Source organism: Gossypium arboreum, chromosome 11 (genome assembly GCF_025698485.1).
Source record: "Gossypium arboreum isolate Shixiya-1 chromosome 11, ASM2569848v2, whole genome shotgun sequence".
In the NCBI taxonomy this organism is placed as follows: Eukaryota; Viridiplantae; Streptophyta; class Magnoliopsida; order Malvales; family Malvaceae; genus Gossypium; species Gossypium arboreum.
Genome location: NC_069080.1, coordinates 70394161 through 70538339, shown reverse-complemented (window position 1 = coordinate 70538339; position 144179 = coordinate 70394161). Strand labels below are relative to the sequence as shown.

Below are 144179 nucleotides of genomic sequence, written 5' to 3'. Positions count from 1 at the left end.
GTATAAGCTGAAGTGTGGTTTAAATGATAAATTTTGGTTGTGTATAAAGCCATCTGCAAATGGCTAATCAAAATGTTTGAAATAAATCATGCTAGGTATGGTCTATGATGATTATGGTTGAATGTTGCAAGTTATATATCTATGATTATTACGTGTGATAAATCTTGCATGTTTAAGAAATGAGCAATGGCTTGAAAGAATCGCGACAAATCCATCGATGTAAATTTTTATGTGAAATATATTTGAGAACCTAGTGAATATGTTTGTGACTTAGTAATGTTCATGATTCGATGTTTCGAACTTTTGATAGGGTTCGAAAAATCTGGAAGGGTTTATTACGATATATTTCTGTCCACTTGTGCTTTGGTAGGTATGATCATGATAATATGAAAATGGTTTATGTGTGATTTAATGAGAATGTATTGTAATACGTCAAATAGACATGACATATGTTTGCATTTAATTAAAGTCCTGCATATACATTTATTTATAGATAAGAGTGTGGTAGCGATAGCATAATATACATGAAAATGGTAATGTATTCTACTATATTATCCATATAAATATATATATGTTTGAGTGTCCATAAATGTGATTTTACATATTATGTCTTAAGTGTGATTTGATATAACATGCATGCAAACATGTCTTAGGACACATGTAGAGTAAGATAAGAAATTTTACTTATGGTAATAGTAATTTTTTAAGGTGATAAACACAAGAGATTTTATATATAAATATTTACTTGTTATTTACAAGTTCGCAAATTTGTATTTAAAATTTATAAAATTTGTTGTAAGATGTGAGTTGCATATGTGTATATATATATATGAGATTCAGATAGGCTATCATATCACTAATGCCACATGCATACAATAATAGGTATATTAGTTTATGGTTCTTAAAAAAATTAGTAAATTTTCGAGACTAATTCACGTTATGTAATGTTTATTATAATTGATCGGAATTGTGTTTTACTCCGTAACATCTTACGACCCTATTCCGACGACGGATATGGGTTAGAGGTGTTACAGAGAAAATGTAAGTGAAATGAAAATTTTTAAATTGATCAAAATTTTACGGTCTCGTTTTATATAGTTGGTTAAGTTTAAGTCAGGTAACACCTCGAACCCTATCCCAGTGTCGGATATGGGCGAGGGGTGTTACAACCCCTACTTTAATGTTCCATAGCTATTTGACACCTTTAGCGAGTGGAACAAAACTTTTGCATTTTATGCGATTTAGTCTTTTTTCGCAATTAAACAAGCAATCACTAAGATTAGTTTACCAAAATTTTCATGCACTCATATAATCATGCTATAACACATAAAATAATATTAAAATAATTTCTCTAACCTCGAATTTGTGGTTCTAAAACCACTGTTCTGACTAGGCCCAAAATCGAGCTGTTACAATTCTCCCCCTTAGGGATTTTCGTCCTCGAAAATCTTACCAATGAAAAGGTTTGGGTATTGATATCTCACAGTCTCCTCGGGCTCCCATGTGGCGTCGTTAACCCCATGTCTATGCCATAGTACTTTCACGAGTGCTATATTCTTGTTCCTCAATTGTTTAAACTCCCGAGCTAAAATCTTAACTGGTTCTTCGTTATAAGTCATATTTGACCAAATCCCAATCTCTGTTGGTGAAAGAATGTGCACGGGATACTTTCAAAAACACCTTATCACCTTATCTTCTCTAACTCGGATGACAAGGCTAGTCGATAAGCTACCAATCCAATTCTCTCAGTTACCTCTTAAAGTCCAATAAAACGTGGACTTAATTTTCCTTTCGTACCGAATCTGAGGATTTTCTTCCACGGGATACTTTCAAAAACACCTTATCAACGACTTGAAACTCAATTTCTTTTCGTTTCAAATTCGCGTAGGATTTTTGTCTATTCGAAGCGGCCTTGAAAAAGTCTCGAATTACCTTTACTTTCTCATTGGTCTCTTTGACTAAGTCAATCCCATGAATCTAATTTTCTCTGAGTTCGGTCCAATACAAGGGCGTTAGGCACTTATGCCTATACAAAGCCTCATAAGGCGCCATTTTCAAACCCGACTGATAGCTATTGTTGTAGGCAAACTCTACCAGTCGTAAATACTTTTCCAAACTTTCTTGGAATTCAAGGACACAACAACGCAACATGTCTTCAAGGATCTAAATTACTCTCTCCAATTGACCGTCTATTTGCTGATGGAAAGCCGTGCTAAAATTCAACTTTGTTCCCAGAGCTTCTTGTAACTTTTTCTAAAACCGCAAGGTAAACCTCAGATCTCTATCCGAAATAATTGAAAAGGGAAAACCTCAGATCTCTATCCGAAATAATTGAAAAGGGCACTCCGTGATGTCTCACAATTTTAGAAACATACAACTCAGTGAATTTTTCAAGTGAATAATCCATACGCACCGGTATAAAATGAGCTGATTTTGTTAGCCTATCAAATACAACCCATACGGCATCTTTCTTCCTTGACGTCTAAGGCAACCCAAACACATATCCATAGTAATACAGTCTCATTTCCATTCGGGAACCATCACAGGCTGAAGTAAACTCGAAGGTACTTGGTGCTCGACTTTCACTTGCTGACAAATTAGGCACTTAGAGACAAACTCTGAAACGTTTCTTTTCATTCCTGACCACCAGTACATTTTCTTCAAGTTATTATACATTTTCACACTACCTGGATGGATAGACATACAATCTTATGTGCCACATGTAAAATTTTTCGAATAAGCTCATCGTCTTTCGGTACACAAATTCTGTCTCGAAACATTAAACAGCCATCTGAACCAATCTGGAAGTCTGATTCTATGTCTAACTCGTGCTGATTTATCTTAGCTTGAAATTATTTATCACCTTTCTGAGCTTTATAGATCTCTTGGAGAAATGTCAATCTAGCTCTCAACTCCGCTAGTATCGAACCATCATCAGGCACAGTCTATTGAGTATTCATAGCTCTCAAGGCAAATAAGGATTACCTACTAAAGGCATCAGCGACCATGTTAGCCTTCCCTGGGTGATAGTCGATCACCAACTAGTAATCTTTTATGAGCTCTAACCATCTCCGTTGGCGAAGGTTCAATTCCTTTTGAGTCATCAAATACTTTAGACTTTTATGGTCGATGAATACTTGGCATCTCTCGCCATACAAGTGGTGTCTCCAAATATTCAGAGTGAACACTATGGCTGCTAACTCTAAGTTGTGTGTCGAATAATTCTTCTCATGCGGCTTCAGTTGTCTCAAGGCATATGCTATTACCTTGCCTTCTTGCATGAGCACGCATCCCAATCCATTCAAGGATGCGTCGCTATACACTACGAATTCTTTTCTCGGTTCCGGTTACACTAGGACTGGTGCTTCAGTCAATAGTGCTTTAAGTTTCTCAAAATTCTACTGGCACTTCTCTGTCCATTCGAACTTGACATCTTTCTGTAGTAACCTCGTCATCGGAGTAGCAATCATGGAGAATCCTTTAACAAATCGTCGGTAGTAACCCGCTAAACCTAGAAAACTTCTAATCTCTGATACATTCCTCAGCGGTTTCCACTCATCAATAGCCGAGATCTTATCGGGTCAACTCTAATTCCATCACCCGACACGATGTGTCCTAAGAATCTGACCTCTCAGAGTCAAAACTCACTTTTACTAAACTTCACATACAACTGCTTATCTCTTAAAGTCTGCAAAAGCAGTTCTCAAATGCTTTGCATGTTCACTCTCATCACGAGAATAGATTAATATATCATCGATAAAAACAACAACGAACTTATCCACATACGGTCAAAAAATACGGTTTATTAAGTCCATAAACATGACGGGAGCATTTGTTAAGCCAAAGGGCATGACAAAGGACTCATAGCGCCCATACCTCATCCGAAACATGGTTTTCGGTACATCTTGCTCCTTAACTCTTAGTTGGTAATAACCAAATCTCAAGTCTATCTTAGAAAACACTGTGGCTCCTTTCAATTGGTCAAACAGATCATCGATTATAGGCAAAGGATATTTTTTCTACACAATCACCTTGTTTAGCTGTCTATAGTCTATACATAACCTCCTTGTCCCATCTTTCTTTTTCATAAAAAGTACCAGAGCACCCCACGGAGAATAGCTCGGTCTTATAAAACCCTTATCCGTTAACTTTGTAGCTGAGCCTTCAACTCTTTTAACTCCAACAGTGCCATCCTATACAGGGCAATTGATATAGGAGTAGTATCAAGGACTAACTCCATACCAAACTTGACTTCCCTAGTTGGAGGCAGTCCGGGCTCCATACCAAACTTGACTTCCCTAGTTGGAGGCAGTCCGGGCAACTCTTCCGGAAATACATCCAGATACTCACAAACCACAAGCACCGACTCAATCTTTACTTCCGACTCTTGAGTATTTATCACAAATGCAAGATAAGACTCATACCCTTTTCTCATGTATTTCTCAACAGTCATAGAAGAAATCAACATAGGTAAGCTATCCGGTTCACTTGATTCAACCCAAATAATATCTTCATTTTCACATTTCAGCTTAATAAACTTATTACCATAGTTTACTAACACATTATGAATAGTCAACCAATCCATGCCAAGAATTAGGTCAAATTCATCAAATGGTAGTAGCATGAGGTTAGCCGGAAAACAATGACCTCTAATCATCAAAGGACAGTTTCTACACACTTTTTCAACTAACACATGCTTGCCTAACGGGTTTGACACTTTTATCACAAATTTTGTAGACTCAACAGGCATATTCATGCTCGACACCAATTTTACACAAGCATACGAATGGGTAGACCTCAGACCAATCAAAGCTACAACAGAAATATTGTGAAGAGAAAAAGTACCAGTAATCATATCCGGTGACGATGCCTCTTCGCGAGCGTGAATGGCATAAGTCCTTGCGGGTGCTCGGCCCTCTGACCTCACAATAGAATTTCTAGGTGCACCTCATTTTCTAGCCCCACTTCCCGGGCTCTTCTATGGTCTACCCCTAGAAGAAGCATTACTCACTCTCACATCTTGCTTTTTTCCTTTCTCGTCCATTTCAGGACAGTTTCGGATGAAATGGTTTAATGAACCACACATAAAACAACCTCTATCATTTCCTCGGCGCTCATCGAAATGACGCCTGCCATACTGCTAACACTCTGGCCTATTTGGCCGAGCACTACCAACACTCGCAATAGAAGTAGTTTGAGCTTTAGAAGCCGTGTACTGCTTATTCTTATTTCTACTCGAGAATCCTACTGAAGCATTTGATCGAGTCGGAAACTCTCTCAATCTCTTGGATGAGGTCTGATTGGATTTTCTGATCTATCTTTTCATTAAGTCACGAGACTCCATATTAGCTTTTCTCTTCTTTTTTGCCAATTCTTCTTCCTTGCAAGCTCTCTTGACAAGCATCACAAACTCCCTTAACTCTAAGATGCCAGCTAATAATCGAATGTCTTCGTTCAATCCATCTTCAAATCTCTTGCGCATGATAGCTTCGGTAGATACGCACTCCCTAGCGTATTTTCTGAGCCTCATGAACTCACGCTCATTCTTTGTCACTATCATTCTATCTTGCTTTAATTTTAGAAATTCCTTCTTCTTTTGATCTATAAACCTTTGACTAATATACTTCTTTCGAAATTCCTCTTGGAAAAACTCTTATGTAATCCTTTCCCTTGGTACAATCGACACAAGGTTGTGCCATCACTAGTAGGCCGAGTCTCGCAGGAGTGACATAACACACTTCATGCACTACTCAGGTGTGCAAGACAATTCATCGAATACCCTAATTGTGTTTTCTAGCAAGAACTCTGCCCTCTCTAGGTCATCATCTATATTCACTCTAAATTCCTCATCCCCTTGTTTACGAGTTCTGTCAACCGGAGGCTTCTCCTTTCTAATCATCTCTACGGCTTGGGGAGTTGTGGGGGCAGGCTAGGGGATTGGAGGGGTAGAGAAGGTGGAGTGTTCGGGTTTACACAAATAAACTCCGAATACCATGTGTTCATCATGTGGAGGTAGGCTTCTCTAACCCCTCTGCCCTGACTAAATGTCACAGGCCCACTCTTGACTGACGCGGTCCTTTCAGTGGGAGCCGGCGTATTACTTTCTACATCGTTCGCCACTGCTCTATCAGGATCCACTTACTATAAGAAAACACAATTTAAATTCATCAGGAGTCGTCACACTATCACAATGTATTTAGGACATGTATAGCTAGACTTATACACTCGCTACGTTAGTCCAAGAATTGACTAAATCTAGCTCTGATACCACTAAATGTAACACCCCTTACCTGAGTTTGACGACAGAATAGGATACGAGGTGTTATCGGACTTAAATACATACATACAAATATTTTCGGGTCATGAAATTTCACTCGATTTTTAAAACTTTCAAACTTCCTCTAAACAATATAGACCTACGAGGCCCAAAGCACGCTTTGGAAGTGGTTCGGGAATAAACTAAACTTTTTAGAAAATTTTGAAAAATTCCAAAGCAAATAAGGGCATACGCCCGTCTGAAAAGGTGACACGCTCGTGCGTCTTCTTAACATGGCCATGTTGAAGGCACGTGTGGCTCACACGGCCTGAACATATCGAGACACGGCCGTGTCCCTAGCCCATGCGAAGTTATTTCTCTATTCCAACCTAAAGGGGTTTTCACACAGTTTGGCACACGACTGTGTCCATGACCCGTGTCCCTCACACAGCCATGACACACCCATGTCTCAACCCGTGTACAAAAACCTTGACATTCTGTTTCTGATGTCAACAACCCTTGAAGGGCACACGGCCATGATACACGCTCGTGTACTAGGCCGTGTCCTCACACGGTTGGGACACACGGTCGTGTCTCCGCCGTGTGGTTACTATTAGGCATTCTGTTTTTCCCAATTTAGGTGCAGGGGACACACGGCCTTAATACACGCCCATGGGGCAGATCATGTGTCACATCCGGTCTAGACACACGCCCATGTGTCTGCCCGTGTGGACAAAAACAAGGTTATCTACCAAGCCTTTTTGCCACCCCTACTTGCACCAACCTACACAACATCAAACATATCCAATCTAAGCATAAACACACATAACCAAAACAGCCACAACCATGAGAATTTTCATCAAATACATTTAATAATAATCAATATAGCCAACATCAAAGGCCTATACAAAATGAACATCACATCCATATGAGCCAACACTTGTGGCTAAACTAACATGACACTAAAAAAAAAAGACCAAGTCCCTATACATGCCACACTCAAAACATTTAAACTAGCTATACCAAAAGTTTCATATGATCATGTAATCGATGCCTCCGACGTCCCTTGATTCTCAATGCTAGCTTGGTGACTCTATAAGAAAATGGAAAAAAGAGGGAGTAAGCATCAAGCTTAGTAAGTTACAGGTAAATAATTAACAACATCAACCATGCATCTCTAAACACAGAACATATTATAAACCAACAAAACATTCTTGATTTGACAATGGTAGATTTACTATATGTTTACCCATCACAAGTATAAGCCAAAAATTACAAGATCATCCCGAAATCATTCTCATAGATTGAACTTACTGAATTTCATCCTTACCGTTAACGCATCATAACTAAGCTCATATCTCATGAGTTTTGAGTAAGAACATGTACCATTCACAACTTGATTATATCCATTTATATCTTTATCGTAAGCTTTAAATAACCCATGGAACCATTTGGAATACTAAAGGATATCCGATAAGCCTCATACAAGAGGGTAAAATGCCGATGCCATGTCCCAGACATGGTCTTACACTAGCTCACATTTCGAAGCCGATGCCATGTCCCAGACATGGTCTTACACTAGCTCTTGCATAAATGTCGATGCCATGTTCCAAACTTGGTCTTACACTGGCTTACATATCAAGGCCAAGCCATGTCTTAGACATGGTCTTACACTAGCTCTCGCATCAATGGCGATGCCATGTTCCAAACATGGTCTTACACTGGCTCACATACCCCTAGTATCACGGCATGGATATCCGATCTATTCTTACGGTTCAACAAGGAGTTTCACTACATCAAATTTCATCATTCATACTCGTAAAAAAATCAAACATTTCATGCAATGTCAATAATTCAATGCATAATAACAATATAATTGTAATATTTACGTGCAACTTACCTCGGTATACAAAAAGTGAGTGACTAAATTGAATTAGTCTACTAGCATGGTCTTCCCCTAGTCTAGGTCCGAATTTCATATTTCTTAATCTAAAATGATAAAATTCACTAATTTAATCATCACATTAATTAAGCCATTTCATAATTCATATTTGGCAAAATGATCGTTTTGCCCTTAGACTTCTACAAAATTACGATTTTGCCCTTAGGCTCATAAAACGATTTTCTTCGAATTTTCACATTAACCAAGCCTAGCTGAAAAAAATTTCAGCCTATAGCATCTCACAATTTCAATTATTTCACACATTTACAACCTATTTTAGAAACATCACAAAATGGTCCTCTCAGGTGTTTTCATGAAAACCGCTTTCACAAAAGTTGTTTATTTAACAATCAAGAATCATTTTCTTCCATAAAATTTCAGCAAACAACATGAGTACTCATTTGGAAACACCCTAGACTCTCAACCATTTTGCAAAATCGTCCCCCCATTAGTTAGCTTATGCTACAAGGGTCTCAAAAATACAAAAAAAAAAATCAAGAAAGACCATTAAAATCACTTACTTGCAAGAGTAAAAAGTGGCTGAAATTTTGAAGCTCCAAAACCCCTAAAATGGCTGATATTTTCGGTGGTGAAGAGAAGAAATGAAAAAGATGATAGCTAGTTTTAGGTTTATTGTTTTTTTTATCCATTTAGTCACCTAACATTTGACCATCCCTTGAATTAAGGCTCCATGTCCAGGCACTAATATTTTATTGGTATATTTATTCAATAAGGACCTCTACTTTAATGTTCCATAGCTATTTGACACCTTTAGCTAATAGAACAAAACTTTTGCACTTTATGCGATTTAGTCTTTTTTCGCAATTAAGCAAGCAATCGCGAAAATTAGTTCACCAAAATTTTCATGCACTCATATAATCATGCTATAACACATAAAATAATATTAAAATAATTTCTCTAACCTCAAATTTGTGGTTTCAAAACCACTATTCTGACTAAGACCAAAATCAAGCTGTTACACTAACGATCTCAGTAATATACAATTCAGCTAATCTATCGAGTGGATAGTCTGTACGTACTGGTATGAAATGTGCGGATTTCGTCAATCGATAAACAAGAACACAAATTGCATCTTTCTTCCTCGGAGACAGGGGTAATCTCGATACAAAATCCATTGTCACTCTATCCCATTTCCACTCTGGTATCATAACAGGCTGAAGTAAACCCGAAGGCACTTGGTGCTTGTCTTTCACTTGCTGACAAATCAAACATCTTGGTACAAACTCAAAAATATCTCTTTTCATACCCGACCACCAATACGATTTCTTCAAATCATTATACATTTTGGTGCTCCCAAGATGAACTAATAAGCAACTACTGTGTGCTTCATGCATAATTTTTTGTATTAGTTCAAAATTCTTTGGTACACAGATTCTGTTTGGGAACATTAAACAAATCGGCTCTGATTTGATAATCTGAATCACTATTCGACTCACATTGCATTCTTTTAGCTTGTAACTTAGTATCGCACTTTTGAGCTTCACAAATTTGCTGAAGAAAAACCAGTTTAGCTTTCAACTCACTAACATTGAGCCATCATCAGACATAGTGAATCTTGTATTCATCGCTCTTAAAGCAAATAGAGATTTCCTACTCAAAGCATCTGCAACTACATTAGCTTTCCCTAGGTGATAATCTATTACTAACTCATAGTCTTTTAGTAACTCGAGCCACCTTCGTTGTCGCAAATTCAAATCTTTCTGAGTCATAATATACTTCATGCTTTTATGATCAGTAAAAATGTGACATTTTTCACCGTTCAAGTGATGACGCCAAATTTTCAATGCAAAAACTATAGCAGCCAACTCTAAATTGTGCGTCAAATAATTCTTTTCATGTGGTTTCAACTGTCTAGAAGTATAGGCTATCACTTTTACGCAACCTAATCCGTTCAATAACGTGTCATTGTAAATCACAAATTTTTACCTGACTCAGGTTGAACCAACACTGGTGCCTCAGTTAACAATGTTTTCAATTGATCGAAACCCTGTTGATATGTCTTAGACCATTCAAAATTTACATCTTTCTATAGCAGTCTGGTCATCGATATAGCAATCATAGAGAACCCTTTAACGAAACGTCGATAATAACCTGCTAGTCCCAGAAAGCTTCTAACCTCGGATACATTTCTAGATAGTTTCTAGTCAATAACTGCAGAAATCTTGCTTGGATCATCTCGAATGCCATCTACTGATACAATATGTCCCAAAAATCCAACTTCTCGGAGCCAGAACTCCCATTTGATGAATTTAGCATACAGTTGCTTATCTCTTAAGGTTTGCAACACAATTCTCAAATGCTCAGCATGCTCAGTCTCACCTCGAGAATAGATCAGAATATCATCAATGAACACATTACGGTCTAAAAATCCAATCCATCAAATCCATAAAAGTGGTAGTAGTATTAGTTAATCCAAAAGGCATAACAAGAAGTTCATAATGTCTGTACCTCATTCTAAACACAATTTTCGACACATCTCAGTCTTTAATGCTATTTAGTCCTTATTATCAAATTGACTAACCAAACAATAAAATTTCTTAACGAAATTTTCACACAAACATAATATCATGCTGTAAACATTAAAATAATAATAAAATAATTATTTCAACATCAGATTTGTTGTAACACCCCTAACCTATAACTGTCATCGGATTAGGGTTACGAGGCATTACCAGATAGATAGAACATTTCAGACCAATTCAGAATCACTGAATCACATAACATTAATACATAGGCAATCATCAACAATTCATCCCTTATGATGGTCTACAAGACCTAAAACATACTTTTAAGGACAATCAGGACTAAACTTAACATATTCATAAATTTCAGAACTCAGAAAATTTTTCAATTCTGTTGAGGTCACACACCCGTGTGACCAGGCTGTGTGCCTTACACAGGCACCAGACATGCCCATGTGAACCAGCCGTTCCAAAACAAGGCATACATACTGACTTTCACCTATGGCCAACAGACACATCCGTGTGCTTTGGCCGTGTGATACTTAACTATCTACTAACTTGAGCCCATGACCATATAACACGCCCATGTGTCTTAACTATGTGATCTTAAGATGTTACTACTTTGCATTCACGGCCACAAGGCACTCCCGTGTTCCCTGACCGTGTGGCACAATACAGGCTTGATTTAAGCCAACTTGCCACCCCTTTTTGGGTCATTCCTACAAGCAATATTAAACAATATTTATACTAAAATTTTTAGCCAATTCCATGCTCAACACATGCTTCATTATAACTAAATCATCACCATTCAATAACCTATTCAAATCCATACCAAAATACATTAAAATTCTTATTACAACAACATGCCAAAATGCTCATTTCATAGCTCACTTATAGCACTTTCTAACTCATGCTTAAACTTACCATTTCCTCAGCTTGGCATATTTCAAAATGACCACTACATACAAGGCTATATAACCATTACAAGCATACATAATTTGACATCGCAAACCATTTACCAAAACTAAGCACAAAACATGCCATTTGCTAGCCAACTCTCATGGCATAACATATATACATATCAAAGCTTAAATACATAGACATTCTAGCCTATACATGCCATACTTAAAAATATTTACATTTTCAAAAGTACCAAAATGAGTTCAATAGTATGATGATGATCCTTGATGGTCCCTGTGACAACCCGAATTAGGGCCTAATCGGAATAGTGGTTTCGTGACCACAAATCCGAGATAGAAATAATTGTTTTATAATTATTTTGGGGTTTATGATATGATTGCATGATTGTGTGAAAATTTCGTGATGAAATTCTATGCCTAAAGTGCTTAAATTGAAAGTAGGGACTAAATCGAATAAGTTGCAAAATTTGCATCCTGGAAGTTTTAGTATGAAATTGTTTTGGAATATTAATTAGGAGGTCTTAAATAGCAATTTGACCAATTTTAAGTTCATGGACAAAATTAGGACATGGAAGGAATTTTGAAAGTTTAGTAAGGAGGGCATTTTGGTCATTTGGATATTAAATGAAATAAAATGGGAAAAATAACACAAAATTGATCATCATCCTCCTTAGTTGCTGCTGAATTCTCCTCTCTCCATAGCTAGGGTTTCTTCAATTTTCAAGCTCCATAGTAAGTGATTTCAAGCCCCGTTTTAATGTTCTTTACGTTTTGGAATCCGGGAAGCTCGATTAAGCTTATGCTAGTAATAATTTAACCTAGGGTTCATATTGGGAAAAATACCCATAGGTGAAATCTGTGTATTTTGATGTTTTATGATAGAATATGAGGTTTTAAATTATGTTAAATAACTTGTGCTACTTGGTTTTAAGTGAAAATGAGTAAAACGGCATAATCGGTAAAAATACCTATTGTTCATAACTATATGATAAAGTGAGAATTTGATGTTGTTGTAGAAGAGAAAAATGTTCAGCATATCATAAAACATAAGAATAAGGGCTAAAATTAAATTCCCGAGCCTAGGGGCAAAATTGTAATTTTGTAAAAGTTAGGCGGCAAAAATGTAATTTTTCCATGATGTGATTTTTGGATTGAAATAAATAGTATGAGTATTAAATGAGCTAAATGTGTTATTATAGATCAAGAAAGACGCGAATTGATCTCGAGCGGGGAAGGAAAAGTTTTGGACTAAATTGCAAAATTTCCACATTTTGCACCAAGGTAAGTTTGTATGTAAATATTACAATAATTTCATGTACATTCTTATATTTCAGCCTATTATATAAATATACTAGCTGATGTTAAAATAGAAATCGACTATTGGAAGAATGGAAATAAATATAGAGAGAGATCCGGTTGAACATTCGAGAGATCGAATGAAATAGAGGAGCGTAGCTAGGTCACATGTATGATCTTGAGTGCACATCATGTGTACAAGAAAGCTACGAGACACCTGCAGTAGCTAGGTCACATGTGTGATACGAGATGTATCCCATGTAGACAAGAGAGCTACGTAAAAGATAAATGTAGCTAGGTCGCATGCGTGATTCCAAGTGAAGGACACCATGTAGACAAGAGAGCTACGAGACAAATCGGCTAGGTCGCATGAGTGGTACTAAGTGTTCACCATGTGTACAAGAGAGCCGAACTAAATGAAGTATGATGGTGGGGATGTGTGCTGAAACCATTAAATATCGAGGATTGATCCGAATTGTTCAACAGGATGGTTTTGTGGTGATATTGTGGTTTGGACCTACACTTTTGGTGAATGAAATGTGGTGAAAATGATTTGTGGTATATACATATATAAGATAAAATGAGGTTAGCATAAAGAATGTGTGAAAGAGTGAAATTAGCATTAAAACTGTTTTTAGATGGTAGCAGTGACATGATTTTGAAAAATCACCAAAAATAGGAGGAATATAATTAGAAGTTGAATGAGATGTGAAATTAAAGTTTAATGAGTCTACTTTCATGTAAAAGAAACAGAGCAAGCAAAGGAATTCTATATTTTGAGATATTTACAATTGTATGTGACTTGCTTAGGATGAATACGTGATCCCCTGTTCCAACTTTGAAAAATCATTAAAAATTGTACAAAGCAAATTAAGAAATATAGTTTACATGCATAAATTCCTTATTGAGACTAGTTTTAAATGAAATAGACTTCAGGGTTGTTTGAATTGTGTACTAAGATAAATTCAATTCGTAGTGAACAGAGGTCAGATCAGTTGAGCTGTGTAACAGGGGAAACTTTAACTAATAAATTGTACTAATCGGCTGAACCAAAAATTATAGAAAAAAATTAGAAAAAATCTTTATGAGTCTAGATTCAGGGAAATTTTACGGATTTGAATTTCGAGTTTTGTAACTTCAGTTATGATTTATTTAGTGAATATGACGCAACAGAGACAACTTAATCAAAGTGGAATGAATAGTGAAGTTAAAGTAGATATACTTGAATTGTTGTGTAAACATGTTAGATTCTTTAATTAGTATTTACATACTTACTTACTAAGCTATAAGCTTACTTTGTTTCTCTCTTTTGTCTTATAGTGTCCTCCGGCTTGCTCAGGAGTTAAGGATCGTGAAGATCTACCCGCACTATCATACTTTAGGGTATTTGAACTAAACGTTTTGAATTATGGCATGTATAGTAGGCTTAATTATTTTGTTACGTGTCATATTTGTCTAGGTTTAAAATATTAGTTCTGAGACTCGACCAGCTACTTTGTACAAGCCATTAAAGTTGGCTAATATTGTTCAAGACATATGTTATACGATGCACTATCAAATTGGATGACATATTTATATCTCGGTTATGTTTAATGGTATGTGTTATGTTTTGGTAATACCTTGTATCTTGTTCCGATGACGGTAACGGGTAAGGGGTGTTACAGTCCCCGAGCTTGTGGTAGCTTCGATATCTAAAAAAAAAAAGAAAAACAATTCAAACACACACACAAAGTAAGCTTTCAAAAGCTTAGTAAGCTCATACTAAAATTATCAACAGTATATAAACATAAAACATCAATACATAAATATATATAAATTCTCAAATCATCTATCAAATCTATACCAATCCGATCTACAAGTTCATAACAATTCAATGAACTTCACCTAGATCATATCATCTACCACAAAGGTATCATACATACCTGGATCTTCCCATACTGATTCACTTTTATTCTCACCTTTTGCTTGAGTGATTCAAGACTTTCCGTAAATTATTCATACTTTAACATCCGCACACTTAGTGTTGTAAAGGTTAGCCAAAGCTAAAATAACTCCGCACACTTAGTGCCATTTCAATTAACTTAAGTTAAGTTGATATCACACACTTAGTGCCTTATATAGCTGGAGCTATCCCAACTCGCACACTTAGTGCCATTTATAGTCGAAGCTATATTAAATCACACACTTAGTGCCAAGCATAATCAGATATCATCATAATCATACCGAAATCAAATATCTAAACTATTTATGCATCATCATTGCATTAAAACATAATTATAACATCATTTATCATGTACGAACTTACCTCGCACTCGGAATTGTCGATTTGAATTGTCTACTCAATAACCTTCGACTTTTCTCGATCTAAATCCGAATTCCTCCTTTCTTGATCTATATGTTTTCAAAATTAACCCTTTTATTCACCAAATAATTCAATTCAATCCATAAACACATATTTAGGGCATTTTACAAATGAACCCTCACATTTTCACATTTCGACACATTAGTCCCTATTAAAAAAAATGGCAACACATAATTTGCGTATACACAAGCTTAGCTGAATTCTCCTAGTACTCATACTAGTCCACTCATTTCATTTATTTCACATTTTAGTCCCTCAAAATAACATTTTTACAATTTAGCCCAAATTGCTCAAATTCATCGAAAATCCAAAAACAAAACATTCAAACCCAACATCAAGCTTTCTTAATTCATCATATAACATCACAAAACTCATGAATCCATTCATGGCACTTTTCAAAATTATCAATAAAATTAGAAATTGAGACATGGGCTTGATAATATACTAAGCAACGATCACAAAAATATAGAAATCATCAAAAATCGAAGCAAAACATACTCGAATTGCGCTTTTAATGTGCCGAAACCCTAAAACTCTTTTTCTTTTCTTTTTTTTTTCAATATTCGGTGGATGAACACATAATATGACATCATTTTCTAATTGTTTTTCATATAATTTACTTTAATATGCATTTTACCATATCACCCTTATTATAATCATTAAAATTCACCAACTACATGTACATAATTGTCCACCATTAACATTAATGGTACAATTGACATGCAAGGACTCTCACTTTGCTAAACCATATCAATATAACACTTTTAACTTATAGAAGGTAACTTTTGCAACTTATGCGATTTAATCCTTTTCTCAATTTAACCACTTAAACAATAAAATTATCACACCAAAATTTCACACATATAAATTCATATATCATAAGCATGGAAAATAACATTAAAATATTTTTCTGACTCAGATTTTTGGTCCCAAAATCACTATTCTGACTAGGGTCAAAACCGGACTGTTACATTTGTGGTTCTGTAACCACTGTTTCGATTTGATCAAAAACAGGCTGTTACACCTACCACTTCCTTTCTTCCCAACAAAAAATCTACAAAACCAAAATGTCAAACTATTTTTTTTCAACACAAGGGGACTATCTTTTTCAACACAATGGGGGTTATATATATGCCTTAAGGAAAAAATTGGGGAAATGGGTAGCTATTTCAGGGATGAGAAGCACCCCATGACTGTGCAGTCACATCAGCCGTAGGCAGTCAGACTACCAGTAGTGGTGTCGCCACTCCTCAGCCCTCCTCCCTTTAAAATTATTTTTTTAGCCTGTATATGGCCTATATCATGCCCAGTTTTTTTCAACTCGTATATAGGTGCCATCGTATGCCTACCCTCCACCATTTAAATATGTTTTCCTAATCCAATAATAGTGTAATGATGGTGTAACACTCCAAACTCGACTTGAGAAATCGGATCCAAATCTTAGGTGTTATCGGCCTTATACAATTAGAACTTAGTTCTACTTGTACAAATTTCAATCAAATACAGCTGCTCAACTTTAAAATTAATAAAATATGGGAGTACGAACAATGTAGAAATCTTCACTAGAAAACATCGAGAATTTAGTTACAACTACGACCAAATTGAGGCCTCGACCTAATAAAGCTAACCCACGGAAAAGATTTCTACAAAAATGTATCAACTCAAACTTAACCCTGCTATCAAGATCGCTCTATATGCATAATGCCTAATATGCCACTCCTATGGTGCAGTCTTGGAGTCATCCCTCCAGGTTAAAACCCTAAAACATACTTGAAACATAACATACAGAAGTAAGTTTGAAAGAACTTAGTGAGCTAGACACTCATTTACTTGAATCATACTTGCGCATTACATTTGATGTTTCAATAATTGTCTCGTCGCCCTTATTATTCATTTTGAATTTAATGATTACTTCTTCAATTTCCATTTGTCTACTCACGTTCATTTCCCTACCTTACTCTAAGGCCTTCTTTCCATCTCTTCAGTGTCTTTGAGACCTTACCCATATTCTTCAATCAGTAAGTTATGACTCCATCGAGTTTCAGAAAGGGACTCATACATAGATGATCGGTATTTCCTTTAGAGCGTACAGTATTTACATTCATTTCTTGAATATATTTTTATTACTTCACTATATCTCATTAATTCCTTATCTCTATGCAGATCTTAATCATATTTAATGCCTTACAGTTATACTCATGGATATGTCTTGTGCTTACTAATCTTATTGTCTAAATTTAGGAACAATGTAGGATATGCCAATTACATAGCACAGAGTCCGCCGCAAGAGCGTCCTTCATGGTTCATCATTGAAAGCTCTTCCAGAATACGCCATAGGGGCAGTCCATCCTGTGTGTGCCATAAAAATCTTCCTTGTAGAATTCGCCATAAAGGTTGTTTCTTCATAATCCTCTACAAGGGCATTTCCTTCATACAATGCTATTAAGACTTTTATTTCAAAGATTGATTTTCATACCGTTTTTTGCAGAGTCTGCCAAGATTTCCATTCTTTCAGAGTTTGTCGTACATTTCATTTCTTTCAATTATGGTCCACCACAGAGGTGTTCCCTTTAGATGGTTGCCACAAGGGCCATTCTTTTAGAGAATGTCACAAAGGCTTCCATTTCAGATATGCCACAAAGGCTTCTATTTTTTGGCGTGTTCATGATAGGGATTCACCTAGACTTACATTTCATGAAGTTTTCCCTTTATTGTCCTAGCTTACGTAAAAACCCCATTCGATAATAACCTTCCCTTAGTTCTTCCCATTTGATGCCATAATCCACCAGTTATAGTCTTATACGATATAATGTTTCCATATGATGCCATAGCCCACTAGCTATGGTCTTACACAATATGCTTCCATGGACTTTTCCTTTCAAGAAACCGTGTGTAAAGCCTCTAAGGACTCATTTAGACGACTCCGAAGACAGACACAAACTCATCACACATTAACTCGTACAAGACAAACATATTCATGTTTTTTCCATACAGACATTATAGCTTTCAATCTTTCAAATACAAGCATCATTTAACCTCGGGTTCCTATTACACACTTAGACCATCAGATTTTATGAAATTCATACACACAAGTCCATAAATCATACATTTGTCATCATAATCATCACATCATGCTTTCCTAGTTGGAATCTCATGGTTTTATCTCTTTTCACCGAAGTTTCTAGAATGCATAACACACATACAAGAGTCAGCTTAGGGACTCACCTGACTTTCACCTTCTGTAGCTCTAAATTCCATGTTTCCTTCAATTAATCGATAGTAAGTACTTCTACATGACAAGAAAACTTATCAAGATCAATTTACCTACTCTTTTTTTCATCATATCTAACTATAGAAATCCTCCAAAAGACCTTATACTATACATCTTACCTAGTTAAACAAATTTTCTCTTTTTATAACATAACCTGTAAGGTCATAAATCTTACCTTGTCACGGAGCATTCGTAAGTAGAGATGCAGATCTACAACTTAGTTTCAATGAAAGGGTGAAATGCTTCGGTCCTTTTAGATCTAGACTAAAAATACTTCTTAAAGAAGGAAGAGGAAAAACACCCATTTTTCTTAATCATGATTACTTAAATATGCAACATTTGTCCTTACGGACACTTTGTACGAGTCATAATATTGTTCAATCTGATGTATAGGTGGTTTACAACTGTAAAAAAAACGTGCCAAAAATCTAACATTTTATATATAGAGAGAAGTTCCATCATTCGTTCTTAACCACCTCATTAGAACGCAACTAGAACCATAACAAACCAAACTTGGTGTACCACACTCTTCAGAGATAATTTGATTACCTGAAATTCCATAATACATTATCAAGCTCATTTCCTTAACAATTCATCAGTTCTAAGACAATTTCTCGCAATAATCCAATAACTGCTATGTGCCCACTTTTACATGCCAAGAGCGTCAGTTAGGCGGACAACACTACGCCACTCAAAGTACTACTTGGTTTACTCGCCAATTCCAGAACTCGTTAAAAACTAGTATTACATATGGCCTAATGATGGGCAACTAATGGTGGGGAAAAATATGGTGGTTCCGACAATCCTTCGGGCACCACCCCTCGACACTGTTCATTTCACTCCATTTTGGTAAATAATTCCATGGGGATACCGTTTTGATATTTAACTAATTTTTTTTGTATTATCAGAGTAAACAAGCCCTTGATTGGTGAAAGCCACATTATAACTACTATTTAATACGAGATAGATTTTATTGTACAAATAAATAACACATTGGGAAATTTTATAAACTTAAATGGTGATTAATGACATTAATCCAAGCAAAAATGTTTAGGCATTTTCTGTTCAAATTGCTAAAGCTAACTTGCATACTTTTAGGCTTTTTCGCCCCAATATTACAAAAACAAATTAATAACTCAAATGGTATGTCCATGAGATTATTTATCAAAATGATATATTTGATACATTGTTCTTCCAGTGTCGCTTGACAAATTGGCAGCACCAGACTGAAATGTGATGGCCTAAAATATTCAGGGATCTGATATATAAATTTCCTATTTTGATTGGCTATTGAAAAAAAACTTTTAGGGTGCTGCTTGACAGTGTGGCGGGACCAAACTTTAAATAGGGTAAATTGCTTCACAAACCCTCATTATTTATTATTTTCTTTTATTCTCCTTCAACACCAAAAATAGAGATGCCTCTCACCAATTAGTCCAAAAAAAAATTCTACCAAAAACTATTTTTGTAAAACTCCTATTCCAACTGGAAATAATTTTATTTATTTTTCAAAAATAATTTTTCAAATTATTTTATTCAGTTAGAATAATTTTTCAAAAATGATTTTACATCAAAATTTATTTGAACAAAAATTTTATTTTTTAAAAATAAATAAAATTTATTTCTAGTTGGAATGGACTTTTTTGTAAAAATAAATTTTGATAGAAAAAACTTTTTGGACTAATTGATAAGAGACCTCTCTATTTTTGGTGTTGAAGGGAAATAAAAAGAAATAATAAACAAGAAGGATTTATGAAGTAATTTATCCTATTTAAAGTTTGATGCCACCACGGCTTTTCAATTAAAATGCAAAATTTACATATCAAGTCTAATATTTTAGATCGATCACATTTCAATTTGATGTCGGTAATTTGTTTGGCGATACCAGCAGAACACTATAACAAACTTACCATTTTAATAACTAATCTCATGGGCATGTCGTTTTAGTAATTGTTATTATTGTTTTGTATTATTGGGGTAAAAATGCCATACTTTTATTTAGAAAAACCGGAAAGGAGACAATTGCATGTAAAATTTGGTGAAGAGCCAAGAAATATGGCTCCCTTTGGCAATTCAAGATTTGGGAGTGGCTCTCACTCTGCCCCTAAGCATCTTAGCAAACTCCGCAAGCTTTTCGGTCTCCGGCATGACATCTTTCACGGCGGCATCATTGCAGAATCTGTCAGCCCATTTAAGCAGAGCAGGAGTGTTGATTTCATTAAGCAGCTTGATCCCGCTCATCTTCTCTGTCACTCTTAGCCACCCCAAAAAGCACCCAAATGTTATGTCGAGATATCCAATTTGATCCTTCCCAAAGAATGCCTGCCCTTGGCTGCACTTGTCAAATGCCTCCTCTAACAGCATCAGCCCTTCCTCCACTTGCCCTATGGCTGCTTTCCTTGCATCCTCTCCTTCAGCCATACCAATAGCTCTCAAGGAAGGGAACCACTACATTGCACAACAAAAATGATCACAAAAAAAATAACTTCTTTTTATATGAATAAAGCACAAATGCACATACCTTGTCGTCAAGATAAGCAGCCCAAAAACGGGCGGTGGCACGTTCATGGGGATCAGAAGGAAGAAGGGGAGCAGAAGGCCAAACCTCATCGATGTATTGGACAATAATGAGAGACTCACAGATGGTGTCATCACCATGAATGAGGACAGGGACCTTTCTGTGAACTGGGTTTGATTTGAGGAGAAACTCGCTTTTGCCTTCCCATAACCTCTCTTGAAGAAATTCATAGGCCACAGACTTGATGTTCATGGCAATCCTTACCCTCATCACGAATGGACTCGCCCATGTGCCCAAAACTTTCACTTCGGCATCACTCGTTGCCATGGTTAATTTCTTTTAAGAGTCACAAATGTCTTCACTCTATAGGTGTTTATATATAAATTGAAGGAGAACCCAAGAGATGAAACTTCACACTTTATAACACTCGTCACCGCTTTAATCTGCAGCATCCAATAAGTTTCTAGTTGCATCTAACGGTCCAACCTGATCCATCCAAAAAGTTGATAAACATAATAAAATACATTATTTTATATTAGTTTTCCATATTTTTATAATTAACTAAGCCAAGAACAAAAAGGTCTTTCTCTGAAATCAACCCAAGCTGGGGCGAGCGGGCAAGCCTATAGACAAATCTAATTGCATCGTATTTACAGGGGCGAAACAAGGGCCTGGCAACTTGGAAAATTTTCCATTTTAATTTTTAAAAAATTTTAAAATATTAAATTAGTAAAGGTAAAATTATATTTTACTTCTTTAAAATATAAAAATTAATTTAATTTTTAAAATTTACAAAAATATAAATTATTAAAATGATAAAATTATAATTTTATTATCATAAAAATTATAATTTAGTTTCATCCTTTAAATTCTTTTTCTTATTTTGTCCCTGCGTATTTATTAGAATTTAAGATGTAGTAATTCATGACACCATAATCACATAGAAATAAATGGCACTTGTCTTTCAAGGTTAGGTGCTTGATATTTTACATTGTTAGGGGGATGTGTATCTATGAGCTCCAAAGTTAGGTGGTTGTTGTTAGAGGAAGTGTATCTATAATAATAAATGTGAAATTAAGCAGTAGTTAATACATATATGAGCCGCTTGGGTGGGAGAAATAAATGTATGCACATGCATTTTCTTTTCATAAATTATATAATTAGTAATTTTATAATTATAAAATTTTGATATTTTTATTATTATAACAACAAAACAATATAGAATAAAGCACGTTTGCATGAGTTTTTTCTCGAGTTAATGAAAAACTATAGATAAAAACAATTACAAAAGTGTTGGATTATAACAAATTGATTTTATTAATCACTTGAAATGACTAGATAAATTCTATTTCTTTTTATAGAAAATTTCAAATTTGATAAAATTAATTGGTAAAATAAAGGTAAGGAGTGAAGCTCGTTCTTATCTTGTAGTTAGAGGTGAGCGTATGATCGAATCGAAACGAATTGGATGAAAAAAATTTGACTTAATTGAGTTGACGAATCCTATTTTATCATCCTAACTCAATCTAAAATTTTCTCAAATGGAATATAGTGAGATAAAATTCGAACCGAATTGAATCGAATATGTTTGTTCGAGTTCAACTTTTAAAAATGACTTTGGATCCTTGTAACCACTGTCACCCACCGTAATCAAATTTGTTATTAACTTTCATCTCCTAATAATTTATTTATTAATCATTTATATCTGAGTTAACTTATTTGTTTACTTAATTGATTCAATAATCTTCTAATTTTTGTCACTATGTATTTTAAAATTAAAAATATATTAAATATAAAAATGTGATTTTTTAATAAAAGTTATCTTAAAGATAAAATGTGAAATTGATACAAACATACAATTTTAACACGAATATTTTATAGCATCATCAATAATTCAATTTAATATAAATTTATAACGATTTAATATGATTAAGCAGTTTAATAATATAAATATTACAAAATGTGAAATTTAATTTAATAATATAAATAGTAGATATAAATAAAATTATTATTATTTAGATTTAGAGATTTTTTTTGGATAATTTTTTATTTGGGGTAAAGGCTGAAAAGTAAAAATTTAGGAGGAAAATAAAAAGTTTTAAGTAAAATTTTGAGGGAGAGGGAAAATGGGTTTGGGATAGATAGGGGGTGGGATGAGAGGGGAGTAAAAGTTTAAGGGGGAAAGTGAGAGGCAGTAAAAGTATTGGGAGAAAAGTAAAAAGGTTTGGGGTAAAAATATAAAATATTATAGTTTTGTATTCGGTTTATTCGAATTATTCGAGTTATTCGAATTTAAAAATTAAACTCGATTCGAACTCAAAGTTTGAAATTAAAAAAAAATTTGAGTTGACTTGAATAATTAGATTCGTTTAACTAAAAATTCGAATTTTTTTATTTTTTTGATTCGAATCGTGCTTTACTCACCCCTACTTGCAGCAATTGCCACTTGGCTATTTCGCTACTCCCATTTAATTTTTTGGTAATAAAATGGAATAGCCTGAGGGTTGTTCATCGATTAAAACCCGTGATGGAGGTGGTATGGATATGTTTTCTTTTCTTTTCTTTTTCCTAATTTTTCAATTATTTGAAAAGTGAAAATGTTTGAAGTTTTTTTGTCGAATTTGTTATTGAATTGAATAACTGAAAAAAAAGAAAAAGAAAAAGAAAACTATTGATTTTGTAATAAGAGGATAGCTGTTTAAGAGATTGCAATGGAGAAGCTCGATTGGCATTATGATAGTTAATTTCGTTAATGGCAATGGATTACGGTTTTCGAGAGAGATTTTGCATGGTAAGAGGGAAGAGTAATTAATTTCGAAACATATAAAATTAGAGAGTGGGGGTTTTAATAGGTTTTTAATCTATTTTTATTGTGAAACTATTTTGAAATAATAATTTATTTGGTTTAGAACGGTGTGTTGTCTTAAGGTTTATATTTATATTTTTTGTTTTTCTTCTATTATTTAATAAGTATTCATTTTTTTAAAAAAAATTACTCTTGTAATAAATTTTTTAGTCCTATTTATGCATGTAATTTTACTTTTGTATGTGATTTTAAATATGGTTTTATCGCCGTCCTCTCCAGTTTGGTGGTTACTCAGTTCTTTTGCCAATTTTTGCCTACCGTTTTAGATCATCTGGGACTAATTTCGTTATCATATTAAGTGCTTTGCAATAACTTTAAATATGTCATATTTGAGTTGTGACAGAACTAATCGTCAACGTGACATAATGTTCTATAAATGTTGAGACTAAAACCTTTATTGTATTGATGGAGGTTGTCCTCCACCATCTATTATAGGTTGCTTGTTATTTTTTCTTCCAAATTATATAGTTCCATATTAATGAATTTTAATCTTTTTAATTAATTTAATTTTAATTAAAACTTTTAAAAATAAGAAAATCAAATTATTAAAAAAAAAACCGATGAATGTATTGGAAAAGAAAGGCATTGGCCGCCTTTGTTTTTACTTTTGGTTTCTTAATTAATTTTATAAATTTCTTATCCCACGTTTTAATTAAAAAAAATTGTAAAACCAATGGGGTAAATTTGAAAAAAAAGAAACAAGTGGTACGAGAAATTCACTTAGGGTTTATTGGGGAAAAGAATCTTCAGCATCCAAATTTGGGTTCGTAAAAGTACAGTTCTTTTTGTGCTATTGGTCAATGAATTTAATCTCGGCTTTTTCATAAAACTAACCAAAAAAAAATTAATTATATAAATAATTTATTTTTTGATAAAATACATAAATAACCTAAAATTTACCGTACAAGTTGGTGGAGCCAAATTGTTTGACGCCACCAACATGCCACGTCAATATTAGGGATAAAAAATTATTTTTTTGGTGAAATAATATAGAATGGTGCCACCTGTATAAATATTAAGGAAATACTGCGCTTTTTGAAAACATTGGGTGGCTCTAAATAAATTTTCATTTGGCGCCACCAGAAAAAGGAAAATTTATTTAGAATCTCCCCGTTTTTTTAAAAATCGCAATATTTCATTAGTATTTATATAGGTAACGCCATTCTACATGGCTCTATCAAAAAATTAATTTTTTTATCCTCAATACTAATGTGGCATGTTGGTGGCACCAAATACTTTAACTCTACCAACTTTTATTGTAGATTTTAGATTATTTACGTATTTCATAAAAAAACAAATTACTTATATAATTAATTAATTTTTTTTAGGTTAGTTTTATAAAAAAAAGCCATTTAATCTCCATTTGTCTCTTTTTTCCTCTTATCGTTTGGACTTTAAAGAGATCTCATAGTTGTCTAGTTGAAAACAAAATGGCTTTTTACCTTCCAAATCTATGACAAAGAATAGCAGAAATGGCTTGAAGCAACAAACTCTAGTTGTTGAGCAAACTGATGCCAACTCTTGAAAAGATGGAGTAGTCAAAACTTTTCTTGGGATCTTTTTTAATCATAGTCAAAAGTTTTCTATATTTTTAATAAATTTTATTTCTTATAAATTTTAAATATTTTCCTACAATTTTATATTTTATGATAATTTTATAATAATTTTAAGAAGTTTTAAGAAGTTTTTAAATGTTAATATTTTTAATAATTTTTAAAATTTTAAAATTTTTCTATTTTAAATATTTTATAATTTTTCCATATAAATTTTTTATAAGTTTAATAATTTTATTGATATTTTATTATTTAAAATTTGTATCATTTTTAGCCACATGTCACAACCACGGTGTGACATGTGACAAGGTTAACTCAAGAAAAGGGGAAAAAAAGGACTGATTAACTTTAATGGTCAAAGGACCTTTTTGATGAATTTTGGTAGCTCAAATATCCAATTGAGTATAAAAAGAAACAGAGCTCAATTACCTTTTTTTAAAAAAAAAGTTTAAAGGCTTTATACACGGCTAATTTAGCCAAAATGCTAAAAAGATACTTTTTAAAATAGGCTTTTAAAAAAAAAGAAAAAAAAAAGAAATAGGTCAGATGTGAGAATGCAACCAGCTAGCAAGAAAGAATGCCCAGCTAGACTCTTTTGCCTCTTAGTTGGCAAGCAAGTTCATCCAGCTGGACGCACTTTCCTTTCTCTCCTTAGCCATTTTTTTTCTTTAGGGTTTTTAGGGTTAGGTTATTTAAAGTTAGAGTTTTTAAGGTTTGCGTATTTTTAAGGTTTGGGATTTCGAGTTTTTTGATTTATGTGTTTTAGGCTTTGGGGGATTTTACAATTTTTGGTATGTTGGGGTTTTGGGTTTTTACGGTTTATTTTTTTTTAGGTTTTAAAGGGTTTATGGGTTTAGGGCTTGTTATGGTTAGAGTTTTCTACTGTTTTGAGATTTTAGGTAGACACTATGAAATCTTAAATTTAAATTTGAGTTGCCATAGATGCGATAATACTTGAAGACACACATTTCCTATGTCGTGTTGGGATAGGACCACTACCTTAGAAGCTCATCCTATGGAAGTCAAGTTCTGAGGTGATGGTGCTTTATACGATCATAGGTTGGAGTATAACTTGGGGGCTAATTGACGATTGTTTGCGGTCATGAGTTCAAGCTTTTTGGATACCTGGACGTGATGGCTTATAAACACCATACATATGATTGAGGCCATAATCATAGGGAAAAATGAAAGGGACTTCCAGTGTAATCAACGTATTTTTTTTTCTCTATCTCCATTGATGGAAGTATCTTTGACCTTCCTTCTTATCTAAATCCTAGGACTGAGTTAGATGCAAGAGGACTATCAGGGGAGAGTGGATGTTTCTGTAACACCCCAAACCCGAGACCATCGCCGGTGTCGGACCCGAGGGGTTAACAAGCCAAGTTCACATGTTTTTGCCCACCAATTTGACATTTCCAGTCAGGCTGGAAAACTGCGTCACTGTCGCCTTAAAAATCATATCTCGAGTTTCAAAACTCGGAAACTGGTTTCGTAAATTTTCCCTGAATTTAGACTCATATATCCATCCATGGATTTATTTCTATGATTTTTGGTCGGGCCAATTGGTACAGTTTATTAGTTAAAGTTACCCAAGTTACAGGGATCGACTGCTCTGACCTTCGCGCGGTATAACTTGAATATCTCTCTGTATAGGGATTTAATGCTGGTGTAGTTTGTTTCTAATGAAACTAGACTCAAAATGGAATCCGTACATATAAGGTATGTCTCCTAATTCGTTTTGGATAATTTATAGTGAATTTTTAAAGTTGCGACGGGGAACCCAGAAACCATTCTGGCCCTGTCTCACAATAGCTTTAATAACTCTTAACCTGTAACTCTTATGACCATTTCGTTTCTTCCATATGAAAATAGACTCATCAAGGTTCATTTACATAGCTTATTCACTATTTGATTCCATTCCTATGAATTTTGGTGATTTTTCACATTCACGCCACTGCAGCTGGCAGCATCTGTTTTTAAGGTAGGACTTACCTATTTGGTAGTCTCCATGATTCAACTAATCTTGCCATACATAGGTTCATATATGATCATTTTAACCATGCCAATGGCTGATCATATGACCAACAATCCCATTTCCAAACCATAGCCAAATCATGACACCAAATATATACATACAACCCACAATAAGTCTAAGTTCATGCTCCCCTTTTCGAGCCATTTTCGCATGGCCATACATACTTACATTACAACGTATTTAACAAACAAGAAGTAGTCCTATACATGCCATCTCAAGTTCAATCAAAAAAATTTATACCAAAATGGAGGCTTGATAGTGTGGATGACTTGACTTCAACGATCCCAAATCCGATTGCTTGACGAAATCTAGAAAACTAAGAGCCAAAGCAACGGGGTAAGCATTTTTATGCTTAGTAAGTCTCAAGGAATATAATTAACTCTAATTACAGCAATACATTCACATAGCCAAATGCATCATTTCATTAATACACATTCTTACTTCATACTTCATCATTATATAAGTTCGCAAAGCATCAATCAATTCAATAACTGCAATTTATTAGTCGATTGAGCGAATGTTGCTCAAACACGTCGACTTTCCAATGCACATATAACGTACCTTATCCTTTGGGCTTTCCGAGTGTACTAATTGAGTTCGTTTCAGCAACCAACACTCACCTCAGCCCAAGATTCTTCGAATATAACCGGATATAATCACGTGCACAAATGCCTTGGTCTTAGCCGGATAGAATAACTTCATACGAATGCCTTGGGCCTTAGCAGGACATAGCCACTAGCACAATTGCCTTGGTCTTAACCCGGATATAATTTCCAGCATAATTGTCTTGGGCTTAGCCGGATATCATTCAATTTCTCGTGCACACATACATCAATAATCATTGGTCATACATATTTCATTTTCGTTACTAAGGCTCAAACACAATTATAATCATTAGCATATTCGCCCGGGACTTAGCCGGGCAGAATTCAAATAGTCATACACACAAAATCAATAATCATACACAACCATATTTCATCTCACATAATTCAAGCAAGGTCACTTCTTGAGGACTTACCTCGGATGTTGTCGAACGGCTTTTTCGGCTATTCGATCACCTTTTCCTTCCCTTGTCCAATTGTGGCCCTCTTAGCTCTTGAGCTAATTCAAACAAATTCAATTTATTAAAACCTCATTGTGCTTGCTTATGGCGAATATGACAAGGATTTTAAATGGTCATATGGCCACTCTTTAGTTTGAATACACAATGGTCATGCACATTTTATACTACATCAAGCAATTCAATACAATTTATTTGAGCATCAAGGAAATGCTAAGGCCTTCATTAGGCTACCCAAGGCGAATATTCATGTACATGTTGAGGTCAATTTTGCATTTAATACCTCACAAAACAGCATGCAATTTACTAATTAATGCTTTGCACATTGTGGCCCAAAACTTATAATATAGCATCAAGCACCTACATGTGTGCTAGGCAATTGTGCTTGAAATTTCACAAGCATTCTTCCACATCTTCTTCTTTAAACCAATATATTCATCACTTAGTTCATAACCAAAACATAATGCGAAATCATAAATATGCATATATGAGCATGGCGAATTTTCAAGGTGTCCATAGCCATCCAAAACACAAATTTTAACTAACATGCAAGAAGCATGAATCATGCTCAAGAATGCATCATGGCGAATATGACAATCATGCTCCTTTTCAACTTCAATCATGATAAAACAAAGAGAAAACTCAAAATCTTACTCATGAGTAGAAAATCCATCATTGCATGCATCATCATCAAGCTTCACACTTAGCATGCAATGGCTTTATCACCATAACAACTTTGCCCAAATACCATTTCCATGGCATAACAAAGATTTGAGCCATGGCTAACATGCACATCAAGTTAGTAACCAAGTCATGCATGAAACTCCTAACACAACCTCATACATACCTTAGTCTTGATGTAAACTTAGCCAAATCTCCTTCTAGGTCTCTTCCAACCCAAGCATGAAGCAAAAATCCTCCCCTTTTCCTTAGTAATTTGGCCAAGAAGATGAGAAAGGATGAACAAATTTTTTCTTTTCTTTCCTTAGTACATTCGGCCAAGCCTATGGAGAAGGATGAACATTTTTTCTTTTTTCTTTTTCATATTCTTATTTTATTATTTCAAACATGCACCACTAGCAAAACATGTTTAAGACATGTTTTCTTTTGCCCATATTCATCACCATGGCCGCCACTATAGTCAATTTTGGGGATTTGACATGCAAGGTCAACATTTCTAGTGTGCATCAATAGGCCACTTACACATTTGCCTATCTCAAATTTTAAATTTTCTCACACAAGTCCTTTCTAGTGAAATTCACCTTTATAACACTAAATCAATCATCAAAAATGTCATACATGAATACTCACATATTATAGGCATCAAAATAAATTTTAAATTATTGCTATGCCTCGGTTTTGTGGTCCCGAAACCACATTCCGGCTAGGGTCTATTTTGGGCTGTCACAACTCCCCCCTCTTAAGGAATTTTCGTCCCGAAAATCTTACCGTAAATAGGTTCGGATATCGCTCTCTCATAGAGTTCTCGGTCTCCCAAGTAGCTTCTTCTATCCGTGCTTGAGCCATAACACTTTCACTAGCGGAACCCGCTTGTTTCGCAACTCTTTCACTTCTCGTGATAGGATACGAATCGGTTCTTCTTCATAACTCATATTAACTTGAATTTCAATTTCGATGGACTAATCACGTGCGATGGATCGGATCTATAACGTCAAGCATCGAAGCGTGGAAGACATCGTGAACCTTTTGAGTTCAGGGGCAAAATCAAACGATATGCCTTGGACCGACTCGCTCGATATCTCATATGGCCCAATGAACCTCGGGCTCAACTTGCCCTTACGACCGAACCTGAGTATCTTTTTCCAAGGCGATACCTTGAGAAACACTTTATCACCCACCTGATACTCGATATCCTTACGCTTCATATCCGTGTACGACTTCTGACGATCGAAGGCTATCTTCAAACTTTCATGGATTACTTTCACTTTCTGTTCAGCATCCCTAATCAAATCCACCCCGAAAATCTTGCTTTCACCAAGCTCAGTCCAAAACAATGGTGTACGGCATTTACGCCCGTACAAAGCCTCGTAGGGTGCCATCTTAATACTCGATTGAAAGCTATTGTTGTAAGCGAATTCAATCAACGGCAAATACCGTTCCCATGAGCCACTAAACTCGAGGACGCAACATCTTAACATATCCTCGAGTATCTGAATTATCCGCTCGGATTGACCATCGGTTTGGGGGTGAAAAGCGGTCTGAAATGCAACTTGGTACCCAAAGCTTCTTGTAACTTTTTCCAAAATCGCGAGGTAAATATCGGATCTCTATCCGACACGATGGAAATAGGCACCCCGTGTAATTTCACAATCTGAGAAACGTATAATTCCGCTAATTTGTCCATTGAAAAATCCGTATGTACGGGGACAAAGTGGGCCGACTTAGTCAATCGATCTACCACGACCCAAACCGCATCCTTCTTACTTGCTGACAATGGCAGTCCGGATACAAAGTCCATTGTGACTCGATCCCATTTCCACTCGGGTATCGCGATTGGTGAAGTAATCTGAAGGCACGATGTTCGCTTTCACTTGTTGACATATTAAACATCTCAAACAAAGTCGGAGATGTCTCGCTTCATACCATGCCACCAAAATCGACGTTTCAAATCATTGTACATCTTCGTACTCCCCGGGTGGATTGCCATTCGGCTACAATGGGCTTCATTCAGAATTATCGAAATGAGTTCCGAATTCTTTGGGACACACAGACGACTTTTGAACCTCAAACAATAGTCATCGTCGATTTGAAACTCCGAGTCCTTGTTCGAACACACGCAGCCCGTTTTGCAACCAACTCGTCATCGACTTTACGAGCTTCTCGAATTTGGTGTGTCAATAATGGTTTGGCTTTCATTTCACCACTAACACACTGTCGAATCGGATAGACAAGTGCACATTCATCGCTCGTAAAGTGAATAACGATTTACGACTCAAGGCATCCGCAACCACATTCGCCTTTCGGGTGATAGTCAATGATCACTCATAATCCTTTAACAGCTCGAGCCAACGTCTTTGTCGCAGATTTAAGTCTCGTTGGGTCATCAAATACTTGAGACTTTTGTGATCCGAGTATACATGGCACCTTTCACCAAATAAGTAATGTCGCCAAATCTTTAAGGCGAATACGATGGCGGCCAATTCGAGATCATGAGTCGGATAATTTTTCTCATGTGGCTTTAATTGCCTCGACGCATAGGCCACAACTCGACCTTCTTGCATTAATCATAACCTAACCCAAGTAGAGAGGCGTCGCTATAGATGACAAACTCCTTGCGGACTCGGGTTGCACTAGAATTGGGGCTTCATCAAATAAGTTTTCAGTTGATCGAAGCTTTTTGGCATTTCTCCGTCCATTCGAACTTAACATCCTTTTGGAGTAAGCCGTCATCGGCGTGGCTATCGTTGAGAAGCCTTTACAAATCGTCGGTAATAACCGCAAGCCCCAAAAAGCTTGAACCTCAGTAATATTTCTGAGGCTTCCAATTTAGTATGGCTGAAATTTTATTGGTCGACTCGAATACCGATGTAGATACCACATGACCCAAGAAGCTTACCTCTCTTAACGAACTCACACTTCTGAACTTAGCATATAATTGCTTGTCCCGTAAAATTTGCAGCACTAACCGCAGGTGTTTAGCATGTTCGGTCTCATTTCTTGAATAGACCAAGATGTCATCAATGAACACGACTACGAATCGATCCAAATATGGTCTAAAGATTCGATTCATTAAATCCATAAATACCGTAGGGCATTAGTGAGCCCAAACGGCATCACCAGAACTCATAGTGACCATATCTCGCTTCGAAGGCGGTCTTGGGCACGTCCGAATCTCGGATTCGCAATTGATAGTAGCCCGATCTCAAATCTATTTTCGAGAACACCGAGGCTCCCTTGATTGATCGAACAAGTCATCAATACGTGGCAGCGGATATTTGTTCTTTATCGTCGCTTTGTTAAGTCGGCGATAGTCGATGCATAGTCGCATGGTTCCATCCTTCTTCTTCACGAACAACACCGGCGCACCCAAGGCGAAAAACTCGGCGAGCAAAACCTCTATCCACCAATTCTTGCAACCGAGTTTTCAACTCCTTCAATTCCGTTGGTGCCATACGATACGGAGCTATCGAAATTGGGGTGGTACCGGTACCAATTCGATGCCAAATTCTATTTCTCGAGCGGTGGTAAACCCGGCAATTCTTCGGGAAAACATCCGGGTATTCACAAACCACGGCACAGATTCGGGTTTCTTCTCGATTCCTTGTCATCGAGTGCGTCGACGCAAGGTACGCCGCACCCTTTTCTTACATATTTACGGGCCAACATCGGCGATATTACGGTGGCAACCCTTTAAGTCCGTGGACTCAACCCGAATTATTTCATTATTCGCGCACCTCAAATCGATAGTCTTGCTCTTGCAATTTACAACCGCATCGTGCATGGTCAACCAATCCAAACCAAGAATAACATCGAACTCATCGAATGGCAAAAGCATTAAGTCCGCGGAAAACAAGAACCTCGGAACACTAGGGACTTTTCTTGCACACTTTGTTAACAAGCACGTAATGACCCAAGGGTTTGACACCGAATTACAAACTTAGTAGACTCAATGGGCAAAGTCTTTTTGGATGCTAAGGTTTCACATATATAAGAATGAGTAGAACCAGGTCAATCAAAGCAATTACATTTGTATTGAAAAGAGTGAAAGTACCGGTAATAACATCCGAGAGGCGGCATCCTCGGCGTGCGGCGTATGGCATAAGTCCTAGCAGAGCACGAGCCTCGGATCGATGGTAGCATCTCTAGATCCTCTCGACCGCCATCGACATTGCCCATATTTCTAGGTGGCCTACCTCGGCGATGGTAGCACCGGGTTTGCACTCGACTTGCATTCATTCATGCATCCTCGGGCAATCCTTCATAAAATGGTCGGCCGATCCACACTTATAGCGAGGCGATCACGAAACCAACAGCTCCCGAATGCCATTTGCCACAATGTGGACACTCGCCCTCTCTCGGCGATCATTTCCGCCACCAAGCAATCGAGGTGACTCGTGTGGTCACAGGGTCGATCGCGTCCTCGTCTAGAAAAGCCCAAACGCCTCTAGACCGGCTCGCATCATCTCGAAATCTCTTCGATGCTTGTTGAAGAGACTTTCCGAGGACCTCTTTGGAATTCTCCAATCCCCACATCACTTTTGTTTCTCCTTTCTAAGCTCTTGACTTTACAAGCTCGCTCAACAAGTACTACGAACTCTCGTATCTCGAGAATGCCAACAAACATCCTTATATCATCATTCAGCCCATCCTCAAGCGTTTACACATAATAGCTTCGGACGAAATGCATTCTCAGCGTCTCGGCTAAGCCTCACAAACTTTCGTTCGTAGTCGATATGCGGACATAGAACCTTGCTTAAGATCAAGAAATTCCCTCCGCTTTTGGTCGATGAATCTCGATGATATACTTTTTGAACTTCGGTTTGAAAGAATTCCCAAGTCACTTGCTCTCTAGGCACCACAAGTCGAGTACTCCACCAATAGTAGGCGGACTCGCGTAGCAAGGAGATGGTACACTTTAAGCACTCATCGGGTGTACAGGATAGCTCATCAAGCACCGGATAGTGTTATCTAACCAAAATTCAGGCTTCGGCATCATCATCATCCGTAGCCTTAAATTCAGTGGCCCCATGTTTTGAATCCTATCGATTGGGGCTTACTTGACCTTATTTGGTCGATCACGGAGGTATTGTAGGTCTTGGGGTTGCATTTGTCGGGAATGGAGGTTGTGGAACAGTAGTGTTGGTTCGAATGTATTGATTAAACCATTCGTTCATCACACTATAAAAGGCTTGCTTAGCCTCGTCATTAGGATTGCTGGCCATAGGTTGAGAGTCCCGGCGCTGTCCCCTTGCGCGGAGTAGGCGCCACACTCTCCACATCATCAGCTATCGCTTTCGGTTGGGATCGGGATCCATTGCTATAAACAAATACAAAGTCAAATTGTCAGAAATCACCACACTATCGATTCATCATTTAATGGCATGTATAGCTAGACCCCAAACACATCACGGTAGTCCTAGAATCGACTAAACCGTGGCTCTGATACCAATAAAATTGTAACACCCCAAACCCGAGACCATCGCCGGTGTCGGACCCGAGGGGTTAACAAGCCAAGTTCACATGTTTTTGCCCACCAATTTGACATTTCCAGTCAGGCTGGAAAACTGCGTCACTGTCGCCTTAAAAATCATATCTCGAGTTTCAAAACTCGGAAACTGGTTTCGTAAATTTTCCTGAATTTAGACTCATATATCCATCCATGGATTTATTTCTAGGATTTTGGTCGGGCCAATTGGTACAGTTTATTAGTTAAAGTTACCCAAGTTACAGGGATCGACTGCTCTGACCTTCGCGCGGTATAACTTGAATATATCTCTGTATAGGGATTTAATGCTGGTGTCGTTTGTTTCTAATGAAACTAGACTCAAAATGGAATCCGTACATATAAGGTATGTCTCCTAATTCTTTTTGGATAATTTATAGTGAATTTTTAAAGTTGCAACAGGGAACCCAGAAACCATTCTGGCCCTGTCTCACAATAGCTTTAATAACTCTTAACCTGTAACTCTTATGACCATTTCGTTTCTTTCATATGAAAATAGACTCATCAAGGTTCATTTACATAGCTTATTCACTATTTGATTCCATTCCTATGAATTTTGGTGATTTTTCACATTCACGCCACTGCAGCTGGCAGCATCTGTTTTAAGGTAGGACTTACCTATTTGGTAGTCTCCATGATTCAACTAATCTTGCCATACATAGGTTCATATATGATCATTTTAACCATGCCAATGGCTGATCATATGACCAACAATCCCATTTCCAAACCATAGCCACATCATGACACCAAATATATACATACAACCCACAATAAGTCTAAGTTCATGCTCCCTTTTGAGCCATTTTCGCATGGCCATACATACTTACATTACAACGTATTTAACAAACAAGAGGTAGTCCTATACATGCCATCTCAAGTTCAATCAAAAAATTTATACCAAAATGGAGGCTTGATAGTGTGGATGACTTGACTTCAACGATCCCAAATCCGATTGCTTGAGCGAAATCTAGAAAACTAAGAGCCAAAGCAGCGGGTAAGCATTTTATGCTTAGTAAGTCTCGAGGAATATAATTAACTCTAATTACAGCAATACATTCACATAGCCAAATGCATCATTTCATTAATACACATTCTTACTTCATACTTCATCATTATATAAGTTCGCAAAGCATCAATCAATTCAATAACTACAATTTATTAGTCGATTGAGCGAATGTTGCTCAAACACGTCGACTTTCCAATGCACATATAACGTACCTTATCCTTTGGGCTTTCCGAGTGTACTAATTGAGTTCGTTTCAGCAACCAACACTCACCTCCAGCCCAAGATTCTTGAATATAACCGGATATAATCACGTGCACAAATGCCTTGGTCTTAGCCGGATAGAATAACTTCATACGAATGCCTTGGGCCTTAGCCGGACATAGCCACTAGCACAATTGCCTTGGTCTTAACCGGATATAATTTCCAGCATAATTGTCTTGGGCTTAGCCGGATATCATTCAATTTCGTGCACACATACATCAATAATCATTGGTCATACATATTTCATTTTCGTTACTAAGGCTCAAACACAATTATAATCATTAGCATATTCGCCTTGGGACTTAGCCGGGCAGAATTCAAATAGTCATACACACAAAATCAATAATCATACACAACCATATTTCATCTCACATAATTCAAGCAAGGTCACTTCTTGAGGACTTACCTCGGATGTTGTCGAACGGCTTTTTCGGCTATTCGATCACCTTTTCCTTCCCCTTGTCCAATTGTGGCCCTCTTAGCTCTTGAGCTAATTCAAACAAATTCAATTTATTAAAACCTCATTGTGCTTGCTTATGGCGAATATGACAAGGATTTTAAATGGTCATATGGCCACTCTTTAGTTTGAATACACAATGGTCATGCACATTTTATACTACATCAAGCAATTCAATACAATTTATTTGAGCATCAAGGAAATGCTAAGGCCTTCATTAGGCTACCCAAGGCCGAATATTCATGTACATGTTGAGGTCAATTTTGCATTTAATACCTCACAAAAACAGCATGCAATTTACTAATTAATGCTTTGCACATTGTGGCCCAAAACTTATAATATAGCATCAAGCACCTACATGTGTGCTAGGCCGAATTGTGCTTGAAATTTCACAAGCATTCTTCCACATCTTCTTCTTTAAACCAATATATTCATCACTTAGCTCATAACCAAAACATAATGCGAAATCATAAATATGCATATATGAGCATGGCCGAATTTTCAAGGTGTCCATAGCCATCCAAAACACAAATTTTAACTAACATGCAAGAAGCATGAATCATGCTCAAGAATGCATCATGGCGAATATGACAATCATGCTCCTTTTCAACTTCAATCATGATAAAACAAAGAGAAAACTCAAAATCTTACTCATGAGTAGAAAATCCATCATTGCATGCATCATCATCAAGCTTCACACTTAGCATGCAATGGCTTTATCACCATAACAACTTTGCCCAAATACCATTTCCATGGCATAACAAAGATTTGAGCCATGGCTAACATGCACATCAAGTTAGTAACCAAGTCATGCATGAAACTCCTAACACAACCTCATACATACCTTAGTCTTGATGTAAACTTAGCCAAATCTCCTTCTAGGTCTCTTCCAACCCAAGCATGAAGCAAAAATCCTCCCCCTTTTTCCTTAGTAATTTCGGCCAAGAAGATGAGAAAGGATGAACAAATTTTTCTTTTCTTTCCTTAGTACATTCGGCCAAGCCTATGGAGAAGGATGAACATTTTTTCTTTTTTCTTTTCATATTCTTATTTTATTATTTCAAACATGCACCACTAGCAAAACATGTTTAAGACATGTTTTCTTTTGCCCATATTCATCACCATGGCCGCCACTATAGTCAATTTTGGGGGGATTTGACATGCAAGGACAACATTTCCTAGTGTGCATCAATAGGCCACTTACACATTTGCCTATCTCAAATTTTAAATTTTCTCACACAAGTCCTTTCTAGTGAAATTCACCTTTATAACACTAAATCAATCATCAAAAAAATGTCATACATGAATACTCACATATTATAGGCATCAAAATAAATTTTAAATTATTGCTATGCCTCGGTTTTGTGGTCCCGAAACCACATTCCGGCTAGGGTCTATTTTGGGCTGTCACAGTTTCGATGGAGTAAAGGTAAAACTCGATTCAGTGCGACAACGGTTGTAGTTATTAGTGAGTCGTTTAATAACAACAATCGTTGTCACCTTGAAAGGAGATTCACCTTTACTCCACTGTCATAGCTGATCTCCTCTGAAAGTCCTCTTGCCTCGAACTCAATCTCGAATTTTGGATAAAACGGAGGTTAAGGACACTACCTTTGGTGGAGATAGGGAAAAATAATAGTTCATTATATCGAGAGACCCCTAACTTTTACCTTATGATTATGCTCTCAAACTTATGTATGGTATTTTTAAGGCATCATCTTTGGGCATCCAAAAAACTTGAACTCGTTATCGCATTACGACCGTCAACTGGCCCCCAAGTTAAACTTCAACTCAGGACCGCATAACGATCATCGATCGAAACCTCTACTTAGACTTCGACTCAAGACTGTATAAACCATCATCACCCCGAAACCTAACTTCCATAGGATGGGTTTCTAAGGTAATAGTTTCATCTCGGCACAACATATGAAATGTGTGTGTCTAAGAGCACTATCATATCATCGGTGACTTAAAATACCTTATGTAACGCCCCCACGCCCGAAACCGTCACTGGAGTCGAGCTTGAGGGGTTACCGAACATAATTTATCAAATTAAGAACTTCAAATCATTTGTTTCTACATTCACAGCTTTCTAACTACCCGCATCACAGTTAAAAGAAAAATCATATCTCGAGTTACGAAACTCAAAATCAAGATCCGTAAATTTTACCTAAATCTAGACTCATATATATATTTACTAATTTTTTTATAGAATTTTTGGATGGGCCAATTAGTACAGTTTATTAGTTAAAGTCTCCCCTATTTCAGGGTTCAACTGCTCTGACATCTGTGTATTACGAATCAGATATCTCTCTATACAGAATTTCAATGACCACTAGGTTTCTTTTTATAGAAACTAGACTCAATAAGGAATCTGTACATATAAAGAAAAACTTATAATTATTTTTTTAAAATTTATTATGAATTTTTAAAGTAAGAACAGGGGATCCAGAAATCACTCTGGCCCTGTTTCACAAAAGTTTAAATATCTCATAAAATATAATTTATATGCCTGTTTTGTTCAATCCACATGAAAACAGACTCATTAAGCTTCAATTTCATAACTTACTCATTATTTATTTCCATTCATACTATTTTTAGTGATTTTTCAAATTCATGTCATTGCTGCAGCAATATTCTGTTTTAAGGCAAGTTTCATCTTTCCATGAATTTCTATGAACTAGATAACCTATTAAACTTCCATAATATCAAACATGATCTAAATTAGCCATCACCATGACTTATCAATATCAAACATTTTCTCAACCAAACATGGCCATATCATAAAATTATTCACACAAAATAAGTATATTGCTATACATGCCATACTTAAGTTTTACAAGCCATTTACCCAGATGAAAGTCCTTTGGATAGTGTGATCGAACCTTCAACCCGTCCCGATTCCCGAGCTGGCTTGTTCAAAACTACAGTAAATAAAGAGGAGGGAGTAAGTATAAATGCTTAGTAAGTTCATATGTAAATAACAAGTAACATAACAATACTAATATACCAAACAACTTTAGCATGGTATCACCAAAACATATATCACATTTCTAAACATCATTCATCATCTTACCACCTTATCGTTGTTGTATCTATTTTCAACCTGAGGGTTAAGAACATACCTGTCCAAAGTGTCCATTTCACAACACTTACCAAAACGTCACTTGCATCTTAAGTGTTCTTCCATTTCACTAGAAATTTCACCCGTTGAACATATCGGAATACAATTCGGATACACGGATAATTTGCACATAAGTGCCTCATATGTAATCAAGCTACCATGTAACCCGCCCATAAGTGAACTCGGACTCAACTCAACGAGCTCGGGCGTTCGCATCCATAAGTGAACTCGGACTCAACTCAACGAGTTCGGATGCCTAGTTACATTTCACGAACTCGGACTCAACTCAACGACTTCGGACATTCGCATCCATAAGTGAACTCGGACTCAACTCAACGAGTTCGGATGCTCAACCATCCTAGTGACATGTCACTTGTATCCTAATCTATTCCTAAGGTTCAAGCGGGCTTTTCCTCGATCTCACATTTGCCGTCTTCCATGGAATATCGGGCGATACTCGGTAGCAATTCATATTTATCAAGTAGTAAACATAATTTGCATATTACTCAACATTAACCACAAAGCATAATATTTCACGATTAAAAATCAGCATATCATATAATTAACATTAATAACTTAAAAATAACATTTATGCTACATTATTTACACATGAACTTACCTTGGTACCAAAATATAAAGATTTTGCAATTTAGTCCACAATCTTTTCTTTTCCTCGATCGTGACTTGAATCTCGTTTCTCTTGATCTATAATGCCAAATTAATCTTATTTAATACATACATTCATCAAAAAGCATTTAATACAAACTTTGGAAAAATTACACTTTTCCCTAAACTTTGCATAATTACACTTTTGCCCTAGGCTTGGGAATTAAACTTTATTCCTTATTCTTATGTTTTATAACATGCTGATCACTTTTCCTTCTATGGCAACATCAAATTCTCTCTCTAACATATACTTGTGACTATTAGGTATTTTTGCCGATTAAGCCCTTTTACTCGTTTTCACTCAAAACCGAGTAGCACAAGTTGTCTAACATAATTTAAAACCTCATATTCTATCATAAAACATCAAAATACACAAATTTCACCTATGGGTATTTTTCTAAATATAAACCCTAGGTTGAATTATTGCTAACATAAGCTTAATCGAGCTAAGGGATTCCACAAACGTAAAGAACATTAAAAGCGGGCTTGGAATCACTTACTATGGAGCTTGGAAGCTTGAAACAAACCCTAGCTATGGAGAACCCTTGAAATTTCGGCCTAATGAAGAAGATGGACAAAATTGGCTTTTAATTTTGTTTTTAATTCATTTTAATAACTAAATGACCAAAATACCCTTACTACTAAACTTTCCAAAAATTCCTTCCATGTCCTAATTTTGTCCATGAACTTAAAATTGGTCAAATTGCTATTTAAGACCTCCTCATTAATATTTCAAAACAATTTCATACTAAAAACTTCTAGAATGCAAGTTTTGCAACTTATTCGATTTAGTCCCTACTTTCAATTTAAGCACTTTAGGCATAGAATTTCATCACGAAATTTTCACACAATCATGCAATCATATCATAATCATCAAAATAATTATAAAATAATTATTTCTATCTCAAATTTGTGGTCACGAAACCACTATTTCGATTAAGCCCTAATTCAGGATATTACAACTCTCCCCCCCTTTTAAGGATTTTGTCCTCAAAATCTTCTGAGTAAGCAGTGTGGATATTGGTTTCTCATAGTTTCTTCAGGTTCCCATGTAGTCTCTTCTACCCCATGCTTTTGCCACAACACTTTCACAAGTGCAACACTTTTATTTCTTAGTTGTTTGACTTCTCGAGCTAAAATCTTAATCGGTTCTTCTTCATAAGTCATATCCGTCGCAGTTCAATTTCGTCGGTGAAATTATATGTGAAGGATCCGAACGATACCGGCGTAACATAGATCGTGAAACACATCATGAATCTTCTCTAATTCGGTGGTAACGCTAGCCGATATGCTACCGATCCAACTTTTTCAATTATTTCATACGGTCCAATAAAACGCGGACTTAACTTGCCCTTTTGTCCAAATCTGAGGACGTTCTTCCATGGAGACACTTTCAAAAATACCTTATCACCAACTTGAAACTCCATTTCTTTTCGTTTCAAATCCGCATAAGATTTCTGTCTATCTGAAGCAGCTTTCAAACAATCTCGAATCACTTTCACCTTTTCTTCGGTTTCTTTTATTAAATCAACTCCATAAATCTAACTTTCCTTGAGTTCAGTCCAATACAATGGCGTTCGACATTTACAACCATATAATGCTTCATAAGGTGCCATCTTCAAACTTGTCTGATAACTATTATTATAAGCAAATTCTACCAATGGTAAGTACCTTTCCCAACTATCTTGAAATTCCAATACGCAGCATCTGAGCATGTCTTCAAGAATCTGAATTACTCTCTCTGATTGTCCATCAATTTTTGGATGAAAGGAAGTGCTAAAATTTAACTTTGTACCTAATGCCTCTTGCAACTTTTGCCAAAACCGTGAGGTAAACCTCGGATCTCTATCCGAAATGATTGACAAAGGTATCCCATGAAGTCTAACAATCTCGGATATACAATTCAGCTAACTTATTAAGAGAATAATCATGCGTCTTAGGAATAAAATGAGCCGATTTAGTGAGTCATCAACTATTGTCCGGATGGCATTTTTCTTCCACGAGTTAACGGCAACCACGATATAAAATCCATAGTAATCCGATCCCATTTCCATTCAGAACCATAATAGGCTGAAGTAATCCAGAAGGTACACGGTGTTCAGCTTTCACTTGTTGACAAACTAAGCACTTTGATACAAACTTGGAAATATCTCTTTTCATTCCACTCCACCAGTACATTTTCTTCAAGTCATTATACATCTTCGTACTGTCCGGATGAACCGCTAAACAACTATTATGTGCTTCATGCAAAATCTTTTGAATCAACTCATCATTTTTCGGTACATAAATCCGATTTTTAAACATCAAACAACCATCGAATCGATTTCAAATCGATCCCGTATCAACTTCACACTGTTTTCTCTTGGCTAGCAAATCTTGATCATTTTTCTGAGCTTCAAAAATCTCTTGTAAAAACATCGGTCTTGCTCTAAACTCTGCTAGAATCGAACCGTCATCTGAAATTTTCAACTGAGTGTTCATAACTCTCAAAGCAAACAACAACTTTCTGCTTAAAGCATTAGCAACCACATTCGCTTTTCCTGGATGATAATCGATAACAAGCTCGTAATCTTTCAATAACTCCAACCATCTTCGCTGTCTCAAATTCAAGTCTTTTTTGTGACATCAAGTATTTAAGACTTTTGTGATCGGTATATACTCGGCACTTTTCACCATACAAATAATGTCGCCAAATCTTCAAAGCAAATACCACCGCAGCCAATTCCAAATCGTGAGTAGGATAATTCTTCTCATGAGGTTTTAAGCATCTCGAAGCATAAGCCACCACTTTTCCTTCTTGCATGAGTACACACCCCAAACCATTTAGAGAAGCATCACTATACACCACAAATTCTTTACGATTCGGGTTGTATCAACACCGGTGCTTGATTAATAACTTTTCAATTCTTGAAACTCTATTGACATTCTTCCGTCCATTCAAATTTAACATCCTTTCGAGTAGTCTAGTCATAAGAGCAGCAATTATAGAAAATCTATTTACGAACCCCGATAATACCCATTAGCCCCAAGAAACTCCTAACTTCGGTTACATTTTTCGGTGGTTTCCAATCAACACCGAAATTTTACTAGGATCAACCGTATACCATCACGAAACAATATGACCCAAAATCCAACTTCCGGAGCCAAAATTCACTTTTACTAAACTTAGCATACAATTGCTTATCTCTCAAAGTTTGCAAAACTATCCTCAAATACTCAAGATGCTCTGTCTCATCTTTTGAATAAATTAAAATATCATCTATAAACACCACAACAAATCTGTCCGGTATGGCGAAATATGCGATTCATTAAATCCATAAACACAAAGAGAGCATTTGTCAACCCGAATGACATAACTAAAAATTCATAATGAGCGTACCTTGTTCTAAAAGCGCTTTTAGGCACATCGACTCTTTTACTCATGAATCGATAATACCGGATCACAAGTCAATCTTGAAAACCATGTCGCTCCTTTTAGTGATCAAACAAATCATCAATTCTCATAGCGGATACTTGTTTTGATTGTCACCTTGTTTAACTGCCGATAATCAACACATAATCTCATAGAACCATCCTTCTTTTTCACAAATAACACGGGAGCACCCCAAGGTGAAAAACTCGATCTCACAAAGCCTTTATCAGTCAACTCTTGCAACTGCGACTTTAATTCTTTCAACTCTATTGGTGCCATTCTATATGGAGCAATCGAGATCGGAGCTGTTCCCGGTATTAAATCTATACCAAATTCTACTTCCACATCGGAGGCAAACCCGACAATTCTTCGGAAATACGTCGCAAATTCACACACAACCCAAGACCGATTCAACTTTCTTTTCAACTTCTTTTGTATTAATTACATACGCCAAATAAGCTTCATAACCCTTTCTCAAATATCTCTGAGCCGACATCGAAGAAATCATACTAAATATTGCCTCTGATTTGTATGGTTCAACCCGCAAGATTTCACCACTTTCACATTTTAATTCTATAACCTTTTCTTTGCAATTTACTATAGCATCATGAAATGTCAACCAATCCATACCCAAAATAACATCAAATTCATCAAACGGCAACAACATCAAGTCGGCCGAAAAGTAATGACCCCGAATCATTAAAGGGCATTTCTTGCATACTTTATCAACTATCATGCATTTGCCTAACGAGTTCGACACTCTAATCATAAATTCTGTGTTCTCAACAGGTATATTCATACTAGACACCAGTTTCATGCATACATATGAATGAGTAGAATCGGGATCAATCAAAGCAATAATATTTGTATCATAAAGAGAAAATGTACCGGTAATCACATCGGGTGAGGAAGCATCTTTACGCGCTTTAATTGCATAAGTTCTAGCTGGAGCTCTTCCTTCAGATCTAACTGCTGCATCTCTGGCTACATTCTTATTGCTTGTTTCACTTCCAACTTTTCTCGGATACCTTCCCCTCGAGTCTGCACCACTAGCTTTTACACTCTGAAATTTTTCTTTTTCAGCTCTCTCTGGGCAGTCTCTAATAAAATGATCCGGAGAACCACATCGAAAACATTCATTTGCTCTGCACGGACCAAAATGATTTCTTCCACACCGCTGGCACTCAGGTTTAACAAATCTCGTATTTCCCACACTAGCTGCAGAAGTAGTCTGAGATTTAGGACCCACATTCTGCTTCTTAAAATTTCCATATGATTGCCCGGCTAAAACTTGGGAACGAGGATTCATATTTCTTGACTTTCCGGGTTGTTGTGAAGGTGCATTACTCATTGGTCTTTTCTTCCAATTTCGTGTTTCAGATTCTACCTTTTTCTTTTCCTTCAGTAATTCTTCAGCCTTGCAAGCTCGATCGACAAGTACCACCATTTCTTTTAGTTCAAGGATCCCAACAAATACCTTAATGTCTTCGTTAAGCCCGTCCTCAAATCGTCGGCACATCTTGGCTTCTGTAGGAAAATATTCCCTGGCATACTTACTTAATTGAACAAACTCTCTTTCATATTCTGAGACTGTCATATTACCTTGCTTCAGTTCAAGAAACTCTTTACATTTCTGATCAATAAATCTTTCACTAATATATTTCTTCCGAAACTCTTCTTGAAAGAATTCCCAGGTTACTCTCTCTTTTGGTACCACCGAAATCAAAGTCTTCCACCAATTATAGGCTGAATCTCTCAACAAAGATGTAGCACATTTCAAACATTCTTTAGGTGTACAAGATAATTCATCAAATACCCGGATAGAATTTTCAAGCCAGAACTCTACATTCTCTACATCATCATTAATATTTGCTCTAAATTCTTCAGCCCCTTGTTTATGAATTCTATCAACGGGGGTTCTGTGAAATTTTATCATATCCACTCCTTGAGGCATCGGAGGCATAGGTTGAGGAATTGGGGGAGGTGGGGGAGGTCGTACATTTGGGTTCGTCTGAACGAACTCGATGTACCATCTGATCATCATTTGGAGAAAGGCTTCCGATCCTTTCTCCTCCTCCCCGACCAACAGATGAGGAGGTGGGTTTTCGATCGGTGCTACCCCTTCATTTGGGGTGGCGCATTACTCTCTACTTCATCGCCACAACTGGATCGGGATCCATTTACTATATAAAATCATTTAAAAGGTCAAGTCGTCACACTATCACAATTCATACATATGGCATGTATAGCAAAATCAGTACATACAACACGTAGTCCGAGAACCGACTAAACTGCTTTGATACCACTAAATGTAACGCCCACGCTAGAAATCGTCGTTGAGTCGAGCTTGAGGGTTACCGAACATAATTTATCAAATTAAGAACTTCAAATCATTTGTTTCTACATTCACAGCTTTCTAACTACCCGCGTCACAGTTACAAGAAAAATCATATCTCGAGTTACGAAACTCAAAATCAAGATCAGTAAATTTTCCCTAAATCTAGACTCATATATATATTTACTAATTTTTTTTATAGAATTTTTGGATGGGAAAATTAGTACATTTTATTAGTTAAAGTCTCCCCTGTTTCAGGGTTCAACTGCTCTGACATCTGTGTATTACGAATCAGATATCTCTCTATACAGAATTTCAATGACTACGAGATTTCTTTTTATAAAAACTAGACTCAATAAGGAATCTATAAATATAAAAAAAAACTTCTAATTATGTTTTTAAAATTTATTATGAATTTTTAAAGTTAGAACAGGGGATCCAGAAATCACTCTGGCCCTGTTTCACAAAAGTTTAAATATCTCATAAAATATAATTTATATGCCTGTTTTGTTCAATCCAAATGAAAATAGACTCATTAAGCTTCAATTTCATAACTTACTCATTATTTATTTCCACTTATACTATTTTTAGTGATTTTTCAAATTCATGTCATTGCTGCAGCAATATTCTGTTTTAAGGCAAGTTTCATCTTTCCATGAATTTCTATGAACTAGATAACCTATTAAACTTCCATAATATCAAACATGATCTAAATTAGCCATCACCATGACTTATCAATATCAAACATTTTCTCAACCAAACATGGCCATATCATAAATTTATTCACACAAAATAAGTATATTGCTATACATGCCATACTTAAGTTTTACAAGCCATTTACCCAGATGAAAGTCCTTTGAATAGTGTGATCGAACCTTCGACCCATCCCGATTCCCGAGCTGGCTTGTTCAAAACTATAGTAAATAAAGAGGAGGGAGTAAGCATAAATGCTTAGTAAGTTCATATGTAAATAACAAGTAACATAACAATACTAATATACCAAACAACTTTAGCATGGTATCACCAAAACATATATCACATTTCTAAACATCATTCATCATCTTACCACCTTATCGTTGTTGTATCTATTTTCAACCCGAGGGTTAAGAACATACCTGTCCAAAGTGTCCATTTCACAACACTTACCAAAACGTCACTTGCATCTTAAGTGTTCTTCCATTTCACTAGAAATTTCACCGTTGAACACATCGAATACAACTTCGGATACGGATAATTTGCACATAAGTGCCTCATATGTAATCAAGCTACCATGTAACCCACCCATAAGTGAACTCGGACTCAACTCAACGAGCTCGGGCGTTCGCATCCATAAGTGAACTCGGACTCAACTCAACGAGTTCGGATGCCTAGTTACATTTCACGAACTTGGACTCAACTCAACGAGTTCGGACATTCGCATCCATAAGTGAACTCGGACTCAACTCAACGAGTTCGGATGCTCAACCATCCTAGTGACATGTCACTTGTATCCTAATCTATTCCTAAGGTTCAAACGAGCTTTTTCCCTCGATCTCACATTTGCCATCTTCCATGGAATATCGGAACCGATACTCGGTAGCAATTCATATTTATCAAGTAGTAAACATAATTTGCATATTACTCAACATTAACCACAAAGCATAATATTTCACGATTAAAATCAGCATATCATATAATTAACATTAATAACTTAAAAATAACATTTATGCTACATTATTTACACATGAACTTACCTTGGTACCAAAATATAAAGATTTTGCAATTTAGTCCACAATCTTTTCTTTTCCTCGATCGCGACTTGAATCTCGTTTCTCTTGATCTATAATGCCAAATTAATCTTATTTAATACATACATTCATCAAAACAGCATTTAATACGAACTTTGGAAAAATTACACTTTTTCCCCTAAACTTTTGCATAATTACACTTTTGCCCCTAGGCTCGGGAATTAAACTTTATTCCTTATTCTTATGTTTTATAACATGCTGATCACTTTTTCCTTCTATGGCAACATCAAATTCTCTCTCTAACATATACTTGTGACTATTAGGTATTTTTGCCGATTAAGCCCTTTTACTCGTTTTCACTCAAAACCGAGTAGCACAAGTTGTCTAACATAATTTAAAACCTCATATTCTATCATAAAACATCAAAATACACAAATTTCACCTATGGGTATTTTTCTAAATATAAACCCTAGGTTGAATTATTGCTAACATAAGCTTAATCGAGCTAAGGATTCCAAAAACGTAAAGAACATTAAAAGCGGGCTTGGAATCACTTACTATGGAGCTTGGAAGCTTGAAACAAACCCTAGCTATGGATAACCCTTGAAATTTCGGCCTAATGAAGAAGATGGACAAAATTGGCTTTTAATTTTGTTTTAATTCATTTTAATAACTAAATGACCAAAATACCCTTACTACTAAACTTTCCAAAAATTCCTTCCATGTCCTAATTTTGTCCATGAACTTAAAATTGGTCAAATTGCTATTTAAGACCTCCTCATTAATATTTCAAAACAATTTCATACTAAAAACTTCTAGAATGCAAGTTTTGCAACTTATTCGATTTAGTCCCTACTTTCAATTTAAGCACTTTAGACATAGAATTTCATCACGAAATTTTCACACAATCATGCAATCATATCATAATCATCAAAATAATTATAAAATAATTATTTCTATCTCAGATTTGTGGTCACGAAACCACTATTCCGATTAAGCCCTAATTTAGGATATTACAACTTAAAACTAGCACACCCTTTACCTCAAACAAAAATAAATGTTTTTGACGAAAAATTTAAACACTGAAGTGGGAAGAAAACCGAGAGAGAAATTTTTAAAGGGGAGGGATGGTCGCTGGGAGAGATGATGGAATAAGGGGAGGACCCCTTTTTGTAACACCCCCAACCTGTATCTCTTGTAGGAACCGGGTTATGGAGCATTATAAGAGTTTACAGATCAAACATACAAAATTTTCAAACAGATCAAACATACAAAATTTTCAAACATTTCATATCATCAAAACAAGTCATCAAAGCATCATTTTAATCCAAATTATAAACATACCAAATCCAAATCAATTTGCCTAGTTCATGATAACTTAAACATAGAATTAAATTCACATGCACATATCTAGATTTAGTTCAATTTACCATGCCATAATATGGCTTCAAAAACAAACACATATTTATATGTATAAAACCAACCGAAATTAAACTTATAACCTCATTTATAATCAAACCACAAACTAACTATTATTTAGACACCCTAGGTACATGCCGACACAAAGGATAAACATCGCCACATTTGAGTTTGGGATCGTTGTTGGATGCTAAATCGACAATCAAAAGTTAAGTACCTAACCTGCGCACAGGAAATAAAACCGTCATCGAGTATAAACTCGGTGGTATTTTCATAATCCGAATATTTAAAGATAAGAAATTATAAATATACAATTGAAATATAAACACATATTAATATTTAATTATTACAACAACCATACCATATTTCATTTATTTCAAAAATATCTCAATTCTCATACTTGCTATATAAATAGCTTTTCACAATTTATTTCGCATTTCATTATACAATTACAATATCCATTCCATTTATTTCACATTTCATGAGTATATAACTCATATATTCCATATATTTGCAACATATTTCACATTTTATTTTCAATTCACTATTTCACTTCTATTTCTCATACCATACCATTTTCAATATCAATTATAAAATTTTATTATTCATTTACCCCTATTAACACGACTTAGACTCGGATGGATACAGGATCCAACCAAAACACACCAGTTTGGGACCCAGTGCCTCATCGGATAATTCTAAGTAATAATTTGATACCCAGTGTCTCATCTTCATCGGATAATTCTAAGTAATAATTTGACACCCAGTGTCTCATCGACTAAACCAAAGTAATTTGGCACCCAGTATTTCATCGAATTAATTCGAAGTAGTAAATTGACACTCAGTGTCTCATCGACTTGAAGTCGAAGAATTCCCTGAACTCTTCCAATCCTATGGCATGCCATTTATATCCAACTTAGCCTGATATTGTATGATTGTCTGAATGCAATATATATTTTTTTAAACTTTTATTATACTTTTCTATTCTAATTAAACTTTTGATTCTACTAAAAAAATAAAAATAAAGAATATTATTAATAATAATATTATGAAAATACTAATAATATCATGAATATTATAAATAACACAAATAAACTAATCTTTTTGAATGTACCGTGCATCTTCAAATAACCCGATAGATCAAATAACTCGATAGAATAGATCTAGCAATCTCACAGTTGTTCGAGTGCCAATCTTAAGAAATCATTAAAAATCAAAAGCAAGAATCACATTTTCTCCAATACTTGACTGTTAGATAGAAGGTTATTAAAAACAAAAAAAGAGCAATTTAGATTCAGATATGGTTATTCTGATATATAAATAGAGTATGCTCTGGGACGGAAGGATTCGAACCTCCGCATAGTGGGACCAAAACCCATTGCCTTACCACTTGGCCACGCCCCATTTAGATTTCTATTTGAAACTACTAAACACTAATATGGGTATTCCTTGTTCATCAATTCCAGTTCCAAATACTATAGCTATGGAATAGATTCTTGCTACGATTTTTGCACGTATGGATAGAGAATTAAATCAAATTTATTGGTCATTACATAGAATTCAATTAAGATATTGTATGAAAGTATATATCAATTCAATCAATATAAATTTAATAAATTCATCACATAGTAAATCAATTCCATTTCAATTGCAAAACACAATAATTCCCACCTCAACACTTGCCATGTGCATTAAATTAAATTATAATAATTAATAACTAAATTCGGATTATAGAAATACAAACCAAAAATTCCGAGCTATTCTTCGTCGACTTTATCTTTCCCCTTTTTAGTCGAGGATTCTAGTACGAAGTTAGCTACGGAATTAAAATAATTAAAAATCATCAATACAACACAATTCAATTTCATATTGAATATTTCAGTTTTTACCCAAATTTTTTTCTAATTTCCAATTTAGTCCCTAAACCAAGACTAATTTTATTTCTTCACAATCAATCTTATATTTTCATACAAATTCCACTTTAAACTAGATTTAACTCCCTATTTTAACATAAATTCCTAAATTTCAATTTTTAAAATTTATTCCTATTACACAAAATTTACAATTTATTCTACAATTCAATCCTTTTCTTTTCTAAATTGAAAATCTATCAATTTAATCCCTAATACTCTAACATAGACAACATTTAAAAACTCAATAATTTCTAAAATTTTGACATAAGTCGAGTAGTATTTAATATTGAAATTCCAAAAACATAAAAATTACAAGAAAAATGGATTAAATTGAATAACCAATTAAAGTTGGAAACTTTAAAACCCTTAAGCCTTGCGTCTGTTTCTTCCCCTTTTCTTTCTTTTTCTTTCTTTCTATTTCGTTTGCTTTTTTCTTTCTTTTTGTTTCTTTATTTCATCCATTATTCATTTGTTTTATTATAATATAATATAATATATATACTTAAGTATAATATTATAATATTATAATATATATTTTAACTTTAAATTTTTAATAATAAACACTTATGCCGCCTTATTAATGAGCAATGGCATAATTGTTTCTTTAGTCCTTTAATTTTCTTTAATTTATAATTCAATTTTCACCCTATATGCAATTTAGTTCTTATACCTCATTACTTTTAATTCAAGCAAATTCACTTAACCAAAACCTAATTAACCACACAATTAGCTTCGTAAATATTTTTAATAAATACTTACAAATTCGATTTACGGAAAATGGAGTCTCGGTAATGCATTTTTTAATTTGATCATTTTTAATTAATTAACCATCAAAACATTAAAATTTCTTAACGAAATACCACCTTAATGACACTCCGTAAATATTTATAAAAATATTTACAGCTTAGTTTATGAAAACAAGGTCTCAATACATTATTTTCAAAAACCACTTGGACTTAATAAATCATTTATATACATAAATTATCAAATCAAAAACCTTTTTAAAAATCATATTTGACTCGTAAATATTAAACAATAATATTTACAAACTTACTCGTTAGATTTGGTGGCCCTGAAATCACTGTTTCTGACACCGCTAAAAAACGGGCTGTTACACTTTTTATAGGCAGCGGGTTGAGACTAAAAGGAAAAAAAACAATGGGTGAGGGAGTGATATGTTGAAATGTGTCTTCTGACACGCGTTTTCATTGAATAATAATATAGATATCAGTTGTGCTAGAAATCTTAGTCGAGATTCTAGGCTGTAAGGCATTTGCCTAGGTTTTGCACAAATGGAGCAGAGAAAGCATGCCCAGTTGGATGCGTTTTTTGCTAACATGTCAGGGAATGCACACCCAACTAGATAGATTTTCTTCAAAATTATCAAAAAATGTGTCCATTTAAGTGCGCTTTCCCTAACATGTCAGCAGAAAATACATCCAACTCGGCACGCTTTCTCTCTTCCATTTTTCCAAAGCCTGTGCAGATGCCCTGCTCTCGGGAATACTGGGTAAGTTTTCAAGCCTTATCTTCAATTGATATATAAATTATTATTATTCAATAAAAACACGTGTCAGAAGAAACATTTTTGATGTATCCCTCTCTCCCTCTTTTTTTTTGGTATTAAACTACTGAACATTCCTATCGAAGTGTTCTATATTGGGACACCATCAAATTGTGCTTGGTGAATAGTTACATTTCGAGTTTTCTCTCCCATTTCTTTAAATAACCATATCAAGTGTGTTTCTTTCTTCTCCATTTTGGATAATTAGCACTATTTTTTTCCAAATATTAAATATATTTTAATTTGAGAACCCAATTATCGTAAGGGAGGATATGAGTCAATGAGTTAAGGTCATAATTTATTACGATGGGCAAATTTGCAATACAAACATCGGTTTCATATTTGCATCAGCACAATTAATAGAGTTGGCTTTCAGTCGAAGCATGCAATTCCGTGAGCTATAAACAAGAATTAGGGGGAAAGTGGGGGTTCAAGCCAGATAAGAATTTCGAGCTTGAAATGTAGATGTCTGGCCTCAATAGACCTATCAAGTATGAGCTCTTTGATGTGAAAAGAGAGATGGAGCTAGAGGCAGTGCTGGGTTCACATTACTCAAGTAGAAATGTTATACTTGAGCTATATGTTGAGTTTCTTGATCTCCATAGAGCTAGTCCATCTCCGATCAATGTTTTGGGTCATGCGGGAATGTTACAAGAAGCAAAAAGTCTTACGAGACTGTTGTGTAGTGGGTTTACTGCTTTGTTACAAAGCTCCCATTTCGATGTCCCAGAATCATCAATGGGAAGAAATTCTTTGGTTTTAGGTACCAATTTCAACTTCGGCACCCATTCCATCCATCAGTCAGGCTATCTTGGTAACTTGAACTTCAACACTCGTGCACAACATTCAGTTAGTGCATTCAATTTCAACTTCCACTATTCAATGTCCTGGGCCAAAAATATTAGGAAATGTGCCCATATTGTAGTAAACATGTAATAATTTTCTATTTGAATGATGATGTAACACACTAACCTGTATCCATCGTCAGATCAGGGTTACAGAGCATTATTGCTCAAACGAAACATTAAAACATACAATTCATACATTATTGAAAATACAATATAAAGCATTCATTCACATACATATTGTCACTAAAACGAGGTTCTCGAGGCCCTAGAAATACATTAGAAACAATTCTGGACTAAATTGGAAAATTTTGGAATGTTTATGAAGAGGTTAGAAAAAATTTGACTACAGGGGTCACACGGGCTGGCCTCACATGGCTGAGACACACGCTTGTGTCTTAGGCCGTATAACAATTGAAATAGGGACACATGGTTGTGTCCTAGCCTGTGTCCTCACTCGTGTAACTCTCTGAGTAGGGTCACATGGCCAAGTTTCACGCCCATGTATCAGGCCGTTCGAAATAGCCCCACACGCTAGTGTGCCAGGCTGTGTACCAGGCCGTGTGCTAGGCCATGTAACTGCCTAACTTGCATGCAATAAAACCTAGAGGGGACACACGACCGTGTCGCCACATGGCTGAGTTACACGGCTGTGTCTCAGGTAGTGTTGACATGAATCTAGCCAAAAACAAGTCATTTCCTACACCAACTCATGCATTCCTTTATAGGCCTTTTTGTTCACATAAGAAAGACTTCAAACCTTACCAAAACATGCATATGATGACCATTTCAATAACCTTCAATCAATCAACCAATATGCCATTTCAAGGCACCACACAAGCAAACATCAAAGCTTACCTATTCATGCATATTTGTTCACATTTCCATCATCAAACATAGCTCAACATCTAAAAAATCATACCAGAAATATGACCATAAACATTTCATCACAAACATACCATTTGAGCCAATACCATTCATGCATCACAAGTACCCAAAATGATATAATTTGGTAAGCATCAAGAGATACCAAAACCAAACAACTTATACATGCCAAAATCATCAACTAACATTCAACTAGATACCATACAAGTCCACCTATACATGCCATTATAACCTTGGCCAAAACATCAAAAACTACAAATATTTGTGGTGGATAGTGTGATAGATCTCCGACAAGCTTCCAAACTAATTGAGCTTCTGATTATCTATAAAACATAGGAAAGAAAACTACGTAAGCAGTTAATGCTTTGTAAGTTCGTAGAACATGACACATAACTTACCATTTCACCTAAATAACATTAAGTATATGCATAATATAATCCAACCACAAGCTTGGCACAAGCCTAAACACCATCATCAACGCATGTTAGTACATTCGTACATAATTCATTTGAAGTAAACATATAGTGATTCAATTCCATGAACATTTATCATTTGTATCATTCAACCTTTCCATGAACATAAGCATCTTACCATATGAAAACTTACCTTTTCAATCATTTCATTGCTCGTTGAACCACTTAGAATATCATCAAATAATCAGGAAAGCTCACATGAAGAGTGCTTAAACATATAACCGTAACCTTTCCTTTACATCGTTGCTCACACAAGTTGTGAAATGGGCCTGCTCACACGAGCTGTGGTGTATCCGCAACAAATGCAGAACCTCCGCCATTGGTAGGACATTCAAGACCAGCACCCGAAACCTGAAATCCCTAATGACTTGTCATTTGTATCCTATGAATTCCTAAGGTTCAATTGGGACTCATTAACCGTCATAGCATGATTTTTGACATACATTGTGCAATAGCATTTTAAATACATATTAACATATAATTAAACAACATAAACATAATAATCTATACATACGAACGTACCTCGACTACTAGGGCGTAAAACAAGATTGGCTAATCCGAGGCTTTAGCTTTTCCATGATCTAGGTTCGTACATGGTCTATCTTGATTGAAATAGACAATTTAATTCATTTAAAATCTCAAGCATTCAATTTAGTCCACATTTCATATTTTTTTGCAAAATTACTATTTTGCCCTTAACATTTTAACTTTTCACAATTTAGTCCTTAAGCTCATAAATTGAAATCTAGGCATTTTCATCCTTTTCTCAAGCTAACGGATTTCTCTAGGGACCTATATCTACTCGTACAAATCATCCTTTCATAGATTTAACTTGAACTTTTATCATTTTTACCAATAAGTCCTTAAATACAATCTTCATCAAAAATCACTTTACAAAACTTGTTTATTTACCAATAAGGACTCATAATCTACCATTAAACATAAAGATTAACATAAGAGTATTCATGGAAAAGCCCTTAATCTTTAACACTTTTGCAAATTGATCCATAGGCTAGCTAGATTAAGCTATAACAACTTAAAAAACATAGAAATCATTAAAAATGGGATCAAAATCACTTAGATGCAAGAGATTTAAGCTTTTCCAAGCCCTAGCTATGTCTTCAATGGTTAATTCGGTTGAGGGGTGTAAAATGAAGAAGATGGATCCATTTTGTTTAAGTTATTTTAACTTAATTACTTATTTACCATTTTGTCCTTTAAAAATATTCATAATTTCAACAAAACCGATTCCATTAATATCCATTATTACCTCAATTGGTATAATTACCATTAAAGTACCTTAGATCAAATTTCATAGCTATTTGACACCTTTAACTAATAGAACTCTACTTTTGTATTTTTTACAATTTAGTCCTTTTCACTTAATTAAGCATGCAAACGTTAAAATTTCTTAAAAAATTTTAATATGACCTTACTAACATCCCATAGACATTAAAATAATAATAAAATAGTAATTTACTCATTAAATTTGTGATTCCAAAACCATTGTTCTGATTTCACTAAAAACGGGCTATTATAGATGAATAAATAAATAAAGTTGATTTCACATTTCACAATTATATCTTTTGTGTTTCTATCTTTGATGTTTTGCATACATAGCAAATTTGTGACAAGTAAATATTAGCTCATTGATTGTCTAAGTTCAAACTAATGATAAGTGGTAAGAACGTTTACATTGAGAGAAAGATTACTTCAGTAGGTAATCTGAACGAGTCTATAATCTAGTGAAAGAATCAAAGCGAACATTTGATTCAAATAATTAGAAGGATTATTATGTCATCTACAATTCCAATTGGGGAGATGGCTAGTATTGGCTATCGAAACAATTAACTTCAAGGGTAGAGACATAGATGTATTCATTGGAAAAATGGTACATAGGGACTGGACTCAAGATGAATTAATTATGAATCCATTTGTTAATTATTTTGCTTGTGACATTTATGGTGTGATTTACCTAAATCATGTGTTAATATGCATACAGAACTTATGTTCTTTGATATAAGTGGAGGCTTATGCTCTAAAGATGATCGAACCCATAGCCGGTATGTTGGGTACATGACTTGTGTATAACATGGCTTTTACCAACAACAATGGAACTCATATATCAATTAAAGAGTTAACGATATCCTTTCATTGACACTATATGGATTGATAAATATTGAACGTGGCCACGGCTTGGTTATTCTCGAACAAGCAATTTATCACAAACATTTGTTGATAGACAGTGATCATATTGATCATTAAGAAGACACAATGGTGACAATGAGACAAAATAAGAATGTATTGAGTGAACAAATTTAACTCAAAGGAATCGAGGATATCATATAAGGGTAACACACACATGAAGACGTCATTGGACAAAACAGTTGGATGAATTGGTTTCATAAATAGTATACAATAAAGAGTTTTCAATCATGGTACTTCTTATGGACTAACTCTATGATTTAATAAGTTATGATTTATCGAAATGATGCTTTTGAACATAATTGCAATTACTAGAGCCTAATTGTTATATTGGATTGGTCCCTTTGCTAGCCCAACAAAAGCTCGACCGAACTGCATTTGAATCAAAAGAAAAGTATACAAATTTAGAAATAATTTAATTAAGTCAATTTAGTTGATGTAGAATTAAATTAGGCGGTCGTGAGAATTGTTCAATTAGAGAATTTGATTAAACAATTGTCTTGAAAATTTAATTTGGAATATTTTGGGAAAATTAATTTTGATTAAGTAAACCTAAATTAATCAAATCAATAAAAATTAATATGATATTTTTGGAAATTAAAAGTTCAAGTTAGACAATTGGCCCAAAGGGTAATTGAACCTGAAAATTGGACCTAAGTTCAAAAATTGGGCTTGTGAACCCAAAATTGAGACTATGACTCAAAAACTGGCCGAATCGGGCCTGTTATGTGAAATCGGGCCGACGATCCAACTGATGGTAAGATCCAATTGGTTGGGCCGTCACTAGGCCTAGGTCGAACCGAAAACAGCTAAATCGACTCGGGCAGTCATGAGGGTGTCGCACTAATGATGGCACCACTGAACATAACAGTGCTAACAGTGGCAACGATTGTAACACCCTTAGCTCGTCTCCATCATCAGATTAGGGTTACGGAGTGTTACGACACATATCGAATCAATAATACCATAAAACCATTCAATTATTAATTTAAATATAAAATGTTCTAAATCAATCATCATTCATAGCATCTATACAGCTACGGGCCTTATATCGAGCTTATAGAACCTAAAACTCAATTTAGAAACAATCAGGGACTAATTTGAATTAAAACAAAAAAATGTAGAAAAAACTGAAAATAGGGGTCACACAGTCGTGTGGCTAGGTTGTGTGGCATAGGAACATGGCCATGTGGCCAAATCGTGTGCAATTTGAAAATAGGGTCAAACTATAACACCCTTAACCCGTATCCGTCGCCAGAATAGAGTTACAAAGCATTACCAGAGTTTTCAAATCATTCAAACACATATTATAAACATTTCAAATGATACCATTAATCATATTTAAAGAAATCTAAATCATACATATTATCCCTTATACGAGCCCTCGAGGCCCACAATATGCATTAGAAATAAGTTGGGACTAAATCAAAAACTCAAAGAATTTTCAGAAAACATTGAAAATTTTCAACACTACACGGGTCACACAGCTGTGTGACTCACACGGCCAAGAGACACACCCATGTCTAAGGCTATGTGGGCATTTGAAGTAGGGACACATGGCTGTGTCCTAGCCTGTGTCCGTGCCCGTGTAACTTACAGACTTGGGTCACATGGCCAAGCCACATTCTCGCGTGCCAGGCTGTGTGCTAGGCCGTGTGCTAGGCCGTGTAATAGCCTGACTTGCGACCCTTTAAAAGCTACAGGGACACACTACTGTGTCACTTGGCCGTGTGTCACACACGGTTGAGACTTACATCCGTGTCTCTACCTGTGCGGCAGAAAATAGACCATTTTACAAGCCATTTTTCTCACCCAACAAGGCATATACCTACAACAAAAAATGCACATATATACAAGTTATAACAAGACACCAAAATCATGCATATTCTAGCTTTATACATATGGTATAATCACATACAACCTATATGCCCTTAGGCACCTCAAATGACAATATATAAACGTGTAACCATGTACTCAATTTAGAAAAATAATCAACTAACTACCAAGCATATTTGCATTAATTCATGCCATTTAGTTTACTTACCAAAACTTATCATTTGGTACCAAATATGCCATTATGAACTAGCACCAAATCACCATATAATTCATACATACTAAAGTATTAATTCACCAAAAATTCATCATCTCATAAAACGCATTTAACTATCATTTTACCTTTCATTATTCAAACACAAAACAAGCCACATATCAACCATGACAAGGCTACTTATATACATACCAAAATATGCTAGAATATAAGCCAAATCAAATGGCCATATTCATAACAAAACATATAGGCCAACATTAGCCAAAATACCTATACATACCATTATAACCAAAATTAAACAACCGAATATACCAAAAAAGCCGATGGATAGTATGATATAGCTCCGACAAGCTTCCAACCCGAATGAGCTTCTGATTGACTATAAAACATGGAAAATAACACAAAGTAAGCATTAAAGCATAGTAAGTTCGTATAACATAGAATTTAAGTTACCATTTAGTCATATAATAGGTATGCTTACATGAGCTGTAAATTGATACGCTCAAACGATCTGTAAATTGGTATGCTCACACGACTTGTGGGTCGGAACATAGCTACACGATGCTACTCACATGAGCTATGGAGTATCCGTAACACATGCTTGACTTCAGGCATCGGTAAGACGTTCAGGACCAACGCTGAATCATGTAAACCCTAATGACATGTCATTTGTATCCTACGTATTCTTAAGGTTCAAACGGGCTCGATAATCGTCGTATATTGTTGAATATGCAATCGGTATATATATATATATATGACATTACATAAAACAAGCATAATTCTATTAAAAATGTATAAACACAATTTAATTACACGAACTTATCTCAACGAATATGCGTAGATACAGAGGCGATTAATCTGAGGCTCCCTTTGCCCCCATCGAAAGCCGTACGAGGTTTTTCTTGATCCATAGGATAATTATAATTCAATTTAATATATAATTCATTCAATTTAGCCTAAAATCATATTTTGGCAAAATTACCTTTTGATTTTTTTGCAATATAGTCCCTAGCTCATAAAAATAGAAATTCATGCAATTTAACCACAACCTATCATGGCTTAAAATCAAATAGGTCCCTAGCAAGCCTTATATTTCATTTATTTCACAATTTCACATTGTAAAATTTTCTATTTTTCAATTTAATCCTTATTTGACATTTTCAACAAAAATCTCTTTACAAAAGTTGTCTATCTATCAACAACCATCCATTTTCTATCATCAAACATAAAACAATCATGTATATTCAACAATGGAAAAACCCTAATATTTTAATTGTTTCACAAATTAGTCCCCGTGCTAGCTAGATTAAGCTACAACAATTCCAAAAACATAGAAATCATAAAAAAGGGACAAAAATACATACCTAATCAGAGTAAACAAGAATGGCCCAATGTTTAGCTTCCACGGCTTTCTTTTCTCTTCACAATCGGTTGAAATAAGTAAAAGATGATACTTTGTATTTTATTATATTTAATTTTACCCATTATTTACCTATTTACTTAATTAACCTTTAAAAACATTAATATTTACACATTTGCCAAGCCATGTACATCCACTATCACTATTAGTGAGCTAATTAGCAAATAAGGGTTCTTACTTTATGGTTCTATAGCTATTTAATACCTTTAGCTACTAGAACTCAACTTTTGCACTTTACGCGATTTGGTGCTTTTTGTCACATTGAGCATGTAAATGGTAAAATTTCTTAGCGAAATTTTTATACGGTACTACTATCATGCTGTAGGAAATAATATAATAATAAAATAATTTTTTTCAACTTTAAATTTGTGGTCCCAAAACCACTGTTCCGATTTCACTAAAAATAGGTTGTTACAACTCTCCCCCTAAAGGAATTTTTGACCTCGAAAATATTACCGAAAAAGAGGTTCGGATATTACTTTCTCATAGCTTCTTCGGGTTCCTAGGTGGCTTCTTCTATTTCGTGTCACTTCCAGAGAACTTTTACTAAAGCTATGCTCTTGTTTTTCAATTGTTTCACCTCTCGTGATAGAGTTGTGATTGGTTCCCCACTGTACGACATAACATGTGAAGGGTCAGATCGGTATCGTCGTAACATAGACACGTGAAAGGCATTATTAATATTTTCCAATTCTAATGGTAAAGCTAATTGATACACAACAGATCTGATTCTTTCAGTGATCTCATACGATGCAATAAGTCGTGGACTTAGCTTTCCTTTACGACTGAATCGAAGAACTTTCTTCTAGGGTAATACTTTTAAGAATACTCTATCGTCGACTTGAAACTCTATGTCTTTACGTTTAAATTCGCATATGATTTCAGATGATCTGAAACTACTTTCAAACTATCTCGAATTATTTTTACTTTTTCTTCAATCTCTCGAATTAAATCGACCTCGTGTATCTTTCTTTCACTGAGCTCGGTCCAGTATAATAGAATTCGACATTTACGACCATACAAAGCCTCATACAGTGCCATCTTTATGCTCGACTGAAAAATATTGTTATACATAAATTCAACCAATGGTAGATATTTCTCCTAGTTGCCTTCGAACTCTAATACACAATAACAAAGCATATCCTCGACAATTTGAATTACTCGCTCAGACTGACCATCGGTCTGAGGATGAAATGCAGTGCTAAAATGCAACCTCCTACCTAGATTTTCCCGTAAATTTCTCTAAAATTGTGATGTAAACCGTAGATCTCTATCCGAGATGATGGAAACTGGCACTTCGTGTAATCTGAAAATCTTAAAAACATATAACTCAGCTAATCTGTCAAGGGAGTAATCTATACGTACTGGAATAAAATGTGTTGACTTTGTCAAACAATCAACTATAACCCAAATGGCATCTTTCTTTCTCGGAGATAGGAGTAAACTCGATACAAAATCCATAGTAACTAGATCCCATTTCCACTCCTGTATCATCACTGGCTATAATAATCCAGAAGGTACTTGATGTTCAGCTTTAACTTGCTGACATACTAAACATCTAGATACGAAGTCAGAAATCTCACATTTCATTCCCAGCCACCAGTACATCTGTTTCAAATTACTGAATGTAACGCCACCACGCCCGAGACCATCACCGGATTCGAGCTTGAGGTGTTACCGAACATAAGTTATCAAATTAAGAACTTCGAATCATTTATTTCTACATTCACAACTTTCTAGCTACTTGCGTCACAGTTACAAGAAAAATCATATCTCGAGTTACGAAACTCAAAATTAAGATCCATAAATTTTCCCTAAATCTAGACTCATATACCTATTTACTAATTGTTTTCTAGAATTTTTGGATGGGCCAATTAGTACAGTTTATTAGTTAAAGTTACCCCTATTTCAGGACTTGACTGGACTGACCTCCATTTACTATGAACCATATTTCTATATGTACAAAATTTATATAACTATTCCGTTAGTTTATCCTGAAACTAGACTCAATAAGGATTCCAAGAATATAAAATACAACAGCTAATTATTTTGGTACAATTTATGGTGAATTCCTAAAGTTGTAATAGGGGATCCAGAAATCACTCTGGCCCTGTTTCAAAAAAATTCAAATATCTTCTAGCATATAATTCCTTTATCTGTTTCGTTTGTTTTATGTGAAAATAGACATATTGGGCTTCAATTCAATATTTAATCCATCACCAAATTTGATTTCTATGATTTTTAGTAAATTTTCAAACTCACGTTAGTGTTGCTGCAATGTTCTGTTTATGGCAAATTTCATCTTTTCATGAGTTTTTATGGACTAGATAACCTATTAACTTTCCATGACATCAAACATGGTCTAAATTAGTATTTCCATGACCTATCATTATCAAGCATTTTCTCAACCAAATCACCGCCATATCACAAAATTATTTACATGAAATAGGTATATTGCTATATATGCCATACTTAAGTTTTACAAGCCATTTACCAAAAAATGTCCTTCGGATAGTGTGATCGAACCTTCGACCTATCCCGATTCCCGAGCCAGCTTGTTCAAAACTACAGTGAATAAAAAGGAGGGAGTAAGCATAAATGCTTAGTAAGTTCATATGCAAATAACAAGTAACATAACAATACAATTATACCAAACATCCTTAGCATAGCATCACCAAAACATATATCACATTTCTAAACATCATTCATCATCTTACCACCTTATCGTTGTTGTATCTATTTTCAACCCGAGGGTTAAGTACATACCTGTCCAAAGTGTCCATTTCACAACAATTACCAAAATGTCAATTGCATCTTAAGTGTTCTTCCATTTCACTAGAAATTTTACCCATTGAACACATCGGAATATAACTCGGATACATGGATAATTTGCACATAAGTGCCACATATGTAATCAAGAAATCATGTAACCTACCCCTAAGTGAACTCGGACTCAACTCAACAAGCTCGGGTGTTCGCATCCATAAATGAACTCGGACTCAACTCAACGAGGTCGGATGCCTAGTTACATCTCACGAACTCGGACTCAACTCAACGAGTTCGAACATTCGCATCCGTAAGTGAACTCGGACTCAACTCAACGAGTTCGGATGCTCAACCATCCTAGTGACATGTCACTTGTATCCTAATCTATTCCTAAGGGTCAAACGGGATTTTCATCGAACACCTATCCTTGCCATCTTCTGTAAAATACCAAAACCAATACTCGGTAGCACTTTATATTTAACAAAAAATACACATAATTTGCATTTTATTCGAAAATAACCACACAGCATATATTTCATGATAAAAATCAGCATATCATATAATTAACATCGATAACTTATATATAACAATTATGCTACATTATTCACACATAAACTTACCTTGGTACCAAAATATAATGATTTTGCAATTTAGTCCACAATCTTTTCTTTTCCTCCATTGGGGTCGATTCCATGTCTTTCTTGATCTAAAATAACACATTTAGCTTATTTAATACTCACATTATCAAATTAGTCTTTCATTCAAATTTTAGCAAAATTACAATTTTACCCCTAAACTTTTGCATATTTACACTTTTGCCCCAAATCTCAGGAATTAAACTTAATTCCTTATTCTTATGTTTTATAAAATGCCGATCACTTTTCCCTTCTATGGCAACATCAAATTCTCACTCTAACATGTACTTATGACTATTAGGTATTTTTGCCGATTAAGCTCTTTTACTCGTTTTCACTCAAAACCGAGTAGCACAAGTTGTCTAACATAATTTAAAACCTCATATTCTATCATAAAATATCAAAATTCACAAATTTCACCTATGGGTATTTTTCCAAATATGAACTCTAACTCAAAATATTACTATCGTAAGCTATACCGAGTTATCGGGATTTCAAAAACGTAAAAATCATTGAAAACAGGGCTTGGAATCACTGACTATGAAGCTTGAAAGTTGAAGAAACCCTAGCTATGGAGAGAGGGAGCATTCGGCAGCAACTAAGGAAGATAATAACCAATTTTGTATTATTTTTCCCTTTTTATTTAATTTAATATCCAAATGACTAAAATGCCCCTCCTTACTAAACTTTTAAAAAAATTCCTTCCATGTCCTAATTTTGTCCATGAACTTAAAATTGGTCAAAGTACCATTTAAGACCTCCTAATTAATATTTCAAAGCAATTTCATACTAAAAACTTCTAGAATGCAAGTTTTGCAACTTATTCGATTTAGTCCCTAACTTTAAATTAAACTCATTATGCCAAAAATTTCTTCACAAAATTTTCACACAATTATGCAATCATATCATAAACCTCAAAATAATTATAAAATAATTATTTCTATCTCAGATTTGTGGTCATGAAACCACTATTCCGATTAGGCCCTAATTCGGGATATTACAACTCTCCCCCCTTTCAAAGATTTTCGTCCTCGAAAATCTTACCAGTAAATAGATGTGGGTATTGATTCCTCATAGTTTCTTCGGGTTCCCATGTAGCTTCTTATACTCCATGATTTTACCACAACATTTTCACAAGTGCAATACTTTTGTTCCTTAGTTGTTTGACCTCTCGAGCTAATATCTTAATCGGTTCTTCTTTATAGGTCATGTCTGGTTGTAGTTCAATTTCTGTTGGTGAAACCACATGTGAAGGATCCGAACGATACCGACGTAACATAGACACATGGAATACATTATGAATCTTCTTCAATTGAGATGGCAATGCTAACCAATAGGCTACCGGTCCAACTCTTTCAATTACATCATACAGCCCGATAAAACATGGACTTAATGTAATATCCTGATTTTAGGCCTAGTCGGAATAGCGGTTTCGTGACCATAAAACCCGAGATAGAAATAATTATTTTATGATTATTTTGAGGTCTATGATATGATTGCATGATTGTGTGAAAATTTTGTGAAGAAATTTTATGCATAAAGTGCTTAAATTGAAATTAGGGACTAAATCGAATAATTTGTAAAACTTGCATTCTAGAAGTTTCTAGTATGAAATTGTTTTGAAAAATTAATTAGGAGGTCTTAAATAGAAATTTTACCAATTTCTAAGTCTATGGAAAAAAAATTGGACATGGATGGAATTTTTGGAAAGTTTAGTAGTAAGGGCATTTTGGTCATTTAGGGGTAAAATGAATTAAAATACAAAATTAAAAGCCAATTTTGCTCATCTTCAACCCCATGGCCGAATATAGCAAGGAGAAACCATGGCTAGGGTTTTTCAAGCCTCTAAGCTCGATTGTAAGTCCGTTCTAGCCTCATTTTTAATAATTTTTACGTTTTTGGAATCCCGGTAGCTCGATTAAGCTTATGCTAGCAATAATTCAACCTAGGGTTCATATTTGGAAAAATACCCATAGGTGAAATTTATGTATTTTGGTGTTTTATGATAGAATATGAGGTTTTAAATTATGTTAGACAACTTGTACTACTCGATTTTAAGTGAAAACGAGCAAAAGGGCTTAATCGGTAAAAATACCTAATAGTCATAAGTACATGTTAGAATGAGAATTTGATGTTGCCATAGAAGGGAAAAATTATCAGCATGTCATAAAACATAAGAAAATAGGCTGAAGTTTAATTTACGAGCTTTGGGGCAAAAGTGTAAATATGCAAAAGTTTAGGGGCAAAACTGTAATTTTGCAAAAATATGATTTGGGTCAATTTGTATAATGTGAGTCCTAATTAGACTATATTTTAAATGATAGAGCAAGGAAAACTAAAATTTGGGCTAAAATGGGGAAAATACCAAGTTATAGACGAAATGGTAAAAGTAGCCATTTTCGCATACGAGGTAAGTTTATGTGTAAATAATGTAGCATAATTGTTATTTTTAAGTTATTGATGTTAATTATATGATATGCTGATTTTTAATCGTGAAATATTATGCTTTGTGGTTAATGTTGAGTAATATGCAAATTATGTTTATTACTTGATAAATATGAATTGCTACCGAGTATCGTTTCGATATTCCATGGAAGACGGCAAATGTGAGATCGAGGAAAAAAAAAAGCCCGTTTGAACCTTAGGAAAAGATTAGGATACAAGTGACATGTCACTAGGATGGTTGAGCACCCGAACTCGTTGAGTTGAGTCCGAGTTCGTGAATTGTAACTAGGCATCCGAACTCGTTGAGTTGAGTCCGAGTTCACTTATGGATGTGAACGCCCGAGCTCGTTGAGTTGAGTCCTAGTTCGAGAGATGTAACTAGGCATCTGAGCTCGTTGAGTTGAGTCCAAGTTCACTTATGGGCGGGTTACATGGTAGCTTGGCTACATATGTGGCACTTATGTGCAAACTTTCCATGTATCTGAATTATATTCCGATGTGTTCAACGGGTAAAATTCTACTCAAATGGAGGAATACTCGAGATGAAAGGGATGTATTTGTAAGTGTTGTGAAATGAATACTTTGAACAGGTATGTACTTAACCCTCAGGATGAAAACTCGATATAATAACAATATGGTAAGATGATAAATGAAAATGTGATATGAATGTCTCGGTGATGATTATGCAAATGATGTTTTATGTTTGCGTATATAGTTGTGTTACTTGCTATTTGCATGTGAGCTTACTAAGCATTTATGCTTACTCCCTCCTTTTCATTCCTTGTAGTGTTGACAAGCCAGCTCGGAAATCGGGAATGGTCGGAGGCACACTCACACTATCCGTATACCATCTTGGCATAATGGCTTGTATATTTTGAGTATGGCATGTATAGCATTATAATCATTTTGTATATATGGTCTTCTGATATGGTTATTGAGTGGTATGGAAATGCTTGGTAATGATTAGCCATTGGAATGGCTAATCATGATCATATTTGGTGTTATGTATGCTAAATTGCTAGCTAATCCATGGAAACCATGAAATAGGTAAAATTTACCATAAAATAGATTAGACAAACAACAATGATGTGAGTTTGAAAAATCATTAAAAATAGTAGAGATACAATTAGATGATGAATAAAATATGGAATTGAAGAATTATGAGTCTATTTTCATATGGATGGAACAAAACAGGTATATGAGTTATATTTTATGAGATGTTTAAATTTTTTTGAAACAGGTCCAGAGCAATTTCTGGATCCACTTTTCTGACTTTGGAAATTCACCATAAATTTTACAAAGATAATTCTTTATATGTACAGATTCCTTAATGAGTCTAGTTTTATTAGAGACAAACGGCATAGTCATTGAAGCTCATGCAGGAGATATCGATTAAGTAACACACGAGAGGTCAAAGTAGTAGAACCACAAAGCAGGGAGACTTTAACTAATAAACTGTACTAATTGGCCCAACCAAAATTCTAGAAAAAAAATTAGTAGATAGATATATGAGTCTAGTTTCAGGAAAAATTTATGGAATTGGATTTTGAGTTTGAAATCGAGATATGATTTTTAAAGCGACTATGATGCGATTAGCCGACTTGTGCGGAAATTTTAAAATGAATTGTATGAATTGTTTAAGTAATGAATTAAGTCTGTTAACACCTCGTGTTCGACTCCGGCGACGGTCTCGGGTACGGGGTGTTACACTTAATTTTCCCTTCCGTCCAAATCTGAGAACTTTCTTCCACGGAGACACTTTTAAAAATACTTTATCACCAACTTGAAATTCAATGTCATTTGTTTTAAATCCGCATAAGATTTACATCTATCAAGCGACTTTCAAACAATCTCGAATTACCTTCACTTTTTCTTCGGTTTCTTTTATTAGATCAACTCCATAGATCAAATTTTCCTTGAGTTCAGTCCAATACAAAGGCGTTCGACACTTACGACCATACAATGCTTCATAAGGTGCCATCTTCAAGCTCGTCTGATAACTATTATTATAAGCAAATTCTACCAACGATAAATATTTTTCCCAACTTCCTTGAAATTCCAATACACAACATCTAAGCATATCTTCAAGAATCTAAATTACTCTCTATGATTTCCCATCAGTTTGTGGATGAAAAGCAGTACTGAAATTTAACTTCGTACCTAACGCGTCTTGCAAATTTTACCAAAACCGCGAGGTAAACCTCGGATCTCTATCCGAAATGATAGACAATGGTATTCCGTGTAGTCTAACAATTTCTCTAACATACAGTTCAGCCAACTTGTTAAGAGAATAATCTATACGTACCGGGATAAAATGAGCCGACTTAGTTAATCTGTCAACTATTACCTAGATTGCATCTTTCTTTCCTAGAGTCAATGGCAACCCTGAAACAAAATCCATAGTAATCCGATCCCATTTCCATTCAGGAACCATAATAGGCTGAAGTAATCCCGATGGCACTTGGTGTTCAGCTTTCACCTGTTGACAAATTAAGCATTTTGATACAAACTCGAAAATATCTCTTTTCATTCCACTCCACCAGTACATTTTCTTCAAGTCATTATACATTTTCATACTGCCCGGATGAACCGCCAAACAACCATTATGTGCTTCATGCAAAATCTTTTGAATCAACTCATCATTTTTGATTTACACAAATCCGATTTTTAAACATCAAGCAACCATCGAATCGATTCGAAATCGATCCGTGTCGACTTCACATCGCTTTCTCTTGGCTTGCAAATCTTGATCATTTTTTGAGCTTGAAATCTCTTGTAAAACATCGGTCTTGCTCTTAACTCTGCTAGAATCAAACCATCATCGACATTTTCAACTGAGTGTTCATAACTCTCAAAGCAAACAACAACTTTCTGCTTAAAGCATCGGCAACCACATTCGCTTTTCCCAGATGATAATCAATAATAAGCTCGTAATCTTTCAATAACTCCAACCATCTTTGCTGTCTCAAATTCAAGTCTTTTTGTGACATCAAGTACTTAAGACTTTTGTGGTCGGTATATACCCGACACTTTTCACCATACAAATAATGTCGCCAAATCTTCAAAGCAAACACCACCATGACCAATTCCAAATCGTGAGTAGGATAATTCCTCTCATGAGGTTTTAATTGCCTCGAAGCATAAGCCACAACTTTTCCTTCTTGCATGAGTACACACCCCAAACTATTTAGAGAAGCATCACTATACACCACAAATTTTTTACGATTAGAATTGTACTAACACTTTGGTGCCTCTGTTAATAACTTTTCAATTCTTCAAAACTCATTGACATTCTTCCGTCCATTCAAATTTAACATTCTTTCGGAGTAGTCTAGTCAAAGGAGTAGCAATTATAGAAAATCCATTTACAAACCGCCGATAATACCCAGCTAGCCCCAAGAAACTTCTAACTTTAGTTACATTTTTCGGTGGTTTCCAATCAACAATGGCTGAAATTTTACTAGGATCAACCCGTATACCATCACCTGAAACAATATGACCCAAAAATCCAACTTCCCGGAGCCAAAATTCACTTTTACTAAATTTAGCATATAGCTGCTTATTTCTCAAAGTTTGCAAAACTATCCTCAAATTCTCAACATGCTCTGTCTCATCTTTTGAATAAATTAAAATATCATCTATAAACACCACAACAATTTTGTAATATCCTGAATTAGGGCTTAATCGGAATAGTGGTTTCGTGACCACAAATCCGAGATAGAAATAATTATTTTATAATTATTTTGATGATTATGATATGATTGCATGATTGTGTGAAAATTTCGTGATGAAATTCTATGCCTAAAGTGCTTAAATTGAAAGTAGGGACTAAATCGAATAAGTTACAAAACTTGCATTCTAGAAGTTTTTAGTATGAAATTGTTTTGGAATATTATTGAGGAGGTCTTAAATAGCAATTTGACCAATTTTAAGTTCATGGACAAAATTAGGACATGGAAGGAATTTTGGAAAGTTTAGTAGTAAGGGTATTTTGGTCATTTAGTTATTAAAATGAATTAAAACAAAATTAAAAGCCGGTTTTGTCCATCTTCTTCATTAGGCCGAAATTTCAAGGGTTCTCCATAGCTAGGGTTTGTTTCAAGCTTCCAAGCTCCATAGTAAGTGATTCCAAGCCCCGTTTTTAATGTTCTTTACGTTTTTGGAATCCCGGAAGCTCGATTAAGCTTATGCTAGCAATAATTCAACCTAGGGTTTATATTTGGAAAAATACCCATAGGTGAAATTTGTGTATTTTGATGTTTTATGATAGAATATGGGGTTTTAAATTATGTTAGACAACTTGTGCTACTCGGTTTTGAGTGAAAACGAGTAAAAGGGCTTAATCGGCAAAAATACCTAATAGTCACAAGTATATGTTAGAGAGAGAATTTGATGTTACCATAGAAGGGAAAAGTTATCAGCATGTTATAAAACATAAGAATAAGGAATAAAATTTAATTCCCGAGCATAGGGGCAAAAGTGTAAAAAGTTTAGGGGTAAAAGTGTAATTTTTCCAAAGTTCGTATTAAATGCTGTTTTGATGAATGTATGTATTAAATAAGATTAATTTGACATTATAGATCAAGAGAAACGAGATTCAAGTCGTGATCGAGGAAAAGAAAAGTTTGTGGACTAAATTGCAAAATCTTTATATTTTGGTACCAAGGTAAGTTCATGTGTAAATAATGTAGCATAAATGTTATTTTTAAGTTATTAATGTTAATTATATGATATGCTGATTTTAATCGTGAAATATTATGCTTTGTGGTTAATGTTGAGTAATATGCAAATTATGTTTACTACTTGATAAATATGAATTGCTACTGAGTATCGATTAGATATTCCATGGAAGGCGGCAAATGTGAGATCGAGGGAAAAGCCCGTTTGAACCTTAAGAATAGATTAGGATACAAGTGACATGTCACTAGGATGGTTGAGCATCCGAACTCGTTGAGTTGAGCCTGAGTTCACTTATGGATGCAAATGTCGAACTCGTTGAGTTGAGTCAGAGTTCGTGAGATGTAACTAGGCGTCCGAACTCATTTAGTTGAGTCAGGAGTTCATTTATGGATGCGACACGCCGAGCTCGTTGAGTTGAGTCCGAGTTCACTTAGGGGTGGGTTACATGATTTCTTGATTACATATGTGGCACTTATGTGCTAATTATCCATGTATCCGAGTTGTATTCCGATGTGTTCAACGGGTGAAATTTCTAGTTTAATGGAAGAGCACTTAAGATATAAGTGACATTTTGGGTAAGTGTTGTGAAATGGACACTTTGGACAGGTATGTTCTTAACCCTCGAGTTGAAAATAGATACAACAATGATAAGGTGGTAAGATGATGAATGATGTTTAAAGATGTGATATATGTTTTGGTGGTACCATGCTAAAGTTGTTTGGCATATTTGTATTGTTATGTTACTTGTTATTTACATATGAACTTACTAAGCATTTATGCTTACTCCTTCCTTTTCATTCACTGTAGTTTTGAACAAGCCAGCTCAAGAATCGGGACGGTTCTAAGGGTCGATCACACTATCCAAAGGACTTTTATCTTGGTAAATGGCTTGTACAAATACTTAAGTATGGCATGTATAGCAATATACCTATTTTGTGTAAATAATTTTATGATATGGCCATGTTTGGTTGAGAAAATGTTTGATATTGATAAGTCATGGTGATGGCTAATTTAGATCATGTTTGATATCATGGAAGTTTAACAGGTTATCTAGTTCATAAAAATTCATGGAAAGATGAAACTTGCCTTAAAATAGAATATTGCTGCAGCAATGACATGAATTTGAAAAATCACTAAAAATAGTATAAATGGAACTAAATAATGAGTAAGCTATGAAATCGAATTTTAATGAGTCTATTTTCATGTGGATTGAACAAAATAGGAATATAAATTATATTTTATGAGATATTTAAACTTTTGTGAAATAGGACCAAAGTGATTTTTGGACCCCTGTTCTGACTTTAAAAATTCATAATAAATTTTGAAAAAATATTTAGAAGTTTTTCTTTATATGTACAGATTCCTTATTGAGTCTAGTTTTAAGAAAAATAAACCTTGTAGTCATTGAAATTCTGTATAGAGAGATATCTAATTCGTAATACATAGATGTCAGAGCAGTCAAACCCTAAAATAGGGGAGATTTTAACTAATAAACTGTACTAATTGGCCCAACCAAAAATTCTAGAAACAAATTAGTAAATATATATATGAGTCTAGATTTAGGAAAAATTTACAGATCTTGATTTTGAGTTTCGTAACTCGAGATATGATTTTTCTTGTAACTATGACGCGGGTAGTTAGAAAGCTATGAATGTAGAAACAAATGATTTGAAGTTCTTAATTTGATAAATTATGTTCGGTAACCCCTCAAGCTCGACTCCGGCGACGGTTTTGGGCGTGGGGGCATTACAAAATTTGTCCAAGTATGGCCGAAATATACGATTCATTAAATCCATAAACACAGCAGGAGCATTTGTCAACCCGAATGGCATAACTAAAAATTCATAATGACCATACCTTGTTCTAAAAGCAGTTTTAGGCACATCCGACTCTTTTACTCGCAGCTGGTAATACCCAGATCTCAAATCAATCTTTGAAAACCATGTCACTCCTTTTAGCTGATCAAACAAATCATCAATTCTTGGCAACAGATACTTGTTTTTTATTGTCACCTTGTTTAACTGTCGATAATCAACATACAACCTCATAGAACCATCCTTCTTTTTCACAAATAACACGGGAGCACCCCAAGGTGAAAAACTCGGTCTCACAAAGCCTTTATCAGTCAACTCTTGCAACTGCGACTTTAACTCTTTTAACTCTGTTGGTGCCATTCTATATGGACCAATCGAGATTGGAGTTGTTCCAGGTATCAAATCAATACCAAATTCTACTTCCCTGACTGGAGGCAAACCCGACAATTCTTCTGGAAATACATCCGCAAATTCACACACAACCGGCACTAATTCAACTTTCTTTTTAGCTTCTTTTGTATTAATTACATATGCCAAATAAGCTTCATAACCCTTTCTCAAATATCTTTGAGCCGACATTGAAGAAATCACACTAGACAATGCCTCTGATTTATTTGATTCAACCCGCAGAGTTTCACCATTTTCACACTTTAATTCTAAAACCTTTTCTTTGCAATTTATTATAGCATCATGCAATGTCAACCAATCCATACCCAAAATAACATCAAACTCATCAAACGGCAACAACATCAAGTCGGCTGAAAAGTAATGACCCCGAATCATTAAAGGACATTTCTTGTATACTTTATCAACTATAACACATTTGCCTAACAGATTCGACACTCTAATCATAAATTATGTGTTCTCAATAGGTATATTCATGCTAGACACCAGTTTCATGCATACATATGAATGAGTAGAACCAGGATCAATCAAAGCAATAACATTAACATCATAAAAAGAAAATATACCGGTAATCACATCGGGTGAGGAAGCATCTTCACGCGCTTTAATAGCATAAGTTCTACCCGGAGCCCTTCCTTCAGGTCTAACTCCTGCATCTCTGGCAACATTCTTATTGCTTGCTTCACTCCCAGATTTTCTTGGATACCTTCCCCTCGAATCCGCACCACTTGCTTTTGTATACTGAAATTTTTCTTTCTCAGCTCTCTCTGGGCAGTCTCTAATAAAATGATCCGGAGAACCACATCGAAAACATTCATTTGCTCTACACAGACCAAAATGATTTCTACCACACCACTAGCACTCAGGTTTAACAAATCTCGAGTTCCCTACACTGGCTGCCGAAGTAGTCTGGGACTTAGGACCCACAATTTGCTTTTTAAAATTCCCATATGATTGCCCAGCTGAAACTTCAGAACGAGGATTCATATTTCTTGACTTTTCGGGTTGCTGTGAGGGTGCATTACTCATTGGTCTTTTCTTCCAATTTCGTGTCTCAAATTCTACCTTTTTCTTTTCCTTAAGTAGTTCTTCAGCCTTGCAAGCTCGATTGACAAGTACCACCATTTCTTTTAGTTCAAGGATCCGAACAAATACCTTGATGTCTTCATTAAGCTTGTCTTCAAATCGTCGGCACATCTTGGCCTCTGTAGGAACATATTCTCTGGCATACTTACTCAATCGAACAAACTCTCTTTCATATTCTGTGACTGTCATATTACCTTGCTTCAGCTCAAGAAACTCTTTACGTTTCTGATCAATAAATCTTTCACTAATATATTTCTTACAAAACTCTTCTTGAAAGAATTCCCAGGTTCCCCTCTCTTTCGGTACCACCGAAATCAAAGTCTTCTACCAATTATAGGCTGAATCCCTCAACAAAGATATAGCACATTTCAACATTCTTCAGGTGTACAAGATAATTCATCAAATACCCGGATAGAATTTTCAAGCTAGAACTCTGCTTTCTCGGCATCATCATCAATATTTGCCCTAAATTCTTCGGCCCCTTGTTTACGAATTACATCAACTGGAGTTACGTGAAATTTTATCATATCCACACCACGAGGCATCGGGGTATAGGTTGAGAATTGGGGAGGTGGGGAGGTCGTACATTTGGGTTCATTGAACGAACTCAAGATACCATGCACTCATCATTTGGAGAAAGGCTTCGATCCCTTTCTCCTCCTCCCCGACCAATAGTAGGAGGTGGATTTTCGGTCGGCGCCACCCCTTGGTAGGATGGCGCATTACTCTCTACTTCATCGCCACAATTTGGATCGGGATCCATTTACTATATAAAAAAATCATTTAAAAAGGTCAGAAGTCATCAAACTATCACAATTTATACATATGGCATGTATAGCAAAATCCATACTTACAACACGTAGTCCGAGAACCGAATAAACCTGCTCTGATACCACTAAATGTAAACCCCCACACCCGAGACCGTCACCGGATTCGATCTTGAGATGTTACCGAACATAAGTTATCAAATTAAGAACTTTGAATCATTTATTTCTACATTCACAGCTTTCTAGCTACCTGCATCACAGTTACAAGAAAAATCATATCTCGAGTTACAAAACTTGGTATCAAGATCCGTAAATTTTCCCTAAATCTATACTCATATATCTATTTACTAATTGTTTTCTAGAATTTTTGGTTGGGCCAATTACTATAGTTTATTAGTTAAAGTTACCCCTGTTTCAGGACTTGACTAGACTGACCTCTGTTTACTATGAACTATATTTATCTCTGTGCAAAATCTATATGACTATGCCGTTAGTTTATCCTGAAACTAGACTCAATAAGGATTCCAAGAATATAAAATACAACACCTAATTATTTTTGTAAAATTTATGGTGAATTCCTAAAGTTGTAACAGGGGATCCAAAAATCACTCTGGCCCTATTTCACAAAAATTCAAATATCTTCTAACATATAATTCCTTTATCTGTTTCGTTTGTTTTATGTGAAAATAAACATATTGGGATTCAATTCCATATTTAATCCATCACCAAATTTTATTTCTATGATTTTTAGTAAATTTTCAAACTTACGTCAGTGTTGCTGCAATGTTCTATTTATGGAAAATTTCATCTTTTCATGAGTTTTTATGGACTAGATAACCTATTAACTTTCCATGACATCAAACATGGTCTAAATTAGTCATTTCCATGACCTATCATTATCAAGCATTTTCTCAACCAAATCACTGGCATATCACAAAATTATTTACACGAAATAGGTATATTGCTATACATGCTATACTTAAGTTTTACAAGCCATTTACCAAAAAATGTCCTTCGGATAGTGTGATCGAACCTTCGACCTATCCCAATTCCCGAGCCGGCTTGTTCAAAACTACAGTGAATAAAAAGGAGGGAGTAAGCATAAATGCTTAGTAAGTTCATATGCAAATAACAAGTAACATAACAATACAATTATACCAAACAACCTTAGCATAGCATCTATCACATTTCTAAACATCATTCATCATCTTACCACCTTATCGTTGTTGTATCTATTTTCAACCCGATGGTTAAGTACATGCCTGTCCAAAGTGTCCATTTCACAGCAATTACCAAAATGTCAATTGCATCTTAAGTGTTCTTCCATTTCACTAGAAATTTTACCCGTTGAACACATCTGAATATAACTCGGATACATGGATAATTTGCACATAAGTGCCACATATGTAATCAAGAAATCATGTGACCCGCCCCTAAATGAACTCGGACTCAACTCAACAAGCTCTGGCGTTCGCATCCATAAATGAACTCGGACTCAACTTAACGAGTTCGGATGCCTAGTTACATCTTACGAACTCGGACTCAACTCAACGAGTTCGAACATTCGTATCTGTAAGTGAACTCGGACTCAACTCAACGAGTTCGGATGCTCAACCATCCTGGTGACATGTCACTTGTATCCTAATCTATTCCTAAGGTTCAAATGGGATTTTCATCGAACACATATCCTTGCCATCTTCCGTAAAATACCGAAACCAATACTCGGTAGCACTTTATATTTGACAAATAATACACATAATTTGCATTTTATTCAAAAATAACCACACAGCATATATTTCACGATAAAAATCAGCATATCATATAATTAACATCAATAACTTATAAATAATAATTATGCTACATTATTCACACATGAACTTACCTTGGAACCAAAATATAATGATTTTGCAATTTAGTCCACAATCTTTTCTTTTCCTCGATTGGGGTCGATTCCACGTATTTCTTGATCTAAAATAACACATTTAGCTTATTTAATACTCACATTATCAAATTAGTCTTTAATTGAAATTTTAGCAAAATTACAATTTTACCCCTAAACTTTTGCATATTTACACTTTTGCCACAAATCTCAGGAATTAAACTTAATTCCTTATTCTTATATTTTATAACATGCTAATCACTTTTCCCTTCTATGGCAACATCAAATTCTCACTCTAACATGTACTTATGACTATTAGGTATTTTTGCCGATTAAGCTCTTTTACTCGTTTTCACTCAAAACCGAGTAGCACAAGTTGTCTAACATAATTTAAAACCTCATATTCTATCATAAAACATCAAAATTCACAAATTTCACCTATGGGTATTTTTCCAAATATGAACTCTAACTCAAAATATTACTATCATAAGCTATACCGAGTTACCGGGATTTCAAAAACGTAAAAATCATTAAAAGCGGGGTTGGAATCACTTACTATGAAGCTTGAAAGTTGAAGAAACCCTAGCTATGGAGAGAGGGAGCATTCGGCAGCAACTAAGGAAGATGATAACCAATTTTGTGTTATTTTTCCCTTTTTATTTCATTTAATATCCAAACGACTAAAATGCCCCTCCTTACTAAACTTTCAAAAAAATTCCTTCCATGTCCTAATTTTGTCCAAGAACTTAAAATTGGTCAAAGTACCATTTAAGACCTCCTAATTAATATTTCAAAGCAATTTCATACTAAAAACTTCTAGAATGCAAGTTTTGCAACTTATTCGATTTAGTCCCTAACTTTAAATTAAACTCGTTATGCCAAAAATTTCTTCACGAATTTTTCACACAATTATGCAATCATATCATAAACCTCAAAATAATTATAAAATAATTATTTCTATCTCGAATTTGTGGTCACAAAACCACAATTCTGATTAGGCCCTAATTTAGGATATTAGACTGTACATCTTGTTACTTTCTGGTTGAATAGACAAGCTACCACTATAAGCTTCGTGAAAGAATCGCTAAATGAGCTCTGTATTCTTTGATACAAAAATTCTACCTCTGAATAATAAACAATCATCAGGTCCAATCTAAAATTCTAAATCAGAAATAGACTCAACCTATGCTCGCTTTACTAACACTCGCCATCACATTTCTGAGCTTCGCAAATCTATTGTAAAAACATCAATTTAGCTTTCAACTCGGCTAAGATCGAGCCATCATCAGATAATGTCAGTTACGTCTTCACACTCGTAGAGCAAATGAAGACTTTCTGCTCAAAGCATTAGTGACTACATTCAGTTTTCCCAAATGATAATCAATGATCAACTCATAGTCTTTTAACAGTTCAAGACATCTGCACTTTCTCAGATTGAAATCTTTCTACGACATTAGATACTTCAAACTCTTATGATCGGTAAATATATGACATTTTTCACTAAAGAAATGGCGTTGCGAAATTTTCAATGCAAACATAATAGCTGCCAACTCTATCATGTGTTGGATAATTCTTTTCGCGCGGTTTTAACTGCCTAGATGTGTAAGCTATCACTTTGCCTTATTACATCAAAACACAGCCTAAACCTTTTAAAGATGCATCGTTGAAAATCACAAACTCTTTACCCAAATCAGGCTGAACCAAAACTGGTGCCACAGTCAACAGTGCTTTCAACTGATTGAAACTTTGCTGACATTTTTCTGACCATTCAAATTTCATATCCTTTTGTAAGAGTCGTGTCTTCGGTGAAGCTATCGTCAAGAACACTTTGACGAATCTTTAGTAATAACTAGCTAATAACAGAAAACTTGTAACTCGGATACATTTCTTGGTGGATTTCAATCAACAACTGCTAAAATTTTACTCAGATAAACTCTGATGCCTTTAGCCGATAATATATGTACCAGAAAACTAATTTCACGGAGCCAAAACTCACATTTTCTAAATTTGGAAAACAATTGTTTATCTCACAGAGTTTGTAACACAACATTTAAGTGCTCAGCATACTCAACCTCATATCGTGAATATATTAGAATGTCTTCAATAAATACCACAACAAATTTGTCTAAATACGATCTGAATATTATGTTCATCAAATTTATTAATACAATAGGTGCATTAGTTAAACCAAACGACATCACAATAAATTCATAGTGTCCGTACCTAGTTCTGAATGCAGTTTTTGGCACATCTGAATTTTTCACTCATAATTGATTGTAACTAGAACAAAGATCAATCATCGAGAATACTGTAGCACCTTTCAGCTGATCGAACAAATCTTTAATTTTAGGCAATGGATATTTATTCTTGATTGTAACCTTATTAAGCTGACAATAATCAATACACAATCTCATTGATCCGTCATTTTTCTTAATGAATAGAACCAGTGCACCCCAAGGTGAAAAGTTGGGTCGAGCAAAACCTCTATATGTCAACTCTTGTAGCTGTACTTTCAACTCTTATAACTCGGTAGGAGCCATTTTGTAAGGTGCTATCGATATCGGTGATGTCCCCTGTACTAGTTCAATAGCAAATTCAACTTCTTTGATCGACAGTAATCCAAGTAACTCCTCTAGAAATACATCAGGATACTCACAAACCACCGGCACTGATTCAATCTTCGACTCAGATACTTTAGGGTCCAACACATATGCAAGGCAAGCATTGCAATCTTTTTTCACATGTTTTTGCACTAACATAGCTGATACAACAATAAACAACCCATTCAAACTATCTAATTCAATCCAAAGCGTCTCACCATTCTGACATTTCAAAACAATAAGCTTTCATCTACAGTTCACAACAGTGTCACGTAGAGTTAGCCAATCCATGCCCAAAATCACATCAATTTAATCAAATAGTAACAACATCAAATCAGCTAAAAAATTATAACCCTGAGTCATCAAAGGACAGTTCTTGCAAACTTTATCAACTAACGCATACTGACCTAGAAGGTTCGATACTATAATCACGAATTCAGTAGACTCAATAGGTAAATTCATACTAGTTACTAAACTCATGCATACATAAGAATGGGTTGATCTTGGGTCAATCAAAGTAGTAACATCAATATCAAAAATTGAGAAAGTATCGATAATAACATTTGGCGCAGAAGTATCCTCTCGAGAGCGAATAGCATAAGCCCTAGTTGGTGCTCATGCCTCGGATCGTACAGTAGAATCTTTCATTACACCACAACTACCACTCACATTTTTGGGAATACGAGATGGCCTACCTCTCGCAGCAGTGTTGCTTGGTCTCATAATTTGAGCTTTCTCTTTCTTATATTTCTCTGGGCAATCTTTAATATAGTGGTAGAAGGAACAACACTTGAAACATGCTCCATTCTTCAGTCGAAACTCACCATAATATGGTCTTTTATAGTGCTTACACTTGGGTCTGACATCTCTAACACTAACCACACTTGATATAGATGTAGCTTGAGGTTTTGAATTGGAGCGTCGGTTAACTCTATCTCTATTAGAATATCCCACAAAAGTCGTGGAATGATTGTGATGTTTAGATGCTAACTGATATGACTTTCTTGTCGATCTCTTTCTCAAGTCTCTAGTTTCAAAATCAGCATGTCTTTTCTCTTTACTCAGCTCTTCGGCCTTATGTGCTCAGTCAACTAGGATAATTAATTCTTTCAGCTCAAGAATTCTGAATAGAAGCTTTATGTCATCATTCAACCCTTCTTCAAACCTCTTACACATAGCAGTCTCGGTCAGAATACACTCTCGGGCATATTTACTCAGTCGAACAAATTCCTACTCAAATTCTGACACAATCATACGACCCTATTTAAGCTTGACAAAATTCTTTACGTTTTTTATTCAAAAACCTCTGACTAATGTATTTCTTACAGAACTCAGTTTGAAAGAATTCCCAAGTGATTTTCTCTCTCGGTACAACAGAAATCAATGTATTCCACCACAGATAAACTAAATCTTTCAACAAGGATACCGCATATTTAACACATTCAGCCAGCGAACAAGATAGTTTGTCAAAAGCTCTAATTGTGCTCTCTAACCAGAATTTTGCTATCTCGAGATTATCTTTAGCAGTAGCTCTGAATTCTTCAGCCTCATACTTGCGAATTCTATCAACAGTTGGCTTACTAACTTGTATAGGTTCCCAACCTTGAGAAATAACGAGAACTAATTGGGGAGTAAGAGGGGTGGAGGTTGTTGAGCAGCTGGGTTCATCCGTTCAAACTCAGTAAACCATTCGTTCATCATCTAGAAGAAAGATTCCTTACCATTTCCCCCCCCCGGCCCTCAGATACAACCCTTGCACTACTTGATGCTACTCCATCAACAGAGGCGTAAGCGTTGCTTTCAACTTCATCAAATTCAGCTTGGTTGGTTGTCATTGCTATACGAAAATATATTTTAAAACGATTAGGAGATATCACACTATCACAGGTTATATAATGGCATGTATAGCTAGACTTGTATACACTACATTCAGTATGAGAATTGACTAAACTTAGCTCTGATACCAATAAATGTATCACCCTTAACCTGTATCCGTCTCTAGAATAGGGTTACGAAGCATTACCGAATTTTTCAAATCATTCGAACACATATTATAAACATTTCAAATCATATCATTAATTATATTTAAACAAATCCAAATATTACATATTATCCCTTATACGAGCCCTTGAGGCCCAAAATACGCATTAGAAACAAGTCGTGAAACACCCCTTACCTGTATTGTAACAGCCTGATTTAGGGCCTAGTCAGAATAGAGGTCTCGAGATCATAAATATTAAAATAGAGTCATAGTATGTTCTTAATAGTGTACGAAAAATTTGGTGAGCTAATTTTAACGTTTGTTAACCCAATTGCGAAAAAGGACTAAATCGCATAAAATGAAAAAGCCATAAATCGATAGCTAAAGAATAAAAATTGGGGGTATCTAAAGGGAAATTAGACCCTATTATGATATCATAGCTGGCCATGAGAAAAAAGATGAGACAATTTTCAAGGTAAGGTGGAATTGGGTGGCTTATTTGACTAAAAAGGAAATAAAATAAAGAAAGATGATATCATCCCTTTTCCATCTTCTATCCCAACTAATTTTCAGCCATTTTTGGGGTTTTTAAGCTTCAAAATTTGCAGCAACTTATCTTCCTTAGAAGTAAGTGATTTCCATACCCTTTGTTGATGATTTTTGTATTTTCGAGACCCTTGAAGCATGAGCTTTCAAATGAGGGGTATATCTAGCAAAATGGTTGAAGGTCTAGGATTTTTTTCATGAGAGCATTTAGGTTTTTTCTGAAATTTTATGGAAGAATATGATTCTTAGTTGTGTAATAGACAACTTTTGTGAAAGGTTTTACCATGAAAACACCAAAAGGGACTATTTTGCACAAGTTGTAAAATAAGTAATAAATGTGTGAAATAGAGAGAATTTGGAGTTGCTATACGAGTAAAAAGAGTTTTCTAAGCTTAAGATGTGAAGAAATTCGATAAAAATTGATTTTCGAGCAAAGGGGTAAAATGGTCATTTTGCCAAAGTCTAGGGGCAAAATGGTTATTTTACCGATGATGTGAAATTTTAATTACTTAAATTTATTTAGTGAATAAATGAGTACGTTTTGCTATTTTAGATCAAGAATTTCCAAATCCAAACCTAGACCGAGGGAAAGCCAAGTAAATCGACTAAACCAACTAGTTGTGTACGTTTTGTAATCCAAGGTAAGTTGTATGTAAATAATACAACTATATTGTTACCATATATGTTTGAATTATTATTAAATTGAGATAGCATAAATTGCTTGATTGTGGAACTGAGAATGTATATCAAAATTGAGATAATAAGACTCACTTTGGAACCTTAGGAAGTAAATCGGATATTCATGCCATGACAGTTGGGACACTTGCGCGAGCCAGTGTAAGACATGTGTGGGACATGCATCAACCACATTATGAGAGCCAGTATAAGACCATGTTTGGTACATGGCATCGGCAATGAGACGAGATCTAGTGTAAGACATGTCTGGGACATGCATCGGCCTCGAGACATAAGCCAGTGTAAGACATGTCTAGGACATGCATCGGCTATGAGATGATAGTCAGTGTAAGACCATGTCTGGGACATGCATCGACTATGAGATGATAGTCAGTGTAAGACCATGTCTGGGACATGCATCGGCTATGAGATGATAGTCAGTGTAAGACCATGTCTAGAACATGGCATTGACTTGAGATATGAGCCAGTGTAAGACCGTGTCTGGGACATGGCATTGGCACTTACCCATGTTTGAGGCTTAGTGAATATGTGGTAGTATTCTAAATGGTTCAACGGTGAAATTTATGTGCTTACGTTAGTAAGAAAGTATAACCATGTTGTGAATGGTACAGGTGCCTAATTGGTATGTATGAGATATGAGCTATGTATATATATAATTTCTGATTTGTATGGATGGTAATGAGTAAGTTATACTTATGCCTACCTTGGTATTAAGAGCATGTTGATTATTGATATATTATTATTGTATGTTTAATTATATGCAACTTATTAAGCTTTTATGCTTACTCCATTTTCCTTGTCCTTACAGTGCCACCTATTTAGCTCTAGGATCACCGAAAGTTAGAGATATCGATCACACTATCAACCGAAGCATTCGGTATAGTTGGATTTATATTTTTGATTATGGCATGTATAGGACTTATACTTTATTATTTTGTGTCATTGAGGATTGGCCAAATGTGTTGGTTTGGGTTGGAAACCCTCATTTTTTATTAAGCCTTGAATGATGGTTAACATTCATTTTGAGTTTATGAAAGATACATTTCCATGGTTGAATGAATGTCTAATGTGGCTGAATTGGTTATATGAATTGTGTTTGTTTTGGTATTGGTTGACAATCGTATGAAACTAGGTATGTAAGGGTGGCAATGAGGCTTGGTAAGTAGCCTTATATTGTCCACATGGGTAGACACACGGATGTGTGTCTAGGCCATGTGTGACACACAGTCTGCCTCATGGGCGTATAGCCCGGCCGTGTGTCTCCTGCAAGTAAAAATTTCAAGTTAGTATGAATGGTAATAAACACACGTGCGAGACATGGCGTGTGTCTTCGCCGTGTGAAGGGCACGACCTAGCACACGAGTGTGTGCCTTGGCTGTGTGACATCTTGAGCATGCTAACGTCAGAAACAAAATGTCCATGTTTTTGCACACGGGCTAGGACACGGGCGTGTCGTGGCCGTGTGAGGGACACAGACGTGTGTTTGGCCATGTGAAAACCCCTATAGGTGTGAATTAGAAATTAATTCTACATTGGTGTGGGACACGGGAATGTCCCAAGGTGTTTAAGCCGTGTGAGCCACATGGGCCATCAGCACGACCATGTTGAAATGGTCGCACAGGCGTGTGCCTTGTTTTAAAGGCAAATTTCCTAAGGTTGGTTTAAGGACCCAGAATGGTTCCGAATAGTTTTCAACGGTCGATTTGAGGCTCGTAGGCCCATAATATGAAGATTAAAGTAGAAATTGAAAAAGTTTTACTTTGGACAGAGTCTTGGTAATCTGAGATGAGTTGTATGCATAAGATTAAGTTAGGTAATGCCTTGTACCCCGCCTCGTCGTGGGTTACGGGTATAGGGTGTTACATTTAGTGGTATCAGAGCTATGGTTTAATCGGTTCTAGGACTAACCTAGCAAGAGTGCAACTCTAGCTATACATGCCATAACTATATATTGATAGTATGATGATTTCTGATGATTATAAATTATGTTTTCGTATAGTAAATGGATCTTGATAGAGCCACGGCGGATGACGTGGAAAGTAACGCGTTGGCTCCTGCTGAAAGGATCACACCAGTAGAGAGTGAGATCGTAACTATGGGCCAAGCCGGAGGGGCTAGAGAAGCCTACCTCCGTATGATGGATGCTTGGTATATTAAGTTTGTTCATGCGAATCTGAACACTCCACTTCCCCCACCTTTTCCGATTCCTCAATATGCCTTGGTAGCTCTGTAAGGTCCGGACATGTTTAGAAGAGAGAAGCCCCTAGTAGACAAGATCCGAAAACAAAGGGGCGAGAAATTCTAGGCTAGCATAGATGATGACCCAGAGAGAGCAGAGTTTTGGCTGGAAAATACCATTAGGGTATTTGATGAGTTAGCATGCACACCTAAAGAGTGCATGAAATACACGGTGTCACTTCTATGAGACTCGGCTTATCAATGGTGGAACACTCTCGTGTCCATCATTCTAAAAGAGAGGATCACGTGGGAGTTTTTCCAGGAAGAATTTTGGAAAATGTATATTAGCCAATATTTATAGACCAAAAGAGAAACGAATTCCTAGAGCTAAAGCAAGACCAAATGTCAGTGATGGAATATGAACTTGAGTTTGTAAGGCTTAGTAAGTATGTGCGGGAGTGCGTATCTACAAAAACCATCATGTGTAAGAGGTTTGAGGACGCCCTTAATGAAGATATCCGAGTGTTTGTTGGCATCTTAGAGCTGCGGGAATTTATAGCACTTGTTGAAAGAGCCTGTAAGGCTGAGGAGCTAATTAAAGAGAGGAGGAAAGTGGCTTTTGAGTTGTGGGATTCAAAGAAGAGACAGATGGGGAAATCACACCAGTCCTCATCCAAAAGATCGAGGGAGTTCACTACCCGATGAATGCTTCAGTGGGGTATTCAAATAGGAACAAGAACCGGCGGAACACAACTTCTAAAGCCTAGACCACTTTGGTCACAAGTTTTGGTAACACTCAGCCAAATAGGCCAGAATGCTCGCAATGTGGTAGGTGTCATTTTGGTGAGTGCTGAAGGAATGAAAGAGTTGTTTCAAGTGCAGACCATTGAAACATTTCTTCCTTGATTGCCCTGAGTTGGATGAGAGAGAGACAATAAGATGTGAAAGCAAGAAGTGCTCCTTTGATGGGCAGATCACAAAAGAACCCCAAAAGGGGGGCTAGCAGTAGAGGCACACCAAGAGATGCTACGGTGAGGTCTGAGGGTAGAGCGCCTGCAAGGACTTATGCTATACGTGCTTGGGAAGAGGCAGAGTCTCCCTACATGATCACAAGTACTTTTTCTATCTATGAAATATTTGTTGTTGCTTTAATTGACCCGGGATCTACCCACTCTTATATTTGTATGGAATTGATACCTCGTATGAGTATGCTAGTAGAGCCCACTGAGTTTGTAATAAAAGTGTCCAATCCTTTAGGCAGACATGTACTAATGGACCAAGTATGTAGAAATTGCCCTTTGACAATTAGAGGTCATTATTTCCCGGCTAACTTGATGTTATTGCTGTTTAATTAGGTTGATGTAATCCTTGGGATGGATTGGTTGACTACTCATAGTGTTGTAGTGGACTACGGGAAAAAGATAATCGAGTTGAAATGTGAAGATGGGAATGTTCTTCGAGTTGGACCAAATGAGTTAGATAATCTACCTATAGTAATATCGTCTTTGACTACTGAGAAATATTTGAGGAAAGGATATGAGGCTTACCTAGCTTCTGTGTTAAATACTCAAGTGTCTGAGTTGAAGATTGAATCTGTACCAGTGGTTTTTGAGTTTTCAGACATGTTTCCGGAAGAACTACTCGGATTGCCACTGGTGAAGGAAGTAGAGTTTGGAATTGAGTTGGCCCCCGGTACGACACCCATCTCGATCGCTTCGTATAGGATGGCCCTAATGGAGTTAAAAGAGTTAAAGGCACAGTTGCAAGAGCTAATAGAAAAGGGCTTTGCAAGACCAAGTTTTTTACCGTAGGGAGCTCCAGTACTTTTTGTGAAAAAGAAAGATGGGTCGATGAGGTTATGTATCGACTATAGACAACTCAATAAAGAAACAGTGAAGAACAAATATCCTTTTCCAAGGATCGATGACCTATTTGATCAGTTAAAGGGAGCCACTATATTTTCCAAGATTGACTCGAGGTCCGGATACTACCAGTTAAGAGTAAAAGAGCAAGATGTACCAAAGACTGCATTTCAGACAAAATACGGGCATTATGAGTTCCTCGTCATGACCTTTGGTTTGACTAATGCCCCAGCGGTGTTTATGGCTTTGATGAACCGTATTTTCTGACCGTATCTAGATAAGTTTGTCATCATCTTTATCAATAACTTATTGGTTTATTTGCGTGATGAGAGTGAGCACGCGGAGCATCTGAGAGTTTTGTTGCAAACTTTGAAAGATAAGCGACTTTACGCCAAGTTCAGTAAGAGTGAATTTTGGCTTAAAGAGGCCGGATTTCTAGGGCACATTGTGTCGGGTGATGGGATTAAAGTTGACCCAAGCAAGATCTCGGCTATTGTTGAGTAGAAACCACCAAGGAATGTAACTAAAGTTCGAAGCTTTTTGGGTTTGGCCAGATACTACAGACGGTTTGTAAACAGATTCTCTATGATAGCTACCCTGATGACAAGACTACTGCAAAAAGATGTCAAGTTTGAATGGACAGAAAAGTGTCAACAAAGTTTCGAGAAATTAAAGGCTTTGTTGACCGAAGCCCCAGTGTTAGTGCAACTAGAGTCGGGCAAGAAGTTTGTAGTATATAGCGATGCCTCTTTGAATGGTTTAGGGTGTGTGCTTATGCAAGATTATAGCTTACGCTTCAACGCAATTGAAATCGCATGAGAAAAATTACCGACGCATGATTTAGAGTTGGCTGCCATCATATTTGTGTTGAAAATTTGGAGACACCATCTATATGGTGAGAAGTGTCGAGTGTTCACTGATCACAAGAGCCTTAAGTACTTGATGACTCAAAAGAAGTTGAATCTAAGGCAACGATGATGGTTTGAGCTAATAAAGGATTACAAGTTGATTATCGACTACCACCTGGGAAAAGCGAATGTGGTTGCTGATGCATTGAGTAGAAAATCATTATTTGTGCTGAGAGCAATAAATGTCAGTATGGCTTTGTCTGATGATGGTTCGGTTCTAGCAGAGTTGGGAGCTAGATCAACGTTTCTTTAAGAGATCCACGAAGCTCAGAAAAGTGATGAGAAGCTACAAGCCAAGAAAACTCAGTGTGAATCGGGAGTTGAATCAGATTTTTGTATTAGTACTGATGGATGTATAATGTTCAAAGAGACATTTTAGAGTTTATGTCTAAGTGCCTAGTGTGTCAGCAAGTGAAGGCTAAACACCAAGTACCTTCGGGTCTACTTCAGCCTATCATGGTCTTCGAGTGGAAATGGGATCGAATCATTATGGATTTTGTAACGAGTTTGCCTGTGACCCTGAAGAAAAATGATGCTATTTGGGTTATTGTAGATAGGCTAACAAAGTTGGCACACTTCATACCTGTGTGTACCGATTACTCCTTTGAGAGATTAGCAGACTTGTACGTTTTCGAGATTGTGAGACTACATGGGGTACCCATATCAATTATTTTAGACAGAGACCCGAGATTTACCTCAAGGTTTTGGAAAAAGTTACAAGAGGCATTGGGAACAAAGTTAAGTTTTAGCACAGCTTTCCATCCGCAAACCGACGGTCAGTCAGAGAGAGTAATTCAGATATTAGAGGACATGTTACGGTGTTGCGTCCTTGAGTTCCAAGGTAGTTGGGAAAAGTATCTACAGTTTGTTGAATTCGCCTATAATAATAGTTATCAGACAAGTCTGAAAATGGCACCTTATGAGGCTTTGTAAGGGCGAAAGTGTCAAATGCACTTATATTGGACTGAGCTAAGAGAGAGTTAGATTCACGGGGTCGATTTAGTAAAAGAGACTAAAGAGAAAGTTAAAGTAATTCGTGACTACTTGAAAGCCACCTCGGATAGACAGAGATCCTACGCGGACTTGAAACAAAAGGAAATTGAATTTCAAGTCGGTGATAACGTAATTTAAAACTGTCCCTGTGGAGGAAAGTCCTCAGATTTGTTAGAAGAGGTAAGTTGAGTCCTCGTTTCATAGGGTCTTATGAGGTTATAGAGAAAGTAAGACCGGTTGCCTATCGATTAGATTTACCACTAGAGTTGGAAAAGATTCATGATGTGTTTCATGTGTCCATGTTACGTCGATATAGATCAGACCTTTCACATGTGATTAAGCCGACAGAGGTTGAGATTCTTCCGGACATGACATATGGTGAAAAACCGGTCAAGATTTTAGCCCAGGAAGTCAAACAATTGAGAAATAAGAGTATTGCACTTGTGAAAGTTTTGTGGTGTGGACATGGAGTCGAGGAAGCCACATGGGAACTCAAGGACACTATGAGAGATCAGTACCCGAACTTATTCACCAGTAAAAATTTTCGAGGATAAAAATCCCTAAAGGGGAGAAATGTAACAGCCTAATTTAGGGCCTAGTTGGAATAGTGGTCTCGGGACCACAAATTCAAAGTCAGAGAGATTATTTTATTACTAAAATATTAAAATAGAGTCATAGTATGTTCATAATAGTGCACGAAAAATTTGGTGAGCTAATTTTAACGTTTGTTAACCCAATTGTGAAAAATGACTAAATCGCATAAAATGCAAAAGTCCTAAATTGATAGCTAGAGGTGTCAAATAGCTAAAGAATAAAAATTAGGGGTATTTAAGGGTCAATTAGACCCTATTCTAATAGCATAGCTGGCCATGAGAAAAAGATGAGACAATTTTCAAGGTTTGGTGGAATTGGGTGGCTTATTTGACTAAAAAGGAAATAAAATAAAGAAAGATGATATCATCCCTTTTCCATCTTCTTTCCCAACTGATTTTCAGCCATTTTTGGGGGGTTTTGAGCTTCAAAATTTGTAGTAACTTATCATCCCTAGAAGTAACTGATTTCCATACCCTTTGTTGATGATTTTTGAATTTTAGAGACCCTCAATGCATGAGCTTTCAAATGAGGGGTATATCTTGCAAAATGGTTGAAGGTCTAGGGTTTTTCCATAAGAGAATTTAGGGTGTTTTCTGAAATTTTATGGAAGAATATAAGTCTTAGTTGTGTAATTGACAACTTTTGTGAAAGGTGTTACCATGAAAACACCAAAAGTGACTATTTTGTACAAGTTGTAAAATAAATCGTAAATGTGTGAAATAGAGAGAATTTGTGGTTGCTATAAGAGTAAAAAGAGCTCAGCTAAGCTTAATATGTGAATAAATTTGATAAAAATCAATTTTCGAGCATAGGGGTAAAATGGTCATTTTACCAATGATGTGAACTTTTAATGTAATATCCCAAATTAGGGCCTAATCAGAAGAGTGGTTTCGTGACCACAAATATGAGATAGAAATAATTATTTTATAGTTATTTTTATGTTTATGATATGATTGCATGATTGTGTGAAAATTTCGTGATGAAATCCTATGCCTAAAGTGCTTAAATTGAAATTAGGGACTAAATCGAATAATTTGCAAAATTTGCATTCTAGGAGTTTTTAGTATGAAATTGCTTCGGAAAATTAATTAGGAGGTCTTAAATAACAATTTGACCAATTTCTAAGTCTATGGACAAAAATTGGACGTGGATGGAATTTTTGGAAAGTTTAGTAGTAAGGGCATTTTGGTCATTTGCATATTAAATGAAATAAAATGGGAAAAATAACACAAAATGATCATCTTCTCCATATTGTTGCTGCCGAATTTTACCTCTCCCCATAGCTAGGGTTTCTTCAACTTTTAAGCCTCATAGTAAGTGATTTCATGCCCCGTTTTTAATGATTTTTATGTTTTTGAAATCCCGATAGCTCGAATTAACTTATGCTAGCAATAATTCAACCTAGGGTTCATATTTGGAAAAATACCCATAGGTGAAATTTGTGTATTTTGGTGTTTTATGATAGAATATGAGGTTTTAAATTATGTTAGACAACTTGTGCTACTCGGTTTTAAGCGAAAACGAGTAAAAGGGCTTAATCGGTAAAAATACCTAATAGTCATAAGTACATGTTAGAGTGTGAATTTGATGTTGCCATAGAAGGGAAAAATGACCAGCGTGATATAAAACATAAGAATAAGGGATGAAGTTTAATTCTTGAGCCTAGGGGAAAAAGTGTAATTATGCAAAAGTTTAGGGGTAAAAATGTAATTTTTCCAAAGTTCGTATTAAATGCTATTATGATAAATGTATGTATTAAATAAGATTAATTTGGCATTATAGATCAAGAGAAACGAGATTCAAGTCGCAATCGAGGGAAAAACAAAGTTTACGAAGAATAGGCTCAATTGCTAATATTTTGTATCGAGGTAAGTTCATGTGTAAATGTAGTAACATAATTGTCATTTTGAGCAATTTAATGTTGTTTATATGATATGATGCTTATTATTATCATGAATTGTTATGTTTTGTGGTTATTGTTGAATAATATGTAATTATGTGAATTACTTGATGAGTATGAACTATCACCGAGTATCGGTTCCGATATTCCGTGGAAGACGGCAAAGATGTTAGATCGAGGAAAAAGCCCATTTGAACCTTGGGAATAGATTATAATACAAGTGACATGTCATTAGGATACTTGAGTTCCGAACTCGTTGAGTTGAGTTCGAGTTCGTGAGATGTAACCAGGCATCTGAACTCGTTGAGTTGAGTCTGAGTTCACTTATGGATGCGAACGCCCGAGCTTGTTGAGTTGAGTCTGAGTTCACTTATGGGTGGGTTACATGGTAGCTTGGCTACATAAGTTTCGCAAGCTATTAAGTTTGTCTAGCTGCGGGTATGGCACTTATGTTCATGAAATCCGTGTATTCGAATTATATTCCGATGTGTTCAACGGGTGAATCTTAAGTGAATGAGAAGAATGCCTAAAACGAAGGTGACATATTGGTAAGTGTGGTGAATGAGAAAATTTAACAGGTATGTGTTTAAATCCTCGGGTTGAGAACTTGGTATGATGAAATCGTAGAAAGATATTAAATGCAAATGAAACATGAATGTCTTGGTGTTGTTTATGCAAATGATGTTTTATGTGGAATTTCATGATTATGTTACTTGCTATTTGCATGTGAACTTACTAAGCATCTATGCTTACCCCCTTCTTTTCATTCATTGTAGTTGTTGACAAGCTAGCTTGAGAACCGGGATAGGTCGAAGATTCATCCACACTATCCGAAGGCCTAAATTGGTAAAATGGCTTGTGTGTTTTGAATGTGGCATGTATGGCAAAATACTCACTTTGTGTAAGTGATCTTATGATATGGCTATGGTTTGGCAAGAAAATGGTTTGTAAATGATTAGCCATTGGAATGGCCAATCTAAGTCATATTTGATGTTATGTATGTTTAAAATGCTATTTAGTCCATGAAAATATATAGTAAAGTAAAATTTTCCATAAAACAGAATCTGACAGCAGTAGTGATGTAAATTTGAAAAATTATTAAAAATAGTAAAAGTGGAATTAAATGATGAGTAAGTTATGAAATTGAATCTTGATGAGTCTATTTTCATATGGATGGAACAAAACAGGTATATGAGTTATATTTTGTGAGCTATTTAAGTTTTGGTGTAACAGGGTCAGAGTAATCTCTGTATCCCCTGTTCTGACTTTAAAAATTTACTATAAATTGTACAAAAACAATTAGAGTTTTATCTTACATGTATGCAATCCTTATTAAGTATAGTTTTATAAGAAACAAACGGCATAGTCATTGAAACTCTGTACAGGGAGATATCTGATTCGTAATACACAGGGGTCAGAGTAGTCGAACCCTGAAATAGGGGAGAGTTTAACTAATAAAATGTACTAATTGGCTCAACCAAAAATTCTAGAAAACAATTAGTAAATATATATATGAGTTTAGTTTCAGGAAAAATTTAAGGATCTTAATTTTGAGTTTTGGAACTCGAGATATCAATTTTTAAGCGACTGTGATGCAGTTGGCCACCTTGTCTAGAAATTTTAAAAATAAATTGTTTGAGCTGTTAAATTAATGAATTAAGTTTAGTAACACCTCAAGCTCGACTCTGGCGATGGTCTCGGGCGTGAGGGCATTACATTTGGTGGTATCAGAGCAGGTTTAGTTGGTCCTCGGACTAATGTGTTGTATGTACGGGTTTTACTATACATGCCATATATATATATTGTGATAGTGTGACAACTTTTGACATTTTAAACGATTTTTTTATAGTAAATGGATCCCGATCCAATTGCGGCTGATGATGTAGAGAGTAATGCACCAGCTCCAGCTGAAGGGGCGATGCCAACTGAAAATCCACCTCCTACTATTAGTCAAGGAGGAGAGGAGGGGCTCGGGAAGCCTTTCTCTAGATGATGAGTGCCTGGTATACTGAGTTCGTTCGTACGAACCCGAATGCACAACCTCCCCCACCTCCCCCGATTCCTCAACCTGTACCCTCGATGCCTCAAGGTGTAGATCTGATGAAATTTCGCAGAACTCCAGTTGACAGAATCCGTAAGCAAGGGGCCGAAGAATTCAGGGAAAATATTGATGATGATGCTGAGAAAGTAGAGTTTTGGCTTGAGAATTCTATTCGAGTATTTGATGAATTGTCTTGTACACCTGAGGAATGCTTAAAATGTGCTATATCATTGTTGAGGGATTCAGCTTGTCATTAGTGGAAGACATTGACTTCAGTAGTACCGAAAGAGAAAATAACTTGGGAGTTCTTTCAAGAAGAATTTCGGAAGAAATACATCAGTGAAAGATTTATTGATTAGAAGCGTAAAGCGTTTCTTGAATTAAAGCAGGGGAACATGACAGCTACTGAATACGAAATGGAGTTTGTTAGGTTGAGTAAGTATGTTAGAGAATATGTTCCTACAGAAGCTAAAATGTGCAGACGATTTGAAAACGGACTCAATGAAGACATCAAAGTATTTGTTGGGATTCTTGAATTAAAAGAAATGGTAGTACTGGTTGATCGAGCTTGCAAGGCTGAAGAACTACTTAAAGAGAAGAAAAAAATAGAGGCTGAGACTAGAAATTGGAAGAAAAGACCGACGAGCAGCTCATTCTCAGAGCAATCCAGAAAATTTAGAAATATGAATCCTCGTTCACAGGTTTCGGCTTGACAATTATATGGAAATTTTAAGAAGCAAAATGTGGGTAATAAATCTCAGACTACTTTTGCAGCTAGTGTGGGAAATATGAGATTCGTTAAGCCCGAGTGCCAGCGGTGTGGCAGAAATAATTTTGGCCCATGTAGGGCGAATGAATGTTTTCGGTGTGGTTCTCCGGATCATTTTATTAGAGACTGCCCAGAGAGAGCTGAAAGAGAAAAATTTCAGAGTGTAAAAGCTAGTGGTGTAGACTCGAGGGGAAGATATTTGAGAAAGCTGGAAATAAAGCAAGCAGTAAAAATGTAGTCAGAGATTCAGTAGCTAAATCTGAAGCAAGGGCTCTGGCTAGAACTTATGCTATAAAGGCACGTGAAGATGCTTCATCACCTGATGTGATTACTGGTATATTTTCTCTTTATGATGTTAATGTTATTGTTTTGATTGAACCCGATTCTACTCATTCATATGTATGCATGAAACTGGTGTCTAGTATGAATATACCTGTTGAGAACACAAAATTTATGATTAGAGTGTCGAATCCGTTAGGCAAATGTGTGATAGTTGATAAAGTATGCAAGAAATGCCCTTTAACGATTCGGGGTCATTACTTTCAGGCCGACTTGATGTTGTTGTCGTTTGATGAATTTGATGTTATTTTGGGTATGGATTGGTTGACATTGCATGATTGTAACGCCCTAAATTTTTGGGAATTCTGAAATTTTTTTTAAAAATTAAAAATTCTGTGTTCTGCTTGTTAAGTGTAGGTTTAATTGTGATAGTGGGCCTCTAGAAGGCCCAAGCTTAGGATAACCCGATAGTTTTAATTAATTTTAATTCCATAAGAGAAAGGGGTTACGTAAATTGGGCTTTGAGGAATTAATTGTGTAAAATAGATCACAAGGAAGCAAGTGGTGAAGTGGCATGTGGCGCCACGGGGAAGGCTATAAGTGGCGTGTGGAAGCTAGGGAGGACCTGGGTTCAAGTCACATTGATAGCAAAACAGGGATTAATTTTTATGAACAGAAAAGGTAGGTAATGGAAATGAAGTGAAAGACTGTTAACAAGAGTTTGAGTTGCTCAGGAGATGGAGCAAGGAGGGGATAAGGGAGAGAAATTAGGAGTTGATCAAGAAGGATGGTGTTGGCCGAATAGTGGGCTCTTGAGGAGCAAGAGTTGGCCGGCCAAGGGTTTCTTTAGGGGGGAAATTTCGGCTAGGTCAAAAGCTAGGTATAAATTCGGCATTTGGAAGTGTTGTGCCGTTTTTTCTTTTCTAACCATTCTTCCTTCTCTTCCTTTCTTTTCTTTTCTTTTTCTCTCCATCTATCTTCCTTCTTCTTTCCCCATAGCCAAATCCTTCCATTATTCTATTCATCTCCACGTTCTTATCATTGTTCTTAAGCCTTATATACAAAAGCCGAAATCCCGAAAGCTTGATTCTTTTTGTGCCGATTTTTTTTAACCGAAACCACATCTCTTCTCTTCATCATTTGTGGCCGATTCACCAGCCCTCTAAAACCTCAAGTTTTGACGACAAGACCATAGCAAAAACCCTCCCGTTTTACCTTTCTAAACACAAGTTGCAAAAAGCGGAAAACCCCACATTAAAAGGGACTTGGTCGAATACTAAAGTCAATGAAAGCTCGACTTTTGTTATCATCTGAGGGCTTAGATCTATAGTGGGATCGAGTGGGAAACTCATTGGAATCATTCACTAAGGAATCGGTGGTAAGTCTTCTCCAAAACTTAGTCTTCTTACATATTTTAGAAAAAGCCAAAATCCCTAAAAGTTAGAGAAGTTATCGATTTGGACTTGTAACCCTGAAGGGTCGTAATAAATATTTTGTTTTGGTAATAGCGTGATTTAGAGGCGGTTGATCAAGGGCTTGGACAGGTGGAACGATCGGATCTTTGGAGTTAACCATCTTTTGGCAGTAAGGTAAGAGCAATAAGGGTGTTAGGCATGTTTGGCCGAATGTGGTAGGGGACTATATACTCAACCTTATTTCGATATTTGGAGTAATATTAAGTGATTCAATTGTAGGCAGTTCATGTGTAGATCTCGTCGAGGAAATCCCAAAAACAGGTGTGTAACTGACACCCTCTCATAGGCTAGATCGGCAAAAGCCGAAAAGCCGAAATGCCAAAAAACCGGTATTTTGGGCACTTGTGAGTGTGCGAATGCTCGTAAGACGTATGGGTAACTATTACTGGTAATCAAAAGTGATAAAACTGCAGTACGCATGATTTCGTGCGTTTTGATATTTTGGCCTTAATGGGCCAAAGCTGGGTTAATGGGCCAACGGGCCCAATTCGGTAAGAAGCTCGATAAGTGTTTCTGGCTAAACGTAATGGCTACGATATGCATGAAAACCTTAGAATAGTTAGATTTACTAGAATACCCCTATGTATGCAAAATTACCATTATACCCCTATGTATGCAAAATGACCTCTATACCCTTATGTATGCAAAATGACCTCTATACCCCTAGGGTTAATTTTGTCTGAAAAGCATGATGAATTAAATCTGTGTGATGTATGCCATGAATGTATATCTCATTGCATGGGGACATGGGTTATATTATGGAGGAAGCGCCCGGTGGCTATGCCACAAATTATCTGATACAGTGGCCCCGCCACATATATCTGATTCGGTGGCACCGCCACAACATATCTGTATCTGGTGACTCTGTCACATTTTCTGTATCTCGCAACCATGCTACATATTTCTGTGGCGTGTAGCGGTTGGGTGGGTCGAGTAGTCTCCCACATGGTGAAAGGATGGTATGGGGGTGCACATGGTTGGATATGGTTGGGTTTCGCATAAGCATGATATATCTGCAGTGCATTACGGGCCTATGGGCTTTATTCGAAATGCATTCGGGCTAAGGCCAACTTATTACATCTCGTGGTTTGAACCGATTTAGGCAATGGTTGGGTTGAATTACACACTGAGTTTCCCAAAACTCACCCCTTATTTTCATCCTCGCGGTAATCCTCAACCATAGTGGGCTTGGAGCGTGAGAGATTGGATCGCCACATGTTTCTCTGAACCTGGTTTCTTTCTGGTGAACTGGACTTCCTTTTAATTTCATTTATGGTTTTGGGTTTTAAGTGTAATAAGGCCGCTTAATTATTTTTACGGTTTTGTTTTAATTTTATTATTGTATTTTATTATAATGAAAGAAAACTATGATAACTAAGGTAAATGGGTTAGCTTTAGGACGCGTTTTCAAAAACATTAAGGGATTTCAAAATAACACGATTACAAATAATACTTCCGCTAAGCAAACATTTTCAAACTTAATCATTTTCTTAAGATAGACATAACCAGACGGTTTTCTCAAAATTATTCGAGTCGTTAAGGTGTGGCAATGGTAGTGTGCATGTCTAGGATTGGATCCGAAGGGAGCTTGGTACTTAAGCAGTCCGACAGACTCACCTCCTCTTTTTCTGGTTTCCTACCTGGTGCACAGCTCCCATTCACTTTAACCTATATTAAAAATATCTTTTACATCACCAATAAGGTTTTCCAAACTAAGTAATCTGGAATGTTTTGTACGCATCAATGTGGCGCACTGGATCCGGTCATAACGTCTAGGCCGGGTTTGGGGTGTTACATTTAGTGGTATCAGAGCCTAGGTTGCAACAACTCGGCTGTGGAATGGGTTTTCAAAAACGAAGATTTTCAAAAAAAAATCGATTTTTAAAAATCTGGACTTCTGAAGTTGGCATTCCGAATCTCCAGCCCAAGCCTGTAAGTATTCTGAATTTTTCTAAATATATTCTGAATTATCTTTCTGTACTGAAACATTACTAGAATACTCTAGATACGATGCTACTGAAACCCTAGAAAAGCTTGCTAATAGACTGAGACTGTAGCCTGACATCGATTTTGCGAAAACCATCTCTGAATTACTGTTTGAATCATAAAACATTTGTAATAATCACTGGAATGCTAAAATTAATGCATAAAATTCGTAAACAGATAATACGATATGAGTACGCGAGCAGCTCGAGGTAGAGGCCTTGGACGAGGCCGAGGAAGAGCCCGAGCGGGATCTTCATCTTCGAGACATATGCCAGTGGCAGAAGCACCGGTACCATCAGCAACGGAAGTAGAATCACATGATCATGGTGCCGGGGATGACGCCCTGTCGCACGCTATGCTTCGAGTTCTGGAAAGAGTTACCGGGGCAAGTTCGGGCAACGGAATTCGAGGATCGATTTCTGAACAACTCTGGGCTAATGGAGCGGAGATCTTTAGGGGTGTATCTGGTGTAGCCCCAAATGTGGCAGAATATTGGTTGGAGGCCACGAAACAAATTATGGATGACTTGGACATTACGTAGGCGAAGTGAAGGGGAAATGATCGTTCTTTGCGAGATGAAGCTTATCAATGGTGGCTCACCATGAGGGATGGAACCCCAGCTGATAGGGTCCCTTGGGAGCTGTTTAAGACGGCCTTTAAGGGGAAGTATGTTGGGGCGAGTTATGTGGACGCCCATAGGAAAGAATTCCTGAATCTGGTCCAAGGAGGCAAAACTGTTGCTGAGTACGAGGCTGAACTTCTGAGGCTGAGTAGGTATGCTGTGGGAATAGTTGCTACGGAGTATGAGCGTAGCGTTCGCTTTAAGGATAGACTCAGAGATGACCTTAAGGTGCTGATTACTCCGCAGAGGGAGCGTGACTTCGCGGTTCTGGTGGAAAAAGCTAAGACTGCTGAGGAGGTAAAGCGTACTGAGAGGCAGAACCGTGAGAAAGATCGGAACCGTTTCCGGAGGTATTCTGGACCTTCGGGTGGAGCAAACAAGAATGTTAAAAGGGCGAGAGTGGAGGAGCCAGTTTGAGCCGTTCCGATGAATGTGGTTAGACCGCCAATCTGTGAGGACTGTGGTAAGGTACACCTGGGTGAGTGTAGGAAACGTTCTGGTGCTTGTTTCCGATGCGGATCTATGGAGCACAGAGTTAAGGACTGTCCATAAAGAGTGATCAAAGCTCAAAGGTTCTGTCTGAGAGTTGTTCAACCCATGAGAGGTGGACCACAACCACCGAGAGGACGTGGACAAGGTAGGGGTGGAAATGGAAATGGTTGAGGTCGAGGGTGCTGGCGGGGAGCCGAAATCTTGAGGCTCGACACCCGGCGTTGGTGTATCTGACTCATCGTCGAGAGGAGGCGGCCTTTTGATGTCATAACCGGTACATTTTAGTTTCTAATATGCTGTATACTGCCTTGGTGGATATTGGATCTACTCATTCTTATGTTGCGTGTGCCATATCTGGGTCTTTGGGAGTGCATTCTAAGAAGATAGTGAGTGGGGTATCTGTGCTAAGTCCCTTGGGTCACTCGGTTAGGGTAGACAAGCTGTATAAGGATGTACCCTTAGAAACTCAAGGTAGGATCTTTCCTAGTGATCTAATGGAGTTGCTGTTTGGAGAGTTTGATCTCATTCAGGAATGGGTGGCTTGTTAAACATAAGGCGACTCGATGTGTCTTTGCTAAGCGAATGGTGCTAAGGACCACGGAAGGGGATGAGGTTATTGTGATAGGTGAACGAAGGGACTATTTGTCTAATGTGATATCGGCATTGAGGACTGAAAAGTGGATTCGGAAAGGTTGTGAGGCCTATTTGGCATTTGTAAGTCTAACAGATGTAGAGGGGCTAACATTGGATAAGGTTAGGACTGTAAAAGAGTTCCAAGATGTTTTTCCGGAGGAGCTTTCGGGATTGCCTCCAAACCGAGAAGTCGAATTTGGAATCGACCTGTTGCCTGGGACAGCACCAGTGTCCATTGCACCATATAGGATGGCACCGAAGGAGTTAGTGGAGTTAAAGGCGCAAATTCAAGAATTGTTGGATAGAGGCTTTATTAGGCCAAGTGTGTCTCCGTGGGGAGCACCGGTGCTATTCGTGAAGAAGAAGGATAGGACGATGCACATGTGCATTGATTATCACCAGTTGAATAAACTGACGATTAAGAATAAGTACCCTCTGCCAAGGATTGACGATCTGTTCGACTAGCTTAAAGGAGCTTCTGTATTTTCCAAGATCGATCTTCGATCTGGATATCATCAGTTAAGGGTCAAGGAGGCAGATATTCATAAGACAACATTCAGGACTCGTTATGATCATTATGAGTTTCTGGTTATGCCATTTGGACTAACAAACGCTTCTACAGCGTTTATGGATCTGATGAATTGTGTGTTCCAACCATTTCGGATCGGTTCGTGGTCGTCTTTATTGACGATATTACGGTATATTTCGAGACCGAAGCAAAACATGATGAGCATCTCCACCTTTGTGTTGCAAGTGTCAAGGAGAAGGAACTTTATGCGAAGTTGACAAGTGTGAGTTACGGTTGAGGAGGTAACCTTTTGGGGCATGTGGTCTCTGCAGAGGGATTAGAGTGGATCCTCGAAAGATTGAAGCAATTTTGGAATGGAAGCCACCTAGGTCGGTTTGAAATTGAAGTTTCCTAGGATTGGCGAGTTACTCTGAAGGTTTGTGGAAGGTTTTTACGTGATGGCGGCACCTCTCACAAAACTCATAGGGAAAGGAGTACCGTTTGTATGGACAGAGAAGCAGCAATAAGCTTTTGAGAGGTTGAAGAAAGTTCTGACTGAAGCACCTGTGTTAATTTAACCCGAGTCTGGGAAAGATTTTACTGTGTACAGTGATGCATCACACGTAGGTTTGGGTTGTGTGTTGATGCAAGAGGGTAAGGTGGTTGCTTATGCATCTCGACAACTTAAGCCTCACGAAGGGAACTATCCCACTCACGATTTGGAGTTAGCAGCAGTGATCTTTGCACTTAAAATCTGGAGACATTACTTTTATGGAGAAAGGTGTATTATATACACAGATCATAAGAGTCTCAAGTATTTGCTGACTCAGAAGGAACTGAACTTTAGGCAAAGGAGATGGATCGAGTTGCTCAAGGATTATGATTGTTCAATCGAATATCACCCAGGAAAGGCTAATGTGGTAGTCGATGCTTTAAGCCGTAGAGTTGTATCTGATTTGAGAGCAATGTTTGCTCATCTAAGTCTGTTTGAAGATGGAAGTCTGTTGGCTGAATTGCAAGTAAGGCCAACCTGGGTGGATCAGATTAAGGAAAAGCAGTTGAAAGATGAGTCTTTGGTCACTCGTTTTCAACAAGTTAAGGAAGGAAACTTGAGTTTGGGATAAATGATGAAGGGTTACGTGTTTCGAGGTAGAATTTGTGTTCCGAAGGACTCTGGCTTGAGACAGTCAATTTTGAAGGAAGCTCATTGGGGACTTTGTGCCATGCATCCTGGAGGGAATAAGTTGTATCATGACTTGCGAGAACTGTATTGGTGGCCTGGACTTAAGCGAGAGGTAACGGAATTTGTGGGGAAATGTTTGACATGCCAGCAAGTGAAAGCTGAGCATCAGATACCTTCTAGATTATTGCAGCTAGTAAAAATACCACTTTGGAAGTGGGAGAGGGTAACCATGGACTTTGTGAGTGGGCTACCCTTGACACCATCGAAGAAAGACTCGATATGGGTGATTGTGGATAGGTTGACCAAGTCGGCTCATTTTATACCTGTTCGCACAGACTTTTCTCTTCAGAAGTTAGCCAAGTTGTATATAGCGGAGATTGTGCGACTGCATGGAGTTTCGGTTTCGATTATCTCTGATCGGGATCTTAGATTCACATCTCGGTTTTGGCAAAAGCTGCATGAGGCGTTGGGAACGCGATTGAACTTTAGTACGGCTTTCCATCCCCAAACTGATGGTCAGTCGGAAAGAGTTATTCAGATTCTGGAAGACATGTTGAGGGGATGTGTTATTGATTTCTGAGGTAGTTGGGAGGATTACTTGCCTTTGGCAGAGTTTGCATACAACAATAGTTATCAGTCGAGTATTCGAATGGCACCTAATGAAGCACTGTATGGGCGAAGGTGTCGAACACCTAGTTGTTGGACTGAACTGGGGGAGCAACAAGTTCTTGGACCGGAGTTGGTGGCAGATACTGAAGAAAAGGTCAAGTTAATTAGAGATCGGCTAAAGGAAGCGTCTGATAGGCAAAAGTCATATGCAGATCTGAAGCGTAAGGAGATTGAATACTCAGTGGGCGATATGGTCTTCTTGAAGGTTTCACCTTGGAAGAAGATACTAAGGTTTAGTAAGAAGGGCAAGTTGAGTCCGCGGTTCATTGGGCCTTATCGATTTTGAAGCGAGTAGGCCCGGTGGCTTATCGATTGGAATTGCCTTGAGTTAGCAGATTCACGATGTTTTCACGTCTCCATGTTAAGGCGCTATCGTTCGACCCTACTCATGTCGTGCGGTTGCGAAATTGAGGTGCGAATCGATTTGACCTTTGAGGAGGAGCTGTACAAATATTGGATCGAGGCGTTAAGGTTCTAAGGAGGAAAAGCTGTACCATTAGTGAAAGTGCTTTGGCGTAACCATGGTAGAGAAGAAGCTACTTGGGAGCGGAGGAGGCAATGCAACAACAATACCCTCATCTGTTCGGATCGTAAATTTCGAGGACTAAATTTCTTTAAGGAGGGTAGAGTTATAACGCCTAAATTTTGGGAATTCTGAAATTTTTTTTAAAAATTAAAAATTCTGTGTTCTGCTTGTTAAGTGTATGTTTAATTGTGATAGTGGGCCTGTGACAGCCCAAAATTGACCCTAGTCGGAAGGTGGTCTCGGGACCACAAAACCGAGGCATAAAAATAATTAAAAATTTATTTTGATGCCTATAATATGTGTGTGCTCATGTATGACATTTTATGATGATTGATTTAGTGTTATAAGGGTGAATTCCACAAGAAAGGACTTAGTAATGAACTTTGAAAGTATGATAGGGAAATGTGTGATGACTAATTAAAGCATGCATGCAAAATAATGGACTTGCATGTCAAATTCCCCCTTTTATAGGTGGTGGCCGACCATGACAAGGGAGGATGGGCTAAACATGTCATGAAACATGTTTTGTTGGTGCATTAGGGTGAAATAATAAACAAAGGTGTATGGGTGATAAAAAAATGAAAAAAAATGTGTGTGAGTGTGGTAATCCCCCCATTGCCGTGAGTTGTAGAGAAGGAAAGAAAAAATTTTGTTCATCCTTTCTTTGAGCCAAAACTAAGGAAGAAGGAGGATTTTGCTTCATGCTTGGTTTGGAAGAGATCTAGAAGGAGATTTGGCTAAGTTTGCATCAAGATTAAGGTATGTATGAGGTTGTGTTAGGAGTTTCATGCATGTTTTGGTTGCTAACTTGATGTGCATGTTAGCCATGGCTCAAATCTTTGTTAAGCCATGGAAATGGTATTTGGCCAAAGTTGTTATGGTGATAAAGCCATTGCATGCTAAGTGTGAAGCTTGATGATGATGCATGCAATGATGGATTGTCTACTCTTGAGTAAGATTTTGAGCTTTCTTTTGTTTTATCATGATTGAAGTTGAAAAGGAGCATGATTTTCATATTCGCCATGATGCATTCATGAGCATGGTTCATGCTTCTTGCATGTTAGTTAAAATTTGTGTTTTGGATGGCTATGGACACCTTGAAATTCGCCATGCTCATATATGTATATATATGTTTGCACATGATGTTTTGGTTATGAAGGAAGTGATGAATAAGTTTGTTTAAAGAAGAAGATGTTGAAGAATAATTGTGAAATTGTAAGCACATTCTACCTAGCACACATATGAGTGCTTGATGCTATATTGTAAGTTTTGAGCTACAATATGCAAAGCATTAACTAGTAAAATGCATGCTGTTTTGTGTGGTATTAAGTGCATAATTGGCCTCAACATGGACAAGTATATTCGCCTTGGGTAGCCTATTGAAGGCCTTAGCTTTTCCTTGATGCTCGAATAAATTGTATTGAATTGCTTGATGTAGTATAAAATGTGCATGACCATTGTGTATTCAAGCTAAAGGGTGGCCATATGACCATTTAAATTCCTTGTCATATTCGCCATAAGCTAGCACAATGAGGTTTTGATAAATTGAATTTGTTTGAATTAGCTCAAGAGCTAAGAGGGCCACAATTGGACAAGGGAAGGAAAAAGTAATCGAATAGCCGTAAAAGCCGTTCGACAACATCCGAGGTAAGTCCTCAAGAAGCGACCTTACTTGAATTATGTGGAATGAAATATGGATGTATTGATTATTGATTTATGTGTGTATGAGTATTCGAATGATACGGGCTAAGTCCCGGCGATTATGTTAGTGATTATAATTGTGTTTGAGCCTTAGTAACGAAAATAAATATGTATGTCCAATGATTATTGATGTATGTGTGCATGAGAAATTGAATGATATCCGGGCTAAGCCCGAAGACAATTATATTGAAATTATAACCGGGTTAAGACCGAAGGCAATTGTGCTAGTGGCTACATCCGGCTAAGACCGAAGGCATTCGTATGAAGTCATTCTATCCGGCTAAGACCAAGGCATTTGTGCAAATCGTGATATCCGGGTTAAGTCCGTGAGGCCTTGGTGCGGGTTACCATAACCGGGCTATGTCCCAAGGCGATTGATCGAGTAGCGACATCCGGTTAAACTCGAAGGTATGTGATTTGAAAATTATAAGCTTGCTGGAAAATTTCAGCTAATGCACTTGTGAAATTTCCCAATGACAAGGTAAGTGCGGTGTGTGCTTTGCGCTAGGAGTAGAGCGTGTGAATATCCGCTCCTATGATGGAACGAGTTATCGGCCTTAATGAAGCCGTTATTTGTGTATGAACATAAGAGTTGGGATGGTGAAGTAAGTATGATTATGTGAATGTGCATTAATGAAATGATGCATTTAACTATGTGAATGTATTGCTGTAATTAGAGTTGATTATATTCCTTGAGACTTACTAAGCATAAAAATGCTTACTCCATTGCTTTGGCTCTCGGTTTTCTAGATTTCGCTCGATAGCAATCGGATTCGGGATCGTTGAAGTCGAAGTCATCCACACTATCAAGCCCCATTTTGGTATAAATTCTGGTTGAACTTGAAATGGCATGTATAGGACTACCCTTGTTGGTTTAAATATGTTATGATGTATATGTATGCGGCCATGCGAAAATGGCTCGTAATAGTGAAGTATCAACTTAAACTATTTGCAGTTTGTATATATATATATGGTGTCATGATGTGACTATGAATTGGAAATGGGAATGTTGGTCACATGATCAGCCATTGGCATGGTTAAAATGATCATATGTGGACCTATGTAAGGCAAGACTAGTTGGTTCATGGAGACTACAAAATAGGTAAGACCTACCTTAAAACAGATGCTGCCAGCTGCAGTAACGTGAATATGAAAAATCACCAAAATTTGTAGGAATGGTATTAAATAGTGAATCAGCTATGTAAATGAACATTGATGAGTCTATTTTCATATGGAAGAAACGAAATGGTCATAGGAGTTACATGTTAAGAGATATTAAAGCTATTGTGAGACAGGGCCAGAACGGTTTCTGGGTTCCCTGTCGCAACTTTAAAATTTACTATAAATTATCCAGAAATAATTAGGAGACATACATTATATGTACAGATTCCATTTTGAGTCTAGTTTCATTAGAAACAAACGGCACCAGCATTAAAGCCCTGTACAGAGAGATATTCAAGTTATACCACGCAAAGGTCAGAGCAGTCGATCCCTGTAACATGGGTGACTTTAACTAATAAACTGTACCAATTGGCCCGACCAAAATTCTAGAAATAAATCCATGGATGGATATATGAGTCTAAATTCAGGAAAATTTACGAAACCAGTTTCCGAGTTTTGAAACTCGAGATATGATTTTAAGGCGACAGTGACGCAGTTTTTCCAGCCTGACTGGAAATGTCCAATGGATGGGCAAAACAAGTGAACTTGGCTTGCTAACCCCTCGTGTCCGACACGGCGATGGTCCCGGTTCGGGTGTTACAATTTTATTGGTATCGAGCCACGGTTTAGTCGATTCTAGGACTACCGTGAGGTGTTTGGGGTCTAGCTATACATGCCAATAAATGATGAATCGATAGTGTGGTGATTTCGACAATTTGACTTTGAGTTTGTTTATAGCAATGGATCCCGATCCCAACCGAGCAATAGCTGATGATGTGGAGAGTGTGGCGCTGCTCCCGCACAAGGGACAGCGCGGCGGACTCAACCTATGGCCAGCAATCCGAATGATGAGGCTAGGCAAGCCTTTTATAGTGTGATGAACGAATGGTTTAATCAATACATTCGAACTAACACGGCTGTCCCACAACCTCCATTCCCGACAAATGCAACCCCGCACCTACAATACCTCCCAGAATCGACCAAATAAGGTCAAGTAAGCCCCGGTCGATAGGATTGAAAACATGGGGCCACTGAATTTAAAGCTACGGATGATGATGATGCGAACGAGCTGAATTTTGGTTGGACAACACTATCCGGTGCTCGATGAGCTATCTTGTACACCGATGAGTGCTTAAAGTGTACCATCTCCTTGCTACGTGATTCCACCTACTATTGGTGGAGTACTCGACTTCGTGGTACCTAGAGAGCAAGTGACTTGGGAATTCTTTCAAACCAAGTTCCAAAAAAAAAAAAGTATATCGATCGAGATTCATCGACCAAAAGCGAAGGAATTTCTTGATCTTAAGCAAGGTTCTATGTCGATTACCGACTATGAGCGAAAATTTGTGAGGCTTAGCCGATACACGCGAGAATGCATTTCGTCCGAAGCTATTATGTGTAAACGCTCGAGGATGGGCTGAATGATGATATAAGGATGTTCGTTGGCATTCTCGAAATACGAGATCGTAGTACTTGTTGAGCGAGCTTGTAAAGTTGAAGAGCTTAGAAAGGAGAAACAAAAGCTGATGTGGGAACTGGAGAATTCGAAGAGGTCCTCGGAAAGTCTCTTCAACAGCAATCAAGAGATTTCGAGATGATGTGAACCGGTCTAGAGGCGCTTTGGGCTTTTCTAGACGAGGACGCGATCGACCCCTGTGACCACACGAGTCACTTCGATCGGTGATGGTGGAAATGATCGTCGAGAGAGGCGGAGTGTCAACATTGTGGCAAATGGCATTCGGGAGCTGTTGGTTTCGTGATCGCTCACGCTATAAGTGTGGATCGGCCGACCACTTTAGGAAGGATTGCCCGAGGATGCTTGAGCAGAATGTGAGTCGAGTGGAAACTCGGGTGCTACCATCGCCGAGGTAGGCCACCTAGAAATATGGGCAATGTCGATGGCGGTCGAGAGGATCTAGAGATGCTACCATCGGATCGAGGCTCGTGCTCCTGCGAGGACTTATGCCATCTGCGCGCCGAGGATCTTGCCTCTCGGATGTCATTACGGTGCTTTCACTCTTTTCAATACTAATGTGATTGCTTTGATTGACCCTGGTTCTACTCAATCTTATATATGTGAAACCTTAGCATCGAAGAAGACTTTGCCTATTGAGTCTCTCGAGTTTGTAATTCGGTGTCAAACCCTTGGGTCATTACGTGCTTGTCAACAAAGTGTGCAAGAAAAGTCCCCTAGTGTTCCGAGGTTCTTGTTTCCCGGCGGACTTGATGCTTTTGCCGTTCGATGAATTCGATGTTATTCTTGGTTTGGATGGGTTGACCATGCACGATGCGGTCGTAAATTGCAAAAGCAAGACTATCGATTTGAGGTGCGCGAATAACGAGATAATTCGGGTTAAGTCTACGGACTTAAAGGGGTTGCCAGCTATAATATCAGCAATGTTGGCCCGAAAATATGTAAGAAAAGAGTGCGAAGCGTACCTTGCGTCGTGCTCAATGACAAGGAATCGAAAAGAAACCCGAATCTGTGCCGTGGTTTGTGAATACCGGATGTTTTCCCGAAGAATTGCGGGTTTACCACTGTTCGGAAATAGAATTTGGCATCGAATTGGTACTGGTACCACTCCAATTTCGATAGCTCCGTATCGTATGGCACCAACGGAATTAAAGGAGTTGGAAGCTCGGTTGCAAGAATTGGTGGATAGAGGTTTTGCTCGCCCGAGTTTTTCGCGCCTTGGGTGCGCCGGTGTTGTTCGTGAAAAGAAGGATGGAACCATGCGATTGCAGCATCGATTATCGTCGACTTAATAAAGCGACAATAAAGAACAAATATCCGTTGCCACGTATCGATGACTTGTTCGATCAACTAAAGGGAGCCTCGGTGTTCTCGAAAATAGATTTGAGATCGGGCTATTATCAATTGCGAATCCGAGATTTGGACGTACCCAAGACCGCCTTGAGCGAGATATGGTCACTATGAGTTCCTAGTGATGCCGTTTGGCTCACTAATGCCCTAACGGTATTTATGGATTTAATGAATCGGATCTTTAGACCATATTTGGATCGATTAAGTAGTCGTGTTCATTGATGACATCTTGGTCTATTCAAGAAATGAGACCGAACATCTTTGAACACTGCGGTTAGTCTTTGCAAATTTTACGGGATAAGCAATTATATGCTAAGTTCAAGCAAGTGTGAGTTACGGTTAAGAGAGGTTAGCTTCTTGGGTCATGTGGTATTCAGATCGGTATTCGAGTCGACCGAATAAAATTTCAGCCATACTTAATTGGAAGCCTCAGAAATATTCTTGAGGTTCGAGTTTTTGGGGCTTGGTTATTACCGACGATTTGTAAAGGCTTCTCAACGATAGCCACGCCGATGACGGCTTACTCCAAAAGGATGTTAAGTTCGAATGGATGGAGAAATGCCAAAAAGTTTCGATCAATGAAAACTTATTTGTTGAAGCCCCAATTCTAGTGCAACCCGAGTCCGCAAAGAGTTTGTCATCTATAGCGACGCCTCTCTACTTGGGTTAGGTTGCGTATTAATGCAAGAAGGTCGAGTTGTGGCCTATCGTCGAGGCAATTAAAGCCACATGAGAAAAATTATCCGACTCATGATCTCGAATTGGCCGCCATCGTATTCGCCTTAAAGATTTGGCGACATTACTTATTTGGTGAAAGGTGCCATGTATACTCGGATCACAAAAGTCTCAAATATTTGATGATCCAAAGAGACTTAAATCTGCGACAAAGACGTTGGCTCGAGTGTTAAAGGATTACGAGCTGGTCATTGACTATCACCCGGGAAAGGCGAATGTGGTTGCGGATGCCTTGAGTCGAAAATCATTATTCGCTTTTCTGAGCGATGAGCGTGCACTTGTCTATTCGATCCGATAGTGTGTTAGTAGCTGAATTGAAAGCCAAACCACTATGGATACATCAAATTCGAGAAGCTCGTAAAGTCGACGACGAGTTGGCGCAAAACGGCCGAGTGTGTTCGAACAAGGATTGAGTTTCAAATCGATGATGACGATTGTTTGAGGTTCAAAAGTCGTCTGTGTGTTCCAAAGAATTGAACTCATTTCGATAATTCAATGAAGCCCATTGTAGCCGAATGGCAATCCACCCGGGAGTACGAAGATGTACAATGATTTGAAACGTCGGTTTTGGTGGCATGGTATGAAGCGAGACATCTCCGACTTTGTTTGAGATGTTTAATATGTCAACAAGTGAAAGCGGAACATCGGTGCCTTGAGATTACTTCACCAATCACGATACTCGAGTGGAAATGGGATCGAGTCACAATGGACTTTGTATTGACCGCCATTGTCGCAAGTAAGAAGGATGCGGTTTGGGTCGTGGTAGATCGATTGACTAAGTCGGCCCACTTTGTCCCCCCGACGCACGGATTTTTCAATTGACAAATTAGCTAAATTGTACGTTTCTTATATTGTGAGATTACACGGGGTGCCTATTTCCATTGTGTCGGATAGAGATCCGAGATTTACCTCGCGATTTTGGAAAAAGTTGCAAGAAGCTTTGGGTACCAAGTTGCATTTCAAGACCGCCTTTCACCCCCAAACCGATGGTCAATCCGGCGGATAATTCAGATACTTGAGGATATGTTAAGATGTTGCGTCCTCGAGTTTAGTGGTTTATGGGAGCGGTATTTGCCGTTGATTGAATTCGCTTACAACAACGACTTTCAATCAAGTATTAAGATGGCACCCTACGAGGCCTTGTACGGTCGTAAATGCCGTACACCATTGTTTTGGACCGAGCTCGGTGAAAGCAAGATTTTCGGGTGGATTTGATTAGGGATGCTGAATGAAAGTGAAAGTAATCCGTGAAAGTCGAAGATAGCCTCCGATCGTCGAAGTAAGTCGACGCGGACTGAAGCGTAAGGATATCGAGTATCGTGGGTGATAAAGTGTTTCTCAAGGTATCGCCTTGGAAAAAGATACTCGATTCTACCGTAAGGGCAAGTTGAGCCCGAGGTTCGTTGGGCCATATGAGATATCCGGCGAGTCGATCCGGTGGCATATCGTTTGATTTTGCCCCGAACTCGAAAAGGTTCACAATGTCTTTCACGTTTGATGCTTGACGCTATAGATCCGATCCATCGCACGTGATTAGTCCATCGAAATTGAAATTCAAGCTAATATGAGTTATGAGGAAGAACCGATTCGTATCCTATCACGAGAAGTGAAAGAGTTGTGAAACAAGCGGGTTCCGCTAGTAAAAGTGTTATGGCTCAAGCACGGGATAGAAGAAGCTACTTGGGAGACCGAGAACTCTATGAAAGAGCGATATCCAAACCTATTTACGGTAAGATTTTCTGAGACGAAAATTTCTTAAGTGGGGAGAGTTGTGACACCCAAAATTGACCCTAGTCGGAAGGTGGTTTCGGGACCACAAAACCGAGGCATAAAATAATTAAAATTTATTTTGATGCCTATAATATGTGTGTGCTCATGTATGACATTTTATGATGATTGATTTAGTGTTATAAGGGTGAATTCCACAAGAAAGGACTTAGTAATGAACTTTGAAAGTATGATAGGAAATGTGTGATGACTAATTAAAGCATGCATGCAAAATAATGGACTTGCATGTCAAATTCCCTTTTATAGGTGGTGGCCGGCCATGACAAGGGAGGATGGGCTAAACATGTCATGAAACATGTTTTGTTGGTGCATTAGGGTGAAATAATAAACAAAGGTGTATGGGTGATAAAAATGAAAAAAAATGTGTGTGAGTGTGGTAATCCCCCCATTTCCGTGAGTTGTAGAGAAGGAAAGAAAAAATTTTGTTCATCCTTTCTTTGAGCCAAAACTAAGGAAGAAGGAGGATTTTTGCTTCATGCTTGGTTTGGAAGAGATCTAGAAGGAGATTTGGCTAAGTTTGCATCAAGATTAAGGTATGTATGAGGTTGTGTTAGGAGTTTCATGCATGTTTTGGTTGCTAACTTGATGTGCATGTTAGCCATGGCTCAAATCTTTGTTAAGCCATGGAAATGGTATTTGGCCAAAGTTGTTATGGTGATAAAGCCATTGCATGCTAAGTGTGAAGCTTGATGATGATGCATGCAATGATGGATTGTCTACTCTTGAGTAAGATTTTGAGCTTTCTTTTGTTTTATCATGATTGAAGTTGAAAAGGAGCATGATTGTCATATTCACCATGATGCATTCATGAGCATGGTTCATGCTTCTTGCATGTTAGTTAAAATTTGTGTTTTGGATGGCTATGGACACCTTGAAATTCGCCATGCTCATATATGTATATATATGTTTGCACATGATGTTTTGGTTATGAAGGAAGTGATGAATAAGTTTGTTTAAAGAAGAAGATGTTGAAGAATAATTGTGAAATTGTAAGCACATTCGACCTAGCACACATATGAGTGCTTGATGCTATATTGTAAGTTTTGAGCTACAATATGCAAAGCATTAACTAGTAAAATGCATGTTGTTTTTGTGTGGTATTAAGTGCATAATTGGCCTCAACATGGACAAGTATATTCGGCCTTGGGTAGCCTATTGAAGGCCTTAGCTTTTCCTTGATGCTCGAATAAATTGTATTGAATTGCTTGATGTAGTATAAAATGTGCATGACCATTGTGTATTCAAGCTAAAGGGTGGCCATATGACCATTTAAATTCCTTGTCATATTCGCCATAAGCTAGCACAATGAGGTTTTGATAAATTGAATTTGTTTGAATTAGCTCAAGAGCTAAGAGGGCCACAATTGGACAAGGGGAAGGAAAAAGTAATCGAATAGCCGTAAAAGCCGTTCGACAACATCCGAGGTAAGTCCTCAAGAAGCGACCTTACTTGAATTATGTGGAATGAAATATGGATGTATTGATTATTGATTTATGTGTGTATGAGTATTGAATGATACCCGGGCTAAGTCCCGAAGGCGATTATGTTAGTGATTATAATTGTGTTTGAGCCTTAGTAACGAAAATAAATATGTATGTCCAATGATTATTGATGTATGTGTGCATGAGAAATTGAATGATATCCGGCTAAGCCCAAGACAATTATGCTGGAAATTATAACCGGGTTAAGACCAAGGCAATTGTGCTAGTGGCTACATCCGGCTAAGACCAAGGCATTCGTATGAAGTCATTCTATCCGGGCTAAGACCAAGGCATTTGTGCAAATCGTGATATCCGTGTTAAGTCCGTGAGGCCTTGGTGCGGGTTACCATAACCGGGCTATGTCCCAAAGGCGATTGATAGAGTAGCGACATCGGTTAAACTCAAGGTATGTGATTTGAAAATTATAAGCTTGCTGGAAAATTTCAGCTAATGCACTTGTGAAATTTCCCAATGACAAGGTAAGTGCGGTGTGTGCTTTGGCGCTAGGAGTAAGAGCGTGTGAATATCCGCTCCTATGATGGAACGAGTTATCGGCCTTAATGAAGCCGTTATTTGTGTATGAACATAAGAGTTGGGATGGTGAAGTAAGTATGATTATGTGAATGTGCATTAATGAAATGATGCATTTAACTATGTGAATGTATTGCTGTAATTAGAGTTGATTATATTCCTTGAGACTTACTAAGCATAAAAATGCTTACTCATTGCTTTGGCTCTCGGTTTTCTAGATTTCGCCGATAGCAATCGGATTTGGGATCGTTGAAGTCGAAGTCATCCACACTATCAAGCCCCCATTTTGGTATAAATTCTTGGTTGAACTTGAAATGGCATGTATAGGACTACCCTTGTTGGTTTAAATATGTTATGATGTATATGTGTACGGCCATGCGAAAATGGCTCGTAATAGTGAAGTATCAACTTAAACTATTTGCGGTTTGTATATATATATATGGTGTCATGATGTGACTATGAATTGGAAATGGGAATGTTGGTCACATGATCAGCCATTGGCATGGTTAAAATGATCATATGTGGACCTATGTAAGGCAAGACTAGTTGGTTCATGGAGACTACAAAATAGGTAAGACCTACCTTAAAACAGATGCTGCCAGCTGCAGTAACGTGAATGTGAAAAATCACCAAAATTTGTAGGAATGGTATTAAATAGTGAATCAGCTATGTAAATGAACATTGATGAGTCTATTTTATATGGAAGAAACGAAATGGTCATAGGAGTTACATGTTAAGAGATATTAAAGCTATTGTGAGACAGGGCCAGAACGGTTTCTGGGTTCCCTGTCGCAACTTTAAAAATTTACTATAAATTATCCAGAAAGAATTAGGAGACATACCTTATATGTACAGATTCCATTTTGAGTCTAGTTTCATTAGAAACAAACGGAACCAGCATTAAAGCCCTGTACAGAGAGATATTCAAGTTATACCGCGCGAAGGTCAGAGCAGTCGATCCCTGTAACATGGGTGACTTTAACTAATAAACTGTACCAATTGGCCCGACCAAAAATTCTAGAAATAAATCCATGGATGTATATATGAGTCTAAATTCAGGGAAAATTTACGAAACCAGTTTCCGAGTTTTGAAACTCGAGATATGATTTTTAAGGCGACAGTGACGCAGTTTTTCCAGCCTGACTGGAAATGTCCAATGGATGGGCAAAACAAGTGAACTTGGCTTGCTAACCCCTCGTGTCCGACACCGGCGATGGTCCCGGGTTCGGGGTGTTACAGGGCCTCTAGAAGGCCCAAGCTTAGGATAACCCGATAGTTTTAATTAATTTTAATTCCATAAGAGAAAGGGGTTTTGGTAAATTGGGCTTTGAGGAATTAATTGTGTAAAATAGATCACAAGGAAGCAAGTGATGAAGTGGCATGTGACGCCACAGGGAAGGCTATAAGTGGTGTGTGGAAGCTAGGGAGGACCCAGGTTCAAGTCACATTGATAGCAAAACAAGGGATTAATTTTTATGAACAGAAAAGGTAGGTAATGGAAATGAAGTGAAAGACTGTTAACAAGAGTTTGAGTTGCTCAGGAGATGGAGCAAGGAGGGGATAAGGGAGAGAAATTAGGAGCTGATCAAGGAGGATGGTGTTGGCCGAATACTGGACTCTTGAGGAGCAAGAGTTGGCCGGCCAAGGGTTTCTTTAGGGGGGAAATTTCGGCTAGGTCAAAAGCTAGGTATAAATTCGGCATTTAGAAGTGTTGTGCCGTTTTTTTCTTTTCTGGCCATTCTTCCTTCTCTTCCTTTCTTTTCTTTTCTTTTTCTCTCTATCTATCTTCCTTCTTCTTTCCCCATAGCCGAATCCTTCCATTATTCTATTCATCTCTACGTTCTTATCATTTTTCTTAAGCCTTATATACAAAAGCCGAAATCCCGAAAGATTGATTCTTTTTGTGCCGATTTCTTTTAACCGAAACCACATCTCTTCTCTTCATCATTTGTGGCCGATTCACCAGCCCTCTAAAACCTCAAGTTTTGACGACAAGACCATAGCAAAAACCCTCTCGTTCTACCTTTCTAAACACAAGTTGCAAAAAGCCGAAAACCCCACATTAAAAGGGACTTGGCCGAATACTAAAGTCATTGAAAGCTCGACTTTTGTTATCATCTGAGGGCTTAGATCTATAGTGGGATCGAGTGGGAAACTCATTGGAATCATTCACTAAGGAATCGGTGGTAAGTCTTCTCCAAAACTTAGTCTTCTTACATATTTTAGGAAAAGCTGAAATCCCTAAAAGTTAGGGAAGTTGTCGATTTGGACTTGTAACCCTGAGGGGTCGTAATAAATATTTTGTTTTGGTAATAGCATGATTTAGAGGCGGTTGATCAAGGGCTTGGACAGGTGGAACGATCGGATCTTTGGAGTTAACCATCTTTCGGCAGTAAGGTAAGAGCAATAAGGGTGTTAGGCATGTTTGGCCGAATGTGGTAGGAGACTATATACTCAATCTTATTTTGATATTTGGAGTAATATTAAGTGATTCAATTGTAGGCAGTTCGTGTGTAGATCTCGTCAAGGAAATCCCAAAAACAGGTGTGTAACTGACACCCTCTCATAGGCTAGATCGGCAAAAGCCAAAAAGCCAAAATATCGAAAAACTGGTATTTTGGGCACTTGCGAGTGTGCGAATGCTCGTAAGACGTATGGGTAACTATTACTGGTAATCAAAAGTGATAAAACTGCAGTACGCGCGACTCGTGCGTTTTGATATTTTGGGCTTAATGGGCCAAAACTGGGTTAATGGGCCAACGGGCCCAATTCGGTAAGAACGCTCGGTAAGTGTTTTTGGCTAAACGTAATGGCTACGATATGCATGAAAACCTTAGAAATAGTTAGATTTACTAGGATACCCCTATGTATGCAAAATTACCATTATACCCCTATGTATGCAAAATGACCTCTATACCCCTAGGGTTAATTTTGTCTGAAAAGCATGATGAATTAAATCAGTGTGATGTATGCCATGAATGTATATCATTGCATGGGGACATGGGTTATATTATGGAGGAAGCGTCTGGTGGCTATGCCACAAATTATCTGATCGGTGGCCCCGCCACATATATCGATACGGTGGCACCGCCACAACATATTCAGATCCGTGACTCTGTCACATTTTCAGATCTGGCGACCATGCTGCATATTTCGTGGAGTGTAGCGGTTGGGTGGGTCGAGTAGTCTCCCACATGGTGAAAGGATGGTATGGGGTGCACATGGTTGGATATGGTTGGGTTTCGCATAAGCATGATATATCTGTTCAGTGCATTCGGGCCTATGGGCTTTATTACGAAAATCATTCGGCTAAGGCCAACTTATTCATCTCGTGGTTTGAACTGATTTAGGCTATGGTTGGGTTGAATTACACATCGAGTTTCCCAAAACTCACCCTTATTTTCATCCTCATTGGTAATCCTCAACCATAGTGGGCTTGGAGTTGTGAGAGATTCGGACTGGCCACATGTTTCTACAAACCTGGTTTCTTTCTGGTGAACTGGACGTCCTTTTAATTTCATTTATGGTTTTGGGTTTTAAGTGTAATAAGGCCGCTTAATTATTTTTACGGTTTTGTTTTACTTTTATTATTTTATTTTATTATGATGAAAGAAAACTATGATAACTAAGGTAAATGGGTTAGCTTTAGGACGCGTTTTCAAAAACATTAAGGGATTTCAAAATAACACGATTACAAATAAGACTTCCGCTAAGCAAACGTTTTCATTTTCTTAAGATAGACATAACCAGACGGTTTTCTCAAAATTATTCGAGTCGTTAAGGTGTGGCAATGGTAGTGTGCATGTCTAGGATTTGATCCAAAGGGAGCTTGGTACTTAAGCAGTCCGACAGACTCACCTCCTCTTTTTCTGGTTTCCTACCTGGTGCACAGCTCCCATTCACTTTAACCTATATTAAAAATATCTTTTACATCACCAATAAGGTTTTCCAAACTAAGTAATACGGAATGTTTTGTACGCATCAATGTGGCGCACTGGATCCGGTCATAACGTCTAGGCCGAGTTTGGGGTGTTACAATGATGCTATACTAAATTGCAAAGAAAAGGTTATAGAATTAAAGTGTGAAATTGGTGAAATTCTACAGGTTGAACCAGATAAATCAGAGGCATTATCTAGTATGATTTCTTCGATGTTGGCTCAGAGATATTTGAAAAAGGGTTATGAAGCTTATTTGGCGTATGTAATTAATACAAAAGAAGTTGAAAAGAAAGTTGAATCAGTGCTAGTTGTGTGTGAATTTACGGACGTATTTCCAAAAAAGTTGCCGAGTTTGCTTCCAGTCAGAGAAGTAGAATTTGGTATTGATTTGATACCGGGAACAGTTCCGATCTTGATTGCTCTGTATAGAATGGCACCAGTAGAGTTGAAAGAATTAAAGTCGCAGTTGCAAGAGTTGACTGATAAAGGCTTTGTGAGATCGAGTTTTTCACCTTGGGGTGCTCCCGTGTTATTTGTGAAAAAGAAGGATGATTCTATGAGATTGTGTGTTGACTATTGAAAATTAAACAAGGTGACAATAAAAAACAAGTATCCGTTGCCAAGAATTGATGATTTGTTTGATCAGCTAGAAGGAGGGACATGGTTTTCAAAGATTGACTTGAGATCTGGGTACTACCAACTGCGAGTAAAAGAGTCGGATGTGCCTAAAACTGCTTTTAGAATAAGGTACGGTCATTATGAATTTTTAGTTATGCCATTCGGGTTGACAAATGCTCCTGCTGTGTTTATGGATTTAATGAATCGCATATTTCGGCCATACTTGGACAAATTTGTTGTGGTGTTTATAGATGACATCTTAATTTATTCAAAAGATGAGACAGAACATGCTGAGCACTTGAGGATAGTTTTGTAAACTTTGAGAGATAAGCAGTTGTATGCTAAGTTTAGTAAAAGTGAATTTTGGCTTCGAGAAGTTGGATTTTTAGGTCACATTGTTTCAGGTGATGGTATACGGGTTGATCCTAGTAAAATTTCAGTCATTATTGATTGGAAACCACCGAAAAATGAAACCAAGGTTAGAAGTTTCTTGGGGCTAGCTCGGTGTAACACCCCGTACCCGAGTCCGTTACCGGAATCGAACACAAGGTGCACACAAACTTAGTTTAACTATCTTCACAGTCCATTTAGAAATTTCCAGACAAGCTGGTTACTGCATCAGTGACGCCTTAAAAATCATATCTTGAGTTTCAAAGCTCAAAAATTTGTTTTGTAATTTTTCCCTGAAACTAGACTCATTTTTCAATCTACAGATTTTTTTCTAGAATTTTTGGTCAAGCCAATTAGTACAGTTTATTAGTTAAAGTCTCCCCTGTTGCAGGGATTGACTACACTGACCTTTGTGCGTTACGAATTGGATATCTCCCTGTACAGGGACTCAATACTGATGTCATTTGTTTCTATAGAAACTGGACTCAGAGAGGAATCTACAAATATATTGCATGACTCCTAATTATCTCTGGTTAATTTACAATGATTTTCCAAAGTCGGAACAGGGGATCCAGAAACCGTTCTGGCCCTATTTCACAAGAACTTTAATATCTCTTAACATATAACTCATATGACCATTTCGTTTCTTCCATATGAAGTTAGATTCATCAAGGTTCATTTACATAATTTATTCACTATTTAATACCATTCCTACTATTTTTAGTGATTTTTCACATCCACATCACTGCTGCTGTCAGCATCTGCCTTTATAGTAGGCTTTACCTATTTCATACTTTCCATGATTCAATTGGCCCTTTTTGCATACATAGCACAAAGTGTGATCATGATTAACCATTCCAATGGCTAATCGTTTCAAAACAATTCCATACCTCATAATGATCAACATACAAACGATTATGGTACTATGCTAAAAACGTATATAAGCCATTTTCGCATGGCTATCCAAGTTTACACAAACCGAAAGGTACATGACCTACAACAAAAGGGTAGTCCTATACATGCCATTTCAAAGTTCAACCAAAGTTGTACCAAAATGGGGGCTTTGATAGTGTGGATGACTTCGACTTCGTTGATCCCGAATCCAATAGCTAACGAGCGAAACCTATAAAACAGAGAGCCAAAGCAACGGGGTAAGCATTTTAATGCTTAGTAAGTCTCAAGCAATGAAATCAGCTTTGACTAAAGTATTACATTCACATGGCTAAATGAATCACTTTATTAATACACATTCCCATAATCATACTTATTTCACATTACCGACCCTTATGTTCATACACAAAAGAACAACTTAGCCAAAGGCCGGTAGCTCGTTTATCAACTGAGCGCATACTTACTTGTAAGGACTCAACTAATTCAAGCACATACAAACATACCTCATTGCTGGAATTTTCACAAGTGTATAAACTCTATTAAACCTTAAAACATCAATCTATCCCCTACCATTTTCCCCCATGGCCGAATGCTCAAGACACCATAAAACTAAAAATTTTGTCATGGGCTATGTAATGAACTTAACATCTAACTCAAAATATGCTAAAAAATCCATAAGCTAACATGAATTTCTCACCTTATTCATGACTTAGAATCACCGAATGGTTGCTCCTCTCTCCCTCTTAGAATCGGCCAAGAAGAAACAAGAATAATGACTTGTTTCTTTCACCCTTTCCTTCTTTCTTCTTCTTCTTGTACGGCTAAGAAGAACAATTTGATGCCTTTTTTTTCTTTCCTTCACCCTTCATCCCCTTATTTTATTACTAACTCATTATTTTATTCTTTCCAACATGAACATTAGCACACCATGCTTAAAATATGCTATGACCCATAGCATGGCCGCCACTAGCTCAATTTTTGGGCAATTTGACATGCAAACCCTCACTTCTATAACATGCATTAATGAGCCACTTTACATTTGCCTAGCACACTTCTAAATTTTCTCACATAAGTCCTATTTACTAAATTTCACCTACAATTAGCAAAATTCAAATATGAAATTTTCACACATGCATATATACATATAGTAAGCATCAAACATGACAGTAATTATTTTTATGACTCAGTTTTGTGGTCCCAATACCACTTCCCGACTAGGGTCATATTAGGGCTGTCACAACTCTCCCCCACTTAAGAAATTTTTGTCCCCGAAAATTTCTACCGATGCATAGTTTAGGATAACGTCCTCTTATTGAATTATATTCATATAAACATTAGCTCATTGATAACAATTGTAATTCATTATTGATTTCGCATCGAGCTATAAAATCATTTTCTTATCTTAAAACAAATACATAAACATTTCTACAAGTATGCACCTATATCTCATTTTCTTGATTTCATAAGCAATAATCACTTAATTTAATTCACAATGCATTTCAAACACATATTAAGCACATTTTAACATGTATAATTCACATCATCAACCCACATATTCATTCATGTATAAGCTGTAACCTGACCGAAAGTACACACATACTCAAACACCCCAATAAATATCCTTTATAACTCCATCGTATCTCAATATTCAACTTAACTTATTTCCAATGAAAATTCAACTTTCACACACTGAACATTTAATTCATTCAGCACATTCAATCACCGTTAATGCTACCCGTATACAAATCGATTAGGCATAAAGCCTCGTATAGTACATCGGCATGGGATTTATGTTAGCACGTAACCCATATATCCAAAAATTATCAGCATTCATCACAAATTCTTACAGACTTTCAAATGTCGAACTTAATCGAAATAATTTCTTGAATATGATTAACAACAAAAAAATAGGGGTCATTTAGCAATAGCACATATGACTTCATATACCAAGCATTCCATAGACTAAATCCGTAACACATTTATAACTTGAATTCATTTCTTAACAACATATCCACCATCTTTTTACTTTCATCTGATTTTCTCATACCTTCCGTACATACCTGTATCACTTATTCTAATCTTACTTAATTTATCATCTTAAATATACCCGTTGAATCATTCGAAATCATTACGGATACTCATTAAGCACATATAGCTCTTACAATGCCATATCCTAGATATGGTCTTACATATTCTCACATATCGAGCCGATGCCATGTCCCAGACATGGTCTTACACACTATCTCAAATCAATGCCTTCGTCCCAGACGAGGTCTTACATGAATTCCACTTCACACACTTAGTGCCCATCGTGATCTCGCACTCATAGTGCTCGGTTAAAGGAATTTGCACACACACAAGTGCCTCTAATCATTCACACACATAGTGCTCTTATTCATTCGTTATTACACATTGAAATGACTTAACCAAGTCTATAAACATCATGTATGTACACTTTTAAACATATCATGTCATTTAAGTTTGAATTAGTATAGTAATGAACACTTAAACTTTGCTCAAATTACGCACGAAGGCGAATACACGCCACCAAAGATGATTGCTCTTGGGACCTAGCCGGATACATCACTAGCACGAATGCTCTTGGGACTTAGTCCGGTTGCATTACTAGCACGAATGCTCTTCGGAACTTAGTCCGGATACATCACTAGCACGAATGCTCTTCGGAACTTAGTCCGGATACATCACTAGCACGAATGCTCTTCGAAACTTAGTCCGGATACATCACTAGCACGAATGCTCTTTGGGATTTAGCCCGGATATATCACTCTCAATTCTCATGTACATATACACATATAGCAATACACATTAGTATATCATTTACGTTACTTGAATACAAACACAACATGCTTATCGACCATTCAACTTCCAGCCCATAGCCACATACAAAAATCACATTTATAGTCATAACACTCTTTCAAAATTGCATCACTTATACCCTTAATTCAATCCAAATCGAAATTCAAATATGAGTACATGATACGCACTGATCAACTTAATAATTTAGGCATATCTAAGTGAAGTTATATTGCAAATTCTCATAGTCGAAGCTTGCTCTTTGCTCGATCGGGATCAAGATTCATTACAATACAAACAACCACATTTTAATAGTCAAAAATCATCACACTATCATTTTATCACTTTATGGCATGTATAAATAGACTCACGCGTGCTACGTTAGTCCTAGAATCGACTAAACCGTAGCTCTGATACCAATATAATTGTAACACCCCGTACTCGAGACTGTTGCGGGATTCGAACACGAGGTGCTAACCGACTTAATTCATTTACTCTCACAGTCCATTTAAAAATTTTCCAGATGACTGGCTAACTGCGTCACTGTCACCTTAAAAATCATAACTTGAGTTCCACAACTCGAAAATCAGTTTCGTAATTTTTTCCCCAAACTAGACTCATATATCCATCTACAGATTTTTTTCTAGAATTTTTGGTTGAGCCAATTAGTACAGTTTATTAGTTAAAGCGTCCCCTGTTACAGGGTACGACTACACTGACCTTCATGCATTACGATTTGGATATCTCCCTGTACAGGGTTTCAATACTGATTCCGTTTGTTTCTATAGAAACTAGACTCAAAAACGAATCTATACATGTATGGCATGACTTCTAAATGTCTCTGGTTAATTTATAATGAATTTCCAAAGTCAGATCAGGGGATCCAGAAACCGTTCTGGCCCTGTCTCACGAAAACTTTAACATCTCATAATATACTGTTCATATGAACGTTTCGTTACTTTCCTATGAAAATAGATTCATCAAGGTTAGATTACATAATTTATTCGCTATTTAATTCCATTCCTACTATTTTTAGAGATTTTTCACATCCACATCAATGCTGCTGCCAGCATCTATTTTTAAGGTAAACTTTACCTATTTCATGATCCTCCATGGATCAACTAGAGTTTGTCATACATATACCAAAAGTGATTATGAATAACCATTCCCATGACTAACCGTTACCAACATTTCCATACCTCTTGACGGACGACATACAAAACGATTATAATGCTATGATCAAAGTGTACTTAAGCCATTTTCGCATGGCTATCCAAATTTACACAAAACCGAAAGGTACATGACCTACAACAAAAGGGTAGTCCTATACATTAACAAAAATATCCTCTCACTACTAGTCTATTCTATACATGCCATAAGATATTCCAAAACGTAGCAGTACCAAACAGTGGATGGTGATAATGTGACTAGTTGTCGACGATCCCCGAGCACTCGTAGCTTCCAAATGAGATCTATAAAACAGAGGAAACAAAGTACGGAATAAGCATTACAATGCTTAGTAAGTTTTAAGCCGTGTCAACGGATAACAATCAAATTATAACATAGTTGTTCGTATTTTATTTCACTCTTCCTTCGGCATACCATCCCCTTTTCCGAATATGCACGTCTCATCATATGTAATAGGCAGATAAATTCTCACTTGATGGTGACCTCTTATGATCATAGGTACATTACATATTTTTGTACCTGACTTTCCACATTGACCAAATGCACAATAATCATAGAACAGTCTCATTGCTTTACTCACATGTGCATCACATAACGACCTTGTGATTTAGTCTAAATCAAACTTAAATATAATCTCAAAATACATACCTGACCAACTTAACGCATTGAACATATTTATTACTAATTGTCACTGTGAAGTCGCATAATCTTACGCTTTACTTGAATCTTCAGCAAAACCTTTAGTTCGGGGCTTACCCGGACAAAATCTCCACACGTAGTCATCGGGTCATTAGAGCTCGGATATAGTACGAGCACGAAGCCTCACGGTCATTAATCGGTGATAATATTCTCGCATAAAGCTCGGGGTTTTAACCGGATATAGTACTAACACAAATGCCCTTGGGACTTATCACATTTATACACTTCCACATCCATCACGTTGGCCACTCGGCCCTATCACATATATACACTTTCACATTCATCACATTGGCCATTCGGCCTTATCACATATATACACCTTCACATTCATCACATCAGCCATTAGGCCTTATCACATAAATATACACTTTCACATTCATCACATCGGCCATTAGGCCTTATCACATATATACACACTTTCACATTCATCACATCGGCCATTAGGCCTTATCACATATATATATCTCATACATATTTCATATTTTTCTTGTACATCAATTTCAGCAATAGCTTATAAGCAACTCAAATAGTTTCATCAAAGTTTACAACAAAATCACATATTCACTACAAGCAGTTTTCCTGAGCAACAGTCACTAAATTGTTTATAACTGGAGCTACAAAACTCAAAATCAATTGCTGTTAATTTTCCCCGAATGTAGACTCATGTATCTTTCATCCATAAAATTTTCAGAATTTTAGGTGTGGCCAATCAATACCAGATTGTTCTTAAAGTTTTCCCCTATTTCACTGTTCGACTAATCTGACCACTCCTCACTACGAATCAGATTTCTCATTGTACAAAATTCAAAATGTGTTATATTCAATTTGATTTGAAACTAGGCTCATTAAGGAGTCTAAGCATATGAATTTTACCTTATAACCATTTTTTGTGCAAATTATAACGATTTTCTAAAAATAGAACAGGGGATTTCAGAGTCATTCTGACACCGTCTCACACAACTTTAAATATCTCTTTATAGGAAATTTCTTTGCTCACACGGCCTCTTTTATAAGGAACTAGACTAATTAAGCTTTGATTACATATTTTATTCAGCCTATAATTCCACACCAACAATTTATGGTGATTTTCTAAAATCACGTTACTGCTGCTGTCCTAAGCAAATTATTACAATTTGCTCTTAAATTTCCAAGTCCAAACACTTATGAACTTACCATTTGAGTTTAAAACATATCATGGCCACATCATATCTTATTAAATCAACTCATTATGTTCTATTATGATTGAATTTACTCAACGTTTAATCACTTAAAACTTACCTCGGATATTTTGAATAGTTGCGGATAGGCTACTCGGTTGCTTTTTCTTTTCCTTTATCTGATTTTGACCCTCTTAGCTCTTGAGCTTGATTCAAACAAATAGATCTTATTTAATAACTTATCAAATTAGCTATTCGATTAAATACATGTATATCATACAATTAAGTGCGAATGATTTTATTAACTAGTTATTCAAGCATTATACATATGCTCTACTCATGCCCCATCGAACATAATACTAGCTTAATACCTTGCATATTAGGATTTCATAGACATCATTTAGTTTCACATAGTACACATATTGTCCCAAATCGACACAAGAGTCAAACGCATCACTCAAAATGCCGAAATCCAATTAAGTCTACCATTATAGCATTATCATATTTATGTACTTGGTAAGTTGGGTTTGAACACGTTTGGCACTAGGTGTCCAACCAAATATTCCTTGAACACTAAACTCAATTTATAATCTTTCCTAATTAAAACATTTGACACCGATTAGACATGTTTACAAGCCTAGGCTGAATATTATTTTAGACATTCGAGAAATCATTTCTCAACTCGTGATTCACTAACTTGGGAGTTATTTTCTAACAAATTTTAACTTACTCTAATACCGAATGCTACTCAAGCTTTAAGCTCATGTCCTTTCATTATTAAGCAAATGTTATAACATAACTAACATCCCTTTTCAATTCAACATCAACACATAAAGAAATTAAACACAAAGATTCATAGTCAAACCTATACATAACATCATTAAAGGTTTAATCCCTAAATTCATGCACAAAGCCGAGCCTATTGAGAGATGTATATAAAACAATATCTAGTTAGTACATTCAAGCACCTACGGCATTCCCTTCAATTTAATACTAAGACAAACCAAAAGATTTATTCATGTAAATTCAAAATTTCAAGTTCATCTCTTTCACATATAAATACCAAAAATTAAGTATTAGTAGCTTAAACTCTATTAAACCTTAAAACATCAATCTATCCCTACCATTTTCCCCATGGCCGAATGCTCAAGACACCATAAAACTAAAAATTTTGTCATGGGCTATGTAATGAGCTTAACATCTAACTCAAAATATGCTAAAAAATCCATAAGCTAACATGAATTTCTCACCTTATTCATGACTTAGAATCACCGAATGGTTGCTCCTCTCTCCTCTTAGAATCACCAAGAAGAAACAAGAATAAAGACTTGTTTCTTTCACCCCTTTCCTTCTTTCTTCTTCTTCTTGTACGGCTAAGAAGAACAATGTGATGCCTTTTTTTTCTTTCCTTCACCCTTCATTCCCCTTATTTTATTACTAACTCATTATTTTATTCTTTCCAACATGAACATTAGCACACCATGCTTAAAATATGCTATGACCCATAGCATGGCCGGCCACTAGCTCAATTTTTTGGGCAATTTGACATGCAAACCCCTCACTTCTATAACATGCATTAACAGGCCACTTTACATTTGCCTAGCACACTTCTAAATTTTCTCACATAAGTCCTATTTACTAAATTTCACCTACAATTAGCAAAATTCAAATATGAAATTTTCACACATGCATATATACATATAGTAAGCATCAAACATGACAGCTAATTATTTTTATGACTCGGTTTTGTGGTCCCGAAACCACTTCCCAACTAGGGTCATATTAGGGCTATCACAAATAAAATGTACTAATTCGCTCAACCAAAAATTCTAGAAAACAATTAGTAAATATATATATGAGTCTAGTTTCAGGGAAAATTTATGGATCTTAATTTCGAGTTTCGAAACTCGAGATATGAATTTTTAAGCGACTGTGATGCAGTTGGCCAGCTTGTCTGGAAATTTTAAAAATAAATTGTTTGAGCTATTAAATTCTTGAATTAAGTTTAGTAACACCTCAAGCTCAACTCTGGTGACGGTCTCGGGCGTGAGGGCGTTACATTTAATTGCTTAATTTTATTTAGCGATTAAATGAGTATGTTTTGCTATTTTAGATCAAGAATTTCCAAATCCAAACCTAGACCGGGGGAAAGCCAAGCAAATCGACTAAATCGACTAGTCGTGTACGTTTTGTAATCCGAGGTAAGTTGTATGTAAATAATACAACTATATTGTTGCCATATATGTTTGAATTATTAATAAATCGAGATAGCATAAATTGCTTGATTCTGGAACTGAGAATGTATATCGAAATTGAGATAATAAGACTCCTGTTGGAACCTTAGGAAGTAAATCGGATATTCATTCCATGATAGTTGGGTCACTTGCATGAGCCAGTGTAAGACATGTCTGGGACATGCATTGGCCACATTATGAGAGCCAGTATAGGACCATGTCTGGGACATGGCATCGGCATTGAGACAAGAGCTAGTGTAAGACATGTCTGGAACATGCATCGGCCTCGATATGTAAGCCAGTGTAAGACATGTCTGGGACATGCATCGGCTACGAGATGATAGTCAGTGTAAGACTATGTTTGGGAAATGGCATCGACTTGAGATATGAGCCAGTGTAAGACCATGTCTGGGACATGGAATTGGCACCTTACCCACGTTTGAGGCTTAATGAATATCCAGTAGTATTCTGAATGGTTCAACGGTGAAAGTTATGTTCTTACGGTAATAAGGAAAGTATAACCGTGTTGTGAATGGTACAGGTACCTAATTGGTACGTATGAGATATGAGCTTTGTATATATATAATTTGTGATTTGTATGGACAGTAATGAGTAAGTTATACTTATGCCTACCTTGGTATTAGGAGCATGTTGATTATTGATATATTGTTGTTGTATATTTACTTATATACAACTTACTAAGCTTTTATGCTTACTCCCTTTCCTTTCCATTTCTTTACAGTGCCGCATATTTAGCTCCAGGATCACCGGAAGTTAGAGATACCAATCACACTATCAACCGAAGCATTCGATATAGTTGGATTTATATTTTTGATTACGGTATGTATAGGACCTATACTTTATTATTTTGTGTCATTGAGGATTGGCCAAACGTGTTGGTTTGGGTTGGAAACCCTCATTTTTGTATTAAGCCTTAAATGATTGTTAACATTCATTTTGAGTTTATGAAAGATGCATTTCCATGGTTGAATGAATGTCTAATGTGGCTGAATTGGTTATATGAATTGTGTTTGTTTTGGTATTGGTTGACAATCATATGAAACTAGGTATGTAAGGTTGGCAATGAGGCTTTGTAAATAGCCTTATATTGTCCACACGTGTAGACACACGGGCATGTGTCTAGGCCATGTGTGACACACGGTCTGCTTTCTGGGCATGTAGCCTAGCCGTGTGTCCCCTGCACGTAAAAATTTCAAGTCAGTATGCATAATAATAAACACACGGGCAGAGACACGGCCGTGTGTCTTTGTCGTGTGAAGGACACGACCTAGCACATGGGCATGTGCCTTGGCCATGTGACATCTTGAGTATGCTGACATTAGAAATAGAATGTCCTTATTTTTGCACACGGGCTAGGACACGAACCTGTCGTGGCTGTGTGAGGGACACGGGCCATTGACACAGGCGTGTGTCTGGTCATGTGAAAACCCCTGTAGGTGTGAATTAGAACTTAATTCTACACGAGTGTGGGACACGGGCGTGTCCCAGGGTGCTTCGGCCGTGTGAGCCATGCTGGCTATTAGCACGGCCATGTTGAAATGGTCACACGGGTGTGTTATCCTTCCACACGGGCGTGTGCCCTGTATTAAAGGCAAATTTTCTAAGGTTGGTTTAAGGACCCAGAATGGTTCCGGATAGTTTTCAACGGTTGATTTGAGGCTCGTAGGCCCATAATATGAAGATTAAAGTAGAAATTGAAAAAGTTTTAATTTAGACTGAGTCTCGATAATCTAAGATGAGTTGTATGCATGAGATTAAGTTATGTCATGCCTTGTACCCTGCCCCAGCGTGGGTTACGGGTATAGGGTGTTACACATATTCAATGCCAGAATAGGGTTATAGAGCATTATTGGACTTATAACACATTTAAACATTTATTTCACATACATTTTTCAACTTCATGTAATCATCATTCAACAATAATCACATTGTCCCTAATACGAGCCTACGAGGCCCTAAAAATACATTCGGGGAGGTTCGGGACTAAACCGACAACTCAGGAAACTTTTACAAAACTTAGAAAATTTTTCAAACTACAAGGGGCACACGCCAGTGTGGCCCAACCGTGTGTCTCACATGGCCAAAGAGACACCCATGTCGCAGGCCGTGTGGACATTCGAGATGGGATCATATGGCCATGTCCCAGCCTGTGTCCAACCCCATGTAACTCTCTAACTTGGGTCACACGGCCAACACACACGCCTGTGTGCCCTAAGAAATGGCCATACACACCTGTGTGCCAGGCCATGTACTAAACCGTGCCAAACCTGTTGGGTATACTGACTTATGCCACACGACCAAGTCACACGCCCATGGCTAAGCCATGTGGAGCATACTAACTTGATTTTTTATTCAACACCAGGGGACACACGACCGTGTAACTAGATCGTGTGTCACATACGGCTGAGACACACATTCATGTCTCTGCCCGTGTGGGCAAAAAGAGGCTATTTACCAAGCCATTTTGCCACCCAAACTTGATCAAACCTAAACCAATCCAATTGGCACAAAAACATGGTATAATTAGGCTTTTAACCAGCCTCAAACAAGCATAATTCATACCATTTCAATACCAACCAATACCAAACATATCAATACCACAATGTGCCATTCAATTCATACCAAAAACTTATAATCCCAAATCAACAATATAATTACTTTCAACCATGCATCATTTAGCCTAATCTCACAAGATACCAAATTCAATTAACAACCATTTAGTACCCCTAATTACCAAACACCAACTAGCATTACATATTCATCATTAAACTCACAACACAAGCCATACGCACATATATATACATGATCAAATTTACCAAAATAAGCCAACTCTCATAGCTATATACCAAACCAAACACTTAATAATTACAAGCCATTTCAAATGACTAATTTCATTAACAACACATATACCAAAATGACCATAATCTTATACATGCCATATACTCAAAATACTTATGTTCAAAAGTGTAACAACCCATTTTTAGTCAAATCAGAATAGTGGTTTTGGAACCACAAATTCGAGGTCAAAATATTTATTTTATTATTATTTTAATGTTGACAGCATGATAACATGTTTGTGTGAAAATTTTGTTTAGAAATTTTATCATTTGAATGGTTAATTTGATAAAAGGGACTAAATCACGTAAAGTGCAAAAGTGTTGTTCTATTAGCTAAAGGTGTCCAATAGCTATAGAACCTTAAAGTTAAAGTCCTTATGTTGTAATTATACCATTAATAGCATGAGTGGACATAAATGAACATTATTTGGATGATATTAAATGGTTTATAGTAAGGTTAAAATAGTAAATTATGTATTAACTTAAGTAAATTAACATTAAATACATTATCATCCTTTTGTTTCTTCTTCTTGAACCAAAAATCAAGAAGGGAGGAAGCCATTTTTGAGCATTTAGGGTTTGTTCACTTTAAGGCTAAATTGGTAAGAGATTTTGACTCAATTTTTAATGATTTCTATGTTTTTGTGGTCATTGTAACTAGTACTAGCTAGCCCAAGGACTATTTTGCAAAACTGTTAAAGATTTTGAAAGTTTCCATTGATGAATAAGCATGTATTTTGAAGTTATTGATAGATTGTGAATGCTTGTTAATAGATATACAAGTATTGTTAAGTGATTTTTGAGAAAAATGTAAAATACGGATTAAATTGAGAAATGTGTAAATTATGTGGTAGAAATGTGAAATAAATGAAAAATATGGATTGCTAGGAGTATAATGGTAGTTTGGCTAGCATGGGTTAGTCTTGAATTTCATGAATTTGTGATTTTGTGTAATAAGGACTAAATTGTAAAAATGTGAAAGTTTTAGGGGCTAATGTTTAAAATAGCTTAAATGCATACTTCGGATTGAATTGAATAAATAGAGGAATAAATAAGCTGATTTTAATTACTTATAATTGAACTTAAATGTGTATTTATTTAATTGATGGATGGAATTGAGATTTTATTTATCCTATTAGTTAAATTTGGGGATCTTAAATTAAATGTACTATTAAATAAAGACAAGTTGTTGAATAAGACCATAGCTAGGCTATGGCAATTAGAAAATAAGACCATAACCAAGTTATGGTATGTGAATGTAAGACCACGACAGGGCCATGGCAATGTATATGTAAGACCATAGTTAGACTATGGCATCGAAAAATCAAAGTACTCATACTATAAGCATTTATAAGCTGGAGTAGTTTGGTAAGAGAATTGGTGAAAAATAGATATGTATCGGTATAGGTATGTACGGAAAATTGTTCAAATAACATGTTAAAGGAACTTGAGGACTTATGAGTTAATATGTGGTTAAACTTTATGATAACTCATTGATTGATGCTTTAAATGTTATTTATGTTATCTATTTTGAAATGCTAATGAATGATGAGATTATTTCATATTTACATACGAACTTACTAAGCTTTATAGCTTACTTTATTTATTTTTCTATGTTTTATAGTACTTTTGAGCTGTGTATATATGGTATATGGCATGTTTAAGCTTTGCTCATTTTGGTGTGTTTGATGGAAATGTATTTTAGCCATTAGAGGTAGCTTATGAAAGTTATGTGTTATAAATATTGCCATGTGATATGGTTGATGTTGAATTATAATACTTAAATGTTTATTATGGTATTAGGTATTTATTTGGTTGAGATATGTTTGTTGTGGATTGGTTTTGGATGATGAATTAGATGAATTATGGTACATGATATATGTATGTGAATTATATCTAGTAAAGTAAGATGAGTTGATAGGTATTTGAATAGGTAAATGGCATTTAATTGAGTATTGAAATGGTTGAAATAGATATAGTATGAATCGTATATTGGTTGATGACTTTTGGTTGCATATTTGTGTTCTGAAATGGTACCATTTGATTTTTGTAGGTACATGGAAATTTGGGTGACAAATTGGCTTAGTAAATAGCCTATTTTTGTCCACACAGACGTGTGTCTCAGCCGTGTGTGACACACAGTCATGATACACGGCTATGTGTCCCCTGGTGTTGAATTTGAAATCAAGTCAGTATGCTCCACATGACCTCACACACGGGCATGTGACTTGGTCGTGTGGCATAAGTCAGTATACCCTATAGGATTGGCACGACCTAGCAAACGGCTTGGTACACGAATGTGTATGTCTATTTTTAAAGCACACGGACTAGCCACACAGGCGTGTGTTAGCCGTGTGACCCAAGACAAAGAGTTACATGGGGTTGGACACAGGCTGAAACATGACCATGTGTTCCCATTTTGAATGTCCACATGGCCTATGACACGGCGTGTTTGGTGACCATGTGAGACAGATGGCCTGGCCACATGGGTGTGTGTCCCCTGTTTTGAAGAAAAATTTATTAGTTTAATAAAAGTTTTATAAGTTATCGTTCAGTCCAAACCACTCCCAAAGCATGTTTAGGGCCTCGAAGGCTCGTTTTAAGGACAAATTGATTGAGATTGAATGATGAATGGTTGAATTGATTAAATGTTTGTAAAAAGTATTTTTAATTGTGCTGTAAGTTTGGTAATGCTCCGAACCCTGTTCCTGCATTGAATATGGGTGAGGGATGTTACATTTATTGGTATTAGAGCTATGGTTTAGTTGAATCTAGGACTAACGTAGCGTGTCTGAGAGTCCAGCTATACATGCCATATATAACCTGTGATAGTGTGATGAATCCTGACATTATAAACTATGTTTTTGTAAATTAATGGATCCTGAACCAGCTGTAGCAGATGATGTTGAGAGTAATGCGCTAGCTCTCGCTCAAAGGACAGCACCTTCTGAATCTAGACCATTATCGAGTAGTCACGAAGGTAATCCTAAAGAAGCATTTTTCCAAATGATGAATGAGTGGTTCACTCAATATGTCCGGAAAAATCTGGCTGCTCAACAACCTCCACCCCTGCCAATTCCTCAACTAATCCCTGTAGTTCCTCAAGTTATTGATCCTATATGATTGAACAAGCCGCAGTTGATAAAATTTGGAAGCATGAGGTTGAAGAGTTCAAGGTTACAGTTGACGATGATCTTGAGAGAGCTGAATTTTGGCTTGAAAATACAATCAGAGTATTTGATGAGTTGTCGCGTACACCAGAAGAGTGCATTAAATGTGTTGTATCCTTGTTAAGAGACACTGCATATCAATGGTGGAATACTTTGTGGTACCGAAAAATGGGTTACGTGGGAATTCTTTCAATCTGAGTTTAGAAAGAAATATATCAGCCAAAGGTTCATTGATCAGAAATGCAAGGAGTTTCTAGAATTAAAACATGGCTGTACGTTCGTGACAGCATGTGAACGAGAATTCGTAAAGCTTAGTAAATATGCCCGAGAATGTGTTTCAATTGAAGCTATTATGTGCAAAATATTTGAAGACAGATTGAACGAAGATATCAGATTGCTAGTTGACATTCTAGAGTTGAAAGAGTTCATGGTACTTGTCATTGTGCTTTCAAAGATGAAGAATTGGGCAAAGAAAAGAGAAAGGCTGATTCTGAAGCTAGAGATTCGAGAAAGAGATTGATGAATAAACCCTATCACTCTTTATCCAAGAAATCATGAGATGTTTATAGTCGACCAAATGCATCAATGGAGTACTCTAATAGAGATCGTGGGAAGCAATTTACAAGTTCAAAAACTCTAGCTATGTCAGTGGCAAGTGTAGGTAATGCTAGATCGAATAAACCTAAATGTGGACGATGTGGAAAATGACATTTTGGAAAGTGTAGAATGAATGACAAAGCCTGTTTTAGATATGGTTCGCATGAACATTTCATTCGAGATTCTCCTGAGTTAGATGAGGAAGATAAATCTCAGAATGTAAACACGACTATGAGAGGGAGACCACCCTGTAACGCTGGAAATGTGAGTGGTAGTAGAGGTGTAACATGAGATACTACTGTGAGATCCGAGGCTAGAGCGCCTTCCAGAACTTATGCTATTCGTGCTCACGAAGAAGCGTTATCTTTAGATGTTATTACCAGTACATTCTATCTTTATGACATTGATGTAGTTGCATTGATAGACCCCAGATCAACTCATTCATATATATGTGTGAACTTAGTGTCTAGTAAGAATTTACTTGTTGATTATATTGAGTTTGTTATAAAAGTGTCGAACCCCTTAGGTAAATATGTCCTGGTTGACAAAGTTTGGAAGAATTGTTCGTTAATGACTCGGGGTTACTGTTTTCTGGCTGATTTGATGTTGTTTTCGTTTGATGAGTTTGATGTAATTTTGGGTATGGACTGGTTGACATTGCATGATGCAGTAGTAAATTGTAGATGAAAGACAATTGAGTTGAAATGTCAGAATAATGAAATTCTTCGAATTGAATCAAATGATCTGAGTGGTTTACCAGCTGTAATTTCGTCAATGTTAGCTTAGAAATATATGAAAAAGGGATGAAACACATATCTTGCATATGTACTTGATACAAAAGTGTCAGAATCAAAGATTGAATTAGTACAAGTTGTTTGCGAGTATTCAGATGTGTTTCCAGGAGAGTTACTGGGTTTGCCACCGATCAGAGAGGTTGAATTTGCTATTGATTTAGTACTGGAACTTCACCGATATCTACACCTCCTTATAGAATGGCTCCAACAGAGTTGAAAGACTTGAAAGCTCAGTTGCAAGACTTGACATATAGAGGTTTTGCACGACCGAGTTTTTCACCCTGGGTTGCGCCAGTATTGTTTGTTAAGAAGAAAGACGGGTCAATGAGAATGTGTCTTGACTATCGTTAGCTCAACAAGGTTACGGTAAAGAATAAGTACCCGTTGCTGAGAATAGACGATTTGTTTGATCAGTTGTAAGGTGCAACTGTGTTTTCAAAGATTGATTTAAGATATGGATATTATCAGTTGCGAGTTAAAGACTCAGATGTGCTGAAAACTGCATTCAGAATGAGGTACGAACACTATGAATTCCTTGTTATGCCTTTTGTATTAACTAATGCTCCTACCATTTTTATGGATTTGATGAATCGGATATTTAGACCGTATTTAGACAGATTTGTAGTTGTGTTTATTGATGACATTCTGATCTATTCTCGAGATGAGTCTTAGCATGCTGAGCACTTGAGGATTGTATTGCAAACCTTGAGAGATAAGCAATTGTTTGCAAAGTTCAGTAAATGTGAGTTTTGGCTCCGAGAAGTTGGTTTTTTGGGACATATCATTTCAGCCAGAGGTATTAGAGTTGACCTGAACAATATTTCTGCAATTATAGATTGGAAACCTCCGAGAAATGTATCTGAAGTCCGAAGTATTTTGGGACTAGTTGGCTATTATGAGGTTTGAAATAATTGGTTGAGTGTGGTAATAGATTGTAATGGAGAGTTTACGGTTGTTAGGCTAAAGTCAAGACATGTTAAATTATGCTTACAAATTGATATAGCAAACAATGTGACAAAATAATGTATAACAATAAGGTTTATAGCAATTTATACTATTTTGTTTTGTGTTTATATTGTAGATTTGGTAAACGATTGGTAAGAGTTGCTTATTATGTTCATACGGACTTACTAAACTATATAGCTTACCCCTTCCTTTCCCATGTTTTATAGTGCCCTCAAGCCAGCTCGGGTTCAAAATTGCTAGAGATCCTATCAACTATCAAGCTATCATTTTGTGTATTGATGAATTCAAGTATTTTGAGTTATGACATGTATAGGGACTTGGTCATTTTGTTATATGCATCATATGATTTTAGCCAATGTAATGGCTTGTAATCGTCAAAGGCTTGTTTTGCTATTTGGCCATGTAAGTTGGCTTATAGTGGCAACATGGTTGTAAGCCGAAGTATGTTCATATATGTGTCAATGTCTATGGTGATATGATCATGGTATGCTTGGTGAATGTGAAATATTTGGAAATGTAATTTATAGCATGATTGTGCAATGTTTGGAATTGTGACCTATTGATAAGATGAGGAATTTGAGTATAATTTGGTAACAAGGTAGTAACTGAATGAAGCCTAATGAATGTGAGATTTGTATGTTTGATTTAGGGCTTAATAAATGTAGTGAATATGTTAGGTAAAGATATAAAGTTGATATGTTTTAACTATGAATATGGATGTTTTGGTTGCCTAAGTATGTATTGTTTTGTGTCTTTGAATTGGGGTAAGTGTATGTGTGAATAAGGGTGGAAAATAGCTTGGTAAATAGCCTTATTATTGTCCACACGGGTAGACACACGGGCGTGTGACTAGGTCGTTTGTGACACATGGTCAGCCCTATGGGCATGTGATCCGGCCGTGTGTCCCCTGCACCTAAATTTTTTCAAAACAGAATGCTCGGTATCGTGCACACGGGCATGAGACACGACCGTGTATCTTAGCCGTGTGAAGAACACGGCCTCAGGACATGGGCGAGTGCTCTGGTCATGTGACTTCAATTTTTTCTTGGGTGACAAACAAAGAGTTACACGAGTTAGGGACACAGGTGTGTGTGACCACAAGGCCTGCCCACACGGGTGTGTCACAAGCCACACGGGTGTGTGACCCCTGTTTTAGCAAAAACTCTCTAAGTGTCGTAAAATTTTCTAAATTTCTCGGTTTAGTCCCAAACCGCTTCCAAAGCATCTTTTGGGCCTTGTAGGCTCATTTTTGGGATGATGTGATTGATTTTTAAAAAAGTTTTAATTTGATGCCTAATTTTATGGCTCGAAAGTGTATGTTTGCTTGTGTTTAAGTCCAGTAATGCCTCGTATCCTATTCCAGCATTAGATACAGGTAAGGGGTGTTACAATCCCAAAGTTTGGAAAGCAATTTATTTGAATATTAGGCCAACTATCAAAATGGCCCAAATTGTAAAATATTTAAACTATAGGTCCAATTTTATTTTAATAGGTGGATGATCATGTCAGAATTCTATAATACCCCTAACTCATATCCGTCGTCGGAATAGGGTTACGGAGCATTACTAAAAATTCGTAATATAAAAACATTCATTTCCAAACATTTCATCAAGCATATCTTAGTCCATTCAAACACATGCATATCATCCCTAATTTGAGCCCTAAAGGCATTAGAAACACTTTAGAATCGATTCGAGACTAAATCGGAAACATTTAGAACTTCATGGAAAATGATAGAAAAATTCACACTGCAGGGGACACACGACAGTGTGGCCAGGTCGTGTTACTCACACGGCTGAGACACACGCCCGTGTCTCAAGCTGTGTGGACATTCAAAATATGGACACACAGTCGTGTCCCAGTCCGTGTTCATGCTTGTGTGACCTTCGGAATTGGGTCACACGGCCAAGCCACACACCTATGTGCCAGGCCGTATGACTCTCGAAATGCAACCCTTAAAACCTACAGGGGACAACGGCCATGTCACATAGCCAGTATCACACATAGCTAAGACACAAGCCCATGTCTTAGGCAGTATTGACAGGAAATTGGCCAAAATTAAGCCATTTCCTTCACCCACCTCAAACATGCACCTAAATATCATTTGCACACTTGACCAATGCAACAAAACATGTTTAAACAAGCATAAAATGACCAAATTCAAATGGTCAAATTCCATTCAACCAATATGCCATATAGGCACCTCAAATGCAAACATACAATTTACCTAAACATATACATGGACTTAACACATTTCATTCATCAACCCTTAATTCATTTTCCATCTCAAAACTCATCATAAATTTGACCTATATCATTTTAACATAAACTTACCATATTTGACCATATTTGGGCCATTAAAAATAATTCATATCTACCTCAAATCATATCTCCACATGGTCTCATTATAAACTTACCAAATTTGGTCATTCCAAAAATTCATCAAAGCCATCTAAATGACACCAATCTAGCCATTATATTCAAACCATATTTTAATCATGCACATCTATTTAAAACCTTTCTAGAGCATACTATAACTTAACCATATAGAGGTCAATTCATTACCTACCATTTTGGCCATTGAAACATGCATTTACACATTGTCAAAATGACACACATCAATAAGGCATCAAAAGTACTAAGGTTACATCAACCCAAATAACATATACAAGCCACACTCATCCACTAATATAAACCACAATCCACCTATACATTCTATTATAACATTGATCAAAACATTAGAATCTACCAATATAATATTTGGATAGTGTGTGATTGCGAGGTTTCGTGGTAAGTTTTAAATATTTATAATTACTCATTCTTGAACTAACTATTATCGCGATGTAGGCAAGTGTACCTATCGAACAATAGTATAGTTTTAGCAAGACTGGATTGTCGAACCCAAAGGAACTTAAAGTACTAGTAATGACTGTCTTTTTATTATCTAGCCTAAGAATAAAGAGCTTTTTTTTAATTAACTAATTATCTAAACTAAGAACTCATAGAGAAAAGAATTAGGGAATTGCCTTTGGGAAAAATTGATTGACTTAAGACAATACCTAAGGACAAATCCACCTAGACTTTACTTGTTATTCTGGCTCCGAATCGGACGATTTATTCATTCAACTTGTTCCGTAGAGATCCCTAAGTTATGTTATTATCCCTATTCAAGGCTAATAATGTCTAATCCCTAGATTGAATAACCGATACTTTTCTCTAAATAACATTCTAGGGTTGAATTAACTCGATTTATGGATCCCCTTGTTAGGTTTCCCCTTAATCCAGCAAAATCTCGTCACCCTATTTCTAGGCGCGCAATCAACTCCGCTTAATTATGACCAAAGTACTCTTATACAGGGTCTATTCCTCCTCTGAATAAGAGCTTGTCTTGAATCAGTATCATGGGATATCAAAACAAGAATTAAGAACACATAATTAAGAACAAGTTAAATATTTATCATACGATTCAGAAAATAATAACCAGATTCGTCTTAGGTTTCATTCCTCTTAGGTATTTAGGGGTTTTAGTTCACAACTAAATAAGAAAACATCTCAGAAGAATAAATAATACAAAACATAAAGAAAACCCAAAACTCCTGATGGGAAATTGAGGAGAGATCTTCAGTCTTGATGATGAATCCGGCTTCTGAGATGGATCAATCGGCTCCCTTGGAGTAATTCCTTGCCCCCTATTCTCTGTCTTTTTTTTCTCCTCTTCTAGGGTGTATTTATAGGCTTTGGAATTCCTATGAACCCTCAAAAGTGGCCTTTTTCGAATTGGACTCAACTTGGGCTCGGCAGGGACACGCCCGTGTGCGATTACTTCAGGCCGTGTTCGAGTCTGCCAAATTGACACGGCCATGTGGTTTGCCCTTACGAATCGTGCTTCGATTCTGCCAATTTGACACGACTGTGTGGACTGCCCGTGTGAGAAAGTCCAGGCCATGTTGAGTTCCTACTTTGGCCCATTTTCTCTGTTTTTGGCCCGTTTCTCATTCCTTTCGCTCTCCTATGCTCTCCTAAGTATAAAACATGAAATTAAAGCATTAGGAGCATCGAATTCACCAATTCTAATGAGAAATCATCCAAAAAATGCATTAAACATGGGGTAAAAATATGTATAATTTACGGTTTATTAGTGTGATAGGTCTCCGACGAGCTTCCAAACCGATCGAGGTTCCGATAATCTAAAAAGTAAGAGATCTATAACTATCTAAGCAATGAATGATTAGTAAGCTCATAGAACATGAAACATAACTTATCACTTCAATAATATAATACATAGATTAACACCAATACTTTAAACTTGGTATAAACCTATTAAACACCATTCAACTCACATTTGAGTAAATTCATCAACATCGCATATACTTTTCATATATAACATATTAGGACTTATAAGTCATAATACATAATCATCAACCTTTTCAAAATATTATGAATCATTTTTACTTACTTTTCCTTCCAATCTGACTGCTTAGCATAAGCCAAATCAACATGACCATTTCACGAATTAGTGTATTTGTCCATGATATAGATAAATTCATCCATAGAATAATAGACTTCTCACATAGAAGCACATCATTTATCACATCAAACCTTTTATAACATCATAATACATCCCAATTATGAACTTAATATGTCATTCCCTTTTCTTACTTGTTTCATATGCATAATACAAGCATAATCATAAACATCAATCACAACCACAAGCATGGCACAAGCCTAAGCACACCAATAACACATGTATTTTCATTTAAAAATAAATCATATGAATTTAACATGGTTAACCTTTATACTTGAGCATGATTCAATTGGATTTATCATCTATGATAACATAACATGTTTTTCATGTATCTCACCATTTCAACGTACTTCATAAATACGTGTTTTGGTTCATATTGAACACGTACCTTTCTTTTCCTTTTTCATGAACATTGAACATGTAACACCCCTTACCCGTACCCGAGACTGGGACAAAGTACGAGGCATTACCGGACACATACTCAGACATTTCAAAAAATATGGGTTATACCAATCAAAGAACATCATAGTGTCCCTATTATGGAGCTACAAGGTCCAAAACATACATTAAAATCGATCTGGGACTAAACCGAGAACTATTGAAAATTTTAGTAAAATTCTTAGGGTTATTCCTCACACGCCCGTGTGGAGGCAAAGCACACGCCCGTGTGCTTAGGGACACTCCTGTGTCCCTAACCCATGTTGAATTATTTGAATTTATTTTTAGTTTCGAACTTACAGGGGTTTTCACACAGCCAAGCACATGCATGTGTCCCTGGCCTGTGTCCTTCACATGGCCTAGACACGCTTGTGTCGATGCCTGTGTCCCAAAACCCAGACATTCTGTTTATGACATCATCATTCATTTTGAGGCACATGGCCAAGGCACATGCCCGTGTTCTAGGCCGTGTCCTCCACACGGTTGAGACACACGACCATGTCTCTGCTCGCGTGTTTACTACCATGCAAACTGACCTAAAATTTTAGGTGCAAGGGGCACACGGCCAAGCAACACGCACATGGGGGCTGACCGTGTGTCTATCTGATGCCGCTTTCATACAGTCGCGTATCACTTTAACCTTTTTTCAGTTTCCCCAACTAAATCAACTCCATGAATCTAGCTTTCCTTGAGCTCTGCCTACTACAGTAGAGTCTGGCAGTTTCGGCCATACAATGCCTCGTAAGGTGCCATCTTTAAACTCGTCTGGAAACTATTGTTGTAGGCAAATTCCACCAATGGTAAATGTTTTTCCAACTGCCTTGAAATTCAAGGACACAACACCTTAACATGTCCTTGAGAGTCTAAATCTCCCGCTCAGACTGACCATCAGTGTGACAGCCTTAAAACGACCCTAGTCGGAATGTGGTTTTGGGACCACAAAATCGAGGCATAAAAATAATTTAATATTTATTTTATTGCCTATAATATGTGTTAACTCATGTGTGACATTTTTGATGTTTTGATTTAGAGTTATAAATGTGAATTTCACTAGAAAGGACCTAGTAGAAAACTTTGGAAGTATGATGGGGAATGTGTAATGACTAATTAAAGCATGCATGCAAAACAATGGCCTTGCATGTCAAATATCCCTCTTTTATAAGAGGTGGCGGCCATGACAATGAGGATGGGCAAAACATGTCATAGTCATGTTTTGTTGGTGCATTAGGGAGAAAAGAAATAAACAAATAAGCATAGGTAATAAAGAATGAAAAAAATGTGTGTGAGTGAACCCCCTATTGCCGTGTATTGAAGAAAAGAAAAGAAAAAAATTGATCATCCTTTCATTCTCTCTTGACCGAAAATCCTAAGGAGAAGAGGGAATTTTTGCTTCATGTTTGGTTTGGAAGAGGATTAGGAAGGGGTTTGGCTATACTTGCATCAAGATTAAGGTATGTTTGAGGTTGTGCCATGAGATTCATGCATGTTTTAGTTACTAGCTTGATGTTCTTATTAGCCCATGGTTCAAATCTTTGTTATATCATGGGGATGGTATTTGGCCAAGGTGGATTTTGTGTTAATGCCATTGCATGTTAAATATGAAGCTTGTTAATGGTATATGTGATGGGGGATTGATGGCTCTTGGACTTTCTTTTTAGTATTTTTGAGTAAGACATTAAGTTCTTTGCTTAATCATGACCAAAATTATGGTGTTGTGATGTATTCGGTCATGGTATATCCATAAGTATGATTCATGCATGTTGCCTGGTAGGTAAGATTTGAGCTTTGGATATGTGTTTATATTTGGATATAAACAACTTGAGATTCGGCCCTTGCACCTACATGAATATGTGTTTGCACATGATGAATTGGTATGACATATACACTATTTCAAGGTGTATATTTGCTTGTGATGATGTTTCGGTTATGTAGTAAATGAGAGATGTGTATTGAGCTACAATATGTAATGCGTTAGTTAGTAAAATGTTTGCTGTTTTTTTGTGTGGTATTAAGTGTAAAATTGGCCTCAACATAGACATGCATATTCGGCCAAATGAAGTAGATTGGTGTGCATGTATTCGGTTAGAGGCAACCGTATTGAAGCCTTATCTTGGCTTAGATAATTGACTAAATGGGTGATAAGTGAGGATGGTTGCCGAATATACAAACATACATATGCATGTGTAATTGAATTATGAATGTTTAGCAAGATGGTTAAACTAGTTGTTTTATTGATTAAGCTCAAGGAGTTAAAGAAGGAGAATCAAGCAAGGGAAAGTCGAAGGTCATCGAGTAGCCGACTTGGACTGTTTTACCCAACACAAGGTAGGTCACTAAGCATATATTTTGTATTGATTTAAATAGACATAATGTCTATGTAATAATGCCGAAAGGAATGATAAATTTATATACATGTATGTATGTGGTGATGAAAGTATTGAATGAAAAGAAAAGAGGTGAGAAGTATTGAGTTGTTGATTTCGGCACTAAGTGTGCAGGTATAAATATTTGTGATCATGAGAATGGCACTAAGTGTGCGGGTTTAAAATTTGTGCAGCACTAAGTGTGCGAGTTTGATCATATAGCACTAAGTGTGCGAGTTGATTATATAGCACTGAGTGTGCAGACTCACTATATGCTTTTGAATCACTATTGACACCGAGTGTGCGACATTATTGAGTTGACCACGGACAATGGTCGGGTAAGTACCTTGAGTTCATGGCTAATAGGCGCTATGTTTATATTTGGAGTTGAGCTTGGTAAGTTTGAACCTATGTGACAATGTAAATTGAAGTCACGTACATAAGAATTATCGCGGAATGAGTGAAAGGTCATGTAGATGTATGATTGAATCGAAAGGTCTAAGGAACTATGGTATAGTTCGGTTTGAATGGAGTAATTAGCCTCGTTCCATTTTGTTTCCTCTTGCGATAATGTTATTAATGGTTGTTAGTGCATTGCTTATGACTTACTGAGTTATAAACTCATTCGGTGTTTGCTTGTCACCTATTTTAGGTTTCTTGGACTCGACTTTTTGCGTATTCGGGACCGTCATCGAAGTTATCACACCGGATAACAACTTTTGGTATTTTCTTCGTAGTTGGTCTTGGAGTACATTACGGCAAGTATAGTCTATTATGTTTTGTTTGAACTTGGTATGTAAAATTTTGAATAGCCATGCGAAAATGGCGTATAAATGTTTTGAGCATAATGTTATAATCATTTGGTATGTATATGCTCATTAAGAAGCACGGAAATGTTTGGCAATGACCAGCCATTAGAATGGGTCATCATGATTATATTTTGGACTATATATGAAAAAGGGGTGGTTGAATCATAGAAACTATGTGTTAGAGAAAGTCTACCCTAGAAATAGAGGCTGGCAGCAACAGTGACGTGGATGTGAAAAATCACTAAAAATAGTAGAAATGGAATTAAATAGTGAATAAATTATGTAAATGAACCTTGATGAATCCATTTTCATATGGAAGAAACAAAACGGTCATATGAGTTGTATGTTAAAATATATTTGGGTTTTCGTGAAACAGGGCCAGAACGGTTTCTGGATTCCCTGTTCCGACTTTGAAAATTCATTATAAATTAACCAGAGATAATTAGGAGTCATACCATATATGTATAAATTCCTCTTTGAGTCTCGTTTGTATAGAAGCAAACCGTATCAGTATTGAAGCCCTGCACGGGGAGTTATTCGAGTTGTAACGCACCAAGGTCAGTGTAGTCAACCCCCGTATCATGGGAGATTTTAACTAATAAAATGTACTAATTGGGTCGACCAAAAATTCTAGAAAAAAATCTGTAGATGGACATGTGAGTCTAGTTTCAGGGAAAAATTACAAAACTGATTTTCGAGTTGTAAAACTCATGTTATGATTTTTGAAGCGACTAGTACGCAGATTGGCAGCATGTCTGGGAAATTCTCAATAAGTGGTTTGAAGTCTGTTAACACCTCGTGTTCGACTCCGGCGACGGTCTCGGGTTCGGGGTGTTACAATTTTATTGGTATCTGAGCTATGGTTTAGTCGGTTCTAGGACTACCATAGCACGTATGAGTCTAGCTATACATGCCTTAATTTAATGTTTAAATGTGTGATGACTTCTGACGGTTAAAATTATTGTTTTGATTAGTAAATGGATCCCGGTGTAGAGAGAACCTTGGCGGATGACGTTGAAAGTGTAGCGGCTGCTCCTGCACAAGGACGCCGCTGTTGAACCTCGGTCATCTGCGAATAATCGGGT

General features: G+C 36.6%; 1 protein-coding gene across 1 annotated transcript; it reads right to left on the bottom strand.

Moving 5' to 3' along the window:
* Positions 1-20471: 20471 nt before the first annotated feature.
* Positions 20472-21570, bottom strand: LOC108465640 (glutathione S-transferase U17-like). The gene is made up of 2 exons (XM_017766011.2): positions 21052-21570; positions 20472-20978 (listed from the first exon to the last, which is right to left on the bottom strand). Exons 1-2 carry the CDS (start codon positions 21373-21375, stop codon positions 20604-20606), a joined length of 699 nt encoding a protein of 232 aa, XP_017621500.1. The 5' UTR covers positions 21376-21570; the 3' UTR covers positions 20472-20603.
* Positions 21571-144179: the final 122609 nt, after the last annotated feature.

What these genes read in the sequence shown, in the direction of transcription:
- LOC108465640 (XM_017766011.2), bottom strand. Translation starts at nt 21,375, where the DNA reads ATGGCAACGAGTGATGCCGAAGTGAAAGTTTTGGGCACATGGGCGAGT. An exon ending in CTGCTTATCTTGACGACAAG is followed by an intron (nt 20,979 to 21,051) that starts GTATGTGCATTT and finishes TGTGCAATGTAG; the next exon opens with TGGTTCCCTTCCTTGAGAGC.